We start from the raw sequence: 141,707 nt of genomic DNA on the forward strand, positions 1-141,707 counted from the left end.
AGGCCTCCTCAGACAAGCCGGCAATGGGTAGATGTACGCCAAATACAAAAGAGACGGCAACACATCCACCTTTAGGACCAGGACTTTGCCCATAAAAGACAAATACCTAGCCTTCCACATTGCTAGCTTCCTCTGTACCACTGCGATACGCATGTTCCAGTTCAGCGTCGCTGAGCCGGAGGTCTCAAAATGGACCCCGAGAATCCTCAGGGCCCCCTCACAGAGAGATAACCCCCCGGGCACATCCGTTCTACCGCGCCATCTACCGAAAAACTTGACGGAAGGCTTTGCATGGTTCAGAACCGCTCCCGACGCTCGGGGTGAAATCCCCAAAGATGGCAAGGGACCTTGTCAGGCACGAGTCCTTGCACAGCAGCAAGGAAGTGTCGTCGGCGTACTGCGTCATCTTAACACGCAGCCCACCACTTCCAGGGATCAACAAGCCTTCCACCCCTGTGTCTGCCCTAATGGCAGCCCCCAGAGGCTCCATGTACAGAACGAAGAGGAGAGCCGAGAGTGGGCACCCCTGCCTGACCCCAGACGAGAGGTCAAAAACGTCACCCAAGTGACTATTTACACTAACTCGGCACCCCGCTCCGACATATAATGTACGAATCCATCCTATGAACTTCTCCCCAAATCCTAATCGACCTAACACTCTGAATAAAAAGGATCTATTCACGCGATCAAAGGCTTTCGCCTGATCTAGCGCTGCTACCATTAAAGGCAGTCCTCTATCTTCAACCCAAGCGATGGAGTCCCTGATTAACTGTAGGTTCCATCTAATAGAGCGGCCCTCTACCCCGCACGTCTGATCCTCATGAACGACGTAGGGAAGGGCTGTGCGCAACCGGTCTGCTAAAACCTTTGCAAGTAGCTTGTAATCTACGCACAGCATGGTCAATGGCCGCCAGTTGCCAAGGTCTGTTACTTCCCCCTTCTTATATAAAAGTGACAGCACACCAACAGCCATTGATCCCCCCGGGACCCCCGTCTCAAGGATGGCCTTCAAGACTTCGAGGACCACTGGTCCAAGTATACCCCAAAACTTGAGATAAAACTCAGCCGGCAGCCCATCCATCCCAGGCACCTTCCCTTTTCCCATCCTCCTAAGAGCACTCTCAACCTCTTCTAGTGAAATCTGGGCCTCCATCACTTCTCTAATGTCCTCCGGCAACCGCCTGGACAAGTGTTCTAAAAACACATTTCCCTGCTCTACATCTATTTCCCTTTCCTTAAATAAACCTTGGAAATGATCAGTTGTCACCCTGACCATATCCTCTGGTTCTCTAACTATACTACCATTTTCTTCCCTAATGCCATGCATTACCTTCCTACTCTGTCTGGCCCTAACCGACTTAAAGAACATAGCGGAACAAGTCTCATTGTGTTCTAGAAAGCCACTATGCGCACGCTCCAGGAAAGCTCGAGCCTTCCGCTCCTGCAACTCCCTGAGCTGCGCCTTTAGGGTAGCGGATCTCTCCCAGTCAAACGACCCGCCGAGGTTGCCTGCCTCATACTCGAGTTCAATTAACCTTTGGATACGATCCACCTCCCTCCTCTCCTCCCTTTTTTTCCTCTTGCAATACCCTATTATAAAAGCCCTAATCCTCACCTTAACTAATTCCCACCACTCTAACACCCCCTCGCACATGGACCGGAGGCCTTCAAGCCTCCAAAAGAAATCATAAAACCTGTCAACAAAAGCCTGCTCCTCCAGCACATCCCGATCTAACTTCCAGTACCCCCTACCAAAGAGGCAGACTGGAGACCCCACCTGCAGGAGCACCCCGTCGTGATCCGAAAAGAAAACAGGCAACAGCCGCCCAGACAACTTACCCAAAGACCTGGGTACAAAAATATAGTCGAGCCTCCGCTCAACCCCCCTGGAGTTGCGCCATGTAGGACCGGCCATTTTCGGAGTAGTGTGCAGACCACCATCAACCAGACCATGGCAAGCCATTAGCCTGGTAATGGCGCCTGCACTGCTATCCCCCCCTATTCCTAAATCTGTATTAAAATCCCCCCCTATCACTAATTTCCTATTTGTGACACACAGGGGCGTCAGACAGTCCACCATCTCCCTCCTGTCTGCCACCACCTGTGGCCCATACACCACCACTAATCTAAATTTACAATCTCTTATCGTGACATCCACCCCTATAACCCTCCCCTGCATTACCACAAAAGAATCCTCCACTTTTACCTCCCTGTGCCCACACAAAATCCCTACCCCCGATGAGTGCACCCCCCCAATACCCCAAACCGACTCCCCCTTGTCCCACTCCCTCTTAAACCTACTAACATCCCCTCCATCCCTCAGGTGAACCTCCTGTAAAAAACAAAAATCAAACCCCACACCCTCCAAATAACTAAAAACCGCCCTCCTCTTAACAAAATCCCTTAAACCCCTTACATTTAAAGTAACAAAAGTAAAATTAGACCCCATGAAAGAATCAAATAAAAACATGTAATACACTCAAATTCTAAACCCAGACAGAAAAAAACAAAAACAGGAGACTCACCCGATGCTCCCCTGCCTCCATATCTACCAGTGAAAACACCATCCGTACTCCCGACATCCCCCCCACTTCCTCCATCTCACCAACCCAGGATGCAGGAATAGTGTTTGGCTCCGGGGTGCCCTGCACCCTGGGTCTACCCCCACAATCCTCCCCCTCCCCAGTGCTGCAGCTGGATTGGAAAAAAATCGGGGAGGCTGAGTCCCCAAACAAAAAACTCCCCACCTCCTCCTGTACCCAGTCCTGAGTCTTGTTAGGTGTGTCCCCACCCAACAGAAGTTGAGGGCCTGGGGAAACCAGCAGCAACCCAGAGGTTTCTCCCACCCCAACACTCTCTTGGCCAGCCCCTCCCTCTCACTGTCGGCCAATCGCACCCTCCTCTTCATTCTCTTCTTTGGTGATGGCGGTAGTGGAGAGATACCACCCTCCCCCCCCACCAGCTCCTCCACCATACCCCTCATCTCTTCCACCAGGGCACTTTCCCCCCAGTCCACTTGCTCTTCCACCGTCTCCTTCTCCAACACTCCTCCCTCGCTTTCTTCTCTCTCATGCTCCTCCACTCGGTTGCCTTCTTCCGCCGCTTTTCCTGGTTCTCCTACTCCCGTGCCTTCCGTTTCCTTCTCTCTTCCATCCGCCGCTTCTTGCTCCTCCTCCTTCCTTGCGGCCTTCCCCTCTGGACCTGTACTCTGGTCATGAGGCTTGCTTCCTTCCCCCCCTCTTCTTCCCCCATCCCCCGCTCCTGCTCCCCCCCCAGCCGCAGACGCATATGACCTCTGACGAGCCGGGCACCCCCGCCACAGGTGTGCTGACGAGCCACACCCGTGGCACGCCTTAGGCTTGTCACAATCCTTCGCCTCGTGTTCCTCAGATCCACAAAATCTGCATTTTCTTGTGCTGCACGAGGCGAATATGTGGCCGTAGGCCATACAGCGCCTGCAAAATGGGGGCTGACGTGTATAAAACAACGTCCCCCTGTCAGCCCCTAGGGAGAACATAGCAGGAGGATGGAGGTAGCCACCATGTCCCTTTGGGTCCTCTCTGAGGAGGGCCTGGAAGCCTCTCCTCCCATTCCAAAACCCAAGGGAGTCTTTGAGGTGCCTTGCTGAGGAGACGTTATCCATGTATCTCCCCAGAAAGGCCCTCACCTCTTCATCCTTAACGTATGGGTTGTAAATGTTGACAGTTACAACCCTAAAGTTATTCTTCGCCAGGCTTGTTATTTCATAGTGGCTCATCGGCCTCTCGCCTCCCACTGCTCTTGCCCTTCTCAGGATATCATCGTGTTTCTCCTCTGTATATAGTGCCACATCGTATGCTCCCTCCAACGAGTTGCCTTGGAAACAAAACACGTCCTTCACCGTCAGCTTTAGAATCCCCATCAATATTATCCTTCCAAAAGTTTCCCGTCCTAAAGGCTCCAACTCCTTTTCCTTCCAAGCAAAACGAATCGTGTTGGCCAGCCCAATCCCAGGGACCGACCGTGTTGATGTATTTAGCACCATCTCCGCAAGGAGAATGGCGCTCGTTCTCTTCTCTTCCAAAACAATGAAAAAAGAAAAACCAAAGTGACTGAGGCTATTTTTTTTTATTTTTATAAAAAATAATTTATTATCTTCAATACCATTCATTCTTTACAACTCATAATTTTCATACATACTCAAATAATGGTATTTTAATTTAACTAATTTAACTAAACATAAACCCCAAACAAAACCTCAGGGGAGCATCTTCCCTCCCGTCACCCTACAAAATACCTTTCCCTATCTCCCCATCCCTAATCTATCCCCTTACAAATCTAAATGACACCCAGCCCTAAACCCCCCTTCCACCTCTCCCGAGCAGCATGCTGCCCCCACTTCCTCTCCTCCCTCTTCATCCTCCCCCTCAAATCTCCTTCCACCCTCCTCACTATCCCTTCCACCCCCCAATCTCTCCCTGTCTTCACCATGTTCTGCCTGGCTTCCCACAGCCCCCGTTTAAAGAGACTCATGAGAAGCCAGAGCAGAAACCTGTCCCTATCCGTCCCTCTCGCTCTCCCTACACCTCTCTCTAACCTGGCCCACGTCAATACAAAATCCCCCCTTACCAAACCTAACAACACCCGTGCCCTAGACCATACTACTCCGGCAAAGGCACAGTCCCAAAAGACATGGCGCACAGTCTCCTCCCTGCCACAAGAGGATCTTGGACAGGTGGGGGATTGCACCAAACTATACCGGTACATGATGGAACGTACCGGCAAGCACCTATGGAGGCTCAACCAATTCAGGTCCTTGAGCCTGTTGTCCAGACCCCGCGTCTGCACTCCCTCCCAGACCACTTCCGAGATGCCCACTACAGGCACCGGACTCCCTGCCTTTCTGGCCTCCTCGTACAGGTGCCTGTGATCTAAACCTACTCGGGCAACTTCAACCTCAGGGTGCGCACGCAGCCACTTGGCCGCATGACCAAAGTGCCACGGCAGCTGTTCTGCCCGAGGACCCGTGTTAGACCACACCATTATGCTTCTCGCCTGATATGAGAAGAACACCCGCAGGAGGTAACCGGATGGGTGTATCACTGGATGAGCAAGCTCCGTTAACAAGAAAGAAACAAAAATTGTGTCCAGCTTGAGGGGGAAATGTGGTACCCCCCTACCTCCCTCCCCGATGGGACAGATCATGCGCGCCCTGGCGACCCACTCGCACCTGCCACTCCACATGAACTGAAACACAAGCCTCACTAGAGGCCTCCTCAGACAAGCCGGCAATGGGTAGATGTACGCCAAATACAAAAGAGACGGCAACACATCCACCTTTAGGACCAGGACTTTGCCCATAAAAGACAAATACCTAGCCTTCCACATTGCTAGCTTCCTCTGTACCACTGCGATACGCATGTTCCAGTTCAGCGTCGCTGAGCCGGAGGTCTCAAAATGGACTCCGAGAATCCTCAGGGCCCCCTCACAGAGAGATAACCCCCCCGGGCACATCCGTTCTACCGCGCCATCTACCGAAAAACTTGACGGAAGACTTTGCATGGTTCAGAACCGCTCCCGACGCTCGGGTGAAATCCCCAAAGATGGCAAGGGACCTTGTCAGGCACGAGTCCTTGCACAGCAGCAAGGAAGTGTCGTCGGCGTACTGCGTCATCTTAACACGCAGCCCACCACTTCCAGGGATCAACAAGCCTTCCACCCCTGTGTCTGCCCTAATGGCAGCCCCCAGAGGCTCCATGTACAGAACGAAGAGGAGAGCCGAGAGTGGGCACCCCTGCCTGACCCCAGACGAGAGGTCAAAAACGTCACCCAAGTGACTATTTACACTAACTCGGCACCCCGCTCCGACATATAATGTACGAATCCATCCTATGAACTTCTCCCCAAATCCTAATCGACCTAACACTCTGAATAAAAAGGATCTATTCACGCGATCAAAGGCTTTCGCCTGATCTAGCGCTGCTACCATTAAAGGCAGTCCTCTATCTTCAACCCAAGCGATGGAGTCCCTGATTAACTGTAGGTTCCATCTAATAGAGCGGCCCTCTACCCCGCACGTCTGATCCTCATGAACGACGTAGGGAAGGGCTGTGCGCAACCGGTCTGCTAAAACCTTTGCAAGTAGCTTGTAATCTACGCACAGCATGGTCAATGGCCGCCAGTTGCCAAGGTCTGTTACTTCCCCCTTCTTATATAAAAGTGACAGCACACCAACAGCCATTGATCCCCCCGGGACCCCCGTCTCAAGGATGGCCTTCAAGACTTCGAGGACCACTGGTCCAAGTATACCCCAAAACTTGAGATAAAACTCAGCCGGCAGCCCATCCATCCCAGGCACCTTCCCTTTTCCCATCCTCCTAAGAGCGCTCTCAACCTCTTCTAGTGAAATCTGGGCCTCCATCACTTCTCTAATGTCCTCCGGCAACCGCCTGGACAAGTGTTCTAAAAACACATTTCCCTGCTCTACATCTATTTCCCTTTCCTTAAATAAACCTTGGAAATGATCAGTTGTCACCCTGACCATATCCTCTGGTTCTCTAACTATACTACCATTTTCTTCCCTAATGCCATGCATTACCTTCCTACTCTGTCTGGCCCTAACCGACTTAAAGAACATAGCGGAACAAGTCTCATTGTGTTCTAGAAAGCCACTATGCGCACGCTCCAGGAAAGCTCGAGCCTTCCGCTCCTGCAACTCCCTGAGCTGCGCCTTTAGGGTAGCGGATCTCTCCCAGTCAAACGACCCGCCGAGGTTGCCTGCCTCATACTCGAGTTCAATTAACCTTTGGATACGATCCACCTCCCTCCTCTCCTCCCTTTTTTTCCTCTTGCAATACCCTATTATAAAAGCCCTAATCCTCACCTTAACTAATTCCCACCACTCTAACACCCCCTCGCACATGGACCGGAGGCCTTCAAGCCTCCAAAAGAAATCATAAAACCTGTCAACAAAAGCCTGCTCCTCCAGCACATCCCGATCTAACTTCCAGTACCCCCTACCAAAGAGGCAGACTGGAGACCCCACCTGCAGGAGCACCCCGTCGTGATCCGAAAAGAAAACAGGCAACAGCCGCCCAGACAACTTACCCAAAGACCTGGGTACAAAAATATAGTCGAGCCTCCGCTCAACCCCCCTGGAGTTGCGCCATGTAGGACCGGCCATTTTCGGAGTAGTGTGCAGACCACCATCAACCAGACCATGGCAAGCCATTAGCCTGGTAATGGCGCCTGCACTGCTATCCCCCCCTATTCCTAAATCTGTATTAAAATCCCCCCCTATCACTAATTTCCTATTTGTGACACACAGGGGCGTCAGACAGTCCACCATCTCCCTCCTGTCTGCCACCACCTGTGGCCCATACACCACCACTAATCTAAATTTACAATCCCTTATCGTGACATCCACCCCTATAACCCTCCCCTGCATTACCACAAAAGAATCCTCCACTTTTACCTCCCTGTGCCCACACAAAATCCCTACCCCCGATGAGTGCACCCCCCCAATACCCCAAACCGACTCCCCCTTGTCCCACTCCCTCTTAAACCTACTAACATCCCCTCCATCCCTCAGGTGAACCTCCTGTAAAAAACAAAAATCAAACCCCACACCCTCCAAATAACTAAAAACCGCCCTCCTCTTAACAAAATCCCTTAAACCCCTTACATTTAAAGTAACAAAAGTAAAATTAGACCCCATGAAAGAATCAAATAAAAACATGTAATACACTCAAATTCTAAACCCAGACAGAAAAAAAATCAAAAACAGGAGACTCACCCGATGCTCCCCTGCTCCATATCTACCGGTGAAAACACCATCCGTACTCCCGACATCCCCCCCCTCTTCCTCCATCTCACCAACCCAGGATGCAGGAATAGTGTTTGGCTCCGGGGTGCCCTGCACCCTGGGTCTACCCCCACAATCCTCCCCCTCCCCAGTGCTGCAGCTGGATTGGAAAAAAATCGGGGAGGCTGAGTCCCCAAACAAAAAACTCCCCACCTCCTGCTGTACCCAGTCCTGAGTCTTGTTAGGTGTGTCCCCACCCAACAGAAGTTGAGGGCCTGGGGAAACCAGCAGCAACCCAGAGGTTTCTCCCACCCCCATCACTCTCTTGGCCATCCCCTCCCTCTCACTGTCGGCCAATCGCACCCTCCTCTTCATTCTCTTCTTTGGTGATGGCGGTAGTGGAGAGATACCACCCTCCCCCCCCACCAGCTCCTCCACCATACCCCTCATCTCTTCCACCAGGGCACTTTCCCCCCAGTCCACTTGCTCTTCCACCGTCTCCTTCTCCAACACTCCTCCCTCGCTTTCTTCTCTCTCATGCTCCTCCACTCGGTTGCCTTCTTCCGCCGCTTTTCCTGGTTCTCCTACTCCCGTGCCTTCCGTTTCCTTCTCTCTTCCATCCGCCGCTTCTTGCTCCTCCTCCTTCCTTGCGGCCTTCCCCTCTGGACCTGTACTCTGGTCATGAGGCTTGCTTCCTTCCCCCCCTCTTCTTCCCCCATCCCCCGCTCCTGCTCCCCCCCCAGCCGCAGACGCATATGACCTCTGACGAGCCGGGCACCCCCGCCACAGGTGTGCTGCCGAGCCACACCCGTGGCACGCCTTAGGCTTGTCACAATCCTTCGCCTCGTGTTCCTCAGATCCACAAAATCTGCATTTTCTTGTGCTGCACGAGGCGAATATGTGGCCGTAGGCCATACAGCGCCTGCAAAATGGGGGCTGACGTGCATAAAACAACGTCCCCCTGTCAGCCCCTAGGGAGAACATAGCAGGAGGATGGAGGTAGCCACCATGTCCCTTTGGGTCCTCTCTGAGGAGGGCCTGGAAGCCTCTCCTCCCATTCCAAAACCCAAGGGAGTCTTTGAGGTGCCTTGCTGAGGAGACGTTATCCATGTATCTCCCCAGAAAGGCCCTCACCTCTTCATCCTTAACGTATGGGTTGTAAATGTTGACAGTTACAACCCTAAAGTTATTCTTCGCCAGGCTTGTTATTTCATAGTGGCTCATCGGCCTCTCGCCTCCCACTGCTCTTGCCCTTCTCAGGATATCATCGTGTTTCTCCTCTGTATATAGTGCCACATCGTATGCTCCCTCCAACGAGTTGCCTTGGAAACAAAACACGTCCTTCACCGTCAGCTTTAGAATCCCCATCAATATTATCCTTCCAAAAGTTTCCCGTCCTAAAGGCTCCAACTCCTTTTCCTTCCAAGCAAAACGAATCGTGTTGGCCAGCCCAATCCCAGGGACCGACCGTGTTGATGTATTTAGCACCATCTCCGCAAGGAGAATGGCGCTCGTTCTCTTCTCTTCCAAAACAATGAAAAAAGAAAATCCAAAGTGACTGAGGCTATCTGGTGCAAACTAACACAGAGACAGGAACAATCACCCACGAAATACAAAGTGAAACTCAGGCTACCTAAATACGGTTCCCAATCAGAGACAACAAGAAACACCTGACTGATCGAGAACCGCCTCAGGCAGCCCAAACCTAACTAGACACACCCCTAATCATAGCAATCCCAATCCTATAAAACCCCAATGCGAAACACAACACGTAAACCCATGTCACACCCTGGCCTGACCAAAATATATAACGAAAACACAAAAACCTAAGACCAAGGCGTGACAGCTTTGCACCAGACAAGAAGAATATATTCTAAACCAAGCAATGGAATGAATGGAATGGCCGGAACATGATGGATGTCTTTCTAAGTTTACAGAGAGGTGAAGAGAGTAAACATTTTGTTCAGAAACACTCTCCGTTTAAACTCTCAACATCTCTGGGTTGTTGCAAGAACTATGTAAAAAGTATTGTCATACTTGATTAAAAGTAAAGATAACTTAATAGAAAATTACTCAAGTAAATGTGAATGTCACCCAGTAATATACTACGTGTCTAAAAGTATCTGGTTATAAATATTTGTATTTTATTTCACCAGGTAGGCTAGTTGAGAACAAGTTCTCATTTGCAACTGCAACCTGGCCAAGATAAAGCATAGCAGCTTGACACATACAACAACACAGAGTTAGACATGGAATAAACAAACATTTTCATTTATTTTACCTTTATTTAACTGGGCAAGTCAGTTAAGAACAAATTCTTATTTTCAATGACAGCTTAGGAACAGTATATACTTAAGTACAGTTGTGGAAAAAGTTCTCAATTGTCATACTTAAGTAAAAGTAAATACTATACATTAAAATCCTTGTTCAGGGGCAGAATGACAGATTTGTACCTTGTCAGCTCAGGGATTTGAACTTGCAACCTTTTGATTGCTAGTACAACACTCTAACCACTAGGTTACACTGCCGCCCCACTAGGCTACACATACAATCAATAATACAGTAGCATATACAGTATATACTTAAGTACAGCTGTGGAAAAAGTTCTCAATTGTCATACTTAAGTAAAAGTAAATACTATACATTAAAATCCTTATATTACATAAGCCAGATGGCACGATTTTCTTTATTTATGTACAGCCAGGGCATAATCCAATAACACTCAGACATCACAAATGCAGTATTGGTGTTTAGTTAGTGCACCAGATCAGAGGCAGTAGAGATGTCAACACACTGTTCTGCCTGAGCATTCAAAATGTAACAAGTACTTTTGGGTGTCAGGGAAAATGTTGGGATTAAAAAGTACAGATTTTCTTTAGGAATGTACATTTTACATTGACATTTAGTAATTTAGCAGACACTTTTATCCAGAGCGACTTGCAGTTTAGTGCAGTCATTTTAAGATAGCTATGTGTGACAACCACATATCACAGGCATAGTTAGTACACTTTTCTTCAATAATGCAGCTGTCAGCAAAAGCAGAGCTAGAAGGGGAAGTCAAGTGTTGATTCAGGTGATTCAAGGGGAATTATTTAAGATACTCTTTGAAGAGGCAGGGTTTCAGGTGCTTTTGGAAGATGGGCAGGGACTTTGCTGTTCTAGCTTCAGGGGGAGCTCTGTCCTGGCATCTACAGAGAATAGCTTTGATAGGGCTCCTGTATGGGTGGAAGGACAGCTCCTGCTCAAAATGTTGTAATTTTACATTTGAGTCACTTAGCAGACACTCTTATCCAGAGTGACAGTAGTGAGTGCAAAAACGTTCATACTTATCCCCCTTGGGAATCGAACCTACAATCCCAAAGTTGCAAGCACCAATCTCTACCAACTGAGCCACACAGGACCAATGTAGCAGAGTAAAAGCTAAAAAATATATAAATAGTAAAATACAGATATCCAGTAGAACCTCGAAGTAATTTTACTTAGTTACTTTACACCCTTGTTAGAGATAATGGGAATATGTTTTTTACCTCAGGTTTTTATGTATTTGATCATATCAAAACAAATTCATGTTTCCATGCATTGGGAGAACGCTTTTCTCACCAAATTGTGTTGGTGTTTAGAAGCGAACATGGACCGATTTGATGCTCTCGCAATAGTAATATAGTTTGCAGCCATGTAAAAGTCTCAATGGGTGCCTTATATTTTATGGTGAGATTGATTTCCCACAATATTTTCGGTATATTTTCATGAAACGTGAACCTGTGCATTTGGGTGAATTAATCACTAACGTGTGTTTTTTTTCTTCATTATTATCAGCCATTATATAAAACCAAAATATTTTGTGAAAAACATGACTTTGTTCTTATTTCTACTCATACTGGAGGTATAGTTTTATTTAATTTGGAAATGGGGCCATTTACTAAATGTTTGATACGCTTTTTTATTGACTCTTGAAATCATTTTTATTTGCATTAAAATCACTGTTTGTCTAAGCTTTTAAATAAACTTATTAAAAAGGTTCAGTGAAAAAATATCTGGTTTGTCCTTTGAGTTGCTCGAGGTTTAGAGTTTATCTCGCGACATTTTGTTGTTTCAGCAGAGGGAAACGGGCGCGCAGGGTAGATGACATTGTGAAATCCCGGGAGCCTAAACGCAAATGGAGTAGCAAGAAACGCTTTCTCAACAAACTATTTCCGCCTTAAAACGTGAAGAATTTCAAGAATTTTGCACCTCGCTCACAACGAACTAGTTAGCTAGAGGCAACAGCTTTTTCTTAAACTAGTTAGCGAACTTACTTTAGTTGCTGCCACCTTTGACCAAGAAAAAGGAGAAGTCACAACTTGCACTTTGAGGGTTGTTCTGCAGGAATGTCGCAGAAAGAAAGACCTACGTTTTATCGGCAGGAGGTGACCAAGACGATTTGGGAGGTACCAGAACGCTACCAGACCCTGTCTCCAGTCGGTTCCGGGGCCTACGGATCAGTTTGGTAATTCACGTTTTTCTGTGTGTCCTATTATGTCTACGTAGAGCTAACTAATGTAGCCATTAATTTCTATAAGGCCTGTATAGACAGACGCTAAAGTTAGTTTTCCCGGCTGGTGTATTCAGAATAGACCGATGCCCGGCCGTAAAGGCCCTCCGGATTCGCCGAAGGTGCCAGCGACAGTGAACGAGCTGAACCAGTCTGTCCTCGCACAGTCGAATTACATTAACTCAACATTTAGAGAGAGAATTTGCCATGTGAAATGCTGCAGGTTCCCTATCTACAAAGTTGGCTAGAGTACCTGCACGATTTAAATGTAGCCAGGTACTTGTATAGCTTTATCCGAATAGCAACAGTACATTTAAACGTATTGAACCTATGGAAATATAATGCAAATTGATAGCCACAAAGAGAGTTGTAAAGTACTCCGTGTGGTCGTATCGGTAATTGGTTTCGTGTACTTTCTGTTATGTTATTTAATACTTTATCCAGCGGGTTGGGCCATGGATGCATTTTCAACCCAAAGTTGGCAGCTCTTTAGTGGAACTTGCCGCAACTGAAGTAGCTAATTACATCTGTTGTTAAACCTCCTCAGAGTGATGTTATGATGACTCATAGGCCCAGAATAGGACTAATTATTCTAACCGGGATACATAGCTCACTGGTTTACTGTCTGGACTTGCTCCTTAGATGTTGAAGAAAGGGGATAGGGTCTGTCAGTCTTTACGTGTTCCTTAGTTGAGGAAACAAGATATGGTGTGTGTTTCTGTATGAAGGACATTGACTGCAAATGATTAACCTCTTGCCCTTTTTTTCCCCCCACTTTTGACATCTATGTTTTACCGTTTGAATCCACTTTTAGTGAAGTACTTGCCTGGTCCCACATCTGCTAGTGCTTTTGCCAACTCCATTGTCATGTTAGCCTAGTTTGTTTTGCTCCAATACAGGCTCCTGTAATACTTCTGCTGCTAGGCAACAACAGGACAGGGTAATCCTTCAAGTATCATATATTCAGAGGTTTCCTTAACCTTTAGTTAATGAAAATGGGCCTAGTAGTACCCTGTATTGCCCGAGTAGTACCCTGTATTGCCCGGGTAGTACCCTGTATTGCCCGGGTAGTACCCTGTATTGCCCGGGTAGTACCCTGTATTGCCCGGGTAGTACCCTGTATTGCCCGGGTAGTACCCTGTATTGCCCGGGTAGTACCCTGTATTGCCCGGGTAGTACCCTGTATTATTAGTATCACCTGCTGGGTTGGTGTCTGAGTAAACATATAGTTGTTGTTGTTCTCCCCAGAGCAGGAAGTGACTGCTGTGCTGCTACTAGGCAGTGGGCAGATTTTTTTTTTTGATGGCAGGATTACTTTTGGGTTAAAAAGGGAACTGGATATCAGACCAAGGGACATTTTATAGTACATAAAACATTTGCTTTATATTCAGAAGGATTACCTCAATGTGTGCACCACAGCTCACATACATACAACTTTATCTAAATGTTTGTTTGGTGTGGCCCAGGGGACTCCTGACCTCCTTGGTCTTGCAATTATTTAATCACAAACAATTATTCACCTCTGCTCTGTGAGGGTGTACAACAGTTTTGGCTATCTTGCCAACTCCCTGTGGAATGATCAATGACCGCAATAGATTTGACAAGAGAGACCAAACGGAGCAAGGCTGGCAGCTGACTGCTCATGACTGTGGTTAGGAGAGATTCAAAGAGAGAGGAAGTGAGTGGGAGATTTCCCTCCCGGTCTGTCAGTCAGCCAGGGGGAATCTCAAAGGTATTATCCTCGATTCCTCAGGTCCTCCCTCTCCTTGCCATCTTCAATACGTCAGGAATAGAGGAGAGCAATGTTTCAACTTTTTTAATGTCACATACACAAGTACAGTGAAATGACTTTCTTGCCAACTCAAAACCCAACAATGCAATAATCAATAACAATGTATTACTAGAAAATAGCACACGAGAATTAAGGAATATGAAGTGCATGATAAACTAAGTAAGCATACTATGTACAGGAAATATTTAAAAGGTCAGTTCCAATACCATATTTACATGTGCAGGGATACTAGTGCGATAGAGATAGATATGCATAGGGGTAAGGTAACTAGGCAACAGGATTGAAGGTAAACAGAGTAGCAGCAGTTTTCATGTGAGTGGGTGTGCTGGTGTGCCGAGTCAGTATAAATGTATGTGCATATTATGTGTGAGTGAGCAAATGATGGAGCGGGTGTGTGTGTTGGAGTGACGTGGGTGTGCACTGTGCATAGTGAAAGGTCAATAAAGATACAAGGTTAACTTGGTCCGTTTTAGATATTTGATTAGCTATTTATCAGTCGTATTGCTTGGGGATAGAAGTTGTTCAAGAGCCTGTTGGTGTCAGATATTATGCATCGGTACCTTTTCCCGTGCTGCAGCAGAGAAAATATTCTATGGCTTGGGTGGTTGGGGTCTTTGCTGATTTTTCTGGCCCTTCTTTTCACGCCGCCTGATAGAGGTCCCATTGATGTACTGGGCTGTCGGCACAACTCTCTGTAGCGCTTTACGATCGAGGGCGGTGCTATTGCCATAACAAGCAATGATGAAGCCAGTCATTGGAGGAGAAGATCCAAGATGAGATCCAAGGTGTTTGTCTCCTCCAATGCTTTCCTCACTTCCCTCTAATGCAACAACACATCTGCCACGCTGATCCTCAACACTGGGGCCCCTCAGGGGTGCGTGCTTATTCCCCTTCTGTACTCCTTGTTCACCCATGACTGCGTGGCCAAGCACGACTCCAACACCATTAAGTTTGCTGACGACACAACGGTGGTAGGCCTGATCACCGACAACGATGAGACAGCCTATAGGGAGGTGGTCAGAGACGACAACAACCTCACTCAACGTGAGCAAGACAAAGGAGCTGATCGTTGACTATAGGAAAAGGAGGGCTGTCAGGCCCCGGTTTAACATCGTATTGAAGTGGAGCGGTTTGAGAGTTTCAAGGTCCTTGGTGTCCACATCACCAATTAACTATCATGGTCCAAACGCAAAAGACAGTTGTGAAGAGATTTGGCATGGTTCCTCACAGTTCTACAGCTGCACCATTGAGAGCATCCTGGCCGGTTGCATCACCGCCTGGTATGGTAACTGCTTGGCATCTGACCGTAAAGAGCTACAGAGGGTAGTGCTTACATCACTGGGGCCAAGCTTCCTGGCATCCAGGGCCTACAGTTGAAGTCGGAAGTTTACGTACACCTCAGCCAAATACATTTAAACCCTTTTTTTCCCCCACAATTCCTGACATTTAATTATAGTAAAAATTCCCTGTCTTAGGTCAGTTAGGATCACCGCTTTATTTTAAGAATGTGAAATGTCAGAATAATAGTAGAGAATTATTCATTTCAGCTTTTATTTCTTTCATCACATTCCCAGTGGGTCAGAAGTTTACATACACTCAATTAGTATTTGGTAGCATTGTCTTTACATTGTTTAATTTGGGTAAAATGTTTCGGGTAGCCTTCCACAAGCTTTCCACAATAAGTTGGTGAATTTTGGCCCATTCCTCCTGACAGAGCTGGTGTAACCGAGTCAGGTTTGTAGGCCTCCTTGCTGACACATGCTTTTTCTGTTCTGCCCACAAATTTTCTATAGGGTTGAGGTCAGGGCTTTGTGATGGCCACTCCAATACCTTGACTATTTTGCCACAACTTTGGAAGTATGGTTGGGGGTCATTTTCCAGTTGGAAGACCCTTTTGCGACCAAGCTTTAACTTCCTGACTGATGTTTTGAGATTTTGCTTCAGTATATCCACATAATTTTCCTCATGATGCTGTCTATTTTATGAAGTGCACCAGTCCTTCCTGCAGCAAAGCACCCCCACAACATGATGCTGCCACCCCGTGCTTCATGTTTGGTATGGTGTTCTTCCGCTTGCAAGCCCCCCCCCCACACACCTTTTCCTCCAAACATAACGATGGTCATTATGGCCAAATAGTTATATTTTTGTTTCATCAGACCAGAGGGCATTTCTCCAAAAAATACTATCTTTGTCCCCATGTGCAGTTGCAAACTGTAGTCTTTTTTTATGGTGGTTTTGGAGCAGTGGCTTCTTCCTTGCTGAGCTGTCTTTCAGGTTATGTCGATATAGGGCTTGTTTTACTGTGAATATAGATACTTTTGTATCTGTTTCCTCCAGCATCTTCACAAGGTCCTTTGCTGTTGTTATGGGATTGATTTGCACTTTTCACACCAAAGTACGTTTATCTCTAGGAGACAGAACGCGTCTCCTTCCTGAGCGGAATGACGGCTGCGTGGTCCCATGGTGTTTATACTTGCCTACTATTGTTTGTACAGATGAATTAAGTACCTTAGGAGCAATTTCCAAACACCCGAAGGATGAACCAGACTTGTGGGGGTCTACAATTTCTTTCTGAGGTCTTGGCTGATTTCTTTTGATTTTCCCATGATGTCAAGCAGAGGCACTGAGTTTGAAGGTAGGCCTTGAAATACATCCACAGGCACACCTCCAATTGACTCAAATGATATCAATTAGCCGATCAGAAGCTTCTAAAGCCATGACATAATTCTCTGGAATTTTCCAAGTTGTTTAAAGTCAGTCAATTTAGTGTATATAAACGTCTGACCCACTGGAATTGTGATACAGTGAAATAATCTGTCTGTAAACAATTGTTGGAAAAATTGCTTGTGTCATGCACAAAGTAGATGTCCTAATCGACTTGCCAAAAACTATAGTTTGTTTACAAGAAATGTGTGGATTCGTTAAACGAGTTGTAACACTTAAATTGAAGTCATATGTAAACTTCTGACTTCAACTGTATATACAAAGCAGTGTCAGAAGGCCCAAAAAATGTCAAATCCTCCAGTCACCCAAGTCATAGACGGTTCTCTCTGCTACTGCACGGCAAACGGTACCGCAGCGCCAAGTCTAGGACCAAAAATCTCCTTAACAGTTTCTACCCCCAAGCCATACGACTGCTGAACAATGAATCAAATTGCCACCCAGACTATTTACGTTGATCCTCTGCCATTTTGTTCCAATTTCTATTTTCTAAGTTTATTTAGTAAATCTTTTCTTAACTCAAAGTGCTTGTCAGGAAGCATTTCAATGTAAGGTGTTGTATTCGGCCCATGTGACAAATATAATTAGATTTTATTTGCTGATAGCGTATTGATAGGGTGTCAGGAGAGAGGACAAGAGGACTAGCATTCCCTAGCAATGCTCCTCTTCCCCTAGCCTTTCAGTCAGACTCCATGGCCAGACAACATGGATATGAAGTGGACTTTTAAAGGGAGTAGGGTGCCGTTTGGGGGATAGCCTCAGTCTGCTGAGAGATTACATTTGCACTTCTGCTGACGTCTCGTTTTCCTTCTCACTTCACCACCTCTTGCGTCACTTCATCTGGTTTCATGCAAATATCGGGCCCTTTTTTAAATGTTTTCTTCCCCTGTGTCTTGTAAAATGACAGCCTGGCTGCAGCAACTTGCTTCAGGACGACAACTCTTAGGTTTATCGTTAGCTGTTTTCCTTCATATTTTCCTGTCAGACAATGCTTATTGACAGTGGACTGTTCTCTCGGCCAATGCCTATTGACAGTGGACCGTTCTCTCGGCCAATGCCTATTGACAGTGGACCGTTCTCTCGGCCAATGCCTATTGACAGTGGACCGTTCTCTCGGCCAATGCCTATTGACAGTGGACCGTTCTCTCGGCCAATGCCTATTGACAGTGGACCGTTCTCTCGGCCAATGCCTATTGACAGTGGACCGTTCTCTCGGCCAATGACTACGGTTCGTGTGCGTAACTTTTTGTCACAACGCTGCTTTCTATTAGATCCGTACTTTGAACTAACCTATCAGTACTTGTATTGAAGAAAAATAATAATCCGTTTCTGTTTTCTTCTCCAGCTCGTCGTACGATCAGAAGACGGGTATGAAGATCGCTGTGAAGAAGCTCTCCCGGCCTTTCCAGTCCTTTATTCACGCCAAGAGAACCTACAGAGAGCTTCGGCTGCTCAAGCACATGAAGCATGAGAATGTGAGTTTTGTCTCAAAAGCTTCACAAAGCTGTTTGCTGCATGAATCATTATGTAACTGCTTGAATATTACCTCTAGGATGATGTTGGTTTCAGTCTTCTATTGCCCTCGCTGTCTCTGTCTGTCTCGCTGTCCGTCTCTCTGGCTCGCTCGCTCTCTCTTGTCTGTCTCGCTCGCTCTCTCTTGTCTGTCTGTCTCGCTCGCTCTCTCTTGTCTGTCTGTCTCGCTCGCTCTCTCTTGTCTGTCTGTCTCGCTCGCTCGCTCTCTCTTGTCCGTCTCTCTGTCTCGCTCGCTCGCTCTCTTGTCTGTCTCGCTCGCTCTCTTGTCTGTCTCGCTCGCTCTCTTGTCTGTCTCGCTCGCTCTCTTGTCTGTCTCGCTCGCTCTCTTGTCTGTCTCGCTCGCTCTCTTGTCTGTCTCGCTCGCTCTCTTGTCTGTCTCGCTCGCTCTCTTGTCTGTCTCGCTCGCTCTCTTGTCTGTCTCGCTCGCTCTCTTGTCTGTCTCGCTCGCTCTCTTGTCTGTCTCGCTCGCTCTCTTGTCTGTCTCGCTCGCTCTCTTGTCTGTCTCGCTCGCTCTCTTGTCTGTCTCGCTCGCTCTCTTGTCTGTCTCGCTCGCTCTCTTGTCTGTCTCGCTCGCTCTCTTGTCTGTCTCGCTCGCTCTCTTGTCTGTCTCGCTCGCTCTCTTGTCTGTCTCGCTCGCTCTCTTGTCTGTCTCGCTCGCTCTCTTGTCTGTCTCGCTCGCTCTCTTGTCTGTCTCGCTCGCTCTCTTGTCTGTCTCGCTCGCTCTCTTGTCTGTCTCGCTCGCTCTCTTGTCTGTCTCGCTCGCTCTCTTGTCTGTCTCGCTCGCTCTCTTGTCTGTCTCGCTCGCTCTCTTGTCTGTCTCGCTCGCTCTCTTGTCTGTCTCGCTCGCTCTCTTGTCTGTCTCGCTCGCTCTCTTGTCTGTCTCGCTCGCTCTCTTGTCTGTCTCGCTCGCTCTCTTGTCTGTCTCGCTCGCTCTCTTGTCTGTCTCGCTCGCTCTCTTGTCTGTCTCGCTCGCTCTCTTGTCTGTCTCGCTCGCTCTCTTGTCTGTCTCGCTCGCTCTCTTGTCTGTCTCGCTCGCTCTCTTGTCTGTCTCGCTCGCTCTCTTGTCTGTCTCGCTCGCTCTCTTGTCTGTCTCGCTCGCTCTCTTGTCTGTCTCGCTCGCTCTCTTGTCTGTCTCGCTCGCTCTCTTGTCTGTCTCGCTCGCTCTCTTGTCTGTCTCGCTCGCACTCCTGTCCGTCTCGCTCGCTCTCTCTTGTCCGTCTCGCTCCTCGCTCTCTTGTCCGTCTCGCTCCTCGCTCTCTTGTCCGTCTCGCTCCTCGCTCTCTTGTCCGTCTCGCTCCTCGCTCTCTTGTCCGTCTCGCTCCTCGCTCTCTTTTAAAAGCAGCAAAACTATGTTGGCTACATGAATCATATTACTGAATACAACTGTACTGCTTACTGAGATATCAACCTTATGAAGATGTTGGTTGAAGTATTCTATTGTTCTAGTTCCAATGCTCTCCGATGCTCCTCTCTGCTGAAACCAACTTCTTGTGGAGTCATGAAGTCATTGGGAGAGCTGATACAGTCCTCGTTCCTTGTCGCGTTATTAACTTGACCATTGGCCTTTCTGTATTTCAGGTGATCGGCCTTCTAGATGTTTTCACACCTGCTACTAGTCTGGAGGAGTTCAATGATGTGTGAGTTGAGTTAACGCTTAGGTTTATTCGTTAGCTGCTTTCTTTAAGTACTGAATATCTCTTTATTACCCCTTCATATTTTCCCGTCAGCCAATCTATGCCTATTGACAGTGGATCGTTCTCTCAGCCAATGCCTATTGACAGTGGATCGTTCTCTCAGCCAATGCCTATTGACAGTGAATCGTTCTCTCAGCCAATGCCTGTTGACAGTGGATCGTTCTCTCAGCCAATGCCTATTGACAGCGGATGAATACCTCACTTCCGACACAGAGTAGCCTACACAGTGTCTTTATTTTCCCAGCAGCAGAGATCAAACAAATCCTGCTCTGCCTAGGAAGCTCCTGGGGTACCTGTGACTATTATCAGTAGTACTACCTGTTAACAATGTTCCCTCTAAGTTGCTTGAGTGCCCGTACTCTACTCAGACTGCACTACTCGGCCCGTACTCTACTCAGACTGCACTACTCGGCCCGTACTCTACGCAGACTGCATTACTCGGACCGTGCTCTATGCAGACTGCACTACTCGGCGCAGACCAGTGTGGCATAAACAATCAGCGCTGCAGTAGGACTATATGCAAATAGACCATTGCCATAGGTTTTTATTTTAACTTAATTTAAATAGGCAAGTCAGTTAAAAGAACAAATTCTCATTTACAATGACGGCCTACGGCAGACACGAATTGTGCTCCGCTCTATGGGACTCCCAATTACTGCCGGTTGTGATACAGCCTGGATTCGAACCAGGGTGTCTGTAGTGACGCCTCAATCACTGAGATGCAGTGCCTTAGACCGCTGCGCCACTCAGGAGCCCTTATATGGATCTGTGCCAACAAGGCAGTTAACCCACTGTTCCTAGGCCGGCATTGAAAATATGAATTTGTTCTGAACTGACTTGCCTAGTTAAATAAAAGGGGGGGAACATCTGTGGTCGTGACTAGATGTCTTGTTTAGAGATCAAAGCCATACTGCATGTAGCCACGTGTGCACATTTTATTCATATCCTTCACTAGTTGGTGAGTTATTAGCCCAGTTATAGATCATTTATTCATATCCTTCGCTAGTTGGTGAGTTATTAGCCCAGCTATAGATCATTTATTCATATCCTTCGCTAGTTGGTGAGTTATTAGCCCAGCTATAGATCATTTATTCATATCCTTCGCTAGTTGGTGAGTTATTAGCCCAGTTATAGATCATTTATTCATATCCTTCGCTAGTTGGTGAGTTATTAGCCCAGCTATAGATCATTTATTCATATCCTTCGCTAGTTGGTGAGTTATTAGCCCAGTTATAGATAATTTGTAGTCAGCAATAGGGGAGTGATTGCTTCCTACCTGTACGTTTCTTGACGTCTTTGAAAAGGGAGTCGGCTAGTTTAATTTTTTTTATTAATTTTTTTATTTAACCTTTATTTAACTTGGCAAGTCAGTTAAGAACAAATTCTTATTTACAATGACGGCCTAACCCGGATGATGCTGGACCAATTGTGCGCTGTGCTATGCAACTCCCAATCACGGCCGGTTATGATACAGCCTGGAATCGAACCAGCGTCTGTAGTGATGCCTCTATCACTGAGATGCAGTGCCTTCGACTGCTGCGTCACTCGGGAGCATGATGGTATGGGAATAATAATGCATTTGATTTTGTAAAGTGGTTTCTTCCGTCATGCAACACAAACATTTTTCAGTCAACTCCATGTCTTTATAAACAGGTTCATGTAGATGAACAGGTTCATGTCCATCCCTGTGTGTTTTTCCCCCCCATAAGTCTCATGGAATGTAGGTCTACATTGAACACCACACATTGGCTTCTACTGTAGGCTGAATGATCATATAACACCTATTTCCATGTTAAAATGTGATGGGATGCATTTTCTGTTTTATGGCAGGCCATTCTTGTAGGCCTACATTATGATAAAATATCCACAGTAGCCTACGTGGCCGTTGTTAAAACTGAAACCTAAAGCGGGTACAGCCTCTGTGTTCACAGTAAACAGGTGCTGGAAGTTGCACAGAATCTTGTGCTTAACAAGACCTGAAATTTGCTCAGTGCCGACATTTATTTGAAGGAACATTGCCTGTGACTATTGTCGGTAGTACTGCCTGGCGACTATTGTCGGTAGTATTGCCTGGCGACTATTGTCGGTAGTATTGCCTGGCGACTATTGTCGGTAGTATTGCCTGGCGACTATTGTCGGTAGTATTGCCTGGCGACTATTGTCGGTAGTACTGCCTCTCCCTTCCTTACCTTGCTAAGAGTTCCTTGTTGACTGCCTTGGCTTCAGGCAGTTATGGCTTGTTGAAAGTGAGAAAAGGACATTGTTCAGCTAGTGAGTCAGTGCTGCGCTGCAGGCTGTGTCTGTTAGTGCTATTTGCCATGTTTGTCTTGACAATGACAGCAATGAAGAGCACAAACTGATCTGGGACCAGGCTAGCTCTCTGGCAGCTCCACACCCACAGGCAGATAGGCAGGGGTGAAGTATTCTCTCAGACTCTCAGCTGTCCCCTTGTCCCAGATAGATGAACACCCTGTACCACAGAGGAATTGGGGGGGGGGGGGGGGGCAATAGGTCACACAGGGAGAAGAAAGGGAGGGTAGAGAAGAGAGAAGTGTCTGGAGAGAGGGGGGGGGTGGTAGTGGAGGAGCGAAAGAGAGGGAGGGTGGAGAGAGAGATGTGGAAGAAGCTGCTCACACAGAATGATCAAAAGGGAATCAAGGCTATTTTCAGCTCATGCTTATAATCTGTGTTCAACATATGCCTGCAGGACGGAGGAGGACAAACTGCTGTCCAGGAAAATGATGGGATATGTTATGCAGAGGTGCTGAATCAGTGGTTCGCCCAAACAGCTTCTAAAATATGTGACTCACAAGACTGTCCATATCACCTCCTACCTACCACCCCCTGAGAGGGAGGGAGGGAGGGAATGGATCGACACAGATGAGGGCTCAGTATTTATGTACCTTATTTATCCCCCCCCCCCCTCTCTCTCTCGCCCTCCCTCACTCTGAGTGAAACCTCCATCTGCTCCTCCTGTATCTTTTGGCTCGTCTTCCTCCTTCCCTCCAGAAGAGCTTTACCACTGTGTGGGGCTGTTTTAATCCACTATGGGATTAGATTTGAATTGCAAAAAATAAGTGGGTTTATTGGACCTGTATTTTGTTTAATGCCATTCTATTCGTGGAGGGCTCGCCTTGCTGTGGCTTCTAGAGAGGAGGAGGAGGAGGAATGTGTGTCTGGGGAGCAGCCGCTCAACTGGTTTCAGCTGGCAAAAAAGGGACACAGTTGGTTTACAATCAAAGGGTTATTGACAACTTTTGAGCTATATTTCATTAGCAAATATTTATTGTGAGAGCAGCCGCTTAAATGCATTTGTCCACAAGCACGTGTTGTCTCAAATACATTGTTAAGGTTGTTGGTTAGCTAGCTAGCAAATCTGAGCCATATTAGCATAAACATGACATCAGTCAAAACAAGAGATGGTGTCAAGGACAAGATAGAACTAGCTGAAACGAGACATCTACAATTCACAGCACAGCACTTTCTTGTCATTGTTGCCATCGATCTGACCATTCAGGCAACATACAGCCTTTTAACACTCTGCACGCGCGTTATTATGGTGACATCGTCAAACCCACCCGTCTATAGAAACACGTGAATGTATGTGTCTATGGGTAAAACAAATATAATGAAGAATTTTGGGAAAATGATATATATTTTGGTCTATCCAAGGATGTTTTTAGAGGCGGGTGGGAAACAGATGGCACATCGTAATACTGTGGCGTTGGTTATGGGTTCACTGGTTACTTTAAAAAAAAAAAATGTTTTTTTTAACCTTTATTTAACCAGGTAGGCTAGTTGAGAACAAGTTCTCATTTGCAACTGCGACCTGGCCAAGATAAAGCATAGCAGTGTGAACAGACAACACAGAGTTACACATGGAGTAAACAATTAACAAGTCAATAACACAGTAGAAAAACAAAGGGGGAGTCTATATACAATGTGTGCAAAAGGCATGAGGAGGTAGGTGAATAATTACAATTTTGCAGATTAACACTGGAGTGATAAATGATCAGATGGTCGTGTACAGGTAGAGATATTGGTGTGCAAAAGAGCAGAAAAGTAAATAAATAAAAACAGTATAGGGATGAGGTAGGTGAAAATGGGTGGGCTATTTACCAATAGACTATGTACAGCTGCAGCGATCGGTTATCTGCTCAGATAGCAGATGTTTGAAGTTGGTGAGGTAGATAAAAGTCTCCAACTTCAGCGATTTTTGCAATTCGTTCCAGTCACAGGCAGCAGAGAACTGGAAGGAAAGGCGGCCAAATGAGGTGTTGGCTTTAGGGATGATTATCTGATAACCGGATAATAAACAAATTAGCCGAAATGGCGGCAGGTAGCCTAGTGACTAGAACCTTGGACTAGTAACCGGAAGGTTGCAAGATCAAATCCCTGAGCTGACAAGGTAAAAATCTGTCATTCTGCCCCAGAACAAGGCAGTTAACCCACTGTTCCTAGGCGTCATTGTAAATAAGAATTTGTTCTTAACTGACTTTCTTAGTTAAATAAGGGTAAGATAAAAACTTCTTTTTTTTAAGCCGAAAACCTAAACATATGTCACACTAGTGGACTATGTAACAGTGAGAAACAGATGGTTGTTGATGTCTTAATACCACAGAGTTTCTAAACCCAGAGGCGCAGCAACGCGATACTTCCGGGAATGCTTGCAATTCCTTTCAATAGTTTTTCCAAATCTGAATGCACAAGCTGGAATGGAGCCAATGTCTTCAGAAGCTGAACATGTTGTAATGTCTTCAGAAGCTGAACATGTTGTAATGTCTTCAGTAGCTGAACATTTTATGTCTTCAGTAGGTGAACATTTTATGTCTTCAGTAGGTGAACATTTTATGTCTTCAGTAGGTGAACATGGTGTAATGCCTTCAGTAGGTGAACATGTTGTAATGTCTTCAGTAGGTGAACATTTTGTCTTCAGTAGCTGAACATTTTATGTCTTCAGTAGCTGAACATTTTATGTCTTCAGTAGGTGAACATGGTGTAATGCCTTCAGTAGGTGAACATGGTGTAATGCCTTCAGTAGCTGAACATGGTGTAATGCCTTCAGTAGCTGAACATGGTGTAATGCCTTCAGTAGCTGAACATGGTGTAATGCCTTCAGTCGCTGAACATGTTGTAATGCCTTCAGTAGCTGAACATGTTGTAATGCCTTCAGTCGCTGAACATGTTGTAATGCCTTCAGTCGCTGAACATGTTGTAATGCCTTCAGTCGCTGAACATGTTGTAATGCCTTCAGTCGCTGAACATGTTGTAATGCCTTCAGTCGCTGAACATGTTGTAATGCCTTCAGTCGCTGAACATGTTATAATTCCAACCTCGTGAAAGTGACAAACTGCCGCATTTTAATTTTCAGAAACAACTTTATATCGAAGAAGTACCTTTTATTTTGAAGGCCTGTGCCGTTCGGCGCAAGACGACCGTTAGACCAGATGACGTGGTTTTGCGCATGAGCTTAGTTGGCCAATGTCGCCATGACATCGCCGACGCATGTGATCAGGGATTTCTATTGGACCATCTTTGTTAATCCAGGGGAGGTGTTTAGTTTGAGCCTATGTCTGGTTGTGATTGGCAGGTACCTGGTGACCCACCTGATGGGGGCAGACCTCAACAACATAATCAAGTGTCAGAAGCTGACAGACGACCATGTGCAGTTCCTCATATACCAGATCCTCCGGGGGTTAAAGGTGAAACACACACAGACAGACAGTTCCTTATCTACCACATACTCTGGAGGTTAAAGGTGAAACAACATGCGTGGAGATTTTAAACATTCTTCAACTAACTGCCATTCACAGTTGTTGATCAGTGTTGTGTACATTCCCAGCAGGCAAAACTGTTGAAAGGAAGTCATCATTTTGTCATTTTTGCTATCTGTGATGTACCTAAAAACTAGCAACTTATGATTCATGATGTTGATTTAATGTAATGCCTTTGCTCTCCTTCACCTCTCTCTCCTCAGTATATCCACTCAGCAGATATCATTCACAGAGTAAGTCTCCTCTCCTGTTTGATTCAGCCCACAGTGAAAAATCCCTTCCCAGATGGCAACCCTGTTTCTTGTTAGTTTATGACCATTTGGTTCACTTCCACATGGCAGGTTCAGGCCCAGGCTCGCTCCTTATTCAAACACTATAAACCACAGAGGAAGTGAAACCATAAACAGTACCCCTGTTTTGTACTGTGACCGAGTCAATTATTCAGATCTGCTGTTTTGAAATAACTGATCTGATTGGTTAGAGATTGAGTTAGTCTTGCAGAAGTACTGTAGAAGTTTTGTAGGAACTGGGGGTTTGGTTTGAGAGAATCTAGACCCAATTGAGAAAGCCCATTCAGATCTGGCCTCATGTAGGTAGTCTGTAATAATATAGAAATAATCATGTCTTGTCTCCCATCGCTCTCCAGGACCTGAAACCCAGCAACCTGGCTGTGAATGAGGACTGTGAGCTGAAGGTAAGGCGTTTATTATTGGCCCACTCATTCAAACTTTGTTCATCCTGAACAGTCTGAAGAAGAATATCAGACCGTCTGCCTGAGGGGGAAACCAATCACACCCTTATGAAATGGTGCTATTAAATGTTCACTGCAAGGAGAGAACAGGGTGTGACTTTTCACTATCTGACTATCTTGAAGTACCACGTGGTTTGGTTCTGTCTGTCCTCCTCAGATTCTTGACTTTGGGCTGGCGCGGCACACAGACGATGAGATGACTGGTTACGTTGCCACTCGCTGGTACAGGGCCCCAGAGATCATGCTAAACTGGATGCATTACAACATGACAGGTACAGTAGCTAGAGATCTGATGTATTACAACATGACAGGTACAGTAGCTAGAGATCTGATGTATTACAACATGACAGGTACAGTAGCTAGAGATCTGATGTATTACATCATGACAGGTACAGTAGCTAGAGATCTGATGTATTACATCATGACAGGTACAGTAGCTAGAGATCTGATGTATTACATCATGACAGGTACAGTAGCTAGAGTGCTGATGTATTACATCATGACAGGTACAGTAGCTAGAGAGCTGATGTATTACATCATGACAGAGACAGTAGCTAGAGCTCTGAGTGGTTTAGACAGCCTGCATCTGCTCACTGTAGACATGTATACGAGCTATACATTTAAGCTACACATTGTTGATGTACTTGTGGTCTTGGGCCGATGTTCTTGCCAGGTGGATGTCATAATGGCAGGACACTGAATGGACATGCTGAACATAATGTTTTCCCCCCTATATGCAACAGGAGATGTGTTATTCCCCTATATGTAACAGGAGATGTGTTATTCCCCTATATGTAACAGGAGATGTGTTATTCCCCTATATGTAACAGGAGATGTGTTATTCCCCTATATGTAACAGGAGATGTGTTATTCCCCTATATGTAACAGGAGATGTGTTATTCCCCTATATGTAACAGGAGATGTGTTATTCCCCTATATGTAACAGGAGATGTGTTATTCCTCTATATGTAACAGGAGATGTGTTATTCCCCTATATGTAACAGGAGATGTGTTATTCCCCTATATGTAACAGTAGATATTTGTTATTCCCCTATATGTAACAGTAGATATTTGTTATTCCACTATATGTAACAGGAGATGTGTTATTCCCCTATATGTAACAGGAGATGTGTTATTCCCCTATATGTAACAGGAGATGTGTTATTCCCCTATATGTAACAGTAGATATTTGTTATTCCCCTATATGTAACAGTAGATATTTGTTATTCCACTATATGTAACAGGAGATGTGTTATTCCCCTATATGTAACAGTAGATATTTGTTATTCCACTATATGTAACAGGATATATTTGTTATTCCACTATATGTAACAGTAGATATTTGTTATTCCACTATATGTAACAGTAGATATTTGTTATTCCACTATATGTAACAGTAGATATTTGTTATTCCACTATATGTAACAGGAGATGTGTTATTCCTCTATATGTAACAGGAGATGTGTTATTCCCCTATATGTAATTGTTATTCCACTATATGTAACAGGAGATGTGTTATTCCACTATATGTAACAGTAGATATTTGTTATTCCACTATATGTAACAGTAGATATTTGTTATTCCACTATATGTAACAGTAGATATTTGTTATTCCACTATATGTAACAGTAGATATTTGTTATTCCACTATATGTAACAGTAGATATTTGTTATTCCACTATATGTAACAGTATACATGTGTTGTTCCTCTGTTACGGTAGACGTGTATTGTTCCTCTGTTTGTGTTACAGACTAATGATTTCCTCTTTGTTTACAGTGGACATTTGGTCTGTGGGATGTATCATGGCTGAACTCCTCACTGGCAGAACTCTGTTTCCCGGTACTGACCGTATCCTTTCATTGCCCTAACCTCAGTTACCCTACTATTGGTCTGATATGAGTACCGAAGCTGAAATGCCCTCTACTTTGTGAGTATGCCTGGCCTACACATTAAACCACTCTGTTTCCGTGACTAACCTTCGAGTGGTTGGTGGTGAGATTCCCACACAATATGTCCTTATTGAATAACATTGGATAAGACCGGTGTACACACAGAATCCTACTGCTGGGGATTGATTGACGTGATGGTAACAGCTTTTTGCAGGTCCAAGCCATGCGACTTAAAATAATGTGTTCTAAGCTAAAGCTCTTCTATGTTCCTAACCTGCTAGTCTGCAAAACTAACCTCTTCAACTAACACCGCTACGGTGCCTTCTTCAACTAACCCCGCTGTGGTGCCGCCTTCAATTAACCCCGCTATGGTGCCGCCTTCAACTAACCCGCTATGGTGCCGCCTTCAACTAACCCCACTATGGTGCCTTCTTCAACTAAACCCGCTGTGGTGCCTCTTCAACTAACCCCGCTATGGTGCCTCGATGCCTCTTCAACTAACCCCGCTGTGGTGCCTTCTTCAACTAACCCCGCTGTGGTGCCTTCTTCAACTAACCCCGCTGTGGTGCCTTCTTCAACTAACCCCGCTGTGGTGCCTTCTTCAACTAACCCCGCTGTGGTGCCTTCTTCAACTAACCCCACTATGGTGCCACCTTCAACTAACCCGCTATGGTGCCGCCTTCAACTAACCCCGCTATGGTGCCTTCTTCAACTAAACCCGCTGTGGTGCCTCGATGCCTCTTCAACTAACCCTGCTGTGGTGCCTTCTTCAACTAACCCCGCTGTGGTGCCTTCCTCAACTAAACCCGCTGTGGTGCCTCGATGCCTCTTCAACTAACCCCGCTGTGGTGCCTTCTTCAACTAACCCCGCTGTGGTGCCTTCTTCAACTAACCCCGCTGTGGTGCCATCTATGTATGTTCTCTTGCGATCTGCTCTGTTGTCTCTCCCTACAGCATGCCATGAGGCTGAATTACACTGTAGAACCTTTGTCCGTTTCTGTAGCCACACTAACGTCTACCTCTCCACACTTGGTCTCTAAAACTCTGTTATATCAGGCTTCCTAGCCTTCTTCCGTTGTCTGTCCGATGCACAGAGCCTCCTCTTCTGTAACACGTGTCTAATAGTCTGCTGGACTGTATGAGAATGTTTTAGTCTTTAGTCTCTGCTGAATGAGTCTGGTACTAATCTTTGTATTTCCTTGCCTGTCAGTGTTTTCAGAGGTACTAACAACGAGGCATTTAAACATCTATCCTCTGCTGTGTGTTTACCCATTCCATAGTTCTTATCCAGCATGATAACACCTAGCGATTCCAATTGGGGCCCTGTGTTTTGCGCAATCATGTGTCATAGCAAGATTTGAATAAAGGTTCAAATCCAAGCATGTCACATGATTGCGCAAATCAGGGCCTCCGATATAATATAGGAGGTCATGTTGATTTTCAACCATTCAGAGAGGCAATTCTGATTATAGTTTGTACAAGCATGTTACACTTCATTTATAATAGCAGTAAGGCCCGAGGGGGTGTGGTGTATATGGCCAATATACCACGGCCAAAGGATGTTCTTAGGCACAACGTAATGTGGAGTGCCTGGATACAGACCTTAGCCGTGATATATTGTCCACATATCACAAACCCCCGAGGTGCCTTAATGCTATTATAAACCTCTTACCAACATAATTAGAGCAGTAAAAATAAATGTTTTGTCATACCCGTGGTATACGGTCTGATATACCATGGCTGTCAGCCAATCAGCATTCAGGGCTTGAACCACCCAGTTTATAATATATGTTATAGTCCGTGTGAAACTCTGACAATTCAATGCATTTGTCATTGTTCTTGGTTCCATTGTGCCAGGCAAGCTCAATCAAGTACAGCTCAGTTATTTTTAAAGACAACAAATACTGTTCTTGCTGGTTCCTCTCCCCTCCCCAGCCAGCTCCTGTTGTTCCTTTACACACGGTACCTGTTAGACATTGATCAGTTGAAGCTAATAATGATGCTCGTTGGGACGCCAGAGCCTGAGCTCTTGATGAAAATCTCCTCTTCGTCTGTGAGTTGTACACATAGTTATTATGCTGCAAGGTCTCTGCTTGCTTAAATTGCTAAAGTCCCTAGTAATTATTTGTTTTTGCATCAATTTGTGAAGTGTGTTATACTCTTCAGCAACAACAACTATTTTACATGTTTACATCCTTTGAAATCTCTGTTTGAGATTGGGTCAAATGCAATACCTGTTTTGATTTCACTTGGATAAATGAACATACATTTCTCGGGGCTCTACAGTGCGACCATTTTACTTGCATATGCGCCTAAATATTTTGCTGTGTGATCTGGAATTTAAATTTAGGAGCACCAGTGCTCCTAGAAAAATTATGAATTATTTCTGTGTGCCTAAAATTTTAACTAAAAAGAGTCAGCATAGAGCCCTGCTTCTATGTTCAAAGCTTTGGGTTTCACACCTGTGATTTATTAACTTGACTTTCTCCGGACTAATTGAACTTTCTCTTCTCTAACATAACCTCAAGCATGCTATCAGTCTGCCTTACACACACCTTTACGATCTCACCCTCTCTTTTCTTACCTTTCCCTCCAAAGATGGGACTATTCACTTTTTTTTTGTTGCAGAGCATCTTAGGAGTTGAGCCTTACCATAAAACTCATAAAGAAGACTGTTAGCCCGCGGAGCTAAACGCCTAGGCCAGAAAGCCAGGTATAAGCTCGAGGAGCTAATGCGAGTCATCAGGTCTCCCACTGACTAGCTGCTTGTCAACTTACCGTCTCTGCTATACTGCTGTCTGCTGATACCCCTTGACCCGTACCTGATAGATATAAACCAGCTTCAACAGATAATGCGTCTGACAGGAACGCCCCCAGCCTCTCTAATAAGCAGGATGCCAAGCCACGAGGTGAGCAGGACCAAATTACTCAATTCAATGCATTCTATATGGGGCCAAGCAAGGATTCGAACCCAAGTCCTCGAACCTGTGTGCCACAAGACTGTTAGCTCCTGGGTTGGGGTAAATTCCAAGTCAATTCAGGAAGTAAACTGAAAATTGAATTTTTACTCCCTGAGTTGACCAAATTGACTCCAACCCCTGGTTAGCCCGAACCACCGCCGTCACACCTAGCCCAGAGCAGTACCACCGCCGTCACACCTAGCCCAGAGCAGTGCCACCGCCGTCACACCTAGCCCAGAGCAGTGCCGCCTCCTTCACACCTAGCCCAGAGCAGTGCCGCCGCCGTCACACCTAGCCCAGAGCAGTGCCGCCGCCGTCACACCTAGCCCAGAGCAGTGCCGCCGCCGTCACACCTAGCCCAGAGCAGTGCCGCCGCCGTCACACCTAGCCCAGAGCAGTGCCGCCCCCGTCACACCTAGCCCAGAGCAGTGCCGCCCCCGTCACACCTAGCCCAGAGCAGTGCCGCCACGGTCACACCTAGCCCAGAGCACTGCCGCCCCCGTCACACCTAGCTCAGAGCAGTGCCGCCCCCGTCACACCTAGCCCAGAGCAGTGCCGCCCCCGTCACACCTAGCCCAGAGCAGTGCCGCCCCCGTCACACCTAGCCCAGAGCAGTGCCGCCCCCGTCACACCTAGCCCAGAGCAGTGCCGCCACGGTCACACCTAGCCCAGAGCACTGCCGCCGCCGTCACACCTAGCCCAGAGCAGTGCCACATACCCAGTGCTACAATATTACAACCTCCTTAGATGATATTTGCTCTCACATAAAAACGAAGTAGACAAACATACATGTAGCATTTTGACATTGCTGCTTTTTTCGACTGTAGGTTTCTATGTTCCACTACCCAAAGCGCTCTACTATAACCACTGAGTGGCATCTGATGCTTGCTGTACGTCAATGCAAGTCAAGCAGCAACTACTTTCTTGCCTTCTAATGTTTGGCTTGCCATAGCAGTGTTGTAAAGCATTATGAAACCATATAAATTATTAATATGTCTAGAATTGCACACTAACAAACTATGGCACATTGCCTGAACCAGAATTTGTTTGAATTGAAACACTTCCTCCTCTGACAACAGTGTGGTAAGGGAAGTAGGAATTGAAATTCACAGTATTGCAGTTCCTCTTCTTGAAGTGTGAACTGATTGAGTAGATGGTAGCTATATCACATGGTGCTAGATTATACAGTAAGTACTGCAACCAACCAAATAAATAAACAATACTCAGTTATTGTTTACCTGGGGCGGCAGGGTGCCCTAGTGGTTAGAGCGTTGGACTAGTAACCGGAAGGTTGCAAGTTCAAATCCCCGAGCTGACAAGGTACAAATCTGTCGTTCTGCCCCTGAACAGGCAGTTAACCAACTGTTCCTAGGCCGTCATTGAAAATAAGAATTTGTTCTTAACTGACTTGCCTAGTTAAATAAAGGTTAAAAACAATGTTTTTAAATACTGTTTCTTCTCCTTCTGCTTTCTCTCTCTTTGCACATTCACTAAATCTGCAATGAAACCCACTCTTAGCAGTGCTGATAATTAATCCAATTCTTGCCAATGCTGCCATATGATCAAGTGACTGGGACAATATGGTTATGAGTAAATCTAGTCACATTTCTCCTGATGAGGGATCCCAAATGGCACCCTATTCCCTTTATAGTGCACAGTCACAAGTGGGGACATGGGGAATATGATGTGGTTTGGGAAAAGTCCTTGACTAATTAGTGCTAATCATAGTCTTTACTCTCTGAATACAAAGTTAGTGGCCGCTTTCGCAGCCCCAGATAAAGACATTTTTTGTTGTTGTTGCCCAGAATAAGTAGCCTTAATCTGGGTCGGGGAAACCAACCTTATGACCCCAAAAGAAAAGGGGTAATCTTGTGGCTTTGAATTGTATTCCAAATGGCACCCTATGTTCTACATGGTGCCTATGCAGAGCCCTATGGGACCTGGTCAAACAGGGCATTATGTAGTTAATACGGTGCTGTTTTGGATGCCAGCCTTGTTTTGTGTTCTATTGGCCTTTAACCTCTGATCTCTTTACTCCCATTGGTTTTCAGGCAAGGAACTACATCAAATCCTTGCCTCAGATGCCCAAGAGGAATTTTTCTGACGTGTTCATTGGAGCCAACCCCCAAGGTAGTGTTGGAATAATTTTGTACTCAGAACACTTGGCTGTAAATCAGACCCCAAGATGTTATAATTTATGATGATAATGAGAGGAAGGAGTCATAAGATGGCCTGCTGCAGCCATTTTCAAAAAGCATCATAGAGTAGGTGCTTTTTTAGGTTTCCCCTGTCCATATAATCTTTATCAATTTATGATGGAAAAAGCTAAACTGATCCTATAACAGCACTCCTACACTGAGAGTCTTTGTGAATATGGACCCTGTTGGTATGGATGCTGTTTTTCTGCTTGTAGCTGTGGACCTGCTGGAGAAGATGTTGGTTCTGGACACAGATAAGAGGATCACGGCTGCCGAGGCTCTGGCCCACCCCTACTTCTCCCAGTACCACGACCCAGACGACGAGCCCGAGGCTGACCCCTACGACCAGAGCTTTGAGAGCCGCGATCTGGACATCGAAGAATGGAAACGTATGTAGAATGGAATAGACGGGGCCATTATACCTGAATGCTTTAAAGTAAAGTGGGACCAAACTTTTTCCATCTTGCAAAATAAATGTATTTTGCTCTGCTCTGCTCACAACCCCTCAGACAGCTCTGAAACACCTGCAAAACACATTTCTATCTCCCTCCCTTCCTCACAGGGCTGACCTTTGAGGCGGTATGTGATTTTGAGCCACCCATCTTCGATGAAAACGACATGGAATCTTGATTGGGCGATGTGATTTCTACAAGCCCCTCTCCCGTCAACACCAAACGTCTCTATCACTGAGGTTCCCTCTTATCAGACGACCTTTTGGAATAATAGTATCATCAGAGTGCCTGCAAATGTTTGTCCATTGTTATTTTTCTTAAGCTCACGCTCTCTCTCCTACCATTTTGAATCCGTAAGGTGTTGCAAGGGAAACGTTACAAAAAATAGCCTGGTCCCAGATTCGTTGGTGCTGTGGCATGACAGTGGCCATGGGAGTTGGCTGTACAACCCAAACAGATATGGGACCAGGCTAGAACTACAATGGAGGAGAGGAGAGCGACATTTTAAGGGCTGTTAAATCGGTGTTAACAAATACTGATTGTATGTGTCTACTACCGTGTATTTTCAAGGGAGAAACGGAGGCAAGCAGAAAACAACCACTAATACCATTATTGGTCCATTTCTGAAAAATGTCATGCTTTTATTATTCTGTCTATATTTGTGTCCCAAATGGCACCCTATTCCCTATTTAGTGCTCTGCTTTTGACCAGGGCACTATATAGGGAATAGGATGCTATTTGGAATAAAATCTATATTTAAACTAGTTTTGTATTCTTCCTTCAGAAGTTTTATTATTATGAAAGTATTGCTCACCACTGTATTCTCTTGCTCACCACTGTATTCTCTTGCTCACCACTGTATTCTCTTGCTCACCACTGTATTCTCTTGCTCACCACTGTATTCTCTTGCTCACCACTGTATTCTCTTGCTCACCACTGTATTCTCTTGCTCACCACTGTATTCTCTTGCTCACCACTGTATTCTCTTGCTCACCACTGTATTCTCTTGCTCACCACTGTATTCTCTTGCTCACCACTGTATTCTCTTGCTCACCACTGTGATATCCGAAAGAAATTAGATGCTGAATTGAAACATCCGTAAAATGTGTTCTGATTGAATCATTTCATGATGTGTATCATCTGAAATGTGCAATAATGCTTGTCTGTCACTCGCGCTCTGCCAATCTACCAATCACAGCGTTCGTGTCAGACTCCCCTGGCTTTGTTTTCCTGTCAGTCACAGCACTGGTGTCAAGACTCCCAGGCGCTTCAGAAACCGTTGATGATCTTCTTTAATGGATCTGCTATATGACATAGGATGTGTCCCAAATGGAACTCTAATACTGCAGTACTAAATGCGGAAGACTATTTCAGTTGAATGCATTGAGTTGTGCAACTGACTAGGTATGTTCCTTTCCTTTGAACAGGGCCCATAGGCTTATGGTCAACAGTAGTGCACTAATATAGTGAATTGGGGACCATTTGGAATGCACATAGGGATTCATTCTATTCTTCAACATTGTTATGAACTTTTTAACTTTGGAAATGTTTTAGCTGTGAGAAATGTTTCAATATACCACGTTGCAGATTAGTTCCCCCTCCCCCAAAGTGTGAATACTGTTCAATGCCAGCGCCAGACCATAGGATGTTTAATACCTTTTACATTGTTAGTCATTTTAACAGACGCTCTTATCCAGAGCAACCTACAAGAGCAATTGGGGTTAAGTGCCTTGCTCAAGGGCACATCGACAGATTTTTCACCTAGACCGCTCAGGGATTCGAACTAACCGCTAGGCTACCTGCCGCCCATTTAATGCTCACAAACCCTAAAATCATTATTCAGCTAATTGAATACCCAAATGATGGAATTCTGGCAGATTCAGACAATTTTTGTGGCTTCCTCTCGTCCTCATCTCCTTGATCTGCACCGAGGTAAAGGAACTGGACAGGAGAAAGCGAAGGCCTGTTAGGGGTCAACCATATTGCTTTCAACTGTTCTGTGTTTTCAGAACACAACTGTGCAGATGACGGACACAATGGAAGGAAGCCACTAGAATATTGAGATACAGCCCGAGTCAGAATAAATAACCGTGATAGCCCCAGGACTCTAGTTGAACCATGCTGCACTCCATTGAATAGCCCCAGGACCCTAGCCTAGTTGAACCATGCTGCACTCCATTGAATAGCCCCAGGACTCTAGCCTAGTTGAACCATGCTGCACTCCATTGAATAGCCCCAGGACTCTAGCCTAGTTGAACCATGCTGCACTCCATTGAATAGCCCCAGGACTCTAGCCTAGTTGAACCATGCTGCACTCCATTGAATCGCCCCAGGACTCTAGCCTAGTTGAACCATGCTGCACTCCATTGAATAGAGAATTAATTCTGGTTTCACCACTTTCCATATTGACACTTTAAAACCAGATGGAGTTGATATGAGCCACTGTGGGTTGTCAATGAATGTGCCAATCAACGTGGCATTAAGTAAACTAGGAAAAATATGTATTTTTGGGTACAAAATCAACTCAAATGTATGTAAATATCTGTTCTATATTTTTAAATCTTCATGACTTTTGGTTTGTTGAATTTAAACAATCTTCATTATCAGCATGTTCATCATTTGTGCGTGTGTGTTTTGAATGTGTTAACAGGAGCTTGACGTGTCATGCTTAAAGCCGCAAAATAGAAAAATGTAAATCGATGTCAAAAAGAAATGAGGGAATTGCTTAGTTATATTTATACTTTGTTGAGGTGGTATTTCAACTGGAGAGAGATACTGTTGTTTATCCCCATAGAAGCCAATCCCCATAGAAGACTGACATCTAACAGAGTAACCTATCTTTACAGCAGAGTAACTATTACTATAATTAATGCCTTTGTTTATAAAGAAATAAAGACAGTTATTTTTAAGTCTATAGTCTGTTTTATACTTTGTGCCTTCAAGTCCATACCCTACATGTGCTAGAAGTATTCAAGGTTTGCAAAGGAAGTGGCAATGCTTATCTCTGTAGCTTATAACAGTTTTTCACACTACTGAGTCATATCATGCCGGATTGTGCATCCACCAACCAAGCAGTAAAAGACAATGTGAAAAGATCAGAGCCATCACAGTTGTGTTTGGGTCAGAGCAGTTGTGTAGAAATGTGTATTATCATTAGTGTATTCATGGTGAAGTTTGTTTTGCATGGCCAGGTACCCCAGGTGGGCAGAGTTCTCATTTTAGACCATTCCATTGGTCCTTAAGTGAAATACTCAACCAACCGAGGCACCAGCCATCCAAAACGAATTCCACCACTCAATTAAATGAAGGCAGCAGTCTGTGGGCCACACACACAGCATTGACTATGACACCTGTCTATTCAATCATTTAAATGTGAAGACTGTTATATTTATCAAATCAATTCTCTGTGTAATTAAACAAATCAAGGAATAGTAATTAGCTAGGAAGTCGGGTTCAACGGGGAAATGTTTTTATAGAGTTTAAATTTCCCGAATATAACTCAGATATTTTATCTTATCGATTAATCTTCTATTAATGTATTGTTACCTCGTCAGTCTCATTCCTAAACGTTGCAAGCCTTTGGATATCTGCACGAATCCTAACATAAATCATGAATCAGCGATAAACAAATTGGCTTATTTATTTACCAACTAATCAATCACAGAATTACATAAACACACACACACAACAGTTATACATTGGTTACTGACATGATACACAAAAGTCCCTAGTGGGCTAAGTCGATATGACTGCTTGGTAGACAAAGGAAAGGGGTGGGGCCAGCTCAAGAGTGGCCCCACCCCTTCGCAGAGAGGGACTTTGTTGTCCCTCTCTGCGATCGCCTGTCTGCCGGATAGATTTTCGACAGAAAGTCTCTGGTTTGTCCACCATAGATCAAAGTCTTTGGGAGTTGTAGCTTGTTATAATAGATACGTCAGAGTACTATTCGGTCATTCGACTGTTTGTGTTTACTAGACTAAAGTACTTAAAAAGCTGAAGCCTGAATTATTGGTCTGTAGTTTGTAGGTTTCTTCACCATTTCAGCGTGGTGAGGATCTCCACGTTCTCTGGCCTTGTCCTTTGGTAGAGTTGTAGTTTGAACCACTTCACACGCTAGCATCGCCCTGCGTGTTTTGGTCTAGCGTTTTAGCCATTTCAACGTGGGGACCCTGTCCTGGCGTTATGTTGACTAAATGTACATTTTGTAAATGTGCTCTGTGGTCACTGACTAGTTGAAACTTTACATGAAAAACCATACTCTCATTTAGAAGGCTAACATCACATTTAATCTTTTCAAAAGTAGTCCCATACTCAAATCATTAATTTTATACAACATTCAAATGTAAATCTGGTAACTGGGAAATATACACATTCAGAGAAACAGTTATGTTGTTCAGCTGTGGTAGTTTGTAACATGAATTTAGTAACTATGTGTTCATTAACCAATTCAATTGTAACAAAGCAAAACACTGTCCTTTTCCAAGAATTTGTACGGTTCTTATTTGGATAAAATAGACAAAGATCAGTCTCAAAATTAATCAATAGCATTAATTCCCGAGAGCTCTGGTCATAATACCATGTACATTGGTTTATATACATCACATTTAGTCATAAATGTCCCTCCTCTCAGATACAATGGCAATATAGTTCACAAGCCTTCTCACATTGTCTGCCACCTGTTAAACAATCTACAACAAGCCCACGGTCTCTCCCCTCCCTGGGTAGGGACAGAATGTCCTGTAAGGAACACAGTATTCCAGCAGGTCTGATGATAGCTCCATTAGTTTCTAACAAGGAACAGAAAGTCCTTGTTCTAATTCTTGACTAAAACTACACACATTATATTCAGTATTATGATTATAATAAGATTCATACAGCAACATAGTAGTATTCTGTTCAGTCATAGTTCTAAGTTAAATGTATACATAATTTAGTAATTATTCATAAAAATCCCATGACATTGTTACATTACAAATTAGGAAGGAATTCAACATGATTGTTCTTTGAGTACCCACGGACAATTTCGAATTGGTTGGAATACAGAAATATTGTTACGTTATTCAATCTTTTGAGTTTGCCATATTGCATAGTCTTTCTCTGTGGTAACAAAGGGATTCCTAACCTCCATTTTTGCCGAGTGGGGCAAAGAGTTTTAGGTATTTATGACCGTCATAAACCTGTGGTGGGAGAGAGCGAGAGAGGGCTATGATCTTCACCGAAAAAAGGGCGCGTCGAGACACTAGATTGAGTACACTCTATTTTCAAAATAATGTTATTTTGCAGTTATTAATAAATTGATTGGGGACCCTGCGTAGCACCTGGATTAGGCCAAACCTAATGAACAGACGAAGCAGGTTGTGTTCTGTATGAAGGGGGGAGGTGACAAATAAACGTGGCGTACTGGAACATTGAACGAACATGCGTGAGATACTAAACCTATCTAGCTGCAATCAGGCGTGGGATATTAAACCTATCTAGCTGCTATTTGGCGTGGAATTGACATTGTAGTCATTTAGCAGCGATTTACAGTTAGCACACCACGGTCACGGGGGGGGGGGGGGGGGGGGGGGGGGGGGTAGAAATAGAAATATCACTCAGGAAATTCCCCATTATTGTATCATTCACTGGTCATTCAGCTCAAAACTGGTCACTGGTCAGTCCTCTCTCACCCAATTTCCCCACAATGCCCTTACCTGTAGCCCACTAGTGTGACATTGTAGAACTGAAGAAAAAAAAAAGGTTTATTCATACATTCTCTCTGAATTAAAACATTCTGAATAGTTCGAAATGTCATTGTTATTACAATCATATTAGCCTCTCAGAATACAATAACATTTATCTTAATTTAAAAAATAAATTAAGTTCGTATTGGTAATGTTTTTGGGAGCAGGACAGATATGATCTGAAATTACATATAATGTTGATAAAATCGCAACCCTGCACACAAAATGAACTCTGTCTGGAATAAGACAATATATTGAATTCATGAAAAAAAAATATATATATATAAGGATAGCTATAACCTGGGTGGTTCGAGCCCTGAATGCGGATTGGCTGACAGCGGTGGTATATCAGACCATATAACACAGGCATGACAAAACATGTATTTTTACTGCTCTAATTACTTTGGTAACCAGTTTATAATAGCAATAAGGCACCTCTGAGGTTGTGATATATGGCCAATATACCACGGCAAATGGCTGTATCCAGGCACTCCGCGTTGCGTTGTGTGTAAGAACAGCCCTTAGTCGTGGTATATTGGCCAAATACCACTCCCCCGGGCCTTATTGCTTAAATAAGCATCAAATAGCAGCCTCTTTAGTCGTCCACAGGGGCTCACACTTCACCAAGGTTTGGGTGAGATAACGGAAAAAAGCACAGAATGACAATATATATATATGTATTTTCCTTTAGACAAACATTTGAAAATAATGCTTTTGGAAGACACCTTTTTACTGTCTTTTGGCTGATTTGATTTACGCTGTGTGATAAACCAAAGATGTGTTGATGAGGTATTTATGTCATACATTATGCCATATGACATTCAGGATATTGTAGGCAACAAAATAAAATGTGTAAACAGAGTAGATAGCATGGAAAATGACACACATAATACCAACTCTAATTGTCTTGTTTTATATTTTTGTCAAAGATGGTTTTGGGTACTTTTCCGTTATGAATTTGCTGTAATTCAACAGGCTGACACCATGGAGATCCGAGGGGAACTCACAGCTGAATTCAGCCACGCCAGGGTCTGGAAAAGTCACATTGGTCCTGTTCATCCACGTCAGAAAGTCCTTCAGGCCACCGTCACAGTGGAAGCGATTCCTATATAAGTTGATCCAGCTGAGGGAACTAAAAGCCGCTGGGTCAGGAGAGGAGAGGAAATTGTAAGAGAGGTCAACTGTTTTGAGACTCGCTGGGAAAATGTCTGGTTGGAGGTATGTGAGAGAGTTGAAGCTGAGATCCATCTCTTCCAGAGAGACGAGGCCTTTGAATATGCCATCTGGGAGAGCCCTCAGCGAGTTAAAGCTTAAATCCAGACTAAAAAGCTTGATAAGATTTTCAAATACGTCCAAACACACTCCATGTCCCCATAAAATCTGCAGGGCGATGTTCCTGAGCTCCAGCAGCTTTAGAGAGTTTACAGCGGGCACTGAAATATTACTGCTAAAGATGCACCACTTTATGTTGTTGTTACCATACCAGATACGCTCAATGCGCATGAATTTAGCTAACACAATGTATACATCCTCTAAATTAGTTAACCTGTTGTTTTGAACATTCAGTATGATAGTACTGTTAGCAAAGCCCAAAAGGCCCTCTAAGGATGTGATCTTATTATCAGCCAAATGAAGAAGTTGCAGGTTTGGTAGTGGTGCAAGGTAACCATATGTACCTAGTTGCCGAATAGAGTTTCCTGTAAGATCCAGGATTTGTAGGTTTGGAAGTCCTGTAAATGCCCGATATCCTAATGCACCAATATGATTGTAAGATAAATCTAATTCTAAAATATTGGGTAGATTGTCAAATGTGTAAGAATAGATTTCCCCTATAAGATTGTGTGACAGGTTGAGTCTTTGTAAATTTTCAAGACCCCAAAACGCCCCCCTGTCGATCTGGTTAATTTTGTTTTGGGCTAATGTTATGTCCTCTACCTCTCTCAGTGGACTGAATACTGCATATTGCAAAGCAAATATAAAGCATTTGGACAAATCTAGAATCTTGATGCCACTATTCTTGAGGCCATTGAATGTTTTCTTGTTTGGGTCTTTGAAATAGCTGAAACCAAATGATTTTCCCATGGTGCTGTGTTCCAGAATAATATGGTGAATTTTCGTTCCTTGGATTGCATTGAAAAACAATTTTGCCTTGTCCACGTTGAATCCGTTGGAAGATAAGTCAAGTGTCTCTATAGACATGTTTCTAAAGGGATTTCCACATCGTTTCCAGTCAAAACCATTTTGAGTCATACCATTTAGATAGACGCTGTTCAATTTGAGCAACCGAAAGTGTTTGCCACAAAAGCCAAGCAAATCTTCCTCACATATGCTTTCCATCTGGTTTAGGGTCATGTTTAACTCTTGGAAATCTGTCATGTTCACAAAGAATGGTGAAGGTTGGATTCTTTTCACTTGGTTACCATACAGATCTAGCGTTTTCAAAGACACCAGGGGCCTGAGATAGTCGCCCTGTAATATGGATTCAGTCAGGTCACACACATACAGAGAGAGTGTTCTCAGGTTGGACAGTCCCACAAACGCATCTGGCTCAATTTGTAAACCTCTATTATGTCCTAAATAGAGCACTGCCAAGTTTGCCAGTCTTTGAAAGGTGTTAGTTCTTATAGTTAGCCCATTGACTCGTTGCCAACTCAGGTCCAGTTCCTTTAGCCCTTCAAGCCCAGAGAAAGATGTCTCGTTTATCTCACTGATGTAGTTATCCCTCATATACACATGGGTAATGTATGGAGGCAGTGCAGGGACCTGATATAGAGACAGGTTGGTGCAAACTGCTATAGAACCATATAGTGGACATCTTGGGGTGCATTTCACCACTTGCAGGTAGACTCCAAAGATAACCAGCAGTATACAGTTCCTCATCATCCCCCTTGCACAAAAGTAGAAAATAATGCAAATTATTTAAATATAATAAAAATGATGTTTATGTCATTACAGGGCTACCATACATACATTAATTGGATAGATATTTCAGTCTTGAGGTATCCCCTTCAGACGAGACATCCTTGGCTAGGGAGTTTATGTTTAACTGCCTGTTTTCACTTAAAGGTCCATAGTCCACTGGTTCTGTCCCAGCCTGCTAATGACAATCCCCTACTTTATGTGTGTGCTGAGTACACAGTCTTGCTCTAGTCTGGTGTAACAAGGCTTCCCCAGGCCTGTTTGTATTATATCAATGAATAAAGGTGCTTTTTGAGCTAAACATCTGAGGGATGGGACTGGAGAAATGTCACCACTCTCAGATTCATAGACGGGACTATGAGATCAAAATTATAGAATGGTAGAAGATATTTTTTGTATCTTTTTGACCATTTTAATTCAAAACAATCCAAGTTAGATACTTAGTTGTTACCCAGATATGATTTGATGGTGAGATCAAAATGGCTGCATTGAACCTTTAAGTTCTTGTAAAAAAAAAATCCCCCAAGTTCAATGCAAATCCAAGTCAACAATCAGGTTCAAATAATGTTGAAAAACAAATCAATATTTTCTCCATGTATTAAGTTAAGTCAAAAAAGGTTAAAAAATATTTTTTTAAGTCAATCACATTAAACCAACCAATCAACTTCAACAAAAAATGAATAGTCAATAATCAAAGAATTAAATGAAAAGTTGTAGCTTACCTGATGTGATGCTCGCTCATAAAGAATGTGTTTACAGCTTGTGAGTATTTATCAGATCTCCCCTCGCAGATAACTTGAAGCACTGATTTTCATAAACCCAGAAACTGACTTTTCTATCCAGCAATTTTTGAGAGTGATCTACATGAGATAACCTTACTTCTCTTCTGACTGACCAGGTGAAGTTTTTATAGTCCTGTGGTTTTGACTTACATCAAAGTGTCCTCTTGAAACACAGGGAAAAACATTTCCCCCTGTGTAAACATGTTGTGCAACATGTTGTGCAAACAATTACATTGTTATTACACATTATGCTAATTTAATGTGTAGAACCAGGGAATTTCTTTCTGTCTCAATACTCCATTTACAATCAGGGGTAGAATTGGTGAAAAAATATCACTCCGGGAATGAACCACTATTGGACCACCGGACATGAGGCTCAAAACATTTTGCATGCCAAAAATGTTCCCCCTGTTGTTTTGGAAAATCCTTCCTTACGCAATTTCCACTTGATTTGATTTGGTTTGATTTCCACCGCTGCTTACCTGTAGTGTGAACTTGTAGAACTGTAAAATGGTGTATTAATAAATTCACTCTGAATGAAAAGATTCGGAATAGTCCAAAACTGTAAGGTTTTAATATTACACTCATATTGGCCTCTCAATAACATTTTAAAAATGTAAAGCTCATATTGGCAATGTCTTTGAGAGCAGGACAGACATGTCCTGAATTACATGCAATGATGAAAAAATTGCAACCCTGCTCACCAAAAACATCAGCCTGGAATAAGACAATATATTGAACTAATGAAATAGGAACGACTGTAAGTCAATAAGGATAAATAAGCATCATCAAATAGCGGCCTCTAGTAGTCCACAAGGGGTCACACTTCACAAATGAGTGAGACTTATCATAGAGAATGATAAAGGACTCTACTGCCCAAAAGCCTGTTTTACCATGGACATCACTATTGAGGACTTTTACCAGTTTGAAGTCGTCAACTGGGAGGGACTTGCTGTGGGTTAAGGACGAGTCACATAATTCCATCCAGGTCATCAGGAGGGATCAGTCAACTAATTATAATTGTGAGAAAATATTCCATAACTGCAGGGGGCAGTAAATCACCAACCTTGGCTTATCCCTGTTTAAACAACACACTCCAGGTGGCAGTGTGCACCGTTTCAGTTTGTTTATCAACTCATAGAAGTAGTAGAAGAAGAAAAGGGACTACTTCAAAGTGGAGATGGCCTGAATGGCGCTGCCCGTACGCTCACAGATGCCATAATGGGACAAATACAAAAAAAGAGTCCTCTATCCTTCTATATGGGACTTACCACTAGCCTTATTAGAGGTTTGACTTCACTAGCCAGTTCACTCTTCAACCACTAGAAGGCCTGTCATGCCAAATAGTGTCCCCCTGCTCAAAAGTGTAATAGTTTATCGATTCCCATTGTGACTCAGGGGGGGACCATTTTTGTCTTGGGGACATTATTTGGCATGACAACCCCACATTTCTCTGAGGAGGATGAGCAGGAAGTAGGGCAGATGCTTCTTTCACTCTCTCTCTGTCTGTGTGTGTCCCAATGTATTTGGGGTTTTCTATCCAGGAATCTATGTCCATTGTGGATGAAGTGATTCCTTCCCCCTCCCTGACCTACAAGTCCCTGCCCAGCCCCACCTCCTCACTGTTGGCCCTGACTGTCCTTCATGGCCATGCTCCTCACACCTGGAGAGACACCACTGTCCTTCATGGCCCTGCTCCTCACACCTGGAGAGACACCACTGTCCTTCAGAGCCCTGCTCCTCACACCTGGAGAGTCTACCACTGTCCTTCATGGCCCTGCTCCTCACACCTGGAGAGTCCACCACTGTCCTTCATGGCCCTGGTCCTCACACCTGGAGAGTCCATCACTGTCCTTCATGGCCCTGCTCCTCACACCTGGAGAGTCCATCACTGTCCTTCATGCTGTGGTCCTCACACCTGGAGAGACACCCACTGTCCTTCAGAGCCCTGCTCCTCACACCTGGAGAGACACCACTGTCCTTCAGAGCCCTGCTCCTCACACCTGGAGAGACACCCACTGTCCTTCAGGGCCCTGCTCCTCACAGCTGGAGAGACACCACTGTCCTTCAGAGCCCTGCTCCTCACACCTGGAGAGTCCATCACTGTCCTTCATGGCTCTGGTCCTCACACCTGGAGAGTCCATCACTGTCCTTCATGCCGTGGTCCTCACACCTGGAGAGTCTACCACTGTCCTTCAGAGCCCTACTCCTCACACCTGGAGAGACACCACTGTCCTTCAGAGCCCTACTCCTCACACCTGGAGAGACACCACTGTCCTTCAGAACCCTACTCCTCACACCTGGAGAGACACCACTGTCCTTCAGAGCCCTGGTCCTCACACCTGGAGAGACACCACTGTCCTTCAGAGCCCTGGTCCTCACACCTGGAGAGACACCACTGTCCTTCAGAGCCCTGGTCCTCACACCTGGAGAGACACCACTGTCCTTCAGAGCCCTGGTCCTCACACCTGGAGAGTCTACCACTGTCCTTCATGGCCCTGGTCCTCACACCTGGAGAGTCCACCACTGTCCTTCAGAGCCCTGGTCCTCACACCTGGAGAGACACCACTGTCCTTCAGAGCCCTGGTCCTCACACCTGGAGAGTCTACCACTGTCCTTCATGGCCCTGGTCCTCACACCTGGAGAGTCCACCACTGTCCTGGGGACTTCTTGGAATGTTCAGATCGAAATATGCTATGTAGAACAAACATGCCTTTGACTTGTAGAATAAGGAATCATGTTTGCTCTATTCTATGCCACGATCAACAAAGTTTGGCTACTGAACGTGGCCCAGCAGTCCACCACACAGAGACTGGGTGAGACTCAAGCAAGGATGAATCACTGGCAGTCAGCTTGTAGTCACTATTTCTAATCATTAGTAAAAAAAAACATTCTAAAATAAAATATTATTATTTTGAAATAAGTCATTTTCTGGTTTAGATAATATTTCATGTATATAACAAGTATTTAGATTAGCTTAAATTCTCTTTCGGTAGTTCGTTTAAAGCACAGGAGGTTGGTGGCACCTTGATTTGAGAGGACAGGCTTGTGGTAACGGCTGGAGCAGAATCAATGGAATGGTATCAAACATAAAACACAAGGCTCTCCACTTATGAGCTGTTGTCACGTTGGTAAAAAGATATCGGGAGATGCATAATAATAATTTTTATTTACCCAAATTACAGAGTGCCATGTAAAGGCACAGGGACGAAGACCAAACAAACACGTATACAAAACACAAGGTTGAGAACCAAACAAAAGAGTGAGGAGTACCTCGAAAACATTCACAAGCGCCCAATGATACCACACGGGACAAGACCCGTAATCATCTGCACAATACAAGCGGCACGAAAGCCAAAACAACACAGCACAGCTACTCACACGACCAACAGATAGTGGAACAATAATCAACAGCCCAATGGAAATCAAAGGGCACATTCATACAATTACAATTAGGGAAATGGGAACCAGGTGTGCGTAATGACACAGTTCCGGAGGGATCCGTGACATCTGTAAAGGGATACTTTTATGGTAGCCCTATGCATTGATGTGGCACAGTAGAGAGTTTCCAAAACATGAGCCCAATGCTATCATTACAGTATGTGGAACTACTCCCCACTGACAGCACAATCATCTCTCCATCTGCAACACACCAATTAGATCGTCAGAGATGGGTGTGTGAGCAGGCACAACATGTATATGGTATGCACACCAGCAGACATTTCACTTTGTTGTCAGTCACTTTAAAGTTAAGATAATGATAAGAAGAAGGAATCTTTGTTTACTGACATTGCAATGTTTTTTCTCTGTAGCTTCAGGTCAGTTATTGAGGCAGCAGGTCTCCCCAACCTGAGTCTACCCCAGAGTTAGTCCAATAAGAGAACACAGCCGAATCCCGGGAGGACAAATCAGACATCCTAGCAGTGGCGATTTTAACATGTAAATCTTGGTGAGGCAAACAAAAAAATGCATGTTTTAGATGCATGCCAGCAAACACACTACACAAAACACAACACTACACAATACATGAATTGCACTGTTACTGTGACAAATGGTGCCCACACACTGTTAGGGCCTACATAAAGCTGTCCCAACAGCAGAGTCCCAATAGCAGCACCTTACCACTGCTACACCCGGCAGTGGAGCCTTGTATGGCAGCTAAACAGTTCATTCAGCCTCATTTACTGCCTTTCAAAAACAAACATAGCTGATATGGCTGACTTGTTTAACAAATGTGGTTTCTACTGACAATTGAGATGTACAAATTATGGCATAAGGGGACGACAAGCGAATAAGAGGCAATCTGTAATTTAGATTAAAACATTTTTCGAGCTAGGACGGACGTAGTCAATATTACTAACGTATTTGTTTAGCACTTTTGAAATGTACAGCAACAGAATTCAGAACATGGGCCGTTAAAGTATTCTCCCTGTACACCAAGTCAGAACCGTATGATAAATAAATGGGGCATATAAGCAGACAATGAATGCTCTTACAATATTCAAAGATTACATTTTTAAAACAGGCTATAGGCTACATGTACACCACCAAGTCAGAACAGTAGGCTAAGTTATGAGGGGAAAAGGGACCAAATGATTAGAGTGAGGCACATAGGCTACTAACAGCTTACTACACAACATCAATCAATCAATCAATCAAATGTATTTATAAAGTCCTTTTTACATCAGCTGATGTCACAAAGTGCTGTACAGAAACCCAGCCTAAAACCTCAAACAGCAAGCAATGCAGATGTAGAAGCACGGTGGCTAGGAAAAACTCTCTAGAAATGCCAGAACCTAGGAAGAAACCTAGGGAGTGTCGTGGAAATTTCCTTAATTACCAAATGATGAGAGAGCAAATCACACACGAGTCAGAGTTATGCTTAATCTTCACCTTTAATAATAATTAAGCTTTTGCAATAGCATTCTGACTTTCAACAGTTCAGTATCTCTAATGAAAAGTTGAGAGTGCCCAACATAATGGCAAATGGGATCCTTTATAGCAAAGATCCACCCCCATAGACGACATGACAAAACACAGGTCTTAGGAACTTACACAAAGAAAGACTTTACTTCAGAGGAATATCCCCTAGGAAGACAGAGTTGGCTATAAATTATCGTTCAGTTTGGTCTCCTAAACAAAGCTCTTATCTCGTCCTTGGTACAAAATGGTACCAAGACATTACCCCCACCCTATGATATGTATCAAATTGTAATTTAGATAGAACCAATTCTAAATACAACCAATCCTGGACAAACTCACGGAGAGGAGAGTGACCCTATAGGTCAACAAAGAGGGAGCATAGAATGATTCCAGACACTGCCATCCTCCTTTCCCCGATGGGAAAAGTAGGGAGTGACTGGCACACAGACACAGTGGAGCAAAAGAGCAAAAGGTATGTTTACACACCTTGACCTCTCCCCTCTCTGCGGCCCATGCAACTTAGTCTTGACATAGAACAGATAACTGCCAATGGCCACCACTATAGTACAACAAAATACATTCTTATGAGAAATAACTCATAAGCATATGATGAATATAAAACATCTATCTATGTTACCCACCAATTCTGATTATTCCCCAACAGGAGGAACCAGGCTCTGAGGGGTGGACAGTTCTCTTTTAGCTGTGCCAGAAGGAGATTATAACAAAACATGGCGAAGATGTTCAAAGGTTCATAGATGACCAGCAGGGTCAGATAATAATAATCACAGTGGTTGTAGAGGGTGCAACAGGTCAGCACCTCAGGAGGAAATGTCAGTTGGTTTTTCATAGCCGATCATTCAGAGTATCTCTACCGCTCCTGCTGTCTCTAGAGAGTTGAAAACAGCAGGTCTGGGACAGGTAGCACATCCGGTGAACAGGTCAGGGTTCCATAGCTGCAGGCAGAACAGTTGAAACTGGAGCTGCAGCATGACCAGGTGGGTTGGGGACAGCAAGGAGTCATCAGGCCACGTAGTCCTGAGGCATGGTCCTATGGCTCAGGTCCTCCGAGAGCAGAGAGAGAGCAAGAGAAAGAGAAAGAGAAATAGAAAGAGAGAGAAAGAGAATTAGAGAGAGCATACTTAAATTCACACAGGACACTGGATAAGACATGATAAATACTCCAGATATAACAGACTGACCCCAGCCCCCCGACACATAAACTATTGCAGTATAAATACTGGAGGCTGAGACAGGAGGGGTCGGGAGACACTGTGGCCCCGTCCGACGATGCCCCCGGACAGGGCCAAACAGGCAGGATATAACCCCACCCACTTTGCCAAGGCACAGCCCCCATACCGCTAGAGAGATATCTTCAACCACCAACCTACTACCCTGAGACAAGGCCGAGTATAGCCCACGAAGACCTCCCCCACACCACGAACCCGAAGGGGACGCCAACCCAGACAAGAATTTCACGTCAGTGACTCAACCCACTCAAGTGACACACCCTTCCTAGGGACGGCATAGAAGAGCACCAGTAAGCCAGTGACTCAGCCCCCGTAATAGGGTTAGCGGCAGAGAATCCCAGTGGAGAGAGGAACCGGTCAGGCAGAGACAGCAAGGGTGGTTCGTCACTCCAGTACCTTTCCGTTCACCTTCACACCCCTGGTCCAGACTACACTCAATCATAGGACCCACTGAAGAGATACGTCTTCAATAAAGACTTAAAGGTGCATCTCTCACATGGATAGACTCCATTCCATAAAAATGGAGCTCTACAGGAGAAAGCCCTGCATCCAGCTGTTTGATTAGAAATTCTAGGGACAGTAAGGAGGCCTGCGTTCTTTGACCGTAGTGTACGTGCCGGTATGTATGGCAGGACCAAATTGGAAAAATAGGTAGGAGCAGGCCCATGTAATGCTTTGTAAGTTAGCAGTAAAACCTTGAAATCAGCCTTAGCCTTAACAGGAAGCCAGTGTAGAAAGGCTAGCACTGGAGTAATATGATCACATTTGTTGGTTCTAGTCAAGATTCTAGCAGCCGTGTTTAGCACTAACGGAAGTTTATTTAGTGCTTTATCCGGATAGCCGGAAAGTAGAGCATTGCAGTAGTCTAATCTAGAAGTGTCAAAAGCACGGATACATTTTTCTGCATCATTTTTTGACAGAAAGTAAAAAAATATGTAAAAACTGAAATATTCTTGATATGTTCGTCAAAAGAGAGATCAGGGTCCAGAGTAATGCCAAGGTCCTTCACGGTTTTAATTTGAGACGACTGTACAACCAGATTAATTGTCAGATCCAACAGAAGATCTTTTTGTTTCTTGAGACCTAGAACTAGCATCTCTGTTTTGTCCGAGTTTAAAAGTAAAACATTTTCCGCCATCCACTTCCTTATGTCTGAAACACAGGCTGTGTCTCGTTCGCATAGCAGTGAAAGTTAACATTATGTTCCCGAATGACATCACCAAGAGGTAAAATATATAGTGAAAACAATAGTGGTCCTAAAACGGAACCTTGAGGAACACCGAAATTTACAGTTGATTTGTCTGAGGACAAAACATCCACATAGACAAACTCATATCTTTCCGGCAGATAAGATCTAAATCAGTCCTGAACTTGTCCTTGTAGACCAATTTGGGTTTCCAATCTCCAAAAGAATTTGGTGATCGATGGTATCAAATGCAGCACTAAGGTCTAGGAGCACGAGGACAGATGCAGAGCCTTGGTCTGACTCCATGAAAAGGTCATTTTCCACCTTCACGATTGCGGTCTCAGTACTATGACAGGGTCGAAAACCAGACTGAAACGTTTCATATACATTGTTTGTCTTCAGGAAGGCAGTGAGTTGCTGCGAGACAGCTTTTTCAAAAATATTTGAGAGGAATGGGAGTTTTGATATTGGCCGTTAGTTTTTTATATTTTCTGGGTCAAGGTTGGCTTTTTCAAGAGAGGCTTTATTACTGCCACTTTTAGTGAGTTTGGTACACATCCGGTGGATGGGAAGCCGTTTATTATATTCAACATAGGAGGGCCAAGCACAGGAAGCAGATCTTTCAGTAGTTTAGTTGGAATAGGGTCCGGTATACATCTTTAAGGTTTCGAGGCCATGACTATTTTCATCAATGTGTCAAGAGATATAGTATTACAAAACTTGAGTGTCTCCCTTGATCCTAGGTCCTGGCAGTGTTGTGCAGACTCAGGACAACTGAGCTTTGGAGAAATACGCAGATTTAAAGAGGAGTCCGTAATTTGCTTTCTAATGATCATGATCTTTTCGTCAAAGAAGTTCATGAATTTCCATCCTCTCTTGGGGAATACTGCTTTTGAGTTAGCTTTGCGACAGTATCAAAAATACAATTTGGATTGTTCTTATTCTCTTCTATTAAGTTGGAAAAAAATAGGATGATCAAGCAGCAGTGAGGGCTCTTCGATACTGCACGGTACTGTCTTTCCAAGCTAGTCTGAAGACTTCCAGTTTGGTGTAGCGCCATTTCCGTTCCAACTTTCTTAGCTACTGTATACATATCTCCATGGCATATAACATCGTTTATGCAGCAGCATGCAATACATTTTTGGACTCACCTTGTTATGCTGTGCTCACTTGAACAGGAATGTGGCGCGGCGGCCCTTTGTGGGCAAATTTTGTCATCAAAGTCTGGCATTCTCTGGATTTATGTTGCTTTCAAGGCAACTGGGAACTTAGAAAAAACAATGTTGAATCATGATGACGTCAGTGATCTTCAGGTCAGAGCTCTAAAAAGAGGCCAGAGTTCCTGACTTGCAATTCCGAGTTGGATGACTGTTCAAAACGTATTTTCCCAGTCAGAGCTCGTTTTTGTCCCAGAGTTCCCAGTTGTCTTGAAATCAAATTTCCCAGTTCTGAGTTTCCAGTTGTTTTGAGCGCGGAAAAAGTAATGCTGGATTGACACCATGGCCACTCACCCACTCCACCAAAAAGCAGACTAGTGATTGCTTTGCAATGCTTGCAGTTAGCCACTGATTCCTTCCAAACCACTCATTGTTGAATTTGCGATATCCAACTTGTGTCATTTTTATGTTCAATGGCCGATGAGCACCGATACATTTTATCTATAATTTCTCTTATTTCTCTTCATATGATAAGGATTAAAATGGATTTTCCAGCAGATTGTTGACTTGATTCATGATGATGACTGCTAGCTTGCTAGCTACGATTTTGAAAGTATGATGTTGACATGATCAGTCTAATCAAAGCTGCTCTAGATATAACGTGATTTGACATTGTTTTATCTGTGGCCAATGACCTTGAGCCTTCTTGGATGGGCATTCTAATGTAACTCTATTGCAGCACCAAAGGGGCTAGAATTTTCTAGCTCTACCCTTAGATTTGGAGGTGATGTAGTGTCTCCATGAGTGACAGAACACTGAGCCAATCACGGTGCAAATAGAGAACATTACCAACCCCTACTCACCGTATATTCTGCTGGCTGCCCCACCACCACAGAAAGCACTGAGCTAGGCTGAAACACCTGCATTTTGGAGGTGCCTTACTTAAGAAAGCAAAAAAGACACTACGTTTGCATGCAGCTTTATTAACTCAATTAATAACATGTTTTCAAACTGATATGTGAAGGTGGGTCTCAAAACAGCCCTGAATGACTGGTCACCACTGAATCCTAGAAATGCCTGCTGTATGGAGTGTCCAATCAGTGCATTCAAATAGAGATGCCTGCCAGTCCGAAAGAGGAATAACCCCCACATTCCTCCAACCACCAGTCATGGTACTGCCACTTAATATCCTCTTTTACTATGCATGATAATGATCATTAAACAAAACTATTCCTTAATGAAGGGGTATTGTGTAATCAGATGTGTCAGATGTATCGTACTCCATGTTAAATTTGTTTGGCGCTGTTAAATCCCAGCCTCGGGCATTGTCCGGTGTGGAGCAGAGTTGAGGTAATGTTTGGCGTGACTCATCACAACATTTGACTGATATCTCCACCGCCAGAAGTTTCAGTGGAGCACATTGTGCCGAACCGCATCATGAAAGAGCCGCCTGCCTCTCGTCAACAGCCACTTCACTATCCCCGACATCCCTCGACTTACTTCACTAACCCCAACATCCCTAGACCCACTTCACTATCCCCAACATCCCTAGACCCACTTCACTAACCCCAACATCCCTAGACCCACTTCACTATCCCCGACATTCCTAGACCCACTTCACTATCCCCAACATCCCTAGACCCACTTCACTAACCCCAACATCCCTAGACCCACTTCACTATCCCCGACATCCCTAGACCCACTTCACTTTCCCCAACATCCCTAGACCCACTTCACTAACCCCAACATCCCTAGACCCACTTCACTATCCCCGACATTCCTAGACCCACTTCACTATCCCCAACATCCCTAGACCCACTTCACTATCCCCGACATTCCTAGACCCACTTCACTATCCCCAACATCCCTAGACCCACTTCACTATCCCCAACATCCCTAGACCCACTTCACTTTCCCCAACCTCCCTAGACCCACTTCACTATCCCCGACATTCCTAGACCCACTTCACTATCCCCGACATTCCTAGACCCACTTCACTATCCCCAACATCCCTAGACCCACTTCACAATCCCCAACATCCCAAGACCCACTTCACTATCCCCAACATCCCTAGATCCACCATGAATATACACTCCTCTCCCTATTGTATGGCTGCAACCTGGTCTCAGAGCATTTCATATTATTCTGTACGTAAATCCATCACACTCCATTTAGTGTGATATGTTACATTTCCTATGGTATGTATTAATTTGTGGATGTTCCTCACCCATTTGTTTCACATTTTACGAATTTGCAAAATGTACTGCATGTTATGAATTTGCAAAACGTATGATACGTTACGAATTCTAACTAGGTGGTTAGGTGGCTAATGTTAGCTAGGCTAGGGGTTAGGGTTAAGTTTAGGAGTTAGGTTAAAGGGTTAAGGTTAGGGTTTGGGGAAGGGTTAGCTAAAAGGTTTAGGGTTAGGGGAAGGGTTAGCTAACATGCTAAGTAGTTGCAAAGTAGCTAAAAAGTAGTAAGTGGTTGAAAAATTGCTAATTAGCTAAAATGCTAACATTGTCCATAATGAGATGCAAACTCACAACCTTTGGGTTCCTAAACATTTGTGTTATACCACCCATCCAGCCTACTTTTGTTTTGCCTTAAGTAACCATTGGCCTTATGTAACCATACCAACCGTAACAAATACTAATTTGAGTGTGCCGTATTTATGTTTACTATGAGACCAGGCTGGTAAATGTGGCTCTATAATTTGATTTGAGATCAATGTTTCATATGAGGAGACAGTACAGAATTTCACCTTTAATTTGAGTGTATTTTCATACATATCTGTTTCACTGTTTAGAAATGAAAGCACTTTATGTAGCTAGACCCCACTTTGGAAAGGTTTCGTAAGTATTTGGACAAATTCACTTATAGTGTATTAAAGGAGTCAGAAGTTTATAATTTGTATAGTATACCTGGCACCCTACTTGTTGGATGCAGTTGGTTTTGGTTGTGTTTTGGGTTATGTTTTGCCCAATAGGAACTGAATGATGACTGAAGTGAGTCGATAAGATGTTTCTGAGCGGTTAGCATCATATGAGGTTAGCATCGTATGATCTTTGTGCCTCTGTATCTTTCTGACTCATCATTATTCAAATTCATGATCCATAACCATGGTAGCATCCACATTAATGTGTTCAGAAGATCTTATATTCTTGATTACAATAAAAGTTACTCAGAAAAGACACATACATAAATACATAAAGTGCTTTAATTTCTAAATGGTAAAACAGATATGTATGAAAATATCCTCAAATAAAAGGTGACATTCTGTACTGTCCAAATACATTGGGTAGAGTGGGGTAGAAGGCCCGCATCCCCGATTGGCCTCTTCACTGTTGATGTTGAGACTGGTGTTTTACAGGTACTATTTAATGAAGCTGTCAGTTGAGAACTTGTGAGGCATCTGTTTCTCAATCTAGACACTCTAATGAACTTGTCCTCTTGCTCAGTTGTGCACCGGGGCCTCCCACTCCTCTTTCTATTCTGGTTAGAGCTAGTTTGCGCTGTTCTGTGAATGGAGTAGTGCACAGCGCAATTTCTCGCATTTCTCGCATAGAATAGCCTTCATTTCTCAGAACAAGAATAGACTGACGAGTTTCAGAAGAAAGTTCTTTGTTTCTGGCCATTTTGATCCTGTAATTGAACCAACAAATGCTAATGCCACAGATACTCAACTAGTCTAAAGAAGGCCAGTTTTATTGTTACTTTAATCAGTACAACAGTTTTCAGCTGTGCTAGCATATTGCAAAAGGGTTTTCTAATGATCAATTAGATGTACTTTTCAAGGACATTTCTAAGTGACCCCAAACTTCTGAATGGTAGTGTGTATATATATATATATATATTTTCTTCTCAAATAACTCGGGGGCACGCGGGCCACCAGTTGGGGAACCCTGACCTATATTATTGGATTAATTTGTCACAGGGAAGATTGGGGTCGTCACTAGTTACCACAGCCACAAAGTCATCATCATGGCTAAACCCCACCTATTATACAATTTTGACTTTGTGGCTGTAGTAACTAGTGACAACCTTCTGATGGGTGACGGTCACCGCAAGAAAGTACTAGGGGTGGGTGTGACGTCATAGCCCAGTGCCGCCGACCATGTTTCGGGAAGTTTGACTGGGTTGAAAAAATTTACGAAACGAAAATTGTTGAACGATGGGGATTATCAGAGAACTCCGAAACAATCTGGCTCTCTCGGGACTTGTATACGATGAGAAATTTCAGCGGAACGTAAAATATGATTGAAATATATAATTGATCTGAACTCCTACAAAGGCATCCGACTTTCGCGCGTTCCAATATTTTTTTTCGTCGAATAGAATAATTGAGAAATAGACTGATATAACGGTATCACTGCCAAGTTTTTCCACATGAAGGTCCATTCTTTCCCTTCTATCGTTAAGTCGCATCAGACGAGCTGCCTCGCATGAGACACCTCGGGGAGAGGGTTCTGCTCTACTCTGCCAGCTCGGGGAATCAGGATGACAAAACCCAAAGTTGGACGAATTTTCCTGGCGACATGCGTTGGGTCACTTTTCATGGTCATATTGTACTTTCAGAACATCACAAGGCCAGGTAAGTGTGGACTGTCGACCATCATCTTACATCAGCCATGGGATGGTGTCCCTATGCACCTGTAGAGGGACGTTTTGGGGTATTAGGTATAACACGTTGTTCGCTGTTGTTCATTAGCCTAGTTGTCTAGATCACAAACATCATGTCTAACTGAAACGAGCTGTAGGTTTGTGCCACGATGCTACCAAAGAGGACTCCGAAGTGATGCAAATCTCTACCCTGCCTGTTGCACAGTGTCCCCCTCTGAATAATGGTGTGGTTTCTAAATTAGCATGTGTGTTGAGTTGGGACACAATGAAAGGGGTAAATGGCACGGCATGAATAAGACCACTGTGAGTGTGAACCGTGGAATGTTGTGATAGCCCCCTCTGAGAGACCCTGCTGCATTCCTGTTCCTTTTGGACCAGTCTCAGCTCTCATGTTCTCCACTGGGCAGAGACAGAGGAACAGGAAGCATTTACCCTTAGTGGAGGGATACCGAGGGACATAAAAAATAGGAGAGAAGTGAAAAGAGTGGTCAACCTAACCTGACCTCCTTCCTGGGTTATGTCTTACGTTTTAATAGAGAGAGAATTCAAAATGAACTATACATTTGTATGTCACAGTGTGTATGCTGTTGTTTAATAAGTCCAGGTACTTCATTTTACAGAGCCTCCAAGACTAAGTGCAACCGAGGAAGGAACACTACTATGCTATTACATTATGTCATTAGAGTCTTTCTGTTTAAACATTAAAAGTTAACAGAATACAGAATACAGTTAACAGAATACAATCAGAACAGAATCATCCTTCCTCTCCAACCGTCTCCTCTTAATACCTGCACTGTCTGGGCTTGTTTATCTGCTTTACGGCAGAGCTCCTACACATGTACTGTTCAATGCCGGAGGCACAGCACTGTCCGGGCATGTCTAATTGTTAGTTATTCTGTAATGTAGATCTATTTTAGCCCTGCCAAATGTGACAGCCAATAGCAGGCCTCTCTCTGACCACATACTGTAGACAACATATAGTCTGTGACAGTCCTTCCTTTCCTCCCAAACCCTCATGTTGTCAGAGAAGTTACGCGAAGCTACTCTGTGTGATATGAGTAAAACATATGAGGAAGTCGGAAGGGTTAACTTCTAAAACCATACACATTTCCTTATTTGTGTCTGACTTGCATAGGCAGCATTTATTTCAACGCTGATGGCATTAACATGAAACCCATATGGACTGGATGAGGTACGTCCACTGAGAACACACTAACCCTCTCATAAAACACACATGCCCTCGTTCAGCACGTCACACATATCCACCTGCTCCGCACACACACACAAGCACACACACACACACACACACACACACACACACACACACACACACACTGGAGTCCCAGTGTGTTAGTAGACAGGAAGAGAAATAGAGCTTATTGTTCTGACCCCATTGTGCATTTTGCTGAGCCGCCAACACCCAGGGAAGCACAGGACCCAGGGAAGCACATTCATTAGCCATTGCTTACACTAGAGTTATTATGAAAGTTGAGAATTGAACAGAAGTGTGTATTTTCCTATAGTGGGCAGATGTATTCACAATGTGAAAGGTGAAAATACTGTTACGTTGAGGGAACGTTTCATACGGAACCTCCTTCAGATATATTTGGTTTGTCTATACTCCCTCCTGACGGTCTTTGGCTGAAGTCCTGACGTCATTTTAGGTGGAATGGCATGAGCCCAGTACCACATGCTGAGCAGACTTTCTCAACTCTTTGGCATTTTGATTACTTCTGGTCTTGTTCTAAACCTTAAATACTTCACTATCAGATATCGTTTCTAATTATTTTATTCATCAAACGCTGCCACAAGACATCTGCTAAGAATGAGGGATTTAAACTTTCACTAACACACACATACACACACACTGTGGCATCATGTGGGTCTTGTCAAGTAAACAAACAAGGTTGGCATACTGTACCCTGAGTGGACAAAACATTAAGAACACCTGCTCTTTCCACGACATGGACCAACATCCCTTATTGATGTCACTTGTTAAATCCACTTCAGTCAGTGTATGCACCCGAGTGGGGCAGCGGTCTAAGGCACTGCATCTCAGTGCATCTTGATTCCAGGCTGTATCACATCCGGCCGTGATTGGGAGTCCCATAGGGCGGTGCACAATTGCAGCGTCTTCTGGTTTTGGCCCGGTGTAGGCCGTCATTGTAAATAAGAATTTGTTCTTAACTGACTTGCCAAGTTCAATAAAGGTTAAATGTAAAAATAGAAATGAAGAGGAGGAGACAGGTTAAAGAAGGATTTTTAATCCTTGAGACAATTGAGCCATGGATTGTGTATGTGTGCCGTTCAGAGGGTGAATGGGCAAGACATAAGGTTTGAAGTGCCTTTGAACGGGGTATGGAGGTAGGTGCCAGGCACACCACTGGTGGGACTCAGTATCAGGAAGGTGTTCCTAACGTTTGGTGTTTGTCCCAAACCCCATTCCCACGCTGGCATAGAGCTGAGTCAGCCATGCCTACACCTGCTGGGTTTGTGTTCTTGCTTAGAAGCAATTAGAAGTAAATTGCTCACTGTTTTCATTCCATTTCTATCCTGCTTATTCAGTACCTGGGGTGCATGCTATACAGATATGGTCACTAACAGTACAGTGAATAATGAAACGTGCATCCTGTGATCTCTTCTCCATAATGAGAGGACATGCTAAAAGATTGTTCTTTTTTCAAAAGCAGAAATCTTCTGATTTCAAATAAAATAATATTTGTCACATGCGCCGAATACAACAGGTACCTTAATGTGAAATTCTTACTCACAAGCCCTTAACTAACAATGTAGTTCATAGCGTTAAGAAAATATTTACTAAATAAATTAAAGTAAAAAATAAAAAGTATCACAATAAAATGACAATAACAATAACGAGGCTATACGGGGGTACCGGTACCGAGTCAATGTGCGGGGTGACAGGGGCAGGCATTTGATTCATTGTTCAGCAGTCTTATAGCTTGGGGGAAGAAGCTGTTAAGGAGCTTTTTGGTCCTAGACTTGGCGCTCTGGTACCGCTTGCCGTGCGGTAGTAGAGAGAACAGTCTGTGACTTGGGTGACTGGAGTTTTGGGGCCTGTCCTTTGACCCAGCCTAGTATATAGGTCCTGGATGGCAGGAAGCTTGGCCCCGGTGATGTACTGGTGTGTACTTATCTTTGGCCAGTGCATAGACAAGGGTTTCATTTGGAATCTTGACGTTGTTTTGTAACACTGAAACTTCCCCCTCTCTGTGCACAGTGCAATTCCTCCAAAGCGGAAGTCACAGTCATTGTCACAGATATGTAGAGCAGATGAGCTGACAGAGATGTCGAAGGGGGAAGGTTTTTTTTTCTTCAATTAAAATACTTAGTAAGACTGCTTTAACAAGCTGATTCATGAACTGAATTAGGATAAACTAATACATAACACATAATTGTAATGTTTATTCATGCAGTTGGTTATTTGCTATTGCACCACCATGTTTGTTGTGTTGAGAGTGCCTCAGCTTCAGTCTTCTTGACCCACTTTCCCAGCACTTTACTGAGGGTATATATGTATACCTGAGGTAGGAGTTGTGGGGTTGTCGGCTAGAAGAACTTCCCCTTTTCCTCCCCCCACCTGGTCCTCTTCTCCTTCTGTGTCCTCTCTATCTCCCCCCCCCCCCTCTCTCTATTTCTCTCTCTCCCCCCCCTCTCTCTCTCTCACTGTCTCTGTCACTCTGCCTCGCTGTCTCTCTCTCTCTCTCTCACTGTCTCTGTCACTGTCACTCTGTCTCTGTCACTGTCACTCTGTCTCTGTCACTGTCTCTCTCACTGTCTCTGTCACTCTGCCTCGCTGTCTCTCTCTCTCTCTCTCACTGTCTCTCTCACTGTCTCTGTCTCTCTCTCTCTGTCTCTCTGTCACTGTCTCTGTCACTCTCTCTGTCACAGTCTCTCTCTCTCTCTCTCTCTCTCTCTCTGTCTCTGTCTCTCTGTCACTCCTCAGTGAATGCTGAGTGATCTCTCCCTTTATGTCTGCATCGTGCTCTCTCTCTCTCTCTCTCTCTCTCTCTCTCTCTCTCTCTCTCTCTCTCTCTCTCTCTCTCTCCTGTGAGATGTAAGGCAATCCTCTGCATACTAGTGGCACATGTGCAAATCCAATCAGTTTCCTCTCACTAGTGAGGAGGGCCCCACCACTGACATGCCTCCAGCCCTGAGGCGCTATGGCTAGGGGTGGGGGCTGGTGGGAGGGGAGGACTGGGATTCTTGAAAGGAACAGGATGTTCCTACAGAAAATGTAAATCTAGGGGAAAGGGAAGGCATGTTATGGGTGATCATCATCACATCATGATGGACGCAGGAAGGTTGTCTCATGCAGGGTTACCCAAACCTTTGGGCCTCTACTGTATAATAATTCACCCGAAATGCCAGTATCCCTGCACAGATGTGTTACTCATGTGAGATCGTGCACCATACGGCAAAACAGACATGAGAACTAGATGGGCTACAGCAGCACTGTATATAGAGCAGGGTAAACACTGTTCAGAACAGCTCAACCAGTAACATATAAGTTCTATAGAGAGCAGGGTAAACACTGTTCAGAACAGCTCAACCAGTAACATATAAGTTCTATAGAGAGCAGGGTAAACACTGTTCAGAACAGCTCAACCAGTAACATATAAGTTCTATAGAGAGCAGGGTAAACACTGTTCAGAACAGCTCAACCAGTAACATATAAGTTGTTGAAATCCAAAGGAATCCACAGTGAGGCCAATGTTCCATGAACACCGAGCACCATCACTGAACACTACAGAAAACAGCCAATACTGCCCTTTTTTAGATGATTCATCTGTTTCCCCTTTTCTCCCTCTCTGCCCTTGTTTCTGTAGCCGTGGAGCAGTTTGGGGGGAAGGGCATCGGCCCGGGGAAGACAAGGAGAAGTCCACTACAGACCCTCTACAACGAAGACCAGGTGACTAGAATTAAAATGGCCCCATTCGATCATGTCTTGGGTGTGAGAACACTCGCGGTTATATACTATTTATGCGTTAGTGTTTCCAGATGTGTCACACACAGGAAATGTAATTTGACAAAGTATTTATCTTCGAGAGCCACTTTGACTAATTTAATTTGCTCTACACATAGTTGATTTCTCAAACAATATTGTTTTTGGGTCGCCTTTGGTCTCTCAACTGAATGACTGCTGCTTTACATGAAATGTTACATCACACTACATACCTCTACCTTCCTCAGAGGTCAGAGGTCTTGGCTTTAGCATCACACTACATACCTTTACCTTCCTCAGAGGTCAGAGGTCATGGCTTTAGCATCACACTACATACCTTTACCTTCCTCAGAGGTCAGAGGTCATGGCTTTAGCATCACACTACATACCTTTACCTTTGTCAGAGGTCATGGCTTTAGCATCACACTACATACCTATACCTTCCTCAGAGGTCAGAATCATAGCCTTAGCATCACACTACATACCTTTACCTTCCTCAGAGGTCATGGCTTTAGCATCACACTACATACCTTTACCTTCCTCAGAGGTCAGAGGTCATGGCTTTAGCATCACACTACATACCTTTACCTTCGTCAGAGGTCATGGCTTTAGCATCACACTACATACCTTTACCTTCGTCAGAGGTCATGGCTTTAGCATCACACTACATACCTTTACCTTCCTCAGAGGTCAGAGGTCATGGCTTTAGCATCACACTACCTACCTTTACCTTCCTCAGATGTCATGGCTTAAGCAATACTTCAAAGCTGAGTTGAGCTCATTTGATTTGACTTAGAAGTTAGGACTCAGGTTCTTAGTGGTTACTATAAAAAATACTACCCCCTCTTCTGCAGAAAGACAAAGCTCTCTTTCCAGCGCCAATATCTCAGGAATCCAGTGAATGCTGAGTGATCTCTCCCTTTGTCTGCATCGTGCGCTCTCTCTCTCTCTCTCTGTCTCTCTCTCTCTCTGTCTCTCTCTCTCTCTCTCTCTCTCTCTCTCTCTCTCTCTCTCTCTCTCTCTCTCTCTCTCTCTCTCTCTCTCTCTCTCTCTGTCTCTGTCTCTCTCTCCCTCTCTCTCTCTCTCCCCTCTCTCTCTCTCTCTCTCCCTCTCTCTCTCTCCCTCTCTCCCTCTCTCTCTCTCTCTCTCTCTCTCTCTCTGCCTCTCTCTCTCTGCCTCTCTCTCTCTCTGTCTCTCTCTCTCTCTCTCTCTCTCTCTCTCTGTCTCTCTCTCTCTCTCTCTGTCTCTCTCTGTCTCTCTCTGTCTCTCTCTCTCTGTCTCTCTCTCTCTCTCTCTCTCTCTCTCTCTCTCTCTCTCTCTCTCCCTCTCCATGTGTGTTGTCTGTGTAATCATGCTTTCTCAATGACACTGATGATAGTCGTTTGGTGCTGCTGATGTAGCTCGTCTTATCAGTTTTGTTCTCCTCCTCTTTGACCCAGTCCACCTGGCACCGCCTCTCTTGATCCATTTTTTTCAGGCTCAACCAGAGCGGGTCAGAAACAAAGCACCATGTCCAATTAGAGGAAGTCAGAGGAAGGCCCTAAAAATGGTCAAAGACTCCAGCCACTCTAGTCATAGACTCTCTGCTACCGCACGGCAAGTGGTACCGGAGCCCCAAGTCTAGGTCCAAAAGGCTTCTTAACAGCTTCTACCCCCCCAAGCCACAAGACTCCTGAACAGCTAATCAAATGGCTACCCAGACTATTTGCATTGCCCCACCCCCTTCTACACTGCTGCTACTCTCTGTTATTATCTATGCATAGTCACTTTAATAACTCTACCTACGTTGTACATATTACCTCAATGACCTGGACTAACCGGTGCCCCCACACATTGACTCTGTAGCGGTACCCCTGCAAACAGGCTCGCTATTGTTATTTCACTACTGCTCTGTAATTATGTGTTACGTTTATTTCCCTTAACCAACTGCATTGCTGGTTAGGGGCCTGTAAGTAAGTATTTAACTGTAAGATCTACCTACACCTGATGTATTCGGCACATGTGGCAAATACAATTGGACTTGATTTGATTTGAATCCCTTTGTTGCTTCCTCGATGTTCAGATCAAGCCGTGTCTTCATTAGAGTGTGAAACACTGTGGTTGGCCTTGATGTCAGGCCAATTCCTGTTCATCTGACTCATCTGACAAGATAGATTCAAACCCTGCCTGTTGGGCACAATTGTCTTAGTCAGAGGATGTGGCTAGACATTATCACTTGGAGAGATGAAAATGTTATCACTTGGATAGATTGAATATTTCATCACTAATAAGTGTTTAATTGTAAATGTGAGTATTGTCTCCTTCTCTCTGTCTGTAGTTGGACATGTCTGCCGCGCAGGCGTCTCTGCGTGGTCGGCGGGAGCTGCTAGAGGAGGCGTGTCTCACCCACACCAGGAAGCGGCGGGTGTTGACCCCAGATGACCTCCGCCACCTCATAGTGGACGATAAGCACAGTTTGCTGTACTGCTACGTCCCCAAGGTGGCCTGCACAAACTGGAAACGGGTCCTCATGGTCCTGACGGGGGACGGACGCTACCGCGAGCCCCTAGCCATCCCCGCCAATGAGGCCCACGTGGCAGGCAACCTGCGCACGCTGTCAGAGTACTCCACCGGCGAGATAAACCACCGCCTCCGCAGATACCTGAAGTTCCTCTTCGTTCGGGAGCCCTTCGAGAGGCTGGTGTCGGCCTACCGCAACAAGTTCACCCGCAGCTACAACACGGCCTTCCACAAGCGCTACGGCACCAAGATCATCCGCCGACACCGGCCCCACCCTGAGCCGGAGGCGTTGGAGCAGGGTAACGATGTCTCCTTCAAGGAGTTTGTGCAGTACCTGGTTGATCCCCGCACACAGAGAGAGGAGCCCTTCAACGAGCACTGGGAACGGATCCACTCACTGTGCCACCCCTGCCTCATCCACTACGACGTGGTGGGGAAGTATGAGACTCTGGAGCAGGACTCCCGCTCTGTGCTGCGGCTGGCCGGCGCTGACGGGGAGGTCCACTTTCCCACCTCAGGCAAGAGCACCAGGACCAACGGGGACATGGCGGCTCAGTTCTTCCACAACATCAGTCCCTTCTACCAGAAGAAGCTGTACAACCTTTACCACATGGACTTCCTGCTGTTCAACTACTCCAACCCAGAGTACTTGAAGTTTAGGTGAGGGCGTCTCTCTCCATGTCAACTGTGATTTAGTAATCAATCTGTTTTGGGTCTGGAATTTCTAATCAATCTGGGTGGGTGTGTAGTGGTGTTCAGATGTTATTGGTAAGTGCCTTACCAGTGCCTTCCCTGCATTGTTAGATGTATGACGTTTATTATCAAGGGTGACTTTGGGGGCACTGTTCATTCCTAGGTCTCTTCATGTGGCCTATATAAGATAGAAGCAGGTTCTTCTTGTTGGGGGTTGTGAACCTTCCTCTTTATTTATACAATTGTAGTATTTATTGTAATTATAGACTGAGTCATTGGACACTTGAGTGAATTGTGGGAGAACATTCAATTTATGCATTTCTCTCTGCTTGCACATACAGCGTGTTTTCTTGACTCTTGCACATCTTATGTAGCCAAACTGTTCCTCTGGGGACAAAGGGTGTTGTAGAACTTACATAAACCAACAAACAAAAGAAAGCCGTCTACCCATTCAAAATCATGAAAAGGCTGCCATTTACTCAGAGTTATGAGGTTTGCAAAGACCCAATGTGAATACATTTTTAAAAAACAAATTTAAATGTAAATGAGTTGATAAATCTAAGACGGTGGTAAGAAATAACTGCCTTGGTCTTGGTGGCCACCTGTTCGTTGATGTTATGCAAGCCACAGGTTGATAGTAAAAATGTACTGATAAACAATGTATGCTGGGTATAGGAAGCCTGGCAGGCATGATGACTTCAGATAGGGAGTTGATGACAGAAATGCCACATGCTCTGTTTGGCAGAGTCACCTCTTTCTTTAGCTCACGGCAGACTGAGCAAACCGCGCATAGCTGTGGTTTGGTCCAAGGCTGCCCTTCGTCAGAGAGTTCCGTGTTGAACTGTGGACAGCCACGTAGGGCTAACTATCCACACGGGCACTACAGGTTAAAACCAGGTAAGCCTTCTGGTAAAAGACAAATATTCTATTGAATTTACACCATGCTTACAAGTGCAATATTTTTCATGACTTGAAATGAGCTGTATATGAAGACATTTAATATCACATGTTCATGCCTGTTGATGTTGTGCCTCAACAGTTTGCCCATAAAAATGGTATATTTACCGTTTACTGCTACAACAACATAAATTTGCATCAATTGATGCTATAGGCCAGGGTTAACCAACTGGTGGCCTGTGAACTGAATTTGGCCCGAGGGTGATTTTTATTTGGCTCCCCAAGTTTGAGCGAAAAATAATAATAGTTTAAACAAACAAAACAAAACAAAAAAAAGAAATAATTTGCAGGACACAAAGAAACTGTAAAAACACGAGCAAATCAGCTCTAAGTGATTTTAATTGAGGAAATCTGTTTTCCCACGCCTAGTAGAGAGATATATGTGATCATATGAAAATGAAAGCATGGTTTGAAATGATTATGTTTTAGTCAAATAATATATACGTTTGGGCTTCTTCCAGTCTACAAATGATTTGTAATTATGTTCCGCCCCCCTGACCATCCGCTCAAAAAAAGATCAGCCAATGGCTGAATCTAGTGGACGATCCCTGCTTATAGGCCATGTGTTGAGGTAGCGGTGGTGTGGAGGACATGTTCTTTGTGTTGGAAACAACCAAATACTTTACAACTTTCAAATTGTTGCCTTGAAATAGAAGTAGACTCTCGTCTGAATGAATTTGCTCCTAATGTTAACGAGCCATAATCAAGTTGTGTACAGCCTGTTTCAGACAAACACCCATAGACTGTGAATAATGTCTGGAGAGAACACAGGTGTCGACCAATAGAGTTGTCTCAGTTCATGAACTCCTCTCAGCTGGGAAGTGGCTGCTCTAGAACATCCACATACAACATTTCACCGTTGTTGACAAGTCATCTGGAACGCCTGGTATTTAGCCTACAGAGAAGTGTGTATTTATTATACCAGTACTACAGTCTGGTTAATTTTCTCTTACTTTTGTCTGATATGAGAGTACCCTTATGTTTATTTTGCAAATTGTATTTTATAGTAATAATTACCCACCATTTAATATAAATGATATTTTTTACACTAATTTCTCAACAACCAAGCACCCAGTAGACAGTGATGTCATTGTGTATTGTCATTACCGGTTCTACTTCAAAACCGTCATAGAAGTTTCCTTTTTTTCACGTTTCCTTCCTGATTTGCCTAGTTAAATAAAGGTTCAATAAAGGTTCAATAAAAAAATCCATTATGAATCCATTCTGTGACAGAAATCTATTTTGCGGCTATAAAACTATTGTGAAGAAATTGAAGTTTTCTCCACTCCACAAAGCCCAATCTGCAGTGAGAACATTTAACACCCACTTTAAAATGCCCTCTAGGTGCTCATCGTGTGATACCAACTTACTGTGAAATCATACCAATAAATGGGCTGGTACAGACCAGTGGTCAGATGTAAACCAATGGTACTGACTGAGTGGTGGACAAGCAGAGCTGAGAGAGAAAGATGACAGTTGATGTTGTCACATACCTGTTTAGCATTTGTTATTACAATAGGACTGACCAGAGCCACAGAAAACATCAATGCTTGTTGTACATTTATCAAGTATTTGATACCATGATTTGTAAATGTCTATGAAAGGTTATTTAAATAATACAAGAGTTCTGCAATTGTGTAGAAAAAGGCATGTTTAGATAACCAATGAGCAGGCAGCGAGGACACCACAGTCGTAACATACAGAATGCATGTTTAGATAACCAATGAGCAGGCAGCGAGGACACCACAGTCGTAACATACAGAAGGCCTGTTTAGATAACCAATGAGCAGGCAGTGAGGACACCACAGTCGTAACATACAGAAGGCATGTTTAGATAACCAATGAGCAGGCAGTGAGGACACCACAGTCGTAACATACAGAAGGCATGTTTAGATAACCAATGAGCAGGCAGCGAGGACACCACAGTCGTAACATACAGAAGGCCTGTTTAGATAACCAATGAGCAGGCAGCGAGGACACCACAGTCGTAACATACAGAAGGCATGTTTAGATAACCAATGAGCAGGCAGCGAGGACACCACAGTCGTAACATACAGAAGGCATGTTTAGATAACCAATGAGCAGGCAGCGAGGACACCACAGTCGTAACATACAGAAGGCATGTTTAGATAACCAATGAGCAGGCAGTGAGGACACCACAGTCGTAACATACAGAAGGCATGTTTAGATAACCAATGAGCAGGCAGAGAGGACACCACAGTCGTAACATACAGAAGGCATGTTTAGATAACCAATGAGCAGGCAGCAAGGACACCACAGTCGTAACATACAGAAGGCATGTTTAGATAACCAATGAGCAGGCAGTGCGGACACCACAGTCGTAACATACAGAAGGCATGTTTAGATAACCAATGAGCAGGCAGCAAGGACACCACAGTCGTAACATACAGAAGGCATGTTTAGATAACCAATGAGCAGGCAGTGCGGACACCACAGTCGTAACATACAGAAGGCATGTTTAGATAACCAATGAGCAGGCAGTGAGGACACCACAGTCGTAACATACAGAAGGCATGTTTAGATAACCAATGAGCAGGCAGCGAGGACACCACAGTCGTAACATACAGAAGGCATGTTTAGATAACCAATGAGCAGGCAGCGAGGACACCACAGTCGTAACATACAGAAGGCATGTTTAGATAACCAATGAGCAGGCAGTGAGGACACCACAGTCGTAACATACAGAAGGCATGTTTAGATAACCAATGAGCAGGCAGTGAGGACACCACAGTCGTAACATACAGAAGGCATGTTTAGATAACCAATGAGCAGGCAGTGAGGACACCACAGTCGTAACATACAGAAGGCATGTGAACGGGAACATTGTTATGTCTGAAATACAGCTACCTTCTCTTTGTAACTTTTGCATTCAAGATTACTACTGAACATTAAGATGTGAAAAACATTAGTGCAACTTATACTTCATCAGGCGTTTTGCAATAATATTGTTGCTCCTGTCCTGTCGTAAGATGTGGACGACTACACCTTAAATCTGATTTCAGAACAGTTCCAATGCTTTGCCCTTACCACATTTCACATTACTGATGACATGTCAATGGTAACGTCATTCAAGATTCATTACGGTTTAAAATCTCCTTTAAAAGTACTTGAACGTAACACGGTGACAGAAAGCTGCTCTTTCAACAGTACTCATGAATACTGATGTCCTTCAAATATGTTCCACCAGTGATACATTCGCAAGTTCTCTTCCACACCTTGGTGGTGACGTACACAACCGGTCAAACGTTTTACAACACCGACTCATTCAAGGGTTTTTCATTGTAGAATAATTGTAGAATAATAGTGAAGACATCAACACTATGAAATAACACATGGAATCATGTAGTAACCAAAAAAGTGTATTTTATATTTGAGATTCTTCAAATAGCCACTCTTTGCCTTAATGACAGCTTTGCACACTCTTGGCATTCTCTCATCCAGATTCATGAGGTGGTCACCTGAATGCATTTCAATTAACAGGTGTGCCTTGTTCATTTGGGGAATTGTTTTCCTTCTTAATGCGTTTGTGTCAAACAGTTGTGTTGTGACAAGGTAGGGGTGGTATACAGAAGAAAGCCCTATTTGGTAAAAGACCAAGTCCATTTTATGGCAATAACAGCTTGAATAAGCAAAGAGAAAACACAGTCCATCATTACTTTAAGACATGAAGGTCAGTCAATCCGGTTCATTTCAAGAACTTTGAAAGTTTCTTCAAGTGTAGTCGCAAAAACCATCAAGCGCTATGATAAAACTGGCTCTCATGAGGACCGCCACAGGAAAGGAAGACCCAGAGTTACCTCTGCTGCAGAGGATAAGTTCATACCAGCCTCAGAAATTGCAGCCCAAATAAATGCGTCACAGAGTTCAAGTAACATACACATCTCAACATCAACTGTTCAGAAGAGACTGCGTGAATCAGGCCTTCATGGTCAAATGTCTGCAAAGAAACCACTACTAAAGGACACCAATAAGAAGAAGAGACTTGCTTGGGCCAAGAAACACGAGCAATGGACATTAGACCTGTGGAAATTTGTCCTTTGGTCTGGAGTCCAAATTGGAGATTTTTTGTGAGATGCAGTGTGGGTGAACGGATGATCTCCGCATGTGTATTTCCCACCGTAAAGCATGGAGGAGGTGGTATTATGGTGTGTGTGGGGGGGTGCTTTGCTGGTGACACTGTCTGTGATTTATTTAGAATTCAAAGCACACTTAACCAGCATGACTACCACATCATTCTGCAGCGATACGCCATCCCATCTGGTTTGGGCTTAGTGGGATTATCATTTGTTTTTCAACAGTACAATGACCAAACACACCTTCAGGCTGTTCAAGGGCTATTTGACCAAGAAGGAGACTGATGGAGTGCTGCATTAGAGGCCAGCTCCACAATCTCCGACCTCAACCCAATTGAGATGGTTTGGGATGAGTTGGACCGCAGAGTGAAGTAAAAGCAGCCAACAAGTGCTCACCATATGTGGGAACTCCTTCAAGACTGTTGGAAAAGCATTCCAGGTGAAGCTGGTTATGAGAATGCCATGAGTGTGCAAAGCTGTCCTCGGGTGGTAGGGTAGCCTAGTGGTTAGAGTGTTGGACTAGTAACCGCAAGGTTGCAAGTTCAAACCCCCAAGCTGACAAGGTACTAATCTGTTGTTCTGCCCCTGAACAGGCAGAGTTAACCTACTGTTCCTAGGCCGTCATTGAAAATAAGAATTTGGTCTTAACTGACTTGCCTAGTTAAATAAAGGTAAAAAAATGCAAAGTGTGGCTATTTGAAGAATCTAAAATATATTTAGATTTGTTTAAAGCTTTTTTGGTTACAAACATTATTTAATAGTTTTGATGTCTTCACTATTATTCGACAATGTAGAAAATAGTAAAAATAAAGAAAACCCTTGAATGAGTCGGTGTTCTAAAACTTTTGCATGAAGGTGCTTCTACTTTGGTCTTCAACAGAAGGTTCCAGTAATTACCTGTCAAGTAAGTTTTTTAAAAGTCCTGTCTATGATGAGAGGGATATTGCCAAGCCCCACTATGCATCCTGCATCCAGAAATACCGTAAACAAGTTCACCAACATACAATGCAACCGTTCGTGATCAATAACCGTTCCCTAATTTCAGAAAAGTTCCATTTAGTGTGTTGAGTTTGTCCCATCATCCATACCTTCTGAGGTTTTAAACATGAGGGTTTTAAACAGCTGAGTGAGTGTGTATTCAGTGAGTCATACTGCCACGCCCAGTAGAGTAACTAACTCCGCTCCCCTCCAGTGGTGAAGTCAGAGGAGAGGCAGGGAGAGACGATATAGAACCATGGTCTGGGAATACACAGCACCGGGAGGTCTGTAGGAGACTGATAACCCCCTTCCAGTGTTTGTTTCCTTCAGTTTGTATCCTACATTTATAACTGTGACTTTAGTGTTTGTTTCCTTCAGTTTGTATCCTACATTTATAACTGTGACTTTAGTGTTTGTTTCCTTCAGTTTGTATCCTACATTTATAACTGTGACTTTAGTGTTTGTTTCCTTCAGTTTGTATCCTACATTTATAACTGTGACTTTAGTGTTTGTTTCCTTCAGTTTGTATCCTACATTTATAACTGTGACTTTAGTGTTTGTTTCCTTCAGTTTGTATCCTACATTTATAACTGTGACTTTAGTGTTTGTTTCCTTCAGTTTGTATCCTACATTTATAACTGTGACTTTAGTGTTTGTTTCCTTCAGTTTGTAGCCTACATTTATAACTGTGACTTTAGTGTTTGTTTCCTTCAGTTTGTAGCCTACATTTATAATTGCGACTTTAGTGTTTGTTTCCTTCAGTTTGTAGCCTACATTTATAACTGTGACTTTAGTGTTTGTTACGTCACTGTGACTTTAGTGTTTGTTTCCTTCAGTTTGTAGCCTACGTCACTGTGGAAGAGGGGCCACAATGCAGCACTTCCATATTACTTTTCTCCCATATGACTGGTTTCACTTTAGTCTCCAGTGATCATAAGGAAAAATCATCTAAAATAATTGCAATGTGTATTTACAATCCCCTTCTCGAAATGGATGACTCATTTACCTAACTCTTATCACTAGCTCTTATTGATTTATAATTAAAGTGTATGGAAATTCTATCAGCAAAAAGAAACATGGAACCGGTGTGTTCTCTCGACATTCATGGTTTCCTTGCGCGTAAAGGTGGTGGAATGATGAGGGAATTAAATCAAGGTCAGAATATCTCTAGACACACCTCCACCACACCTTCATTTATTCAATCTCCACCCCAAACGAATAGCTGGGTGAATATCATGCTGTTCTCATGCTAAAGTTCAAGGTCAGAATATGTGCAGAGAGAAAAGTGCATGAAAAGGGAATTACGCTCCATTTATGTTCTTATCGGGTCGGAATTCCCCCCTTAGTACTTATAGGTCTATAACGCTATAATGAGAAGTCCTTATAAGTCTGTAGGAGACTTGACCAAACTCCATCTGTGGACCAGTGACAGAGGTGGCAGGCGAGGTGGCAGGGCTTACCTGGAGGAGGGTGGTACACAGGTAGCAGACTGACGGGCTTACCTGGAGGAGGGCGGTACACAGGTAGCAGACTGACAGGCGTACCTGGAGGAGGGTGTCACACAGGTAGCAGACTGACGGGCGTACCTGGAGGAGGGCGGTACACAGGTAGTAGACTGACAGGGGTACCTGGAGGAGGGTGTCACACAGGTAGCAGACTGACGGGCGTACCTGGAGGAGGGCGGTACACATGTAGCAGACTGACGGGCGTACCTGGAGGAGGGCAGTACACAGGTAGCAGACTGACAGGCGTACCTGGAGGAGGGTGTCACACAGGTAGCAGACTGACGGCGTACCTGGAGGAGGGTGTCACACAGGTAGCAGACTGATGGGCGTACCTGGAGGAGGGCAGTACACAGGTAGCAGAGTGATGGGTGTACCTGGAGGAGGGTGTCACACAGGTAGCAGACTGATGTCCGTACCTGGAGGAGGGTGTCACACAAGTAGCAGACTGACGGGCGTACCTGGAGGAGGGCGGTACACAGGTAGCAGATGATAAAGGAGACAGTGAGGGCAGCGTGGTCTACTGGAACAGAGAGATGGAGGAGTCAGTGAGGGTAGTGTGGTCTCCTGGAGCAGAGAGATGAAGGAGTCAGTGAGGGCAGTGTGGTCTCCTGGAGCAGAGAGATGAAGGAGTCAGTGAGGGCAGCATGGTCTCCTGGAGCAGAGAGATGAAGGAGACAGTGAGGGCAGTGTGGTCTCCTGGAGCAGAGAGATGAAGGAGACAGTGAGGGCAATGTGGTCTCCTGGAGCAGAGAGATGAAGGAGTCAGTGAGGACAGCGTGGTCTCCTGGAGCAGAGAGATGAAGGAGACAGTGAGGGCAGCATGGTCTCCTGGAGCAGAGAGATGAAGGAGTCAGTGTGGGCAGTGTGGTCTCCTGGAGCAGAGAGATGAAGGAGACAGTGAGGGCAGCATGGTCTCCTGGAGCAGAGAGATGAAGGAGTCAGTGAGGGCAGTGTGGTCTCTTGGAGCAGAGAGATGAAGGAGTCAGTGAGGGCAGTGTGGTCTCCTGGAGCAGAGAGATGGAGGAGACAGTGAGGGCAGTGTGGTCTCCTGGAGCAGAGAGATGAAGGAGTCAGTGAGGGCAGTGTGGTCTACTGGAGCAGAGAGATGAAGGAGTCAGTGAGGGCAGTGTGGTCTCCTGGAGCAGAGAGATGGAGGAGACAGTGAGGGCAGTGTGGTCTCCTGGAGCAGAGAGATGAAAGAGACAGTGAGGGAAGAGTGGTCTACTGGAGCAGAGAGGTGGAGGAGACAGTGAGGGCAGTGTGGTCTCTTGGAGCAGAGAGATGGAGGAGACAGTGAGGGCAGCATGGTCTCCTGGAGCAGAGAGATGGAGGAGACTGTGAGGGCATTGTGGTCTCCTGGGGCAGAAAGATGAAGGAGGCAGTGTGGTCTCCTGGAGCAGAAAGATGAAGGAGACAGTGAGGGCAGTGTGGTCTACTGGAGCAGAGAGATGAAGGAGACAGTGTGGGCAGTGTGGTCTACTGGAGCAGAGAGATGAAGGAGACAGTGAGGGCAGTGTGGTCTCCTGGAGCAGAGAGATGAAGGAGTCAGTGAGGGCAGTGTGGTCTCCTGGAGCAGAGAGATGAAGGAGTCAGTGAGGGCAGCATGGTCTCCTGGAGCAGAGAGATGAAGGAGACAGTGAGGGCAGTGTGGTCTCCTGGAGCAGAGAGATGAAGGAGACAGTGAGGGCAATGTGGTCTCCTGGAGCAGAGAGATGAAGGAGTCAGTGAGGACAGCGTGGTCTCCTGGAGCAGAGAGATGAAGGAGACAGTGAGGGCAGCATGGTCTCCTGGAGCAGAGAGATGAAGGAGTCAGTGTGGGCAGTGTGGTCTCCTGGAGCAGAGAGATGAAGGAGACAGTGAGGGCAGCATGGTCTCCTGGAGCAGAGAGATGAAGGAGTCAGTGAGGGCAGTGTGGTCTCTTGGAGCAGAGAGATGAAGGAGTCAGTGAGGGCAGTGTGGTCTCCTGGAGCAGAGAGATGGAGGAGACAGTGAGGGCAGTGTGGTCTCCTGGAGCAGAGAGATGAAGGAGTCAGTGAGGGCAGTGTGGTCTACTGGAGCAGAGAGATGAAGGAGTCAGTGAGGGCAGTGTGGTCTCCTGGAGCAGAGAGATGGAGGAGACAGTGAGGGCAGTGTGGTCTCCTGGAGCAGAGAGATGAAAGAGACAGTGAGGGAAGAGTGGTCTACTGGAGCAGAGAGGTGGAGGAGACAGTGAGGGCAGTGTGGTCTCTTGGAGCAGAGAGATGGAGGAGACAGTGAGGGCAGCATGGTCTCCTGGAGCAGAGAGATGGAGGAGACTGTGAGGGCATTGTGGTCTCCTGGGGCAGAAAGATGAAGGAGGCAGTGTGGTCTCCTGGAGCAGAAAGATGAAGGAGACAGTGAGGGCAGTGTGGTCTACTGGAGCAGAGAGATGAAGGAGACAGTGTGGGCAGTGTGGTCTACTGGAGCAGAGAGATGAAGGAGACAGTGAGGGCAGTGTGGTCTCCTGGAGCAGAGAGAATGAAGGAGACAGTGAGGGCAGTGTGGTCTCTTGGAGCAGAGAGATGAAGGAGACAGTGAGGGCAGTGTGGTCTCCTGGAGCAGAGAGATGAAGGAGTCAGTGAGGGCAGTGTGGTCTACTGGAGCAGAGAGATGAAGGAGACAGTGAGGGCAGTGTGGTCTCTTGGAGCAGAGAGATGAAGGAGACAGTGAGGGCAGTGTGGTCTCCTGGAGCAGAGAGATGAAGGAGGCAGTGTGGTCTACTGGAGCAGAGAGATGAAGGAGACAGTGAGGGCAGTGTGGTCTCCTGGGGCAGAAAGATGAAGGAGGCAGTGTGGTCTCCTGGAGCAGAAAGATGAAGGAGACAGTGAGGGCAGTGTGGTCTCCTGGAGCAGAGAGATGGAGGAGACAGTGAGGGCAGTGTGGTCTCCTGGGGCAGAAAGATGAAGGAGGCAGTGTGGTCTACTGGAGCAGAGAGATGAAGGAGACAGTGTGGGCAGTGTGGTCTACTGGAGCAGAGAGATGAAGGAGACAGTGTGGGCAGTGTGGTCTCCTGGAGCAGAGAGATGAAGGAGACAGCGAGGTCTCCTGGAGCAGAAAGATGAAGGAGGCAGTTTGGGCAGTGTGGTCTACTGGAGCAGAGAGATGAAGGAGACAGTGTGGGCAGTGAGGTCTACTGGAGCAGAAAGATGAAGGAGACAGTGTGGGCAGTGAGGTCTACTGGAGCAGAAAGATGAAGGAGACAGTGTGGGCAGTGTGGTCTCCTGGAGCAGAAAGATGAAGGAGACAGTGTGGGCAGTGTGGTCTACTGGAGCAGAGAGATGAAGGAGACAGTGTGGGCAGTGTGGTCTACTGGAGCAGAGAGATGAAGGAGACAGTGAGGGCAGTGTGGTCTCTTGGAGCAGAAAGATGAAGGAGGCAGTGTGGTCTACTGGAGCAGAGAGATGAAGGAGGCAGTGTGGTCTCCTGGAGCAGAGAGATGGATACTGAGAGAGGCAACTAATGGATACTGCAGGTAGCTTTTCTCTCGTTAGTTAAGCACTGGTTGAAAAGTACATCTGTACAAATCCTATGATAAAATCAAGAGAGGATAAATAGAAGAGAAATGCCAAGAGTAGAGTTCCTATTTATAAAGACATACAGTATCTACGTGCAATACCACGGACAGCCATGACCCTCCATAGAAAGACAGAGTGGACAAGCCTTACCTGAGATGAAGGAGGTGCTGAAGGGTTGGGCCAGTGCCATCTCATCTTCTAGGGTAAGACTCCATCACACTCCAGAAGCGTAGGTAGGTAGAGATCCGACTGGCCTGGATGGGCACCAAGTTCCCTCCAACATCTGAGAGGAAGCACCAAGAAATGTATGGAGAGAGTATCACCCACACAAGTCTCATATTATATAGTCATATCCTTTCCTTTGAGATGTTCATCTCTATTCTGTAAAACACATATGTTGCTCACCACTTGCTTCTGACATTATAAGGATAGAAATCTTAGAAATGTTTGAGTTATATAATTTCTTAATTGATGTATTAACTCCACATTGACAGATTCTACTTTGTGGTCCTGCCACAGTTGCCATGGAATACTGTTTTTGTCACATCTTAATCAAAACCCAATGCAGCTGTGTATCTCAGACTTGCAGACACTCGAGGGGACAGTGGTAAAAACACAACGTTCTGCGTTATAGTCACAGAACCAGTAGAGGGGAAATTCTAACCAGATTGGACAACGTTAACATTCACTGCAAGCAATATTTCACAGAGGTCCAGTGGTTATCCAATGCACTACATCAGGCTGCCAATATCAGCCTGGGACACTGCCATTTGTGACTCAGAACATCTGGCTGTGTGCTCTTAAACAGGCTCATTTTGAAAGGATCCCTCAGCATGTGCCATTTAAACACAGCTAACTGACACTCAGCCAGACACGATAGTCTCTCAGTCTCTCTGACTGTGGAACCACTGTCCCCAGCATCCTATCACATCACACCCTCACTCAGAGGAAGAGAGTCATGCATGTTCCATGGGACAGTTAATAACTCACTCTCCCATTTCCATCCTTGTATAGTGTGTTGATAGACCATTTCACCATGATTAGTCCACCATTGATGACGAGTGTAAGACAGCCATTCCCTTAAAATTAGGGTCGCTAACAGTTTGTCCAAAATATGTCCCACGAAACTGAACAAGGTCATGATGAAATAAACCAGTAACACATCTACTGATCAGGAACATGTATTGAATGCTAAGGTCCTGTGTGTCGTACCCATAGAGATAATTAGATAGTTCTTTGTATGTAAAATGGTGAAAGTCATCAATGGCGCTGCCCATGCCAAAATGGGCTTTTGGGCGAGTTGTCTATTTACCTGCTGATGGACATTGCTACAATGACAGGCTGCTAGCTAGACACAAGGACCTTCTTGTTTTGAGGGCTCTTCCGGGCCACCACCACCCACAGGGAACCAGAGCCAGGAAGAACACACACACCAGACACAGGTACCAGAAGTCTACAGTACACAGAGAAAACACAGGTTAGAATGGTCTCCAATAAATACAATAATACCACTATCCCACACATAGAGAATACAATTCATCTGACATAAGAGCATTGCTGAACTTGCATTGAAATTAATCAAGATATTTCCCAAACATGTTTGATATTCATAAGATATTGAAGCCATTTTACTTCTGCATGTACACATTGAGCTTCGTAAAAGTAACTAATTGTACAGTCAGTGCTAACAGGCAACAGATGAGTTGAAACGTAACTTCTGCTGCCCTCTGCTGGTTCTGAATATTATTACCACAAACTGGAGGTCTTAATTGGCTTAAATAGTTATTTAGCCAGATACATGTGCTGCACCAACTCTATTAATTGTTAAATTACTGATTTCTTAATCAAAGTTCAATTAAACCCTTCATCTGTTATAATAAAGCCTTACCTCGGTACTGTTAGAGTGTTGAACTGAATCCAGCCGGCAGAGACTGTGTGATCAGATCTCCCACGTTGTCTGGGTTGATGCCTACTTTCCTGGAGCCAATGATCACCATGATCATCACCAGACCTATGGAGGGAGGGAGCGAGAGAGATGGGAAAGGAGATGGGAAGTGAGGTAGAGAGAGAGAGAGGTATGGAGAAAAGAGAGAGGTATGGAGGAGAGAGACAGAAAGAGAGAGAGAGTGAGAGAGAGAGAGAGGGAGAGAGAGAGAAAGAGAGGGAGGGAGGGAGGGAGGGAGGGAGGGAGGGAGGGAGGGAGGGAGGGAGGGAGGGAGGGCAAACTTAACAGATACTACTATTGAGACACTTGGCATCTCAATCCAATAAAGACAATCTCAGGGTGAACTCACCAAGAGTCAGTGCTGCCATGAATGCAGTGATGATGCTGCTGGCACAGACTACAGCAGCCTGGGCCAGCTCTACCCCACCTCTAGGCATGGACCCCAGTGTTATGCCTGCAACTGCAGGCAGGAAGTCCACCACTGTGGCCTGAACCTGGGTAGAGAATGGACCTTCACAACCCCTGGGTCCATCTATCCATCACATCTACTGTACCTTATGGGCTTAGCGTACCTACATGATCATGCCTTGGATAATGTGTGACCAAGGGCTATCTTGACCTCTTCCTAACCCTGGACTACTCCAACACCTGTTTTTACTGTGATCCGTTTCTCCAGTAAAGGTCACGTTAGCCTCGTGCTTCAGTTAGTGTTGCTATCTGTCTTTCAGGCTGGGAAATGAAAGGAGAAGTTGAGGTGTGTGGCAGGTGACCTAGTTGTTAAGAGTGTTGGGCCAATAACCGAAAGGTCACTGGTTTGAGTCCCCAAGCTGACTAGGTGAAAAACCTGTCGATGTGCCCTTTAACAAGGCACTTAACCTGAGTTGCTCCTGTAAGTCACTCTGGATGAGAACATCTGCTAAATGACTAAACATAAAACATGTAAAATGCTGTGGAAGACTTGTTATCAAGAGCACATAAAGAGACCAGGCTACTTGCCTCCTACTTTGGCTAATACTAGAAGATGTGGCCTCACTGCGGTGGAGTGGCGAGCAGCCAAGATGTTCCCTTCAGCCCCACCAGAGCTGGGACAAGGATGAAGATCTCTGTGATGACACTTCCCAGTGCTGAAACATAGAGATCATCTTCAACAGAAATAAACATGTACAGTGGTTCTTCCTTAAAAAGTTGTGCCGTACTGCAGCACACGGCTGCCGCAGAATTCTATGGCACCGTCATTTAAGTGTCAGCCATTGTTGCCATTAATGCTAGTTAGTGCTAGTTTGACCACCAGAGGGCAACTTTGAAAAGCATTTGACTGTCATCAGACACAGCCATCATCCCAAAGCTCAACAATCATCTAACACCTATCTTGGGAAGTGTCCCAGTTCCTTCTACCTCCTCTGGTGGACGGTCCAGAACCTTAGCTCCAGCTCAGAACCTTGTCTCTCTCGCTACCAGCCTTATTCATCAATCCTCCCTCTGTCACCCACCCATCCATTCTCTCTCCATTCAATTAGAGCCTCCCCAGACCATCCTTTCCTCGCCTCAGGAAATATAAGCCATGATGACTTCCCTGTTTCATGTCATTGTCCATGTTTCCAATGCCCCGGCTACTAGAATATTTGCAAATGTCCAGAGAGTTTCAAACAGGAGAAAGCCAAGTCTCAAAACCAGGTCTAACAGTGCTGTAAGTGCTCCTGTCCCTTTTGGCCATAAATGACCTGACCATTTTGATTCCCATCAATCTTCATCAAATAGGCATATAATATGTTATACAAAAGCAAGTCACACCACACCACATTCCATCACACCCCATCTTATTCCACCCCACCACACCACATTCCATCCCACCACACCCCACCCACTACACCATACCCCATTCCACCACACTCCTTCCCACCACACCACACCACACCACACCCCATCACACCATAGCCCATCCCACCACACCCCACCCACTACACCATACCCCATTCCACCACACTCCTTCCCATCCCACCACACCACACCCCATCACACCATACCCCATCCCACCACACCCCACCCACTACACCATACCCCATTCTACCACTCTCCTTCCCATCCCACCACACCACACCACACCCCATCACACCATACCCCATCCCACCACACCCCACCCACTACACCATACCCCATTCCACCACACTCCTTCCCATCCCACCACACCACACCCCATCACACCATACCCCATCCCACCACACCCCACCCACTACACCATACCCCATCCCACCACACCCCACCCACTACACCATACCCCATCCCACCACACCCCACCCACTACACCATACCCCATTCCACCACACTCCTTCCCATCCCACCACACCACACCCCATCACACCACACCACACCCCATCCTATCACACCCCCATCCCACCAGACCACGAACTTAAAAGATTATTAGAAATAGAAGTAGTGGATGGTAGTAAGTCTGTCCCCTAGATCCCTGCTTGTATAATGTCCATGATGATGCCAGCGGAGACCATTTCCAGTCCAGCCACCAGGTATGGCAGTAGCACCTGGGTTGCGATCTTCCTGGAGCTCTCAGGCAGGAAGCCATGGGCAGATCGGGTCAGTTTACAGGTGAAGCCGCGCAACTTCTTCCCCAGGTAGCACAGCTCCAGGTTCAGCACAGTCACCACCATGGTTGTATACAGTTACCCCATTACCCAAGTTAAGGATTGACTGAGTAGGGATGAAGGGCTGTTTCCTTCGCCAGTAAGCACCTCAAGCTAGTGTATATGCTGCCTACCTCACAGCTGGGAGCTCGACTTTACTACAGTGTTGCTTTTCATGAAATGTCATGACAACAGGGCCGGTTACAATAAAGACGTAACAATGGACCGTTGTGCTGAAAAGTGGGTGAACTTGATTAAAGTCCTCTTGCAGTTACATGTTGTTCTTTTGCTGTCCTAGCCATATCCTTTTACCAAGAACAGATTAGGGAGATTGGAACAAACACAGAAAACCACAACAGTTGTGTTGTCCTGTGATGAATCAGTCCTGGTGAGGGGTCCAGACGTCACTAGAGTGTTCACTCTCTCTGTCATATGATACTACCACAGCTGTTGACCACACTGCTAACAGGCTCTATCTTACTGGCACACAAACTACTCTACCAAGAGGCTTTCACTCAATTCCTGGTCCTTGACTCGGTACCGGTACCCCCTGTATATAGCCTCGTTATTGTTATTTCATTGTTGCTCTTGTATTTGATTAATTACTTTAGTTTATTTAGTCAACATTTTTCTTAACTCTTATTTTTCTTAGAACTGCATTGTTGTTTAAGGGCTTGTAAGTAAGCATTTCACGGTAAGGTCTACTACACCTGTTGTATTTGGCGCATGTGACAAATAAAATGTGATTTGAGAATAGAAAGAGGCAGCAGGTACAGTTGATCCAATTCGAATCTCCTTGTTGCTCCCATTCCATTTGTTTGATTGTTTCCATGGCCCTTTGCTGGCTCACTGACAGGAGACATGCTCGCTGTGCCTTCTGAGAAAACAGAAATGAAAAATGACTTATTCACCGTCAGGGTAGGCCTCTGCAGGAGATATTTTTCTTTTAAAGTCAAGACACTTGAATTTTTTTGGAAGTATGAATTATGCCCTCAAATACTAAGATAACACACCAAGATTTTGGCATTATTATTTGATAGATGATCCAACAGTGTAAGCATCAGTGATTGTCTATATAAGCCAGTCTACTTCATAGACTTGTGATGTATTCACTCGAACATGAGAAGGCAACATGGAAGGGTTCCATGCCAGGGTTCAAGGCAACATGGAGTCACTCACTGTCCAGCACCATGGGGCAGCAGGGAGCTGAGTGGTTAGCGCGTTGGACTTGTAACCGAAAGGTTGCAAGATCGAATCCCCGAGCTGACAAGGTAAAAACCTGTCATTCTGCCCCTGAACAAGGCAGTTAACCCACTGTTCCTAGGCTGTCATTGAAAATAAGAAATTGTTCTTAACTGACTTGTCTAGTTAAATAAAGGTAAAACAAAAATCCCTGTCCCAGCCAGCAGGTAGGTAGGGAAACAGCACCTGGAGACCTATGAACATGTTAGACTCCTCCTTCACCATGGCCATTGAAACCTTCTTGATGAGCTGGATGGGGGGCAATAATGTCAGCTCATCTTGCACATCTACCTTGGCCTGTCCCCTTCCTCTGGCATTCTTCCCCTTCCTCTGCCATGCCTGTCCCCGTCCCCTTCCTCTGTCATGCCTTTCCCCTTGGCCTGTCCCCGTCCCCTTCCTCTGGCATGCCTCCCCTTCCCCTTGGCCTGTCCCCTTCCTCTGGCATGCCTCCCCTTCCCCTTGGCCTGTCCCCTTCCTCTGGCATGCCTCCCCTTCACCTTGGTCTTCCCCTTCCTCTGGCATGCCTGTCCCCGTCCCCTTCCTCTGTCATGCCTTTCCCCTTGGCCTGTCCCCGTCCCCTTCCTCTGGCATGCCTCCCCTTCCCCTTGTCCTGTCCCCTTCCTCTGGCATGCCTCCCCTTCCCCTTGGCCTGTCCCCTTTCCCCTTCCTCTGGCATGCCTCCCCTTGGCCTGTCCCCTTCCCCTTCCTCTAGCATGCCTGTCCCTTTCCCCTTCCTCTGGCATGCCTCCCATTCCCCTTGGCCTGTCCCCTTCCCCTTCCTCTGGCATGCCTCCCCTTGGCCTTTCCCCTTCCTCTGGCATGCCTCCCCTTCCCCTTGGCCTGTCCCCTTCCCCTTCCTCTGGCATGCCTCCCCTTGGCCTTTCCCCTTCCTCTGGCATGCCTCCCCTTCCCCTTGGCCTTTCCCCTTCCTCTGACATGCCTCCCCTTCCCCTTGGCCTGTCCCCTTCCCCTTCCTCTGGCATGCCTGTCCCCTTCCCCTTGGTCTTCCCCTTCCTCTGGCATGCCTGTCCCCTTCCCCTTTGCCTGTCCCCTTCCCCTTGGTCTTCCCCTTCCTCTGGCATGCCTCCCCTTCTGGCATGGTGGTGGATGTGATGTGGTGTCTTATACTGAACACTTTCCACACAAAAGCAATCAATAACATTACATAACACGCACCAAACCAACAACCAACCTGTTTGCTACACTAATAGGTCTTGCACCTGCATGACTGGAACCGTCAACCCTGCGAAACATAAAACCTTGCCTGGTTGATAATATTGTAGCTATCTGGCCATTCAGAATCACCACAACACAGACTTCTGCCCCATTGAAGCGCGTGCAATGCTTTCTTCACATTGGAACACAGGAGATGGGTGCTGATATTGGGCCAATGTACGCCTATGTAGATATTCCATAAAAAAATCTGCCGTTTCCAGCTACAATAGTCATTTACAACATTAACAATGTCTACACTGTATTTCTGATCAATTTGATATTATTTTAATGGACAAAATGTTTTGCCTTTCTTTCAAAAACAAGGACAGTTCTAAGTGACCCCAAACTTTTTAACAGTAGGGTATGTTGTGCAGAAAAAAAGTCAATTCTGAATTATTTTGGCTTAGTTAAAAACAAAATGTCATCCATTAGGCTTTGATTAAATTTCCAATATCCCCATCTACGTGGAAATTCTGTAAGAGTAATATGGAGGTCAATTAGTTGGTCCAATCACATCCTGTCTCCTATTAATACTTTTTAAACTTTTGATGCCAGCAAGAATGAGACCAGGAAGTTACCAAGACATCTAGCTTGTTTAAGCCTCCTCCATGTATATCTCACTAGGTCAGGATTTTTCAGCCTCCATATATCCACTAGTTCTAATGTATCCATGATATTTGTGATCTCCTTAAATGCTTGAGGGTGATAGTTTGTAGTGTGATTTCCTTTACGATCCATTGAGGTACTTAAAACCATATTATAATCTCCCACCATAAAAATAGATTCATTCGTTGCTTGTGAGCTCAATAGATTATTATATATATATTCAAAGAAGTGTGGATCATCATTATTATTTGGCCCATATAGATTAATTAGTCAGATCTGTTTTTGGTCCAATAGCATTTCTAAAATAATCAATTTTCTTTGTACAGTTTGCACAATCGGATCAACATTTATATTATTTGGTATAATCACCCCTTTTCAGTTTCTTTGCCCATGACAAAAATATATTTCTCCCTCCCAGTCCCTTTTCCACCCAACCTCATCTATATTTGTAGACTGAGTTTCCTGTAAACAGGGAGCCTAGTGGTTAGAGCGTTGGACTAGTAACTGGAAGGTTGCAAGTTCAAACCCCTGAGCTGACAAGGTACAAAATCTGTCGTTCTGCCCCTGAACAGGCTGTTAACCCACTGTTCCGTCATTGAAAATAAGAATTTGTTCTTAACTGACTTGCCTGGTTAAATAAAGGTTAAAAAAATGATTTCTCTTTTTGCCATGTAAAAATGTATCTTCTTTTTTCATGATCTGGTAAACCATTACAATTATAACTGGCTATACTTATTTCCCTAAGGGGCCATAAAGATACTCAAGTTTCAATTATACTTACCACAACCAATGTTTGACCATTCTTGAAACACACGGTAAATCTGTTGAGCGTGAAAAAAAAACAGCAGCGTTGAAGTTCTTGCCACAAATCGGTGCTCCTGGCACCTACTACCATACCCTTCTTTAACCTGTCTCCTCCCCTTCATCTACACTGATTGAAGTGGATTTAACAAGTGACATTAATACGGTTTCAGCTGGATTCACCGGGTCAGTCTATATCATGGAAAGAGCAGGTGTTGCTAATGTTTTGCACTCTCAGTGTGCATTGAGTGTTCCCACTAGGTGGTGTTGTGGAATAACGAAACAGACAGAACATACTGGAAAAGGAAAACCTAAACGTCTTTATTATGCCTCAATCAGCCATGCATAAACATTGATTTGAGAAGTTGTACCACTCACCACATTGCAACCGAATTCTTCGCCGACAGTTGGCTGGCAATTACAACAGAGTTACTAATGTCAAACAACTTACAGTTGTGCGGTTTTACAGCTGTAGGAGACACATACGGAAATGTACAACGGTATGTTGATGTATTTCAACGGATGGCTTGCAGTAGTTTCTATACATATTTATATTCCTGTCAAAACACAATGATTGTATGGTTTGTAGCAGAAGCTGTAGTACAGGGATTATTATTGTTCCAATAATCCTTGTTCATGATGTAGATTTGAGCGTAAACCCTGAGAGGTGGAAAGCCCCAGGAGATGTCTGGGTTTTGGTTGACGGTCCACTGATTGTTTTTTTACATCACATTTAATCAAAACCAGCAATATGCCAATACTACACCTTTTCACATTTTAACATTTTCTTTTACTACTTTCTTTTTTAGCGTTAGGAGTTTTGGCAGCCAAGCAGCCGTCTACATGAGCGGAGGTGTTTTCATCACCTCAGTAACACCTCCATGCAGACATCATACAGTTCACTCTGGGTTCCACACATGCACTCCACAGGAGGGCCTAGGGGATAGCGCTGTGGGTTCGGGAGCTGTCATAAGGGGGGAAACAATCCCCTCTAGCTAAAGCTGGTACATCCGTGACGTGACAAGCCGACAGTTACGCTGTTCACTGTGGAAGTTTTATTGCATTTTCCTTTATTAGAAATGTTTAGAATATGAGACATGGGAGACGATTTGATCAACTGTGGTGTGGATCATTGGAGTGTCTTAAGTCAGAGTGTCTCAACTCAACAGAGGGCTGTCCTATATCCTCTCTGAACCTGAGGATGGGTATTTCCAGACCCTCTGGCTAGCATTGTGGAAACTCTCATGGCTAAAAATACATGTCCCTGTCCCTCTGGGCCTGGGCTGTCTGTCAGGGACACCTGTTGCCAGCCCACCAACAGACAGCTGTTGGCCTCACGCTACTTTCACTTTTCTGTTCCCCAACACCCCTGCAGCACCTCGGTGTGTGATCTCTGTCACTGTCACTACCAACGTCATAGGCACAACCCATGAGAAGAGGAAGACAATGGCCTGACTCGGAGTATGCCAACGAAATCATGTGGGTGCCACTGCCACTCAAGAACTTTCGTTAAAAAGTGTGATTGTTGCAGGCACATAGTTATGTAGTTATGCCTGAACTGGTTTGCATTCATTCATTTTTAATTTCCCCACACTCTCTATCTTACAGTTTTAGCATGACTTGCAATTGCTTTTGGTCTGTCAATTATTCCATGAGTAAACTCCAGAAGTATATCTGGGACAACAAAAAACAATGCTTGAAAAACTGACAGTCATCTACTGTTTATAGTCCTACTGACAGTTATCTACTGTATGTAGAACTACTGATAGTTATCTACTGTATGTAGGCCTACTGACAGTTATCTACTGTTTATAGTCCTACTGACAGTTATCTATTGTATGTAGAACTACTGACAGTTATCTACTGTATGTAGAACTACTGATAGTTATCTAATGTATGTAGAACTACTGATAGTTATCTACTGTATGTAGGCCTACTGACAGTTACCTACTGTATGTAGAACTACTGACAGTTATCTACTGTATGTAGAACTACTGACAGTTATCTACTGTATGTAGAACTACTGATAGTTATCTACTGTATGTAGGCCTACTGACATGTATCTACTGTATGTAGACCTACTGACAGTTACCTACTGTTTATAGGCCTGCTGACAGTTATCTACTGTATGTAGGTCCTACTGACAGTTATCTACTGTTTATAGGTCTACTGACAGTTATCTACTGTTTATAGGCCTACTGACAGTTATCTACTGTTTATAGTCCTACTGACAGTTATCTACTGTATGTAGAACTACTGATAGTTATCTACTGTATGTAGAACTACTGATAGTTATCTACTGTATGTAGGCCTACTGACATTTATCTACTGTATGTAGGCCTACTGACAGTTACCTACTGTTTATAGGCCTACTGACAGTTATCTACTGTTTATAGGCCTACTGACAGTCATCTACCAGTTGTAGCCTACTGACAGTTATCTACTGTTTATAGGCCTACTGACAGTTATCTACTGTTTATAGGTCCCACTGACAGTTATCTACTGTTTATAGGTCCTACTGACAGTCATCTATTGTATGTAGACCTACTGACAGTTATCTACTGTTTATATGTCCCACTGACAGTTATCTACTGTTTATAGGTCCTACTGACAGTTATCTACTTACTGTATGTAGACCTACTGACAATTATAGTTATCTACTTTATGTGTTTGGTCAAATTGAACTCAACTAGTCGTAGGTAGGAGCCATGTTCACTGTGATGTCATCCCATGTTAACACGCTGAGCCCATTTCCCCTGGTAAGATCCTCAAAGCCTCATCCAACAACCTGTGACCTTTTTTTAATTTAACTTGTATTTAACTAGGCAAGTTAGTTAAGAACAAATTCTTATTTTACAATTGAGGCCTACCCCGACCAAACCCTCCCCTAACCCGGACAACGCTGGGCCAATTGTGAGCCACGCAATGGGACTCATGATCACGGCCGGTTGTGATACAGCCCGGGATCGAACCCGGGTCTGAAGTGACGCATCTAGAACTGCGATGCAATGCCTTAGACCTGCTGCGCCACTCAGGATCCCAAAAAGACGTGGCAGCCATTCAAAGGGGTTGCTTGATATGGATAGCTGTTCCTCTTTTCCTGCCTCCTCCAGCCTGGTCCAAACAAAGTATCCATCTGTTTCCCCCGTACTGTGCTCTCCATCTGTTTCCCCATGCTGTGTGTTTTGACTGAGTTGGCAAGGGGAGCTGTGATTCCTGCAGGATGAAGTCACGACCGACCGTGAGACTGACTGTGGAGGGTTGAAAGCTCCTGCAGTGAAATATGCTTCATCCACTTACTGCAGCAAAGTATGGCCTTTAGTTTGTCACAAATCTTTAAAAAAAGTTATCTTTCACCATAAATTCTCTAGGTTCAGCATAAATTGTGTGACGTTTTCCTGTATTCGTTTTTTTTTTTTTGTGGTAATTTCAATCAAAAGCTTCAAACAAATACTCATTCCACTGTTTTCTGACTGTCTCCCATTCGGAAGTGGAAGAACTCAGCCCACTGTTTTCTGACTGTCTCCCATTCGGAAGTGGAAGAACTCAGTCCACTGTTTTCTGACTGTCTCCCATTCGGAAGTGGAAGAACTCATTCCACTGTTTTCTGACTGTCTCCCATTCGGAAGTGGAAGAACTCAGTCCACTGTTTTCTGACTGTCTCCCATTCGGAAGTGGAAGAACTCAGTCCACTGTTTTCTGACTGTCTCCCATTCGGAAGTGGAAGAACTCAGTCCACTGTTTTCTGACTGTCTCCCATTCGGAAGTGGAAGAACTCAGTCCACTGTTTTCTGACTGTCTCCCATTCGGAAGTGGAAGAACTCAGTCCACCACACTCAATCACTGATTACATGACATCTTCAAGACATCCTTGTGTCATATCAAATCTAAAAAAAGAGTCAAATAGTTTCATGTGTTCCACCGCTGTGTGTCTTAGTGTTTTACCTCGGTGGGTAGATATCAATCAGGGAGCTATTTCACCAGAAACTGAGCGCTGCGACAGTGTCTACTGGTTATGATTTATGGACAAGGGGAAGATAGAAAGGACGTTTCAGTCCAGAAGGAGTGATGACTGCACAGTCATTCCGTCTAATAAGTATGTATTACACATTTGGCCTGAGAGATACAATGACTACTTCAGAAACAGTGGGAAATACGGGCTTATTTTACCCTTTGTCTAATGGCAATAACATTTACTGCTCAATCCAGCCTTTGTGCAACTTGATCAGAGTAAAACAGATGTGTGTGTTTGATAGACTTGAATGTGTTCGGATCCACCATGTGTTATTATGCTGCCCTTTCAATAAAAAAGGACATGACATACATGATGGCTTCCTTTTACAGTTGCTCTGTGCCAGTACCTCAACAATTCCATTTTTTAAAATCCAAAGTGCATGAATTTTTAAAAACATTTATTAAGATGAATGTGTAAAGATTGACTTTTGATAAGACTAGAATGGGTCCACAGTGGTGAGGTCAGGGCGTAATGCTGGGGGGAGCAGAGGCAGCCTGTAGTTTTAAGACTAGAATGGGTCCACAGTGGTGAGGTCAGGGCGTAATGCTGGGGGGAGCAGAGGCAGCCTGTAGTTTTAAGACTAGAATGGGTCCACAGTGGTGAGGTCAGGGCGTAATGCTGGGGGGAGCAGAGGCAGCCTGTAGTTTTGAAACTAGAATGGGTCCACAGTGGTGAGGTCAGGGCGTAATGCTGGGGGGAGCAGAGGCAGCCTGTAGTTTTAAGACTAGAATGGGTTCACAGTGGTGAGGTCAGGGCGTAATGCTGGGGGGAGCAGAGGCAGCCTGTAGTTTTGAAACTAGAATGGGTCCACAGTGGTGAGGTCAGGGCGTAATGCTGGGGGGAGCAGAGGCAGCCTGTAGTTTTGAAACTAGAATGGGTCCACAGTGGTGAGGTCAGGGCGTAATGCTGGGGGGAGCAGAGGCAGCCTGTAGTTTTGAAACTAGAATGGGTCCACAGTGGTGAGGTCAGGGCGTAATGCTGGGGGGAGCAGAGGCAGCCTGTAGTTTTAAAACTAGAATAGGTCCACAGTGGTGAGGTCAGGGCGTAATGCTGGGGGGAGCAGAGGCAGCCTGTAGTTTTAAAACTAGAATGGGTCCACAGTGGTGAGGTCAGGGCGTAATGCTGGGGGGAGCAGAGGCAGCCTGTAGTTTTGAAACTAGAATGGGTCCACAGTGGTGAGGTCAGGGCGTAATGCTGGGGGGAGCAGAGGCAGCCTGTAGTTTTAAAACTAGAATGGGTCCACAGTGGTGAGGTCAGGGCGTAATGCTGGGGGGAGCAGAGGCAGCCTGTAGTTTTAAAACTAGAATGGGTCCACAGTGGTGAGGTCAGGGCGTAATGCTGGGGGGAGCAGAGGCAGCCTGTAGTTTTGAAACTAGAATGGGTCCACAGTGGTGAGGTCAGGGCGTAATGCTGGGGGGAGCAGAGGCAGCCTGTAGTTTTAAAACTAGAATGGGTCCACAGTGGTGAGGTCAGGGCGTAATGCTGGGGGGAGCAGAGGCAGCCTGTAGTTTTGAAACTAGAATGGGTCCACAGTGGTGAGGTCAGGGCGTAATGCTGGGGGGAGCAGAGGCAGCCTGTAGATTTAAAACTAGAATGGGTCCACAGTGGTGAGGTCAGGGCGTAATGCTGGGGGGAGCAGAGGCAGCCTGTAGTTTTAAAACTAGAATGGGTCCACAGTGGTGAGGTCAGGGCGTAATGCTGGGGGGAGCAGAGGCAGCCTGTAGTTTTAAGACTAGAATGGGTCCACAGTGGTGAGGTCAGGGCGTAATGCTGGGGGGAGCAGAGGCAGCCTGTAGTTTTGAAACTAGAATGGGTCCACAGTGGTGAGGTCAGGGCGTAATGCTGGGGGGAGCAGAGGCAGCCTGTAGTTTTGAAACTAGAATGGGTTCACAGTGGTGAGGTCAGGGCGTAATGCTGGGGGGAGCAGAGGCAGCCTGTAGTTTTGAAACTAGAATGGGTCCACAGTGGTGAGGTCAGGGCGTAATGCTGGGGGGAGCAGAGGCAGCCTGTAGATTTAAAACTAGAATGGGTCCACAGTGGTGAGGTCAGGGCGTAATGCTGGGGGGAGCAGAGGCAGCCTGTAGTTTTAAAACTAGAATGGGTCCACAGTGGTGAGGTCAGGGCGTAATGCTGGGGGGAGCAGAGGCAGCCTGTAGTTTTAAAACTAGAATAGGTCCACAGTGGTGAGGTCAGGGCGTAATGCTGGGGGGAGCAGAGGCAGCCTGTAGTTTTAAAACTAGAATAGGTCCACAGTGGTGAGGTCAGGGCGTAATGCTGGGGGGAGCAGAGGCAGCCTGTAGTTTTGAAACTAGAATGGGTCCACAGTGGTGAGGTCAGGGCGTAATGCTGGGGGGAGCAGAGGCAGCCTGTAGTTTTAAAACTAGAATGGGTCCACAGTGGTTAGGTCAGGGCGTAATGCTGGGGGGAGCAGAGGCAGCCTGTAGTTTTGAAACTAGAATGGGTTCACAGTGGTGAGGTCAGGGCGTAATGCTGGGGGGAGCAGAGGCAGCCTGTAGTTTTAAAACTAGAATGGGTTCACAGTGGTGAGGTCAGGGCGTAATGCTGGGGGGAGCAGAGGCAGCCTGTAGTTTTGAAACTAGAATGGGTCCACAGTGGTGAGGTCAGGGCGTAATGCTGGGGGGAGCAGAGGCAGCCTGTAGTTTTGAAACTAGAATGGGTCCACAGTGGTGAGGTCAGGGCGTAATGCTGGGGGGAGCAGAGGCAGCCTGTAGTTTTGAAACTAGAATGGGTCCACAGTGGTGAGGTCAGGGCGTAATGCTGGGGGGAGCAGAGGCAGCCTGTAGTTTTGAAACTAGAATGGGTCCACAGTGGTGAGGTCAGGGCGTAATGCTGGGGGGAGCAGAGGCAGCCTGTAGTTTTGAAACTAGAATGGGTCCACAGTGGTGAGGTCAGGGCGTAATGCTGGGGGGAGCAGAGGCAGCCTGTAGTTTTAAAACTAGAATGGGTCCACAGTGGTGAGGTCAGGGCGTAATGCTGGGGGGAGCAGAGGCAGCCTGTAGTTTTGAAACTAGAATGGGTCCACAGTGGTGAGGTCAGGGCGTAATGCTGGGGGGAGCAGAGGCAGCCTGTAGTTTTGAAACTAGAATGGGTCCACAGTGGTGAGGTCAGGGCGTAATGCTGAGGGGAGCAGAGGCAGCCTGAAGGTGTGAGCAACCCTTCCCCCTCTCTCTCCTCACACCTCTAACACATGCACCTACACTTTCACACATGTACTGTATGTATTCTACTCCTGAATGTAAGGATACTCCTGCCCGTTACGGGAAAGGGGGATAGAAACCGGCTTGAATTCCACCTAAAGTAGGCGATGGAAGTTGTAGTGATGGAAGGCATTATGCCCAAAAGAGCAGCATCAGTTTAATTTTCATTGATGGTTATCTTATATCTGCACTACTAATTGCTAAAACATGATCTTGATACAAATTAGGCCAGTTTGTTCTGTGTGTTTTAAATCATGTATTTAAAAAATATATATACAGTGGGGAGAACAAGTATTTGATACACTGCCGATTTAGCAGGTTTTCCTACTTACAGAGCATGTAGAGGTCTGTCATTTTTATCATAGGTACACTTCAACTGTGAGAGACGGAATCTAAAACAAAATTCCAGAAAATCACATTGTATGATTTTTAAGTAATTAATTAGCATTTTATTGCATGACATAAGTATTTGATCACCTACCAACCAGTTAGAATTCCGGCTCTCACAGACCTGTTAGTTTTTCTTTAAGAAGCCCTCCTGTTCTCCACTCATTACCTGTATTAACTGCACCTGTTCGAACTCGTTACCTGTTTAAAAGACACCTGTCCACACACTCAATCAAACAGACTCCAACCTCTCCACAATGGCCAAGACCAGAGAGCTGTGTAAGGACATCAGGGTTAAAGTGTAGACCTGCACAAGGCTGGGATGGGCTACATGACAATAGGCAAGCAGCTTGGTGAGTAGGCAACAACTGTTGGCGCAATTATTAGAAAATGGAAGAAGTTCAAGATGACGGTCAATCACCCTCGGTCTGGGGCTCCATGCAAGAACTCACCTCATGGGGCATCAATGATTATGAGGAAGGTGAGGGATCAGCCCAGAACTACACTGCAGGACCTGGTCAATGACTTGAAGAGAGCTGGGACCACAGTCTCAAAGAAAACCATTAGTGACACACTACGCCGTCATGGATTAAAATCCTGCAGCGCACGCAAGGTCCCCCTGCTCCAGGCCCATCTGAAGTTTGCCAATGACCATCTGGATGATCCAGAGGAGGAATGGGAGAAGGTCATGTGGTCTGATGAGACAAAAATAGAGCTTTTTGGTCTAAACTCCACTCACCATGTTTGGAGGAAGAAGAAGGATGAGTACAACCTCAAGAACACCATCCCAACCGTGAAGCATGGCGGTGGAAACATCATTCTTTGGGGAAGCTTTTCTGCAAAGGGGACAGGACGACTGCACCGTATTGAGGGGAGGATAGATGGGGCCATGTATCGCAAGATCTTGGCCAACAACCTCCTTCCCTCAGTAAGAGCATTGAAGATGCTTCCAGCATGCTTCCAGCATGACAATGACCCAAAACACACAGCCAGGCCAACTAAGGAGTGGCTCCGTAATAAGTATCTCAAGGTCCTGGAGTGGCCTAGCCAGTCTCCAGACCTGAACCCAATAGAAAATCTTTGGACGGAGCTGAAAGTCCATATTGCCCAGCGACAGCCCCGAAACCTGAAGGATCTGGAGAAGGTCTGTATGGAGGAGTGGGCCAAAATCCCTGCTGCAGTGTGTGCAAACCTGGTCAAAAACTACAGGAAACGTATGATCTCTGTAATTACAAACAAAGGTTTCTGTACCAAATATTAAGTTCTGCTTTTCTGATGTATCAAATACTTATGTCATGCAATAAAATGCTAATTAATTACTTAAAAATCATACAATGTGATTTTCTGGATTTTGTTTTAGATTCTGTCTCTCACGGTTGAAGTGTAAAAAAATTATAGACCTCTACATGCCTTGTAAGTAGGAAACACTGCCGATTTTGCAGGTTATCAAATACTTGTTCTCCCCACTGTAGCAGGCGGTCGTTGATTCATTTCACAGCAGCATGTCAAGCTGTGAGTCGACTAGATCAGAAGAGCTTACAAAGTAGCACGGCGATAAACATCATATATTTTCTCCATTGACCCAGGATGCTGAGGGATTGATTCCTGTATTGCTGACATCTTCAAAGTGAATAACAAGGCCGGATCGCATTCCTCTCTCTCACCCTGTAGAGACCCTTCTACTATGTTCTATCACCCTGTAGTCTAATGTTAGAATATGTTCTATCACCCTGTAGTCTAATGTTAGAATGTGTTCTATCACCCTGTAGTCTAATGTTAGAATGTGTTCTATCACCCTGTAGTCTAATGTTAGAATATGTTCTATCACCCTGTAGTCTAATGTTAGAATAGGTTCCATCACCCTGTAGAGACCCTTCTACTATGTTCTATCACCCTGTAGTCTAATGATAGAATATGTTCTATCACCCTGTAGAGACCCTTCTACTATGTTCTATCACCCTGTAGTCTAATGTTAGAATAGGTTCCATCACCCTGTAGAGACCCTTCTACTATGTTCTATCACCCTGTAGTCTAATGTTACTATATGTTCTATCACCCTGTAGTCTAATGTTACTATATGTTCTATCACCCTGTAGTCTAATGTTAGAATGTGTTCTATCACCCTGTAGTCTAATGTTAGAATAGGTTCCATCACCCTGTAGAGACCCTTCTACTATGTTCTATCACCCTGTAGTCTAATGTTACTATATGTTCTATCACCCTGTAGTCTAATGTTAGAATGTGTTCTATCACCCTGTAGTCTAATGTTAGAATAGGTTCCATCACCCTGTAGAGACCCTTCTACTATGTTCTATCACCCTGTAGTCTAATGATAGAATATGTTCTATCACCCTGTAGTCTAATGTTAGAATGTGTTCTATCACCCTGTAGTCTAATGTTAGAATATGTTCTATCACTCTAGTCTAATGTTAGAATGTGTTCTATCACTCTGTAGTCTAATGTTACAATATGTTCTATCACCCTGTAGAGACCCTTCTACTATGTTCTATCACCCTGTAGTCTAATGATAGAATATGTTCTATCACCCTGTAGTCTAATGTTAGAATATGTTCTATCACTCTAGTCTAATGTTAGAATGTGTTCTATCACTCTGTAGTCTAATGTTACAATATGTTCTATCACCCTGTAGAGACCCTTCTACTATGTTCTATCACCCTGTAGTCTAATGATAGAATATGTTCTATCACCCTGTAGTCTAATGATAGAATGTGTTCTATCACCCTGTAGTCTAATGTTAGAATATGTTCTATCACTCTAGTCTAATGTTAGAATGTGTTCTATCACTCTGTAGTCTAATGTTACAATATGTTCTATCACCCTGTAGAGACCCTTCTACTATGTTCTATCACCCTGTAGTCTAATGATAGAATATGTTCTATCACCCTGTAGTCTAATGATAGAATATGTTCTATCACCCTGTAGTCTAATGATAGAATATGTTCTATCACCCTGTAGTCTAATGATAGAATGTGTTCTATCACCCTGTAGTCTAATGTTAGAATATGTTCTATCACTCTAGTCTAATGTTAGAATGTGTTCTATCACTCTGTAGTCTAATGTTACAATATGTTCTATCACCCTGTAGAGACCCTTCTACTATGTTCTATCACCCTGTAGTCTAATGATAGAATATGTTCTATCACCCTGTAGTCTAATGATAGAATGTGTTCGTGTGAAATTGGCAGATATTTTGATCTTCTAAATAGCTTTACTTATTTTATGGGAATATTGCCAAGGTTGATTTAGTTTATAAATGCAGTGGTACATAACGTTACTATCAGGTTATTAACAAACTAAGTATGTAATTACATACAACACGTGGAATGTTTCCCAATGATGGAAGGGGGGACAGAGTGAAGAAGTTTGGGAACCAATGCCCTAAATCACATACAGTAGCATGATTATCCATACAGGCTATGTGCTATAAATATTGAATTTGAATTCAATTATTCCTCATCAATTTCGGATAGTACTCAGGGAAACGATAGGCAGCTACATTGCTTAATCACAGTGGTTAGAGAGGTTCCATTCTTTTGTAGCGCTGTGGTGGAGAAGCATTGGCCTAGGAAAAAGTGTTTTTGTCCAGTCTACCTGGCAGGCTACACACCAGGAAACATTATGTTTTGTTGGAAAAATGGGTGCTGCGACATATGTGTGTTGGCTTTGACTGGGCTATTGTAGACAAGTACTGTGGAAAGAAGTTGGTGGGAGACCTGGACAGTCTGGGCATTGAGGGAAACCAGTGGTGTGTGTGTGTGCGCGTGTGCGTGTGTGCGTGCGTGCGTCGGAATGCCCACACAAACACACAGAGATCCCTCTCGAAGGCTTCAAGCCTTCGATCACTCAAAGAAAATCTCCCTCTGAAAAATCTCCTGGATCTGATTTTCTCAGCTCGCTAAGGCATTAAATCACGATGTGGTATTGGTTACGGGTTCTCTTGGAAATGTACAGGGCTGTCCTGACAGTCATATAAAGGGAACAGAGCAAATGTTCAGAGCATGGAAGGGGAACGTTAACCAGGATACAGTGGATGATGACAGTCTCTGGAAAACACCTTTCTGTCTTCATCTCCTACATGTTTGCGTAAGTTAGTTTGAAAGCCATTGTGTATTGTATTATTCACTGATGGTGTGTATGCATGTGTGTAAACTTGTGTGTGCGTGTGTGTGTGCATGAGTGAGTGTATGTGTGTAAACCACTATAAATATTTGACACTGGTGCCTTTTGACTTAAAGCACACAAGGCCTTGTGGTCCATCACCAAACTTACTCTAATCGGTTTAGTGATTGGTCTAAACCATCAACACTGGACTGTTGTGTTCTCGGTACAAAAGGGAGCTAGCTCATTCTCTCTCACACATCTGGGCTCCATAACTGTGGGCTTCCTTGCATGTGGTAGTGTTTTAAAGACCTATGTCTTGAAGCAGTGAGCAGAGGCAGCCAGGTCTCTCTCCCTCTTCCACTGCCAGCCGTACAGCAAAGGTGGTCTCTCTCTCTCTCTCTCTCTCTCTCTCTCTCTCGCTCTCTCTGTGTCTGTGTGTGCTTGTGCCTGCAGCAGTGGATCGGCAAGGTCTGTCTTTGTACAGTCCCTCCATAACAAGAACAGCAGATTTCCCAGGAGGCATTTGACATGATTAATATACACCTAGTAGAAGTGGGGAGCTGTGTATCATGCCATTGTGACGTGCTTGGCCACCTCTATAAAAGGCCTCATAAACTGACCTGTTAAGATCTGTCCGCTCCATTCCCCTGCTCTGATCTAAGGGCCCAGATGAACAGGGTGAGGTGGGGCATCTAGATACAGCTCCAGCTCCGGTCCTAATTCAAGATGCTTCCCGGAACCGACCGTACTGTTCAGCGGGGAAGTAGCAGCTATTTTGCTATCCGGCACACAAAGTGCTCCATTTGAGGAGGCAAACAGAGAACATGCAAGATGCAGCATCAGTCATTTGAATGCACTGAAGGCCCCTCCAATTCAAACAAACATTTGGCAGAACACAGCGCAATTCCGTAAAGAGTCATTTTATCTTGTGAATAGGGCGAGTGTGTCCATGCCAGTGGCGGCTGGTCCCACTTTAAATCAGAGGATGGGCTCATTGTAACGGCTGGAACAGAATCAAACACACCAAACACATTGTTTTCATGTGTCTCATACCGTTCCACTCATACCATTCCAGGCTTTATTATAAGCCGCCCTCCCCTTACCAGCCTCCTCTGGTCCATGCGTCTGTGTGCATGGGACAGACAGACAGACAGACAGACAGAGTATATTATAGACCGCGGATCAATGCTGGAGGCTCCGTGCCATGGATCCTCACTGCAGGCTCCGGGCCATGGATCATCACTGGAGGCTTCATGCCATGGATCATCACTGGAGGCTTCGTGCCATGAATCATCACCGGAGGCTTCGTGCCATGGATCATCACTGGAGGCTTCGTGCCATGAATCATCACTGGAGGCTTCGTGCCATGGATCATCACTGGAGGCTTCGTGCCATGGCTCATCACTGGAGGCTTCGTGCCATGGATCATCACTGGAGGCTTCGTGCCATGGAGACGTATAGGCAGTGAGGAGACGTATAGGCAGTCTGGTGCGTGTTGCTGGCTTACCAGGCTGGGGAGACATACAGGAGGCCTGGTTCTGGGAGCAGGCACAGGACTCACCAGGCTGGGGAGACATAGTGGAGGCTTGGTTCTTGGAACAGGCACCGGATACACTGGGACGTGGAGGCGCACTGGAAGTCGCCAACAAAACAAGAAACACCAAAAACGAACATGAAGCTGACTAGGGCTATACCAGGGCTATACTAGGGCTATACCAGGGCTATACTAGGGCTATACCAGGGCTATACTAGGGCTATACTAGGGCTATACAGGCCACTAACAAAGTCAACTACCCACAACTAAGGTGGAAAAACAGGCTGCCTAAGAATGATTCCCAATCAGAGACAACGATAGACAGCTGTCCCTGATTGGGAACCACACTCGGCCAAACACACAGAAATACAAAACATAGAATGCCCACCCCACATCACACCCTGACCTAACCAAATAGAGAAATTAAACAGCTCTCCAAGGCCAGGGCGTGACAGTATGTAAACTTCCGACTTCAACTATCTATTTATATATATATATATATATATAGATAGATACATTATATTATAGATAGATATATTATAGATATAATATACGTAGATAGATCGATAGATAGATACACAATGACTGGGAGAAGGTGAAAAAAGAGAGAGAGAGTATTTTCACATGTGCATTTGTCTGTTGTTTAATTTTTTACGACCACCATCCTTCATCCATCATCCCTGTACAGCATTTCCAGGTTTAACAGTGCCACCACAGCTGACATCCAATCAGCACCAATACCAGTTAGCAAGGTTGTGTGTGTTTAATGTGGCATAGTCTATGTGATTTGGAAAACATATTTGGTCACAGTGAGCTCACTCAAATCATTTAATCTGTGTTCCATTCATGCATCATATGCATGTGTGTTGTAAAGAAAACAAATCATTGCTTCACCATCACACCTCCTAGCATTCAGAGTGTGCTGAACAAAGACCTCTTAGGAAAATGAGCAGTTATATATGCATTTCATTACAGTGTAAAAACAAAAATCTCCCACCGGTGCCTAATAAATTCTGCTGAAGGTGAAACAGCCAAAGATTGAAAGTGCTTGTTTCCATGTCCAGAGTGGTAAAGCGTTGCTGCCAGGAGAAGTGAAGAGAAGGTTCAGTTCATTAGCGCGCAGGGCAACATGATGGGTGGACTGGCACAGAGAGCTGGAAGCGTGACTGAAGGGTCATAGGTTAAAGACCAAGGTTTGTGTAAAAATATTGATTCAGCCAAATGTTCTACATGACATTATAGTGAGAGAGAGAGAGAGAGAGAGAGAGAGAGAGAGAGAGAGAGAGAGAGAGAGAGAGAGAGAGAGAGAGAGAGAGAGAGAGAGAGAGAGACCAATTCATGGTAAAGGATAGGGTTAATAGTGTTGAGATGACATTGTAGTAAATAAAGTTCTTCAGTCGTAGAGGGATGTGACGTCAGAGCTGGACAAAGGCTGCCTGCCACACTCCAACCCAACCAAAAGCACGGGTGATAACTACCAGATAAAAAGGTGGGAGACTGAACTTTTTCCAGCAGGGAGGCTGACAATTTCACAAGTATCATTTATTCACTTGTCTCAAATGCATGGCAGATAATAGAGTCAATTTGGCAAGAGAGGAGAAACTGTGTGCATATCAATGTATACTGTAGCTATGAAAGTATACCTTTTACAGAGTGCAGCAGCAGGGACTGAGGCATTGTGACTTCCCAAGCTGAGCCAACATGCTGGAGTGACTGGAATGTGGGGGTTGTTTTAGGATCTCTGGTGAAGCACACATTTTCAGACAACCTGAGACATGCCCACAGCGCCCTTTCTGCCTGAAATCATCGGTGGAATGGATCAAACACTATGTCAGCATAAAGCAAAGTGAAAACAAATCCAAAAGTATTTAGTGAATTTTTGTGAAGTGTTTAAACAGAATCAGTAGCCTGTCTGAACTGATCTCCACATCTCTTTCATACCCAGGTACCCACAGTTGAAGAATAGATTCTTGAGTCTGCTTACAGGGCATTGTGAACATACCATACCCCCACAAATATTTCAACCAAAGCGAACTGTAATAAACAAATGAAATACAATAAAGTAAAGGGGAAGTAGAGGCCTGTCTAGAGAATGTGTTTCCTCCGCCTTTACAATCGTTAGCGCTGAGGATGTTATTTCTCCTCTCTCCTTTGTTACTTTACCCCATCCTCATTCTTCCCTCTCTCCATTCCATTCTTGCCACAATAAAAGTCTGTTAATCATCCTGCCAGAGGCAGAGTTGTTCAACTTTAACATTCCCCCACAAATGATATGGTGTCAGTGAGAAAAAGCCTAACTTTAAAACCCAAGTGTGTGTGTGTTTCATTTCACTGTTGTCAGTTGGGTTTCTCTCCTCTTGTCTTCTACAGCATAAAATGTTATCTGTTCTTCCCTGCTGTCCCTGCTGTCCCTGCTGTCCCTGCTGTCCCTGCTGTCCCTTCTGTCCCTGCTGTCCCTGCTGTCCCTGCTGTCCCTTCTGTCCCTGCTGTCCCTGCTGTCCCTTCTGTCCCTGCTGTCCCTGCTGTCCCTGCTGTCCCTTCTGTCCCTGCTGTCCCTGCTGTCCCTTCTGTCCCTGCTGTCCCTGCTGTCCCTGCTGTCCCTTCTGTCCCTGCTGTCTCCATTACAATGAGAGAGAGAAGAGATGCTGCTTGATAAAACAGTGACAGTATTCTTGCAGGGAAGACCTAAAGTCCCAATGCAACCCAAATGGGAATGTGCCATAACTAGAGAGCAATGGGGCGTCTTTATATGTTCCACACGAGGTATAACCATATTGCATATATATCATGTCTTGACATGTGTGAAACAGCCTATCATGTTGCAATGTGTACATGGTAAAAAAACAAAAACATGTTGATTCAATATACAGTTGTTAGGCAACCGGCTGCTGTAGGATTGTGAGTTTGCTCAACAAAAGTTTCACACACGTTTTTTGTTGAGCTATATTCACAATACTAATGCAGCTGATTGCTATATATTTATAGGTTGAATCAACTTTCTTTCTTTCTTTGTGTGTGTGTGTGTGTGTGTGTGTGTGTGTGTGTGTGTGTGTGTGTGTGTGTGTGTGTGTGTGTGTGTGTGTGTGTGTGTGTGTGTGTGTGTGTGTGTGTGTGTGTAACAATAGAGTAATATACCCATACAGACCATTTTTCTCCTATCACCCATGAGAGCAAACCACTGTTTACATTGTGGAGAGACCAAACCAGTCTGTTAAACTGTAACAGATATCGTGGACCAGTGGTTCCTATATTCTTATAGTCCCGTACCCCTTCAAACATTCAACCTCCAGCTGCGTACCCCCTCTAGCACCAGGGTCAGCTGTACCCCCTCTAGCACCAGGGTCAGCTGTACCCCCTCTAGCACCAGGGTCAGCGCACTCTCAAATGTTGTTTTTTTGCGATCATCGTAAGCCTGCCACACACACACTATACGATACATTTATTAAACAAAAGAATGAATGTGAGTTTTTGTCACAACCCGGCTCATGGGAAGTGACAAAGAGGTCTTATAGGACCAGGGAACAAATAATAATATAATAATAATCAATAATTTTTCTCTTTATTTAACCATCTTACATATAAAACCTTATTTGTTCATCAAAAATTGTGAATAACTCACCACAGGTTAATGAGAAGGGTGTGAATAACTCACCACAGGTTAATGAGAAGGCTGTGCTTGAAAGGATGCACAGTACTCTGCAATGTTGAGTTGTATTGGACAGAGTCTCAGTCTTAAATAATTTTCCACACACAGTCTGTGCCTGTATTTAGTTTACATGCTAGTCAGGGCTGAGAATCCACTCTCATATAGGTACGTGGTTGCAAAGAGCATCAGTGTCTTAACAGCACAATTTGTCAAGGCAAGAAACTCTGAGCACAGCCCTATCCAGAAATCTGGCAGTGGCTTCTGATTCAATTACATTTTCACAGAACTGCTTGTTGCAATTTCAATGAGGCTCCCTTGTTTAGATATCGGTAAGTGGACTGGAGGCAGGGCATGAAAGGGATAACGAATCCAGTTGTTTTGTGTCGCCCGTTTCGGGAAGGTACCAGCGTAATTGCGCACCCAACTCACTCAGTAAGCTTGAGTTCATTTGCACACAAAAAAAATCATACAACGACGGAAAGACCTGTGTGTTGTCCTTGTTGATGCAAAGACCTGTGTGTTGTCCTTGTTAATGCAAAGACTTGTGTGTTGTCCTTGTTAATGCAAAGACCCATGTGTTGTCCTTGTTGATGCAAAGACCTGTGTGTTGTCCTTGTTGATGCAAAGACCTGTGTGTTGTCCTTGTTAATGCAAAGACTTGTGTGTTGTCCTTGTTAATGCAAAGACCTGTGTGTTGTCCTTGTTAATGCAAAGACTTGTGTATTGTCCTTGTTAATGCAAAGACCTGTGTGTTGTCCTTGTTAATGCAAAGACCTGTGTGTTGTCCTTGTTGATGCAAAGACTTGTGTGTTGTCCTTGTTGATGCAAAGACTTGTGTGTTGTCCTTGTTGATGCAAAGACTTGTGTGTTGTCCTTGTTAATGCAAAGACCTGTGTGTTGTCCTTGTTAATGCAAAGGCTTGTGTGTTGTCCTTGTTAATGCAGACTTGTGTGTTGTCCTTGTTGATGCAGACAGAGAAGTGCTCCAACTTCTTAATCATAGCCTCAATGTTGTCCCGCACATTGAATATAGTTGTGGAAAGTCCCTGTAATCCTAGACTCAGATCATTCAGGTGAGAAAAAACATCACCCAGATTGGCAAGTCGTGTGAGAAACTCGTCATCATGCAAGCAGTCAGACAAGTGAAAATAATGGTCAGTAAAGAAAACTTTAAGCTCGTCTCTCAATTTAAAAAAATGTGTCAATATTTTGCCCCTTTATAACCAGCGCACTTCTGTATGTTGTAAAAGCGTTACATGGTCGCTGCCCGTATCATTGCATAGTGTAGAAAATACAGGAGATTTCAGGGGCCTTGCTTTAACAAAGTTAAACATTTTTCATTGTAGTTTCCAAAACGTCTATCAAGCTGTCAGGCATTTCTTGGCAGCAAGAGCCTCTCGGTGGATGCTCTAGTGCAGTGCTCCAAGTGGCTGCACGCGCGTTACCACTCCACTATGTCTCCCTGTCATGACTTTTGCTCTATCAGTACAGATACCAACACATCTTGACCACCAAAGTCCATTTGATGTAACAATGCTGTCCAGTACCTTAAAAATATGGGATGTCTTCCTTAATTGACCCCCCATAAACGTAACAGACATATACCAGGAGCTGTGCCAGGCCCGCCACGTCTGTTGACTCATCCAGCTGTAATGCATATAATTCACTGGCTTGTATGCAAAGCAGTAATTGTTTCAAAACATCTCCTGCCATGTCACTGATGCGTTGTGAAACAGTGTTGTTTGATGAAGTCATTGTCTGTATAGTTTTTGTTGGCCTTTTCCCCCAGCATTGTCCCAGTCATACCTGCGGCAGCAGGAAGAATTAAGTTCTCCACAATAGTATGGGACTTGCCTGTCCTAGCCACTCAGTAGGTCACCATATAAGACGCTTCTAGCACCTTCTTATTAATGGTATCTGTTGCTTTTATACATGGGGCGGCAGGGTAGCCTAGTGGTTAGAGTGTTGTACTAGTAACCGGAAGGTTGAAAGTTCAAACCCCCGAGCTGACAAGGTCCAAATCTGTCGTTTTTCCCCTGAACAGGCAATTAACCCACTGTTCCTAGGCCGTCATTGAAAATAAGAATTTGTTCTTAACTGACTTGCCTGGTTAAATAAAGCTATGGCCTATTTTTCACATTGTCATGTTTTGTTTCTAAATGTCTGAAAGAGTGAAGGTTTCCTGTGAGAGAGTAATGGTTAATGTGATTGGATGTTAATTATTTGACTAGGCTACCTGTATTTGACGTTGTGTTGTTATTTTGCTTGAACACTAGATGGTTTCATTTTTTTGGGGGCAGTGAAACGGGGCTACTCAGGCAACAACAAAAAAAACTCACCCAAATGTATTTAGAAAATATAAAACTACTGTTTGAAAATGTGAAGAAAAAATATATACATATAAATAAATATATAAAATGTGAATCACATTTTTATTTGGTGTACCCCCGACAGCATTACCCCAGTTTGGGAACACCTGCTGTGGACTATTGAAATAGTCAGACTGTCCAGTTAACAGTGATCTACTTTGCAGTGATCTACTTTAAAGTGATCTACTTTACAGTGATTTAGTTTACAGTTATCTGGTTTACAGTGATCTACTTTACAGTGATCTACTTTACAGTGATCTAGTTTACAGTTATATAGTTTACAGTGATCTGCTTCACAGTGATCTGGTTGACAGTGATCTGGTTTACAGTGATCTACTTTACAGTGATCTGGTTGACAGTGATCTGGTTTACAGTGATCTGGTTTACAGTGATCTGGTTGACAGTGATCTGGTTTAGAGTGATCTACTTTACAGTGATCTGGTTTACAGTGATCTAGTTTACAGTGATCTAGTTTACAGTGATCTGGTTTACAGTGATCTACTTTGCAGTGATCTAGTTTACAGTGATCTGGTTTACAGTGATCTAGTTTACAGTGATCTAGTTTACAGGGATCTGCTTTACAGTGATCTGGTTTACAGTGATCTGGTTTACAGTGATCTACTTTACAGTGATCTGGTTTACAGTGATCTAATTTACAGTGATCCGGTTTACAGTGATCTGGTTTACAGTGATCTGGTTTAGAGTGGTCTACTTTACAGTGATCTGGTTTACAGTGATCTAGTTTACAGTGATCTAGTTTACTGTGATCTACTTTACAGTGATCTAGTTTACAGTGATCTAGTTTACAGTGATCTGGTTTACAGTGATCTAGTTTACAGTGATCTGGTTTACAGTGATCTACTTTACAGTGATCTACTTTACAGTGATCTAGTTTATAGTGATCTGGTTTACAGTGATCTAGTTTACAGTGATCTGGTTGACAGTGATCTGGTTTACATCGATCTACTTTACAGTGATCTGGTTTACAGTGATCTAGTTTACAGTGATCTGGTTTACAGTGATCTAGTTTACAGTTATCTAGTTTAATGTGTGCATGCATGTGTGCCTGTGTGAGTATGCCTGTGTGCGTGTGTGTGTGTGTGTGTGTGTGTGTGTGTGTGTGTGTGTGTGTGTGTGTGTGTGTGTGTGTGTGTGTGTGTGTGTGTGTGTGTGTGTGTGTGTGTGTGTGTGTGTGTGTGTGTGTGGATTTCAGAGAAAGAATCTGTGTTTGTGAAAGCACAAGCCTAACTGGTTGGCGTAGCAGATGGTAACGGGATATTCTAAACCAAAGAAGAGAGCCTCTTTGTCTTTATAGGATGAATGGAAACACTGGAGGGTTCGTCCTCTCTGAGGCGGATGCCAGAACAGGATAACAGTGAGAGTGTTGTCATTTGAATAAACACACATCATAGAGTATTAAGCCTTGTACAGGAATGTGGAGGAACCAGAAGAGAAATAAAAATGTTTAAAAAGAAGGCTGAGAAAAAACAGAATCAAAGTCATAGCTCAAATTAAAAACACATTTGAAATGGACTGAGAAATAGCTTAATGACTGAGAAGTAGCTTAATGACTGAGAAGTAGCTTAATGACTGAGAAGTAGCTTAATGACTGAGAAGTAGATTAATGACTGAGAAGTAGCTTAATGACTGAGAAATAGCTTAATGACTGAGAAATAGCTTAATGACTGAGAAGTAGCTTACTGACTGAGAAGTAGCTTAATGACTGAGAAGTAGCTTAATGAATGAGAAGTATCTTAATGACTGAGAAGTAGCTTAATGACTGAGAACTAGCTTAATGACTGAGAAGTAGCTTAATGACTGAGAAATAGCTTAATGACTAAGAAGTAGCTTAATGACTGAGAAGTAGCTTAATGACTGAGAAGTAACTTAATGACTGAGAAATAGCTTAATGACTAAGAAGTAGCTTATTAATGACTGAGAAGTAGCTTAATGAATGAGAAGTAGCTTAATGACTGAGAAGTAGCTTAATGACTGAGAACTAGCTTAATGACTGAGAACTAGCTTAATGACTGAGAACTAGCTTAATGACTGAGAACTAGCTTAATGACTGGATTATCATTTCTGTTGGAAAATGTATGTTAAAGTTATGGCACCTAATCTGCTTTTTTTTCATACACTCATTCCTTTTAATGAATTGTTCTCTGGTGCTTAAAGAATCAGTCTATTGAGCCCAGATCCTGTTGTGCAGTACAGGGGAAGGTGAAGACTGTAATCAACCCCAATCACAACCGCTTTAACGTTGCCCTCTGAATTGGATTTGTTCATAACTTTATGCTAGTGATGTTAATCATATTTACGGTAAGTAGATTACACAATGATAATATGCCTTGCCTATAGTGAATTACAGCAAATGTGCAGAGTTAAATGGATTTCAAGTAATGAAAGTTATTGCCCTTTCCTTGCACACTCATTGTGTGTGGAATGGATATATTAAAAACAATGGTGGTCATACGCACATCCTTAAAAACATAGGTGCTGTGCTACTAAAGAATACCAGTAAAGAACAAGACGGATCTTCGTCAGGTCAAAACAAAGATCTGTTTGGGTTGGAAACGCTGTCAATAAAGTGGAGAATTGGGAGCTTTTACAGTGTGTGGGCCTTCTTGTTCTATACTGGCATGGATATATTACTATTGCATTACACTAGGAAGTGTTGGGGGTTACAATGTCCTCTTTATTGAACAAATCATTTCGAGGCCCACTGCTGTAGGGAAACAGCAAACAAACACACAGCAACCAAGAAAACATAAAACAACCCAATTCATGTCCATGATTTATACAGCCTGGCAGGACATAGGAGGCATGAGTCTGACACGGGAAACACTGGAACACTGGTCGATGACTAACTCAAATAGGAATCAATCATCAGTGAACATTTATTCAGACTACAGGGCCATTGGCAAACTGCATTTGCTTCCATAACACGGCATGGGCAATACATAACTTTGTTGGCCTTGTTTAATAAGCACTAGACTCTGAGATGCCGCGTCTATCCCCAGCACATAAAGATGGACTTTGTTAAACCCTTCTCAAATCAAATCAAATTTTATTGGTCACATACACATGGTTAGCAGATGTTAATGCGAGTGTAGCGAAATGCTTCTGCTTCTAGTTCCGACTATGCAGTAATATCTAACAAGTGATCTAACAAATTCACAACAACTACCTTATACACACAAATACACACAAATGTAAAGGGATGAATAAGAATATGTACATATAAATATATGGATGAGCAATGGCCGTGCGGCCGTCGCTCATGATGGCCGTGCTGTTATTTAAAGTGACTAGTGATACCTTTATTAAATCCATTTATTAAAGTGGGCAGAGATTTGAGTCTGTATGTTGGCAGCAACCTCTCTATGTCAGTGATGGCTGTTTAACAGGATGATGGCGGTGAGATAGAAGCTGTTGTTCAGTCTCTCGGTCCCAGCTTCGATGCACCTGTACTGACCTCGCCTTCTGGATGATAGCGGGGTGAACAGGCAGTGTCTCGGGTGGTTGTTGTCCTTGATGATCTTTTCGATGTGGATGGGGGGGTGCTATTTCTGCTGTTAACCTGATGTCCACGATCATCTCCTTTGTTTTGTTGATGTTGAGTGAAAAGTTATTTTCCTGACACCACACTCTGAGGGCCCTCACCTCCTCCCTGTAAGCTGTCTCGTCGTTGTTGATAATCAGGCCTACCACTGTAGTGTCTTCTGCAAACCTGATGACTGAGTTGGAAGCGTGCATTGGCCACGCAGTCATGGGTGAACAAGGAGTTCAGGAGAGGGATGAGAACGCTCCCTTGTGGGGCCCCAGTGTTGAGGATCAGCGGGGTGGAGATGCTGTTTCCTACCCTCACCACCTGGGGGCGGCCCGTCAGAAAGTCCAGGACCCAGATGCACAGGGCGGGGTCGAGACCCAGGGTCTCGAGCTTAATGACGAGTTTGGAGGGTACTATGGTGTTAAATGCTGAACTGTAGTCAATGTACAGCATTCTTACATAGGAATTCCGCTTGTCCAGATGGGATAGGGCAGTGTGCAGTGATGGCGATTGCATCGTCAGTGGACCTATTGGGGCGGTAAGTAAATTGGAGTGGGTCTAGGATATCGGTAGGGTGGAGGTGATATGGTCCTTGACTAGTCTCTCAAAGCACTTCATGACAGAAGTGAGTGCAATGGGGCGATAGTCATTTAGTTCAGTTACCTTACCTTTCGTGGGTACATGAACAATGATGGCCATCTTGAAGAATGTGGGGACAACAGACTGGGTAGGGATTGGTTGAATATGTCTGTAAACACACCAGCCAGCTGGTCTGCGCATGCTCTGAGGACACGGCTAGGGACTTCAGGAAACAGCAGAGGGAACACCACCCTATCCACATCGATGGAACAGTAGTGGAGAGGGTAGCAAGTTTTAAGTTCCTCGGCATACACATCACAGACAAACTGAATTGGTCCACTCACACAGACAGCATCGTGAAGAAGGCGCAGCAGCGCCTCTTCAACCTCAGGAGGCTGAAGAAATTCGGCTTGTCACCAAAAGCACTCACAAACTTCTACAGATGCACAATCGAGAGCATCCTGGCGGGCTGTATCACCGCCTGGTATGGCAACTGCACCGCCATCAACCGCAAGGCTCTCCAGAGGGTAGTGAGGTCTGCACAACGCATCACCGGGGGCAAACTACCTGCCCTCCAGGACACCTACACCACCCGATGCTATAGGAAGGCCATAAAGATTATCAAGGACATCAACCACCCGAGCCACTGCCTGTTCACCCCGCTGTCATCCAGAAGGCGAGGTCAGTACAGGTGCATCAAAGCTGGGACCGAGAGACTGAAAAACAGCTTCTATCTCAAGGCCATCAGACTGTTAAACAGCCACCACTAACATTGAGTGGCTGCTGCCAACACACTGTCAATGACACTGACTCAACTCCAGCCACTTTAATAATGGGAATTGATGGGAAATGATGTAAATATATCACTAGCCACTTTAAACAATGCTACCTTATATAATGTTACTTACCCTACATTATTCATCTCATATGCATACGTATATACTGTACTCTATATCATCGACTGCATCCTTATGTAATACATGTATCACTAGCCACTTTAACTATGCCACTTTGTTTACATACTCATCTCATATGTTATACTGTACTCGATATCATCTACTGTATCTTGCCTATGCTGCTCTGTACCATCACTCATTCATATATCCTTATGTACATATTCTTTATCCCCTTACACTGTGTATAAGACAGTCGTTTTTTTGGAATTGTTAGTTAGATTACTTGTTCGTTATTACTGCATTGTCGGAACTAGCATTTCGCTACACTCGCATTAACATCTGCTAACCATGTGTATGTGACAAATAAAATTTGATTTGATTTGATTTGGGATGCTGTCTGCCGGCAGCCTTGCGAGGGTTAACACGTTTAAATGTTTTACTCACGTTGGCCACGGAGAAGGAGAGCCCACAGGCTTTGGTAGCGGGCCATGTCAGTGGCACTGTATTGTCCTCAAAGCAAGCAAAGAAGTTGTTTCATTTGTCTGGGAGCAAGACGTCGATGTTTGCGACGGGGCTGGTTTTCTTTTTATAATCTGTGATTGTCTGGAGACGCTGCCACATACAATTGAAGTCAGAAGTTTACATGCACCTTAGCCAAATACATTTAAACACAGTTTTTCACAATTCCTGACATTTAATCCGAGTAACAATTCCCTGTTTTAGGTAGGTTAGGATCACCACTTTATTTTAAGAATGTGAAAAGAATAATAGTAGAGAGAATTATTTTTTTTTAGCTTTAATTTCTTTCATCACATTCACAGTGGGTCAGAAGTTTACAAACACTCAGTTAGTATTTGGAAGCATTGCCTTCAAATGATTTAACTTGGGTCAAACGTTTCTGTTAGCCTTCAACAAGATTCCCCCAATACGTTGGGTGAATTTTGGCCCATTCCTCCTGACAGAGCTGCTGTAACTGAGTCAGGTTTGTAGGCCTCCTTGCTCGCACACGCTTTTTCAGTTCTGCCAACAAATTTTCTATAGGATTGAGGTCAGGGCTTTGTGATGAGCCAATTTTCCACAACTTTGGAAGTATGCTTGGGGTCATTGTCCATTTGGAAGACCCATTTGCGACCAAGCTTTAACTTCCTGACTGATGTCTTGAGCTGTTGCTTCAATATATCCACATAATTTCCCTCCCTCGTGATGCCATCTACATGGGATAGGTGCAGTCAAACTTAGTGCAGTAGCACTAATGGACAGGGAGTGGAGACAGCTACAGTAGCAGTAATGGATAGGGAGTGGAGACAGCTACAGTAGCAGTAATGGACAGGGAGTGGAGACAGCTACAGTAGCAGTAATGGATAGGGAGTGGAGACAGCTACAGTAGCAGTAATGGACAATGAGTGGAGACAGTTACAGTAGCAGTAATGGATAGGGAGTGGAGGCAGCTACAGTAGCAGTCATGGACAGGGAGTGGAGACAGCTGCAGTAGCAGTAATGGACAATGAGTGGAGACAGCTACAGTAGCAGTAATGGATAGGGAGTGGAGGCAGCTACAGTAGCAGTAATGGATAGGGAGTGGAGGCAGCTACAGTAATAGATAGAGAGTGGAGACAGCTGCAGTAGCAGTAATGGACAATGAGTGGAGACAGCTGCAGTAGCAGTAATGGATAGGGAGTGGAGACAGCTACAGTAGCAGTAATGGATAGGGAGTGGAGGCAGCTACAGTAGCAGTAATGGATAGAGAGTGGAGACAGCTGCAGTAGCAGTAATGGATAGGAAGTGGAGGCAGCTACAGTAGCAGTAATGGATAGGAAGTGGAGGCAGCTACAGTAGCAGTAATGGATAGGGAGTGGGGGCAGCTACAGTAGCAGTAATGGATAGGGAGTGGAGACAGCTGCAGTAGCAGTAATGGATAGGGAGTGGAGACAGCTACAGTAGCGGTAATGGATAGGGAGTGGAGGCAGCTACAGTAATGGATAGAGAGTGGAGACAGCTGCAGTAGCAGTAATGGACAATGAGTGGAGACAGCTACAGTAGCAGTAATGGATAGGAAGTGGAGGCAGCTACAGTAGCAGTAATGGATAGGGAGTGGAGGCAGCTACAGTAATGGATAGAGAGTGGAGACAGCTGCAGTAGCAGTAATGGACAATGAGTGGAGACAGCTGCAGTAGCAGTAATGGATAGGGAGTGGAGACAGCTACAGTAGCAGTAATGGATAGGGAGTGGAGGCAGCTACAGTAGCAGTAATGGATAGAGAGTGGAGACAGCTGCAGTAGCAGTAATGGATAGGAAGTGGAGGCAGCTACAGTAGCAGTAATGGATAGGAAGTGGAGGCAGCTACAGTAGCAGTAATGGATAGGGAGTGGGGGCAGCTACAGTAGCTGTAATGGATAGGGAGTGGAGACAGCTGCAGTAGCAGTAATGGATAGGGAGTGGAGACAGCTACAGTAGCGGTAATGGATAGGGAGTGGAGGCAGCTACAGTAATGGATAGAGAGTGGAGACAGCTGCAGTAGCAGTAATGGACAATGAGTGGAGGCAGCTACAGTAGCAGTAATGGATAGGGAGTGGAGACAGCTGCAGTAGCAGTAATGGACAATGAGTGGAGACAGCTGCAGTAGCAGTAATGGATAGGGAGTGGGGACAGCTACAGTAGCAGTAATGGATAGGGAGTGGAGGCAGCTACAGTAGCAGTAATGGATAGGAAGTGGAGACAGCTGCAGTAGCAGTAATGGATAGGGAGTGGAGACAGCTGCAGTAGCAGTAATGGATAGGAAGTGGAGACAGCTACAGTAGCAGTAATGGGTAGGGAGTGGAGGCAGCTACAGTAGCAGTAATGGATAGGGAGTGGAGGCATCTACAGTAGCAGTAATGGATAATGGGTTGTACCATTATCTGCAATATCCAGATCTGCCTGGAGTCAAGGACCAACTACTATTTAACATCTCCTCATGCACAGAACATGGTAGCCTAGCAGTTAAGTGCGCTGGGCCAGTAACCGAAAGGTTGCTGGTTTGAATCTCCAAGCTGACTAGATTTGAAATCTGTCAATGTGTCGTTGAGCAAGGCTTTTAATCCTAATTGCTCCTGTATGTCTCTCTGGATAAAATTGTCTAATGTAATGTCCTCCTTTCTGTACAAAGGCAAATGTAGCAGCATTTTACCTGAATATGATAATCAATGTCTTTATTACACTGTGCCTGCTATATTAACAAAAACAGTGTCACATGGAGTCTGGAGGAGAATATTGAAAAGTAGCAAACCATTTTCTTCAAACCGTGTCCTATAAGTGTCTCGGATTAGTTTCATATTATACTGAACAAAAATATAAATGCAACATTTAAAGTGTTTGTCCCACGTTTCATGAGCTGAAATAAAAGATCCCAGAAATGTTCCATACACACAAAAAGCTTATTTCTCTTAAATTTTGTGCACAAATTTGTTTACCTCCATGTTAGTGAGCATTTCTCTTTTGCCAAGATAATCCAGCCACCTGACAGGTGTGGCATGTCAAGAAGCTATAAAAGGCCATTCTAAAATGTGAGGTTTTGTCACACAACAGATGTTTCAAGTTTTGAGGGAGCATGCAATAGGCATGCTGAATGCAGGAATGACCACCAGAGCTGTTGCCAGAGAATTTCATGTTAATTTCATGTTAATTTCTCTACCATAAGCCGCCTCCAACGTCTTTTTAGAAAATTTGGCAGTACGTCCAACCAGCATCACAACCGCAGACCACGTGTAACCACGCCAGCCCAAGATCTCCATATCCAGTTTCTTCACCTGCGGGATCATCTGAGACAAGCTACCCAGACAGCTGATGAAGCTGAGGAGTATTTCTGTCTATAATAAAGCCCTTTTGTTTGGAAAACTCATTCTGATTGGCTAGGCCTTGCTCCACAGTGGGTGGGCCTGGCTCCCAAGTGGATGGGCCTATGCCTTCCCAGGTCCACCCATGGCAACACCCCTGCCCAGTCATGTGAAATCCATATATTACAGTCTAATGAATTTATTTCAATCGACTGATTTCTTTATATGAACTGTAACTCTGTAAAATCGTTGAAATTGTTGCGTTTCTATTTCTGTTCAGTATAAATGGATTGACCTTAGATTTATGTGTCCTTCTATTGTGTCCTCTTATAGTACACATCTTGTCACGTTCTAACCGTAGTTATTTTATTATGTCTTTGTTTCAGTATGGTCAGGGCGTGAGTTGGGTGGGTTGTCTATGTTCTTTTATTATGTCTTTGTTTCAGTATGCTCAGGGCGTGAGTTGGGTGGGTTGTCTATGTTCTTTTATTATGTCTTTGTTTCAGTATGGTCAGGGCGTGAGTTGGGTGGGTTGTCTATGTTCTTTTATTATGTCTTTGTTTCAGTATGCTCAGGGCGTGAGTTGGGTGGGTTGTCTATGTTCTTTTATTATGTCTTTGTTTCAGTATGGTCAGGGCGTGAGTTGGGTGGGTTGTCTATGTTCTTTTATTATGTCTTTGTTTCAGTAGGGTCAGGGCGTGAGTTGGGTGGGTTGTCTATGTTCTTTTATTATGTCTTTGTTTCAGTATGCTCAGGGCGTGAGTTGGGTGGGTTGTCTATGTTCTTTTATTATGTCTTTGTTTCAGTATGCTCAGGGCGTGAGTTGGGTGGGTTGTCTATGTTCTTTTATTATGTCTTTGTTTCAGTATGGTCAGGGCGTGAGTTGGGTGGGTTGTCTATGTTCTTTTATTATGTCTTTGTTTCAGTAGGGTCAGGGCGTGAGTTGGGTGGGTTGTCTATGTTCTTTTATTATGTCTTTGTTTCAGTATGGTCAGGGCGTGAGTTGGGTGGGTTGTCTATGCTCTTTTATTATGTCTTTGTTTCAGTATGGTCAGGGCGTGAGTTGGGTGGGTTGTCTATGTTCTTTTATTATGTCTTTGTTTCAGTATGGTCAGGGCGTGAGTTGGGTGGGTTGTCTATGTTCTTTTATTATGTCTTTGTTTCAGTAGGGTCAGGGCGTGAGTTGGGTGGGTTGTCTATGTTCTTTTATTATGTCTTTGTTTCAGTATGGTCAGGGCGTGAGTTGGGTGGGTTGTCTATGTTCTTTTATTATGTCTTTGTTTCAGTAGGGTCAGGGCGTGAGTTGGGTGGGTTGTCTATGTTCTTTTATTATGTCTTTGTTTCAGTATGGTCAGGGCGTGAGTTGGGTGGGTTGTCTATGTTCTTTTATTATGTCTTTGTTTCAGTAGGGTCAGGGCGTGAGTTGGGTGGGTTGTCTATGTTCTTTTATTATGTCTTTGTTTCAGTATGGTCAGGGCGTGAGTTGGGTGGGTTGTCTATGTTCTTTTATTATGTCTTTGTTTCAGTAGGGTCAGGGCGTGAGTTGGGTGGGTTGTCTATGTTCTTTTATTATGTCTTTGTTTCAGTAGGGTCAGGGCGTGAGTTGGGTGGGTTGTCTATGTTCTTTTATTATGTCTTTGTTTCAATAGGGTCAGGGCGTGAGTTGGGTGGGTTGTCTATGTTCTTTTATTATGTCTTTGTTTCAGTAGGGTCAGGGCGTGAGTTGGGTGGGTTGTCTATGTTCTTTTATTATGTCTTTGTTTCAGTAGGGTCAGGGCGTGAGTTGGGTGGGTTGTCTTTGTTCTTTTATTATGTCTTTGTTTCAGTAGGGTCAGGGCGTGAGTTGGGTGGGTTGTCTATGTTCGTTTTTCTATAATTTGGGATTTCTGTGTTCGGCCTAGTATGGTTCTCAATCAGAGGCAGCTGTCAATCGTTGTCCCTGATTGAGGATCATACTTAGGTAGCCTGGTTTCACTTTTGAGTTGTGGGTGTTTATTTCCCGTGTCAGTGTTTGTGCCACACGGGACTGTTTCGTTTGTGTCGTTTATTGACGTTTATTGTTTTGTATTTCAGTGTTCATTTTGATTAAACATTATGGACACTTACCACGCTGCGCATTGGTCCTCCGATCCTTCTTGCTACTCCTCCTCAGAAGAGGAGGACGAGAGCCCTTACACATCACCACTGGATGCATTGTTGTCAGCTCGATAAGAACCTGTTTGACTCATACATAAACATACATAAGGGTTCCTCGTGAGCTGAACAATGGGAGTATGACTGCACCAAGGCCACGATGCATCCAGTCTCATGATGCCAGGACCAAAACAGGACCAAAACAGGACCGGAACAGGACCAAAACAGGACTGGAACAGGACCAAAACAGGACTGGAGCAGGACCAAAACAGGACCGGAACAGGACCGGAACAGGACCAAAACAGGACTGAAAAGGACCAAAACAGGACCCAAACAGGACCAAAACAGGACCGGAACAGGACCAAAACAGGATCAAAACAGGACCGGAACAGGACCAAAACATGACCGAAACAGGACCGGAACAGGACCAAAACTGGACCGAAACAGGACCAAAACAGGACCGTAACAGGACCTAAACAGGACTGGAACAGGACCAAAACAAAGCACTGAGGATGACCTTCGTCTCATATGTGGGTCAGAACAGCTTGTTGTTGTTACAAACAAAACAACTGACTGTATGTGGAACAATGAATTCATACTTCCTTTCATTTCTCCCTCAATGTCTCTTATCAGACCTGGCACTGGAGAGGGACATGCTTCCACTGTCTGCCATGTGTTCCACTATACAGGACACCATGGAACGGAAGTATTACCTAGAAGTTTTTCACTATCAATTCCATATCCAGATATGTCAACAGCTATCTTTCTCTGTGAGCTGTGACAGTGAATTCTTCCTTATGATCAGTGTAATCATAACCATAATGTCAGGGCAATTACCAAGGAGGCTCAAGGCCAACTGTAATAGCCAAATTATTCTTCACAATCACAGGCATTCTCGTTCTCAGAGACCTGAAACCCTGAAAGGTTTTGAAATATTTTGTTTCCAGAGCCACTTTCACAAATTATAAGATGACTTGAGGCACACGAACATACAGAACCAGTCTAAAGTTTGGACACACCGACTCATTCAAGGGTTTTTCTTTATTTTTTTTATTATTTTCCACATTGTAGAATAATAGTGACGACATCAAAACTATAAAATTACACCTATGGAATATAACATATATTTGGATTAATTTAACACTTTTTTGGTTACTACATGATTCCATGTGTTATTTCATAGTTTTGATGTCTTCAATATTATTGTACAATGTATAAAATAGTAAAAATAAAGAAAAACCCTTGAATAACCCTAATCCTAAACCAAACGTTTGATTTAGTACTGTATCTCAACATAATGTACAAACTATTGTCTTTACACTCTGGGGCATTCATCAATATGCTTTATTTGGTCTGGCTGATAAAGAGTGTGTCCATCACTTCTTGTGTAAGAGTTGTGTACCATTGCTATGGCCTAATTCCAGTCTCAATGGTAAATAATGGCCAGTGTGTCTTGTTTGTTTTGTACTCTATAAACATACTGTACACTATACCTCAAGCCTGTTTCCCAATAAAGCTGGCTGAATCATCACCCCATCATCGGTCTATATTTAGAAAAAGAGCCAAGACATGTCATGGAGAGCTATCCCTGCTGATCCAGCCTGCTGACCCTCCCTTCCTCCCTCCCTCCCTCCCTCCCTCCCTCCCTCCCTCCCTCCCTCCCTCCCTCCCTCCCTCCCTCCCTCCCTCCCTCCCTCCCTCCCTCCCTCCCTCCCCTCCCTCCCTCCCTCCCTCCCGTATCCCACCCACTCTGCTGTCCTGCCTGTCTATCTTCCTGTTCTTGGCCTGGTATCAGTGATCTGATGGAAACAGCCCCCAGCCACCAGCCCCATGCACAGCAGGGAGCAGTGCTGCTGATACCCCACCTCCACCATGTCAGCTGATTGTCAAGCCACCCCTGTGTTGTCCTGTTTTCCAGAAGGACGTCATCACCACTGACATACTGCCTGTCAACTGACAGTCCTGACCGGGTGCACCTGACTTAAGTTTAACTTGGCGACTTAGGCCACTGTTGTCGTGACAAACCACTTGAGTTTTGTGACATGGTATGTGTAGTGACATGGTATTTGTAGTGACTAGGGCTGTTACAGTTGTCACCGCCACACCGGCAGTCACGAGTCATGAAGGCGTGATGTGGGCAATTACTAAGGAGGCTCAAGGCCAACTGTAATAGCCAAATTATTCTTCACAATCACAAGCATTCTCGTTCTCAGAGACCTGAAACGCTGAAAGGTTTTCAAAATATTTAGTGATGTGTGTTTTGTCCTATATTTATATATATTTCTTAATCCCAGCCCCCGTCCCCGCAGGAGGCATTTTGCCTTTTGGTAGGCCGTCATTGTAAATAAGAATTTGTTCTTAATTAACTGACTTGCCTAGTTAAATAAAGGTTAAATAAAATAAATATAAATAAATAAAGGCAGTACAATTTTAGCTGATCGTTCAGTCATGGTAACTTGCTGATGGTCATTAGTAGCCTACTAAACTTGCTAACTGCCCGGTACTCAGCACTTTATTGTCCCTCTGATCACTCTGACATCAATGCAAATGTAACTGAAAATCAAATCAAACACTTCATGAGAGCCCATGAGCTCATAGGGTATGCAATTGCGTGAGAAAACTGAGTTCTGATGGCCTCTATTAAAAAGAGGAGGATCCCATCAGCTTTCTATAGGCTAGGCCTACTGTATTTATTTCTCAACTTTCCAAATATTAAGCACATTGCTTTGCTTTACAACAAAAGTATAGCCTACCTGGCTGGCAGGAAAATGAACCACGGGGAAAGCGTGCATAGATGACATGTCTTTTTTTCCCCTGCCCCTGTTCCGAGACGGGTGCATGATAATGGTCTATTCTAAATCAAAACTAATTCCACACATATATTATTTAGTATACGTAAAGACAAGATTAAATCAAGAATAGTCTGATGGGTGAAAATACTATCATATCACTTGTGAATGATATATTATCACTTGTGAATGATGACCAGCTTGTGTGCAGTAAGGTAAGAAACAGAGCATGCCTTTTTTTTCTCCAAATCATAGTCACACACCTCATGTAGCCTAACCCATAGGCCTATATGTTTTAATAAGGTCAGTATCACACCTCATGTAGCCTAACCCATAGGCCTATATGTTTTAATAAGGTCAGTATCACACCTCATGTAGCCTAACCCATAGGCCTATATGTTTTAATAAGGTCAGTATCACACCTCATGTAGCCTAACCCATAGGCCTATATGTTTTAATAAGGCTAGTATCACACCTCATGTAGCCTAACCCATAGGCCTATATGTTTTAATAAGGTCAGTATCACACCTCATGTAGCCTAGCCCATAGGCCTATATGTTTTAATAAGGTCAGTATCACACCTCATGTAGCCTAACCCATAGGCCTATATGTTTTAATAAGGTCAGTATCACACCTCATGTAGCCTAACCCATAGGCCTATATGTTTTAATAAGGTCAGTATCACACCTCATGTAGCCTAACCCATAGGCCTATATGTTTTAATAAGGCTAGTATCACACCTCATGTAGCCTAGCCCATAGGCCTATATGTTTTAATAAGGTCAGTATCACACCTCATGTAGCCTAGCCTATAGGCCTATATGTTTTAATAAGGCTAGTATCACACCTCATGTAGTCTAACCCATAGGCCTATATGTTTTAATAAGGCTAGTATCACACCTCATGTAGTCTAACCCATAGGCCTATATGTTTTAATAAGGCTAGTATCACACCTCATGTAGCCTAGCCTATAGGCCTATATGTTTTAATAAGGCTAGTATCACACCTCATGTAGTCTAGCCCATAGGCCTATATGTTTTAATAAGGCTAGTATCACACCTCATGTAGCCTAACCCATAGGCCTATATGTTTTGATAATGTTTGTAAAATAGCCAAATAACTTCTTAAAATTAAGCACATTCCTCTTTTACTGGCCACAGTCTGCTTGGGGACTGGGTATAGTGGGCCTGTAACTTTACAATCAAAGGTTGAGGGTTTGGGAAAGCTTCCCCAGTGAAACTGACTGTTTAGCAGTGATGAACTTTCATTAGTCTCCCTAGGCAGACAACCCACAATGTATCCAATGTTTACTGAACTTGCCCAAGTACAGTAAGCTCCGGGGTTGGACAAGCAGAGCTAGAAAGGGAATTGATTGTTCTGCACTGCAGCCTACACTGAGGATGCAGACGCTGTCTATCCAAGGAAGTAATCCAAAAAAGTAATCAGATTACATGACTCATTTAGAGTATTCCAATGGACTGCATTAGTAATAACTCCTATGTTAGCCGTGCATGTCTTGCTTTCCATCCTTGAATTCATATCCATTCCATTATAGCGTGAGTTAAATCACTGATTAAAATCTACTCTCTGTTTTGAAGGTGTTCCTGTGAGTTCTCGTGGGAATTGAGGCTGATCTTGCAGAAATATGGACAAAAATAGGAAGTAAATTCTTACTTAGCTAGTTTAGGAGTTCAAGCTGTCATTTGCTAACATCATTTTTTTTTTACAACTGTGCTAGAATTAGCTGATGCAATTTTCAAAAATGAATATATGGAATAAATGCAGTGAAACACATGGACAGAGCTCAACTTTAGGACACTCCCAAGGTATGACAGGTTTGTTTCAACGGTGAAATGTTGAACCTTGCAGGATGATCACTGGAAGCAGGATGCACCTGAGTTCAATGTTGAGTCTCATAGCAAAGGGTCTGTATACTTACGTAAATAAGGTATTCTGTTTTACATTTTTACATTTTCACATTGTCATTATGGGGTTATTGTGTGTCGGTTGATAAGGTCACACAATTGACAGCCCATGTCAGAGCAAAAACCAAGCCATGAGGTCGAAGGAATTGTCTATAGAGCTCCGAGACAGGATTGTGTCGAGGCACAGATCTAGGGAAGGGTACCAAAAAATATCTGCAGCATCCCCCAAGAACTCAGTGGCCTCCATCATTCTTAAATGGAAGAAGTTTGGAACCACTAAGACTCTTCCTAGAGCTGGCCGCCCAGCCAAACTGAGCAATCGATGGCGAAGGGCCTTAGTCAGGGAGGTGACCAAGAACCAGAGATCCAGAGTTCCTCTGTGGAGATGGGAGAATCTTCCAGAAGGACAACCATCTCTGCAGCATTCAACCAATCAGGCCTTTATGGTAGAGTGGCCAGACGGAAGCCACTCCTCTGTAAAAGGCACATGACAGCCCGCTGTTTGTCAGCGGCAGGGACTGGGAGACGAGTCAGGATCAAGGAGAAGTTGAACGGAGAAAAGTACAGAGAGATCCTTGATGAAAACCTGCTCCAGAGCGCTCAGGACCTCAGACAGGGGGCGAAGTTTCACCTTCCAACAAGACAACGACCCTAAGCACACAGCCAAGACAACGCAGGAGTAGTTTCGGGGCAAGTCTCTGAATGTTCTTGAGTGTCCCAGCTAGAGCCTGGACTTGAACCCAATCGAACATCTCTGGAGAAATCTGAAAATAGCTGTGCAGTGACACTCTCCATCCAACCTGACAGAGCTTGAGAGGATCTGCAGAGAAGAATGGGAATAACTCCCTAAATACAGGTGGGCCAAGCTTGTGGCGTCATACCAAAGAAGACTTGAGGCTGTAATCGCTGTCAAAGGTGCTTCAACAAAGTACTGAGTAAAGGGTCTGAATACTTATGTAAATGTGACATTTCCGGGGAGGAGGGATTTTTCTCATTCTAAAAACATGTTTTTGCTTTGTTATTATGGGGTTTTATGTGTGCAATGATGAAGAAAAAACTATTTCATCCATTTCAGAATAAGGCTGTAACGTAAACAAATGTGGAAAAAGTCAAGGGGTCTGAATACTCTCCGAATGCACTGTAAATTATAGCGAATTGTTCCAACGTTATTTTTTGTTTTGTTGTTCGGCAGCGTTCGGGCAGGTTTTTCTGGGGCTGTTCAAGCAGACACTTTTTTTCTTGATGCTTATCAAAGTTAGGAAGTTAGGAAGTTAGGAGGTTAGGAAGTTAGGAAGTTAGGAGGTTAGGAAGTTAGGAGGTTAGGAAGTTAGGAGGTTAGGAGGTTAGGAAGTTAGGAAGTTAGGAGGTTAGGAGGTTAGGAGGTTAGGAAGTTAGGAAGTTAGGAGGTTAGGAAGTTAGGAGGTTAGGAAGTTAGGAAGTTAGGAAGTTAGGAAGTTAGGAAGTTAGGAAGTTAGGAAGTTAGGAGGTTAGGAGGTTAGGAGGTTAGGAGTTAGGAGGTTAGGAAGTTAGGAAGTTAGGAAGTTAGGAAGTTAGGAGGTTAGGAAGTTAGGAGGTTAGGAAGTTAGGAAGTTAGGAGGTTAGGAAGTTAGGAAGTTAGGAGGTTAGGAAGTTAGGAAGTTAGGAGGTTAGGAAGTTAGGAAGCCAAAGTCTTTGCCCCTTTGTCTGTGATCAGACTCTTTAATGATTCTTCTAAATTAATTACAGACGACTAGTTTTCATCCACATTTCTTTCACTGAGGCTGAAAAGATTTGCATGAAAGGCTTGTCGAAGTTCAGTAATACAAGTCTACGCCCCTTCATCTGTGATTGATCAACCAACAAGTGTTTGTTGTTATTCAATGACATACTAATTTTCACGCACATTTTTTCACTTCAGAAAATAACCAAACATCAGTGTTAGAGATATAAAGACCTCTTTGGCAAAAATCTCTAAATTAATTGCAGATTTCTTGAGTTTTCTTAGATTAATTCTGACTATTTTGAGGAAGTGTACTTGTTGCTATGGTGTCTCAAGTGGTACAAACTGTAATATTGCTGATTTTTTTAAAGGGCGTATGCAAAGGTATTTTAGGGGCATATGCGAGCACAGACTTTACCTTTGCCTAGCCGAGTTTTGCTAGGAGCTAAACAAACCCATGTATGTGGACGCCTTAAGGAAATGTGGTTTGTTACACCCAAGCCTCTAACTAATTGAAAGTCATTAACTTCAATGGAAGAGTTTATTTAACATTTGAATAACTATGGTCATTATTTGGATCTCAGGTCAAAGGTCAAATCATCCCCTTTCCACGTCAGGGGCTAAGGTTTTGTAAATACAAAGCACCATTATGAAATGTAAATAAATCAAACCCGGGGGTCAGTGTGGGTTGATACGTTTTAAACAGTCTGACAGAAAATGTCTGTCTTGGTGGAGAGATCTTGGTGGTCTTGGCTGCTGCTTTTCTAAACTGAACTGTGGGTAGATGTAATGTTTTTTATGGAACGTTCCATGACTGCAAGGTTCAACGTTTCACCGTTGAAACAAACAAACAAATCATCCTCGAGATGTTTCTACAACTTGATTGAAGTCCACCTGTGGTAAATTCTATTGATTGAACATGATTTGGACCTGATGAACTCCTTTTAGAGAGAACACTTCACCCACCACCCTCATAGACACACACCAACACACATACTGTAAATAGTTGAGGTGCCATGAAAGAGGTTACTGTTTCCAGTTCATTTTCCACTGAATATACAACTATGTGCAGTGCAAATAAGGCCCTCCACAGGAAGCTACTTGTCTTACTTCTTGCATGTAAGTAAAGAGAAAAAACAAACAGGGTTTATATTTACAACTGTGGATCATTGGCCCAATAGGCTTCCTGGCTCTCACTGTTGTTATTGGTTACTGCGATTAGAAGCCAGAATGCGTCCCGCTCAGTCTCTAATTCAATGTCTTCCTACTATCTTGTCGAGCTGTCTAATTGATAAACACTCCTCGTTCTTCGTTTTCTCACGTTCAAACCTGTTGAATTGTACTCTGTATCACTAAGTACATACAAATCAATGACACAATCATTGTAGGAGTCCCATGGTTGCCTTATGCAAACCTTCATTGAAAAAGGTAATTGAATTGCTCAGAAAACACAGAAAATATTTTGAGGACGTCTATACCCTGTCCTCACATCCTTACATGTTTATACTTGTGTGTGTGTCCTCTCCTTCACAGGGGGATACATGGTTGGCAGGATAGGGGTGCAGAGTCACAACTGTAAAAGGAAACTGTTATGGGGCCCATTTGGCAAGATGCCCAAAACCCTCTTCCTCCGGTCATCACACGGTGTGGAGGGTGGAGGGAGGAAGGGGAAAGAGGGAAGAGAGGGTAATGGGTACATATTTTCCAGAATGACGATTCTCTTGTTGGACTATCGGTTTTCTTGTCGTGGAAATGGTGCATTGCAGTGTCTTCATTACCCTGACCGACTTCGTTTCTTTACATCAGTAATACTGTATATATGGACGTCATTCCCTATGTTTGACACACACAACTACGAGCTTCCTAGAGAGACACATTTTGATCGAACTAAATATGCAGTTAAAGTGAATCCACACCGCTATCATCATCATCATCATCATCATCATCATCATCATCATCATCATCATCATCATCATCAATCCCCCCCACCCCAAAAAATGCCATATTCCAAAGACTGTTTGAATACATGACTTTGCCACTCTGAACCTGATGTTTATAAGGATTCCTCTGGAGAGGAAGGGGGGCCAGGGAATGATTAAGAGTGTTTATTCTGACCCCAAATACAGTTATTGTGAATGGACGGAGACATTTGAAATGTGAGGAGTGATTATGCCATGGAGCGTGACGGTTGGGGCTAGCGGAGCCAAACACAGGTAATAACAATGGCTTAATCTGCCTCGAAAAAAACACAAAATCTGCATTCATCTGCTTTTCTCGTCAGGCAGTAGCAATACGATTCTGTACTGGGCTCTAGAGGAAGCACAACTAGACTAAATAAGACACACACGCACACACACACACACACACACACACACACACACACACACACACACACACACACACACACACACACACACACACACACACACACACACACACACACACACACACACACACACACACACACACACACACACACACACACACACACACATTCACACTGTGTCAGCTCACACGTCCATCATGATGATGAGAGTAGGACAGAGAGTAGGATAGAGAGTAGGACAGAGAGTAGATTCGATAGTAAGACAGAGACTAAGACAGAGAGTAGGACAGAGAGTAGGACAGAGAGTAAGACAGAGACTAAGACAGAGAGTAGGACCGAGAGTAGGACCCAGAGTAGCACAGAGAGTAGGACCTAGAGTAGCACAGAGAGTAGGACCCAGAGTAGCACAGAGAGTAGGACCCAGAGTAGCACAGAGAGTAGGACCCAGAGTAGCACAGAGAGTAGGAGAGACTAAGACAGAGAGTAGGACAGAGAGTAGGACAGAGAGTACACTCCTGTCCTGGATGGTGTTTGATTGAGACAGTGAGCCATTGTCCCACTCCTAGCTGCAGCCCAAGCCATGTAGACAGGTCTGCTTGTGTTTCACTGTCCCTCAAATGTCACAACGGCACATCCCATGACCCCATGCTCCAATTTCACCAGCCTGGGAACTGGCAGCTAACAACCAGTCTCATCTGCCAAGACTGATTAGACGTGTGATGAGCTTGTGTTAATTGGTCTATGAGAGAACCCAACTGTTGGTCAAGTAACTACGTAGTAAATGTACCCAACGCAGTTGTTTTCCCCCCCATCTCATCTCATGTTCATGTAGGCTTGGGTGTTAATGATCGTCCTTTACTACTGTACTCAGCCAACAGGTCTGGCTGCTATGTTGCATATACTGTATGTACATTCCTTTAACTTCAAGGTTTCTGCATGAAAAGGGTTCATTAAACCACGTTGAAAAATAACTCCCTTTTAAGCTATTTCAAGGGGAAGAAATGTGGACGTGACAGCAAGTTAAATACACTGAAACGGTAGCACTGAAAACATGCAAATAACACTGACTTGGCTGAATCAAGAAACACTTTAAAAGCTAATGGAATCCCTATTAGTGCTAATGTGTATCTAAGGGTGTTCTATAGAGTTCAGGTTTAAGTCCTGTATATTTCTCCTCTCAGCTTTGCGTTACACAACAGTGGGTAATTCTCTACAGGCGTGCCGGCACACTGACTGCGGTCCGCCTGCCTCAGTGTTTTTGTTTTGGATATTCAAACCTAGATGGAATGATCAGAGCTTCCCTCGGGGGATGTAGACTATTACGCAGGGAGAAAGGAGACAATGTTAAGATCTGCTTCTTCCTCAAGAAAAGGTAGGCTCTGTGTATGTTCATAAGCTTGTAAAAGAACATCGTTTATGGAGAAGACAGGAATTTGTACAAACCTCTGACCAGGCCTTCATGTATTCTATGGAGATTCCAAGTTCTTTTTATTCAATATTGTGGATTGTTTCATTATTATTGTATCTTTATTCAACTAGGCATGTAAGTTAAGAACAAATTCTTATTTACAATGACGGCAGAACAACATGTTTTTTACCTTGTCAGCTCTGGGATTTGATCCACCAACCTTTCAGTCACAAGTCCAACGCTCTACCCACTAGGCAACCTGCTCTACCCACTAGGTGACCTGTTCTACCCACTAGGCGACCTGCTCTACCCACTAGGCGACCTGATCTACCCACTAGGCGACCTGTTCTACCCACTAGGCGACCTGCTCTACCCACTAGGCGACCTGCTCTACCCACTAGGTGACCTGTTCTACCCACTAGGCGACCTGCTCTACCCACTAGGCGACCTGCTCTACCCACTAGGCGACCTGGCGACCTGTTCTACCCACTAGGCGACCTGTTCTACCCACTAGGCGACCTGCCCTACCCACTAGGCGACCTGCTCTACCCACTAGGCGACCTGCTCTACCCACTAGGCGACCTGCTCTACCCACTAGGCGACCAGCTCTACCCACTAGGCGACCTGTTCTACCCACTAGGCGACCTGCTCTACCCACTAGGCGACCTGCTCTACCCACTAGGCTACCTGTTCTACCCACTAGGCGACCTGCTCTACCCACTAGGCGACCTGCTCTACCCACTAGGCGACCTGTGCTACCCACTAGGCTACCTGTTCTACCCACTAGGCGACCTGCTCTACCCACTAGGCGACCTGCTCTACCCACTAGGCGACCTGTTCTACCCACTAGGCGACCTGCTCTACCCACTAGGCGACCTGTTCTACCCACTAGGCGACCAGCTCTACCCACTAGGCGACCTGCTCTACCCACTAGGCGACCTGTTCTACCCACTAGGCGACCTGCTCTACCCACTAGGCGACCTGCTCTACCCACTAGGCGACCAGCTCTACCCACTAGGCGACCTGCTCTATCCACTAGGCGACCTGTTCTACCCACTAGGCGACCTGTTCTACCCACTAGGTGACCTGCTCTACCCACTAGGCGACCTGCTCTATCCACTAGGCGACCTGTTCTACCCACTAGGCGACCAGCTCTACCCACTAGGCGACCTGCTCTACCCACTAGGCGACCTGCTCTACCCACTAGGCGACCTGTTCTACCCACTAGGCGACTTGTTCTACCCACTAGGCGACCTGTTCTACCCACTAGGCGACCTGTTCTACCCACTAGGCGACCTGCTCTACCCACTAGGCGACCTGATCTACCCACTAGGCGACCTGATCTATCCACTAGGCGACCTGTTCTACCCACTAGGCGACCTGTTCTACCCACTAGGCGACCTGCTCTACCCACTAGGCAACCTGCTCTATCCACTAGGCGACCTGTTCTACCCACTAGGCGACCAGCTCTACCCACTAGGCGACCTGCTCTACCCACTAGGCGACCTGCTCTACCCACTAGGCGACCTGCTCTACCCACTAGGCGACCTGCTCTACCCACTAGGCGACCTGCTCAGAGTGGGATCGATAGTAAGACAGAGACTAAGACAGAGAGTAGGACAGAGAGTCGGACAGAGAGCAGGAGAGTACCCACTAGGCGACCTGTCGCCCCAAGGATCATGAGATATATCAAACATACAGGATTACTTCAGATCCAGGGGACTTCTAACGCTCTGGCAATGCACACATAAAGGATCATGAGATATATCAAACATACAGGATTACTTCAGATCCAGGACACTTCTAACGCTCTGGCAATGCACACATAAAGGATCATGAGATATATCAAACATACAGGATTACTTCAGATCCAGGACACTTCTAACGCTCTGGCAATGCACACATAAAGGATCATGAGATATATCAAACATACAGGATTACTTCAGATCCAGGACACTTCTAACGCTCTGGCAATGCACACATAAAGGAACACGAAAAGTATACATTTGTGAAGGTCAAGGCTTCTGAAACATGAGACTTCTCATCCAAACTGTACTATGAAAGGCTTTTGCCTTATTCCCCACATCTCTCTATATCATTGGCCTGTAACCCGTGCTGGTTATGCATTAAACAAGTGATTTGACAGAGTTTGTTTTACTTTACACCACCTATGAATTGAATGACTGGAAATCACTAAGCTGGGGCCCAGACTGTTTCCTGTTTAGTGTGCTCACACAACTCCACAAATCCAAAAACAGGTCTTATTCTTCTGTGGAGATTGGCTGCCTTTTCCGCTAGGATACAATCCGTATGACTCGGGGGCCCTGGCCCCAGTAGCCTGGAGCCACTTAAAGATGTATTTAATGAGTCAGAAAATACCCTGAGTCATAAATAAGGCACTGTGTGGAGAAAGTGAAGTGATTGTGAAAAGGAGAAGGACCTGCTCAGAGAGGGGCTGTCACACCCTGACCTTATCTATGTTTTCTTTATAATTTTGGTCAGGTCAGGGTGTGACTAGGGTGGGTATGCTAGTTTTTGTATTGTCTAGGGTTTTTTGTATGTCTAGGGGTTCTTCTTTCACGTCTGTCATAAGGAGGAGACCAAGGTGCGACGTGGTATGTGTACATTCTTCTTTATTTTGGAATGAACACTGAACAAACAAACAAAATAACAAAACGAACCGTGACGCTAATATGAGTAGTGCAGACAGGTAACTAAACATAGAACAAGAACCCACGAACACAAAAGGGAAAATGGCTACCTAAATATGATCCCCAATCAGAGACAACGATAAACAGCTGCCTCTGATTGGGAACCATATCAGGCAACCATAGACATACATACTACCTAGACCTACACAACCCCTAGACATACAAAACCCCTAGATAATACAAAAACTATCATACCCACCCTAGTCACACCCTGACCTAACCAAAATAATAAAGAAAACAGAGATAACTAAGATCAGGGCGTGACAGGGGCCTGTAAAGGAGCCTGAGGGACAATCTACTAACAGAAATATGCTTTTCATAGAAGTCTTATATTTCTTTGACTTAAAGAAATAATTTTATTCGTAACACATTTTGACCTGTACTTCTACCTGTTTAAAAAACACCTCAAACAAAAACTGTTGGCAGGACTTCAGTAGGCTAATGGTTGACATTGACCAGGCTACCAGGGCAGTCAACACATGTTCCAGGGTTTTAGCTGCTTGCCAGACAGACACCGACTGAGCTGCAAGAGAAGAAGAATCAAATGCCGCAATGAAACACCAACTCCTTCTTTATGCTCAAGTTCATCAACAACAACAGGATTTTAAGAGAGCTTCTCAGACATTGTCTCATGACTGTTTTTCCACCAACAGCTGCATTTTAATCATTCACGTCCCTCAAGGTACAGGCGTTGTGTGTGAGGCCTCAAAACCCTATTCTACTCTGGTTTCTGTGGATACATATCGACTGGCTGCAGGACCCGTTGTCATCATCAACAGCAGTGAGATAGAGGACATCAGGGGGGTCGGTCATGAGTTTACTGATCTGTAAGGAATGTTACGTGAGGCTTTCATCAAAAAACAAAAACACTATTATTAACTACTAGAGAGTTGATTAACGTGGATGTGACACACATATTAACAGATTATACAGGATTCACCATCAAGGACATCGCTGCAGATCATAAATCATGCCTGGGAGGAATTATGGAAGCCATGTGGATTAAATGATATGTTGATCTATAACGTACATTCTATCTTTCTAGATTGTTTCTGGGCCTGCTATTGTTGGTCACCAGCCTATTGTTGAGGTCTGTTAGAATTGCCAGAGCCTGGGCCCTGAGCAGGTCCCAGAACAGTTATAAAGCTGTCAAGCTGAGCAGAAGAACACTCTGTGCCTAGCTAGGATACATTGCACTGCTACCATATGGGAAAACTTTCCCATTTTAGTCTTGGCGTGCATGCACCTATTCTTTAAAGTCTAATGGAAGACATGTATTGGATGTGCTTTGGCAAGACTACATGAGAGAATCAGGTATGACAACAGGAAATATATGTTGTTTTCTGTGTTTGAAATGCTTTATTTTCAAATGCTTTATTTTATGATGACATTCTTACGATGGTTTTCAACCTGATAAAAGGTTCCTGTAACTTCCTTTCTGGTATAATGTTTTTCCATGCAGTATTTTTCCATACAGTATCCACAGCATGCGCTGCCCCCCCCCCCCCCCCCCCCCCCCCCCGTGGAAGTGCTACGTTTTTAACTAGCACCATTACAGGTGAAAAGCACAGTTAACAAATGCTGAATAAGCAAATAGATTTAGTTTTTTTAAAGGAAAATATTAGAATGCATGCACAAACACACACGCGCTCACACACACGCACGCACACACACACAAACATATGTCAAGCCCATGCAGACTGCTCGCACACACACACGCACGCACACACACACACACACACACACACACACACACACACACACACACACACACACAAACATATGTCAAGCCCACGCAGACTGCTACAGTATGTCCACACTCACTAACTCACACTCTTTCACAGACAGCTGACACTGCAGTCTGGAGTGGAGATTCCACTGCACTGTAAATTGTGCCGTGACAGTGCACACTCCTCTTCGCAGTTGGCCGGACATATCCATTGCATAACGGGGAACATCTGACCCCCCCCCACACACCGTAGTCATAGTGATATGGCAGAGGCCAGCTCCCTGTGACCTTCATCAGAAAGAACAGGACCCCCCCACCACAACCCCTCCCTCTCAGCACATCAACCCTCTGCTCCAAATCATGATGGCAACCATCAATGTCCCTCTCCTTACATGTAGTCTGGTGCAACTTACTCTAGAATACGATACTGTGCCTCAAATCTCACATTCAAAATAGATCACTTTCAAGAAACAATATTCTCGGGAATAACTAGATGGTTCTTGGAACTTCACTGGCAAAGATCCATGAGAGATATACAATATTTTACCATTTAAATGAATACTATAGGCTGCAATTTGATTAGAAAGATGGGATATGGAGCGGTTGGTTGGATGTTATTGTATAGTACTTTGTACTAAAGCTTTATTGTGGTTGCTTTCGCTCTTCTAGAATCAACAGAGAGTCTTCTAAGCCACTGGGGGAGAAAGGAGATCTTATATCCAACAAAAACTGCTTTGTGATTGGGTCTCCTTCAAAGTCTGCTTTCCCCAGTTAGGAGCCAGTTAGTTACCAATGTTTGGGAGTTGACATTGCTTTGCTTTCAAGTTGTGTCGTTTTGTCCATTTCACTCTTTTTGTTCCGTCTTGGCTCTCTCTTGGTGTGACTTATTTCTGGGTAATCTGCTGTAGTGTTAGGTTTAGGGCGTAAGACAATAGCTATACTGTGAAGATGGCGATAAAGATGGTCTCTCAGGTGTTCCCTTGTGGTATCAGGTGTTGTTGTCCAATGTAGATATTTCAGCTGTAATCGAGTGACGTAATGACATCTCTGTGCCTGAGATAGAACTCTCTCGTTTTTGTGTCTTTTATGAATGAAAACTGGAAGGTGATATGAAAGACTTACTTCAGTCTCTTTCTATTACCAGTGGACGTAACTACACGTTATTAAGAGTAAGCACAACTACTGTCCGGAAGAGCAAGCTCCACTTACCAGAGGGGTCAGCTGTATGCTATGCTCTCTCTCTCTTTGTCTCTCTCTCTCTCTGTCTCTCTCTCTCTCTCTCTCTCTCTCTCTCTCTCTCTCTCTCTCTCTCCCTCTCTCTCTATCTCTGTCTCTCTCTCTCTCTCTGTCTCTCTCTCTCTGTCTCTCTCTCTCTCTCTCTCTCTGTAGCTATCTTTCCTCCTGACACCATGGACAGCATGTTCCTAAGCACATTGAATATCAAAGGGAGTCTTGGGCAGAACCCCAGATGGTTTGGAATTACCAAGGAACTCAATGTATCCCGTAATAGTTTTTCCCCCACAATCTCTACCACCATCTATCTCTTTCTCCTATTCATCTGGACGTGTATCTGGTCAGCTGGGACAGAGGTCATTTTACCACTACATCTCCTCTCTGCCTTTCTGTCCCACATGTAACCAATGTGCCTTTTTTGAATGTTTTTTATTTCATATTTAAAACATACAGTATACTTGCAGTGAAGCCTCTCAACAACTACATCGCATTATGCATCTAACAGAGTCCAGTGACACCATTGTGCCTTAGTTGACATGCAAAAATCCCCCATTCGAAAGGGACCGTGATGACTAACGCTTCATTATGGGATTTACAACTTTATAAAATAGCTCTTCATATTGGAAAGAACAACATCCTACTATTCAGATTTCTATTTCTGAAAAGGGATTAATATTGCTCTCTGTTTAAGGCCCCCAGCTACTCATCTGTCTCTGTGTGTCTTGTTAGCACACCACCGCAGTCTAATCCTAGACCCAACACTGGATTAAATTACAGAACACCACCACAGTCTAAACCTAGACCCAAAACGGGACTATATTATAGAACACCACCACAGTCTAAACCTAGACCCAACACTGGATTAAATGATAGGACCTCTATATCTTTTTGGTAGCAACAGTCTAATTATGAAGTTAGTCAACTAAATACAGCGTTTGGTCCACATGTAACGGCATTATCACATACAGTATATCACAAAAGTGAGTACACCCCTAAGTGAAAATGTCCAAATTGGGCCCAAAGTGTCAATATTTTGTGTGGCCACCAACATTTTCCAGCACTGCCTTAACCCTCTTGGGCATGGAGTTCACCAGAGCTTCACAGGTTGCCACTGGAGTCCTCCTCCATGACGACATCACGGAGCTGGTGGATGTTAGAGACCTTGCACTCCTCCACCTTCCTTTTGAGGATGCCCCACAGATGCTCAATAGGGTTTAGGTCTGGAGACATGCTTGGCCAGTCCATCACCTTTACCCTCAGCTTCTTTAGCAAGGCAGTGGTCGTCTTGGAGGTGTGTTTGGGGTCGTTATCATGTTGGAATACTGCCCTGCGGCCCAGTCTCCGAAGGGAGGGGATCATGCTCTGCTTCAGTATGTCACAGTACATGTTGGCATTCATGGTTCCCTCAATGAACTGTAGCTCCCCAGTGCCAGCAGCACTCATGCAGCCCCAGACCATGACACTCCCACCACCATGCTTGACTGTAGGCAAGACACACTTGTCTTTGTACTCCTCACCTGGTTGCCGCCACACACGCTTGACACCATCTGAACCAAATAAGTTTATCTTGGTCTCATCAGACCACAGGACATGGTTCCAGTAATCCATGTCCTTAGTCTGCTTGTCTTCAGTAAACTGTTTGCGGGCTTTCTTGTGCATCATTTTTTAGAAGAGGCTTCCTTCTGGGATGACAGCCATGCAGACCAATTTGATGCAGTGTACGGCGTATGGTCTGAGCACTGACAGGCTGACCCCCCACCCCTTCAACCTCTGCAGCAATGCTGGCAGCACTCATATGTCTATTTCCCAAAGACAACCTCTGGATATGACGCTGAACACGTGCACTCAACTTCTTTGGTCGACCATGGTGAGGCCTGTTCTGAGTGGAACCTGTCCAGTTAAGCCGCTGTATGTTCTTGGCCACCGTGCTGCAGCTCAGTTTCAGGGTCTTGGCAATCTTCTTATAGCCCAGGCCATCTTTATGTAGAGCAACAATTATTTTTTTCAGATCCTCAGAGAGTTCTTTGCCATGAGGTGCCATGTTGAACTTCCAGTGACCAGTCAGTATGAGGGAGTGTGAGAGCGATGACACCAAATTTACCACACCTGCTCCCCATTCACACCTGAGACCTTGTAACACTAACGAGTCACATGACACCGGGGAGGGAAAATGGCTAATTGGGCCCAATTTGGACATTTTCACTTAGGGGTGTACTCACTTGTTGCCAGCGGTTTAGACATTAATGGCTGTGTGTTGAGTTATTTTGAGGGGACAGCAAATTTACACTGTTATACAAGCTGTACACTCACTACTTTACATTGTAGCAAAGTGTCATTTCTTCAGTGTTGTCACATGAAAAGATATACTCAAATATTTACAAAAAATGTGAGGGGTGTACTCACTTTTGTGATATACTGTACATGTATCAAATAACACATGTCATTCAGCAGACACTTTTATCCAAAGCGACTTACAATCATGCATGTGTACATTTTACGTACGGTTGGTCGCATGAATCAAACCCACTCACCTGGCATTAGCAGCACTATGCTCTACCACCTGAGCTACAGAAGACCAATGAGACTAATACATATACACTCCAGACTGGGTATGAAGAATCTGACACACAACTAAATACAAATGACATGAGAGAAATAACAGCTGTGTATATTGTCATTGTCATTGATGTAAAGGTTTCCTGTGCCTCACCACAGTGGTGTCTGAACAGCAAGCAGAACAAAAAAACATTGCATATCCTGAACACAGGAACAAGGCTGAAGATAACAGTCCTGGAACCAGAATGGCCCCGAACCGATGTGTGTAATAAAGTCCTACTGCATCCCAGAAGGCCTCAAAAACATAGTGGTTCATACATCAATGGGATGTAGTCAGGTCTGTTCTATATAACATCATGTAGTCAGGTCTGCTCTATATAACATCATGTAGTCAGGTCTGTTCTATATAACATCATGTAGTCTGTTCTGTTCTATATAACATCATCATGTAGTCAGGTCTGTTCTATATAACATCATGTAGTCAGGTCTGTTCTATATAACATCATGTAGTCAGGTCTGTTCTATATAACATCATGTAGTCTGTTCTGTTCTATATAACATCATGTAGTCAGGTCTGTTCTATATAACATCATGTAGTCAGGTCTGTTCTATATAACATCATGTAGTCAGGTCTGTTCTATATAACATCATGTAGTCAGGTCTGTTCTATATAACATCATGTAGTCAGGTCTGTTCTATATAACATCATGTAGTCAGGTCTGTTCTATATAACATCATGTAGTCAGGTCTGTTCTATATAACATCATGTAGTCAGGTCTGTTCCATATAACATCATCATGTAGTCAGGTCTGTTCTATATAACATCATCATGTAGTCAGGTCTGTTCTATATAACATCATGTAGTCAGGTCTGTTCTATATAGCATCATCATGTAGTCAGGTCTGTTCTATATAACATCATCATGTAGTCAGGTCTGTTCTATATAACATCATGTAGTCAGGTCTGTTCTATATAACATCATGTAGTCAGGTCTGTTCTATATAACATCATGTAGTCAGGTCTGTTCTATATAACATCATCATGTAGTCAGGCCTGTTCTATATAACATCATCATGTAGTCAGGTATGTCCTATATAACATCATGTAGTCAGGTCTGTTCTATATAACATCATGTAGTCTGTTCTGTTCTATATAACATCATGTAGTCAGGTCTGTTCTATATAACATCATGTAGTCAGGCCTGTTCTATATAACATCATCATGTAGTCAGGTCTGTTCTATATAACATCATGTAGTCAGGTCTGTTCTATATAACATCATGTAGTCAGGTCTGTTCTATATAACATCATGTAGTCAGGTCTGTTCTATATAACATCATGTAGTCTGTTCTGTTCTATATAACATCATGTAGTCAGGTCTGTTCTATATAACATCATGTAGTCAGGTCTGTTCTATATAACATCATGTAGTCAGGTCTGTTCTATATAACATCATGTAGTCAGGTCTGTTCTATATAACATCATGTAGTCAGGTCTGTTCTATATAACATCATGTAGTCAGGTCTGTTCTATATAACATCATCATGTAGTCAGGTCTGTTCTATATAACATCATCATGTAGTCAGGTCTGTTCTATATAACATCATCATGTAGTCAGGTCTGTTCTATATAACATCATCATGTAGTCAGGTCTGTTCTATATAACATAATGTAGTCAGGTCTGTTCTATATAACATAATGTAGTCAGGTCTGTTCTCTATAACATCATGTAGTCAGGTCTGTTCTATATAACATCATCATGTAGTCAGGCCTGTTCTATATAACATCATCATGTAGTCAGGTATGTCCTATATAACATCATCATGTAGTCAGGTCTGTTCTATATAACATCATCATGTAGTCAGGCCTGTTCTATATAACATCATGTAGTCAGGTCTGTTCTATATAACATCATGTAGTCAGGCCTGTTCTATATAACATCATAATGTAGTCAGGCCTGTTCTATATAACATCATCATGTAGTCAGGTCTGTTCTATATAACATCATGTAGTCAGGTCTGATATATATATATAACATCATGTAGTCAGGTCTGTTCTATAAAACATCATGTAGTCAGGTCTGTTCTATATAACATCATGTAGTCAGGTCTGTTCTATAAAACATCATGTAGTCAGGTCTGTTCTATATAACATCATGTAGTCAGGTCTGTTCTATAAAACATCATGTAGTCAGGTCTGTTCTATATAACATCATCATGTAGTCAGGTCTGTTCTATATAACATCATGTAGTCAGGTCTGTTCTATATAACATCATGTAGTCAGGTCTGTTCTATATAACATCATGTAGTCAGGTCTGTTCTGTTCTATATAACATCATGTAGTCAGGTCTGTTCTATATAACATCATGTAGTCAGGTCTGTTCCATATAACATCATCATGTAGTCAGGTCTGTTCTATATAACATCATCATGTAGTCAGGTCTGTTCTATATAACATCATGTAGTCAGGTCTGTTCTATATAGCATCATCATGTAGTCAGGTCTGTTCTATATAACATCATCATGTAGTCAGGTCTGTTCTATATAACATCATGTAGTCAGGTCTGTTCTATATAACATCATGTAGTCAGGTCTGTTCTATATAACATCATGTAGTCAGGTCTGTTCTATATAACATCATCATGTAGTCAGGCCTGTTCTATATAACATCATCATGTAGTCAGGTATGTCCTATATAACATCATGTAGTCAGGTCTGTTCTATATAACATCATGTAGTCTGTTCTGTTCTATATAACATCATGTAGTCAGGTCTGTTCTATATAACATCATGTAGTCAGGTCTGTTCTATATAACATCATGTAGTCAGGTCTGTTCTATATAACATCATGTAGTCTGTTCTGTTCTATATAACATCATGTAGTCAGGTCTGTTCTATATAACATCATGTAGTCAGGTCTGTTCTATATAACATAATGTAGTCAGGCCTGTTCTATATAACATCATCATGTAGTCAGGTCTGTTCTATATAACATCATGTAGTCAGGTCTGTTCTATATAACATCATGTAGTCAGGTCTGTTCTATATAACATCATGTAGTCAGGTCTGTTCTATATAACATCATGTAGTCTGTTCTGTTCTATATAACATCATGTAGTCAGGTCTGTTCTATATAACATCATGTAGTCAGGTCTGTTCTATATAACATCATGTAGTCAGGTCTGTTCTATATAACATCATGTAGTCAGGTCTGTTCTATATAACATCATGTAGTCAGGTCTGTTCTATATAACATCATCATGTAGTCAGGTCTGTTCTATATAACATCATCATGTAGTCAGGTCTGTTCTATATAACATCATCATGTAGTCAGGTCTGTTCTATATAACATCATCATGTAGTCAGGTCTGTTCTATATAACATAATGTAGTCAGGTCTGTTCTATATAACATAATGTAGTCAGGTCTGTTCTATATAACATCATGTAGTCAGGTCTGTTCTATATAACATCATCATGTAGTCAGGCCTGTTCTATATAACATCATCATGTAGTCAGGTATGTCCTATATAACATCATGTAGTCAGGTCTGATATATATATATAACATCATGTAGTCAGGTCTGTTCTATAAAACATCATGTAGTCAGGTCTGTTCTATATAACATCATGTAGTCAGGTCTGTTCTATAAAACATCATGTAGTCAGGTCTGTTCTATATAACATCATGTAGTCAGGTCTGTTCTATAAAACATCATGTAGTCAGGTCTGTTCTATATAACATCATCATGTAGTCAGGTCTGTTCTGTATAACATCATGTAGTCAGGTCTGTTCTATTTAAGCGTGGCAGCAGTGAGACCCGTCCAGCCAAACGTGGCAGAAGTGAGACCCGTCCAGCCAAGCGTGGCTGCAGTGAGACCTGTCCAGCCAAGCGTGGCAGCAGTGAGACCTGTCCAGCCAAGTGTGGCTGCAGTGAGACCCGTCCAGCCAAGCGTGGCAGCAGTGAGACCCGTCCAGCCAAGCGTGGCTGCAATGAGACCCGTCCAGCCAAGCGTGGCAGCAGTGAGACCCGTCCAGCCAAGCGTGGCAGCAGTGAGACCCGTCCAGCCAAGCGTGGCTGCAGTGAGACCCGTCCAGCCAAGCGTGGCAGCAGTGAGACCTGTCCAGTCAAGCGTGGCAGCAGTGAGACCCATCCAGCCAAGCGTGGCAGCAGTGAGACCCGTCCAGTCAAGCGTGGCAGCAGTGAGACCCATCCAGCCAAGCGTGGCAGCAGTGAGACCCATCCAGTCAAGCGTGGTAGCAGTGAGACCCGTCCAGTCAAGCGTGGCAGCAGTGAGACCCATCCAGCCAAGCGTGGCAGCAGTGAGACCCATCCAGTCAAGCGTGGTAGCAGTGAGACCCATCCAGCCAAGCGTGGCTGCAGTGAGACCTGTCCAGCCAAACCTGTCATCAGTGAGACCCGTCCAGCCAAGCGTGGCAGCAGTGAGACCCGTCCAGCCAAGCGTGGCTGTAGTTGAGACCCATCCAGCCAAGCGTGGCAGCAGTGAGACCCATCCAGCCAAGCGTGGCAGCAGTGAGATCCGTCCAGTCAAGCGTGGTAGCAGTGAGACCCATCCAGCCAAGCGTGGCTGCAGTGAGACCTGTCCAGCCAAACCTGTCATCAGTGAGACCCGTCCAGCCAAGCGTGGCAGCAGTGAGACCCGTCCAGCCAAGCGTGGCTGCAGTGAGACCCTTCCAGCCAAGCGTGGCAGCAGTGAGACCTGTCCAGTCAAGCGTGGCAGCAGTGAGACCCATCCAGCCAAGCGTGGCAGCAGTGAGACCCGTCCAGCCAAGCGTGGCAGCAGTGAGACCCATCCAGCCAAGCGTGGCTGCAGTGAGACCTGTCCAGCCAAGCGTGGCTGCAGTGAGACCCATCCAGCCAAGCGTGGCAGCAGGGAGACCCGTCCAGCCAATCGTGGCAGCAGTGAGACCCATCCAGCCAAGCGTGGCTGTAGTGAGACCCATCCAGCCAAGCGTGGCTGCAGTGAGACCCGTCCAGCCAAGCGTGGCAGCAGTGAGACCTGTCCAGTCAAGCGTGGCAGCAGTGAGACCCATCCAGCCAAGCGTGGCAGCAGTGAGACCCGTCCAGTCAAGCGTGGCAGCAGTGAGACCCATCCAGCCAAGCGTGGCAGCAGTGAGACCCATCCAGTCAAGCGTGGTAGCAGTGAGACCCGTCCAGTCAAGCGTGGCAGCAGTGAGACCCATCCAGCCAAGCGTGGCAGCAGTGAGACCCATCCAGTCAAGCGTGGTAGCAGTGAGACCCATCCAGCCAAGCGTGGCTGCAGTGAGACCTGTCCAGCCAAACCTGTCATCAGTGAGACCAGTCCAGCCAAGCGTGGCAGCAGTGAGACCCGTCCAGCCAAGCGTGGCTGTAGTTGAGACCCATCCAGCCAAGCGTGGCAGCAGTGAGACCCATCCAGCCAAGCGTGGCAGCAGTGAGACCCGTCCAGTCAAGCGTGGTAGCAGTGAGACCCATCCAGCCAAGCGTGGCTGCAGTGAGACCTGTCCAGCCAAGCGTGGCAGCAGTGAGACCCATCCAGCCAAGCGTGGCAGCAGGGAGACCTGTCCAGCCAAGTGTGGCAGCAGTGAGACCCATCCAGCCAAGCGTGGCAGCAGTGAGACCCGTCCAGCCAAGCGTGGCAGCAGGGAGACCTGTCCAGCCAAGTGTGGCAGCAGTGAGACCCATCCAGCCAAGCGTGGCTGCAGTGAGACCCATCCAACCAAGCGTGGCAGCAGTGAGACCTGTCCAGCCAAGCGTGGCAGCAGTGAGACCCGTCCAGCCAAGTGTGGCAGCAGTGAGACCCATCCAGCCAAGCGTGGCTGCAGTGAGACCCATCCAGCCAAGCGTGGCAGCAGTGAGACCTGTCCAGCCAAGCGTGGCAGCAGTGAGACCCATCCAGCCAAGCGTGGCAGCAGTGAGACCAATGCTGCTCCCATTAAAGAAGTAGTTTAACGTACATAGAGACAAGGAGAGAGCACGAGAGGAGAAAACAAGGGAGTGCCCCATGAGTGCTAACCATATGGTATACATCTTACCCTGGCATTCTGCAAGTTTTCCAACTTAGTAAAGTTTTTCATGTCTCGCTTTAAAAAATGTTTTCCAACCAACTCATGAGCAGGGAAATCAAACAAACTGGAAAAACATACTCTTGTTTGAGTAACCAAATGGTCCACTGTAGACACGCATGGCCATAATGCAATACGAGCATATTGTGTTGTTTGACTGTTTGTCCCCTGTTGGTAGTGTTGTAACATGATGAATGCTAATGATAAAGGGGAGCAGTGACAGTGAAAGAGAGTAGACGGTCATGCAGAGATGAAATGACAACAATGGATCTTGTATGAATGGCCACTGATTGTCTGGACAACAAAGCCCTAACTTGACCAAATGTGATAGGCAAAGAAGACCCCAACCATAATCACTCCATCTTTAGGATTTGTTTAATTTGTAAATGCATCGTATGTAGAACAAAGAAAAATATATAATATTTATAATAGTATATAATATTTATAACAACATATAATGAATTGTCATTATATACACATGCACTAGAATTGTACGCAATCACAGAAATAATTACAATAATATTTCCGTTCCTTTTAGGTGTAGTTGCAGTATTTACATACATTCATGGGTTAAAATAACCTGTTTTTAAAAACATTTAAAATGGGATTGAAGGAATGCATTGCTACAGTATAAGTTTTACTGCCCTCTCTAGACCCCTCAAGTTCAGACAACGTTAACACAGAAAGGACATGGCCATCATAGACAGTGCAGTTTCGTACAGGGAAAAGAAACCATTATAAAAATAAAACCATTCCTAAACGTTACTGTATTTGAGTACTGTATTTCACTAAACCAATCGTGTGTCTTCCTGTGATGTCATCTGTAGATCAGGAAGGTGACTGTAGAACATGTGTATGGAGAACAAGATTCCTACCACCATTTACTTCTTCACATGTTCCAGAGGAAGTAACTACATTTATTTTGATTTAACTAGGCAAGTCAGTTAAGAACCAATTCTTATTTTCAACAACAGCCTAGGAACAGTGGGTTGTTCAGGGGCAGAACAACAGAATTTTACCTTGTCATCTCAGGGATTTGATCTTGCAACCTTCTGGTTACTAGTCCAATGCTCTAACCACTTGGCTACCTGCCGCTCAAATATAGCACCATGCAATTCCAGCTCCTCCAGATGAAATGTAATAGCCCAGGAAGCTTGGCTAGGTTGGCACTGCTGTGTGTCTGCTAAAAAGGCTTTTGGGGGTTGTTCCAGTTTGAAACAGAGGTCACTTCTGAAACACTGTAGGGTGCTTCAGCAACATGCATTGATGACACGAGGCAGACGATTGTGTTGATATCGAGGAGACTTACCTCAAGCTACTGTAGCTGCAGTTTTTCAAGAATCCCTAAAAAATATAGTTCAACTATTTTACTGAAAGCATTGATTAGACTGACATTGAAGTGTATGGTTTGAGTCCTTCATACTGTAGCTCCTACCAGCACTGTTTGAAACTGTACATTGATTGACTGTCACTGACATCCACATGCTGTATACAACATGGCAGGCTAGGCATTCAATGCTTATGTGCTATGAAGATTTAATACAGTCACCAACGGGTTAAGTGTTCTCATTATATTCAAACAGATACTACGTAGGCCTACTCAGTTGACATATTGGCCCCAGAGAAGGCCAGCTTTAAGCGCCAATGACATACACAAAATGAAAGAAAATGACAATAACAGCTCCTCCAGCTAATGTATAGAAATATACAAAAGGAAAAGTTCTTCAATGTCTTCAATAGTGATCAGAAAGCCAGTCGGTTCACATATAAACAACACACCATAAAACATCAAATATTTTTTGCTGCACCTCGTTGTATTGCAGTTGGCTGTTCACTGTTAGCTGATCCAGCCTTTACCAGGCATGAGTCGCCATATTGCTCCTGTAGTGAAAATAGGAGACAGCCTCCACATGTTGCCGGTAGCTTATAATGGCATGATTCTGATCATGATCAGTAGTTCAACATGAACGTTTGAATATAAACTGTCATTTTTTGGTTTGAAGAAGTACATCGTAAAAACTCCCTCGGTGATGAGAAGATCATTTCTATATACAGCAGAAGGAATGTTGATGCGTTAATGATAGGCAGGTACATCAACAACAATTCATTCAAACCTCAAAGTGTAAAAATACTTTGCATAACAAAACCTCTTTTATATTCTCAAATCGTATCTTAAACCTTTTTATGAAAAAAAAAAAAACTACAAAAATTAAGAAAAGCTATTTACAAGAAACTTAGGACTCGATTCAATCTGTGCTGCTGAAGTTCAGCGCTATAGCGACATTGCAATTTAAAAGTCATTTCCGATTGAGCCGGCATATGCAGCGTTTCCTGTGAATGCAGTATCCGCGAACGCGGGAACATTGCTTTAAGTGTAAATCAAATCAAATCAGATCAAATTTATTTATATAGCCCTTCGTACATCAGCTGATATCTCAAAGTGCTGTACAGAAACCCAGCCTAAAACCCCAAAACAGCAAGCAATGCAGGTGTAGAAGCACGGTGGCTTCTACACCTGCAAAACTCCCTAGAAAGGCCCTAGAAAGGCCAAAACCTTTCAAAACCTAGAAAGGCGAAATCCCGCTAAAGCACTGAACTTCCCATCATGCACCAGTGAAGATGTCATGTTATGTAACAGTTCTTGTTTTTTCTAAATGTTTTCTCTTTTGAGTCTCTGCATTACTCAATAAATTATCACAGTAC

At 44.4% G+C, this 141,707-nt stretch overlaps 3 protein-coding genes and 2 pseudogenes across 4 annotated transcripts; 2 read left to right on the forward strand and 3 right to left on the reverse strand.

Moving 5' to 3' along the window:
* Window positions 1-11,878: 11,878 nt before the first annotated feature.
* On the forward strand, window positions 11,879-36,993 carry LOC109908345 (mitogen-activated protein kinase 14A). Of its 2 annotated transcripts, none has more exons than XM_031794682.1 (12): window positions 11,879-12,269; window positions 18,173-18,302; window positions 19,939-19,997; window positions 25,645-25,756; window positions 26,032-26,061; window positions 26,475-26,522; window positions 26,737-26,851; window positions 28,357-28,428; window positions 31,299-31,378; window positions 33,481-33,559; window positions 33,843-34,016; window positions 34,190-36,993. In XM_031794682.1, the coding sequence occupies exons 1-12, from the start codon at window positions 12,151-12,153 to the stop codon at window positions 34,255-34,257; spliced, it is 1,086 nt and encodes a 361-aa protein (XP_031650542.1). In that variant the 5' UTR covers window positions 11,879-12,150; the 3' UTR covers window positions 34,258-36,993. The 2 variants fall into 2 exon arrangements, with proteins under 2 accessions (XP_031650542.1, XP_031650541.1); XM_031794681.1 differs by lacking the exon at window positions 31,299-31,378 and adding an exon at window positions 30,443-30,522 and having other exon boundaries at window positions 11,881-12,269; window positions 34,190-36,988.
* A 3,334-nt stretch (window positions 36,994-40,327) lies between these two features.
* On the reverse strand, window positions 40,328-43,601 carry LOC109908346 (toll-like receptor 5). Its single transcript, XM_020506996.2, has 2 exons — window positions 43,444-43,601; window positions 40,328-42,689 (listed from the first exon to the last, which is right to left on the reverse strand). Exons 1-2 carry the CDS (start codon window positions 43,461-43,463, stop codon window positions 40,715-40,717), a joined length of 1,995 nt encoding a protein of 664 aa, XP_020362585.1. The 5' UTR covers window positions 43,464-43,601; the 3' UTR covers window positions 40,328-40,714.
* A 12,499-nt stretch (window positions 43,602-56,100) lies between these two features.
* LOC116354442 (carbohydrate sulfotransferase 11) lies at window positions 56,101-66,962 on the forward strand. The gene is made up of 3 exons (XM_031794683.1): window positions 56,101-56,610; window positions 61,487-61,569; window positions 63,920-66,962. The coding sequence occupies exons 1-3, from the start codon at window positions 56,517-56,519 to the stop codon at window positions 64,763-64,765; spliced, it is 1,023 nt and encodes a 340-aa protein (XP_031650543.1). The 5' UTR covers window positions 56,101-56,516; the 3' UTR covers window positions 64,766-66,962.
* A 5,359-nt stretch (window positions 66,963-72,321) lies between these two features.
* Window positions 72,322-78,745, reverse strand: LOC109907084 (solute carrier family 41 member 3-like; annotated as a pseudogene).
* Window positions 78,746-78,835: 90 nt separating this feature from the next.
* On the reverse strand, window positions 78,836-80,469 carry LOC109907085 (solute carrier family 41 member 3-like; annotated as a pseudogene).
* Window positions 80,470-141,707: the final 61,238 nt, after the last annotated feature.

This window comes from Oncorhynchus kisutch, linkage group LG17, assembly GCF_002021735.2.
Source record: "Oncorhynchus kisutch isolate 150728-3 linkage group LG17, Okis_V2, whole genome shotgun sequence".
NCBI classification, from domain to species: Eukaryota; Metazoa; Chordata; class Actinopteri; order Salmoniformes; family Salmonidae; genus Oncorhynchus; species Oncorhynchus kisutch.

What these genes read in the sequence shown, in the direction of transcription:
- LOC109908345 (XM_031794682.1), top strand. Translation starts at nt 12,151, where the DNA reads ATGTCGCAGAAAGAAAGACCTACGTTTTATCGGCAGGAGGTGACCAAG. An exon ending in CTGGAGGAGTTCAATGATGT is followed by an intron (nt 19,998 to 25,644) that starts GTGAGTTGAGTT and finishes TGTGATTGGCAG; the next exon opens with GTACCTGGTGACCCACCTGA. An exon ending in AGATCCTCCGGGGGTTAAAG is followed by an intron (nt 25,757 to 26,031) that starts GTGAAACACACA and finishes CTCTCTCCTCAG; the next exon opens with TATATCCACTCAGCAGATAT.
- LOC116354442 (XM_031794683.1), top strand. Translation starts at nt 56,517, where the DNA reads ATGACAAAACCCAAAGTTGGACGAATTTTCCTGGCGACATGCGTTGGG. An exon ending in TCAGAACATCACAAGGCCAG is followed by an intron (nt 56,611 to 61,486) that starts GTAAGTGTGGAC and finishes TTGTTTCTGTAG; the next exon opens with CCGTGGAGCAGTTTGGGGGG. An exon ending in CCCTCTACAACGAAGACCAG is followed by an intron (nt 61,570 to 63,919) that starts GTGACTAGAATT and finishes CTCTGTCTGTAG; the next exon opens with TTGGACATGTCTGCCGCGCA.
- LOC109908346 (XM_020506996.2), bottom strand. Translation starts at nt 43,463, where the DNA reads ATGAGCGAGCATCACATCAG. An exon ending in ATGAGCGAGCATCACATCAG is followed by an intron (nt 42,690 to 43,443) that starts GTAAGCTACAAC and finishes CTTTTGTGCAAG; the next exon opens with GGGGATGATGAGGAACTGTA.